This window comes from Paralichthys olivaceus, chromosome 5, assembly GCF_024713975.1.
Source record: "Paralichthys olivaceus isolate ysfri-2021 chromosome 5, ASM2471397v2, whole genome shotgun sequence".
NCBI classification, from domain to species: domain Eukaryota; kingdom Metazoa; phylum Chordata; class Actinopteri; order Pleuronectiformes; family Paralichthyidae; genus Paralichthys; species Paralichthys olivaceus.
Window position 1 is genome coordinate 17,597,939 of NC_091097.1, and position 121,896 is coordinate 17,719,834.

General features: G+C 42.0%; 5 protein-coding genes and 2 long non-coding RNA genes across 13 annotated transcripts in view; 5 read left to right on the forward strand and 2 right to left on the reverse strand.

Annotated features, from left to right (window-relative positions):
- The window catches only part of ciita (class II, major histocompatibility complex, transactivator), a 12,448-nt gene extending 10,544 nt beyond the window's left edge, over positions 1-1,904 (forward strand). For both annotated transcript variants that reach the window (XM_020103040.2, XM_069525618.1), the window contains exons 15-21: positions 1-12; positions 99-179; positions 282-365; positions 507-590; positions 695-778; positions 1,019-1,102; positions 1,198-1,904. The exon at positions 1-12 is cut by the window's left edge and continues 60 nt beyond it. In XM_020103040.2, coding sequence (XP_019958599.2) covers positions 1-12; positions 99-179; positions 282-365; positions 507-590; positions 695-778; positions 1,019-1,102; positions 1,198-1,273 — 505 coding nt within the window. In that variant the 3' untranslated portion in view covers positions 1,274-1,904. The remainder of the gene's footprint in view (positions 13-98; positions 180-281; positions 366-506; positions 591-694; positions 779-1,018; positions 1,103-1,197) is intronic.
- A 1,681-nt stretch (positions 1,905-3,585) lies between these two features.
- dexi (Dexi homolog (mouse)) lies at positions 3,586-5,511 on the reverse strand. The gene is made up of 2 exons (XM_020103041.2): positions 5,027-5,511; positions 3,586-4,676 (listed from the first exon to the last, which is right to left on the reverse strand). The coding sequence occupies exon 1, from the start codon at positions 5,432-5,434 to the stop codon at positions 5,165-5,167; it is 270 nt and encodes an 89-aa protein (XP_019958600.1). The 5' UTR covers positions 5,435-5,511; the 3' UTR covers positions 3,586-4,676; positions 5,027-5,164.
- Positions 5,512-5,990: 479 nt separating this feature from the next.
- On the forward strand, positions 5,991-30,019 carry clec16a (C-type lectin domain containing 16A). 5 transcript variants are annotated; one of them, XM_069525619.1, is made up of 23 exons: positions 5,991-6,358; positions 7,040-7,168; positions 8,287-8,420; positions 8,774-8,922; positions 10,314-10,419; positions 13,135-13,258; positions 13,516-13,690; positions 14,350-14,400; positions 14,543-14,659; positions 17,871-18,177; positions 19,322-19,433; positions 19,553-19,653; positions 20,028-20,147; positions 20,238-20,347; positions 21,024-21,068; positions 21,802-21,852; positions 21,991-22,119; positions 22,390-22,510; positions 23,617-23,768; positions 24,355-24,559; positions 25,796-25,966; positions 26,384-26,521; positions 27,235-30,019. In XM_069525619.1, the coding sequence occupies exons 1-23, from the start codon at positions 6,285-6,287 to the stop codon at positions 27,816-27,818; spliced, it is 3,405 nt and encodes a 1,134-aa protein (XP_069381720.1). In that variant the 5' UTR covers positions 5,991-6,284; the 3' UTR covers positions 27,819-30,019. The 5 variants fall into 5 exon arrangements, with proteins under 5 accessions (XP_069381720.1, XP_069381722.1, XP_069381721.1 ...); XM_069525621.1 differs by having other exon boundaries at positions 27,340-30,019; XM_069525620.1 differs by having other exon boundaries at positions 17,871-18,111.
- A 2,851-nt stretch (positions 30,020-32,870) lies between these two features.
- On the reverse strand, positions 32,871-36,062 carry socs1a (suppressor of cytokine signaling 1a). The gene is made up of 2 exons (XM_020102996.2): positions 35,260-36,062; positions 32,871-34,431 (listed from the first exon to the last, which is right to left on the reverse strand). The coding sequence occupies exon 2, from the start codon at positions 34,372-34,374 to the stop codon at positions 33,661-33,663; it is 714 nt and encodes a 237-aa protein (XP_019958555.1). The 5' UTR covers positions 34,375-34,431; positions 35,260-36,062; the 3' UTR covers positions 32,871-33,660.
- On the forward strand, positions 35,448-36,255 carry LOC138407850 (uncharacterized). The gene is made up of 2 exons (XR_011241173.1): positions 35,448-35,666; positions 36,031-36,255. It is a non-coding gene; the product is annotated as an uncharacterized lncRNA (long non-coding RNA).
- Positions 36,256-43,257: 7,002 nt separating this feature from the next.
- Positions 43,258-44,302, forward strand: LOC138407851 (uncharacterized). Its single transcript, XR_011241174.1, has 2 exons — positions 43,258-43,397; positions 43,659-44,302. It is a non-coding gene; the product is annotated as an uncharacterized lncRNA (long non-coding RNA).
- An 8,419-nt stretch (positions 44,303-52,721) lies between these two features.
- Positions 52,722-116,820, forward strand: prkcbb (protein kinase C, beta b). 2 transcript variants are annotated; one of them, XM_069525600.1, is made up of 17 exons: positions 52,722-53,194; positions 55,161-55,192; positions 74,383-74,465; positions 81,209-81,320; positions 81,696-81,824; positions 85,624-85,780; positions 86,435-86,569; positions 88,078-88,174; positions 91,539-91,682; positions 96,374-96,547; positions 98,455-98,546; positions 99,568-99,630; positions 99,744-99,882; positions 100,110-100,190; positions 100,600-100,707; positions 103,848-103,988; positions 116,001-116,820. In XM_069525600.1, the coding sequence occupies exons 1-17, from the start codon at positions 53,016-53,018 to the stop codon at positions 116,154-116,156; spliced, it is 2,022 nt and encodes a 673-aa protein (XP_069381701.1). In that variant the 5' UTR covers positions 52,722-53,015; the 3' UTR covers positions 116,157-116,820. The 2 variants fall into 2 exon arrangements, with proteins under 2 accessions (XP_069381701.1, XP_069381700.1); XM_069525599.1 differs by lacking the exon at positions 116,001-116,820 and adding an exon at positions 107,713-111,723.
- The last annotated feature ends 5,076 nt before the right edge of the window (positions 116,821-121,896 follow it).

Below are 121,896 nucleotides of genomic sequence, written 5' to 3' on the forward strand. Positions count from 1 at the left end.
GCTGGAGTTTGAGTAAGACATGACATTTGAGTGCATGATGATGATGACGATGATGATGACGACGACGATGATGATGATGATGATGTGTGTCCCTCTAGGCTTGGCCCAGACAAAGGTCCCCTGGGTCTCTCTAAGCTGTGGGAGCTCCTGCCAGCTCTACCTAACCTCCAGCACTTACAGTAAATATACACTCTCACCCCCTCTGTGCATCCATCTCTTTGTGTTTGTGTGTTTGTTGTGTCTGACTGCCGCTCTCTCTCTCTCTCTCTTTCCTCCTTCAGTCTCGAGAACAGTAAGATAGGGGACAAAGGATCAGAGAGGTTGGCCGAGGCTTTAGAGTCACTCTGTTCTCTGGAGATACTGAAGTGAGTACAACTTCTCATTATATAAAAAGCTCAATATTTGACCTCACAATTAAAAAAAAGAATCATTGAGTTTTTAAATTAGTAAGACCTTTATGTATGTGTGTGAAACTGAAATTTTTTTTCTCTCCCTCTGGTTTCTAGTCTGTCACAGAACTGCATCGGAGACCACGGGGTGAAGAAACTGACAACCACACTGGAGTATTTACCAAACCTGCGCTGTTTAAGGTACATAATGCAAACACACACATTGATCTGCTGCACCTACACAACAATAACCACACTGACACACACAGAATTTCACTTCCCTCTTCTGCCCTCTTTTTTTCCAGTCTTTACAGTAACATGATTTCTGACGAAGGGGCAGAGAGTTTAGCAGCTGTCCTCCCACACATGGCGTCTCTCACTGACTTGGAGTAAGTCTACTCACCCCACGTTTTCTTTAGACGTTTACGGCAACTGTGTGTATTCATAGAGAGGCATCCTTCCCTTCAACAAAGGCTCAGAGGAGTGGATCTTTCTCTGGGTTTACATATCCCAGAAGTAATTGCGCTTCAGTGTCAAACAGTTTTTCAAAGAGATAATGGCAGCGGCAAGTGATGATGCTTACACTTTAAAATGTAAGTATCACCATTAACATGTGTTTTGTTCGACAGTGTGAAGTACAACAAGCTGTCGGACGTCGGAGCACAGAGACTCGGAGCCAGTCTGAGAAACTGTCAAAAAATGAAGACTTTAAGGTGAGAGGTCCTCGTTTCAGTCCTTATCATGTCCTGATACTTAGAATAAATATATTGTTTTTTTCTCACCTTATTTCTTTTGCTCCTCACCCCAGGATGTGGAACCAGTGGATTCCATATGGAGTGTTTGAGCGTCTTCAGCAGCAAGACGGTCGCATCCTCTGGCATTAACCACTAACCATGAAACCTCTGTGTGACAAGGCTGTGAGTTTTCTGTTATGCATCCACACTATAAACATATTTCTGCTGCTTTATTAAGAAACTCATGTCCTTCGTAAGATGACGTTAAGTCTGAGAAGGAATTTATTATTACACAATCCTGCAGCTATGAAGCACATTTGCACCTTGATGTTTGTCTAGTTTTTTATATCAAATACTGTATGATTGTCTTCTGATATCGTTGCCTAAATGTTGTAAAGAGCTGCGTTTTTACTATTTGTGTAAATTATATATTTGTTGATACTCTGTGGCTGTAAAATATAAATAACTTGACAATCATCTGACACTTGAATTCAAATTTTGTATTTCTGTTGTCTTCTTTTTCAAAGTATTTGAATGAAAGAATGAATGCACTAAAATGGAAATTCAGTATGAGGCTCATTTGATTTGGTCTCTTTTGTAAATGTTGCTGCTCTTTAGATTTATTTTATGGTGGTAATTGTTTTATAGGAAACAAGCAGCTGTCATGAACTACTGCTCTTCACTTGTTTATATGAACCCTGTGCGAATTTACAATTGCAACAGTTTCAATAAACAGTATTTGTTTAATGTGTAAATGACTTTAATACAAAGGTAAAATCTGTTTTTGTTTCTGTTTTTCACTGGGTGTGAAACGTCATTAAATGTCATGGCTGCATGACTCGCGTCTGTGGGATGGTTATATATCATATCAGCTGTCAATCACAGACATTTAATAAAGAACATCTTCTTTATACAAATCTAAAAACATCTCATCATCCTCCTGTTTGACTTACAGAGGTTTTTCCATTAACAAGCTGATGTTGCTCTCTGGTGCCCTCTTCTGGACAAAAGCTAACTGGACAACAACATGGCTGCTAGTCAACAGTTAAATCTACTTCGAAAACATCACTAATCCAAAAAGAAAGAAGGAGGCAAAAAGCTGGCATTCGCTCAGTTTATTAAACAGACACCTTGGCAAAATTCAACTCTGCTATGATCCATTGCTTCTTATAGCAGGTGCATGTCTGCAGATGTGGAGGGAGGGAACAAGCACTGGTTGTGTTTGGATGATGATGATGATGATAATGATGAAGGAGGCATCCAACAAACTGAGCAAAGGCTTTGAGCTTTCACAGTCCTGATTGATAAATTCAACACTGAGAACATGTGTTCACCAGAGCCTGGACGACACAGCGTGGTATCATGGCACAATCTGTCTTTCACCTGTTAGTTACTATCACCGGTGATTTATAAACACTTTCAGAAAACAGGAATCCTTCCCATCTTCACTTGCTGATTCCTCAGTCGAGGGAGTGACTTCTAGATTCTACTCACTCATCTACTGAAAATACATATTAATTTAACAAAAATACATTATTGGACTGTTAGTGTCGCCCATTTCCAGCATGATGGAGATTGATTAAATACTTTAAGTTTTCATTAGATATTTACTATTTAAGCCTGTACCTGATTCTATCTGAGCAGATTCCATAAACATGTGTTTTTAATATCTAAAGAATATTGGTATCCTGAGCCTTAGTGTCGGGTTTCTGAAGGATTTTCATCTTTTATCCAAAAAATAGAATTCATATGGACATACTGATGGACGGGCATATTAAAATATTGCAAATGTAACCATACATTGTATATTGCTTAATGGCAAACAATCCAAAAAGAAAAATAATCATTTGGTTATTAGCCATCAGTTATTCGTACCAGTTGATCTTGCATGGAATAATTATTCTGCAAAATCTTGCAGCACTCTCATCCATTTATTTACATCCCTGTTTGTGATTTCCACCTAGTTTTTTTCTTTTAATTCATTGCACAGTGTAGCAGCAAACAATTCACCTGGCTACGTTTAGTGTATCATTTGAGCCGAGTCTGCAATCTGAACAGATGAGGTGAGAACAGCAGAGCAGAGTCATGTTGCTTGAGCACAACATTCAAAACACCAGCAATGAAAGAATCTGGACTAAAGCTTGGTTAAAAGTATGAGATATGCATGTGCACATATTTTGAATAGGTCTGAAATGGTTGAAATGGTCAGCTGCCAGTAGCGCCATGATGATTATGCACAATTTTGTGAGAAGACACTGTTTCCGCTGTACTGCCAGTCTTGTTAATTCTCTGGGCTTTAAGTGCTCTTCACAGACCAACAGGGCAAACTATCTAGTAAATCCCTTTACGAGCATCACCGCCCCAAGGTGGTTTTCTTCTTTCCTTCAACAATGAAATGTTTGTATGGAATAACTACCTGATTCTGTCCGTAATCTCATTTGTTTAACTATTAAACTGCCCCATTGCTTGAATTCAGTTTATTATTGCTGCTGAGGATATACATTTGAACAACTGAATTCTATATTCATAACAAAGTAAGTGCAATAAAACAGAATTCGACAACTAAAATAAACAACACAACCAATATCATGCTTCTGAGTCCTGTGTATTGAACATTGTTTGAACATATGTGTGTGGGACTGAGGATGAACATACCCTTCCTTTAAGTTTGAAGTTTCAGTCCTTGACTCTATGATATCATTTTCTGTACCATAGGTAACCAACTGTGATGCTTTCTTCATTACAGTGAAGAGTGAGACACGTGCAGGGTGGTGATCCTGATTCATAAGTGAGCTTAAAGAGTAAAGAGCTCTCTAACAGATACAACCTATAGTTGCACAGCCTGTGTCCAGTGTCACAGTGTCATTGTGCCTAGAATTCCTAACTGTGCTCCTGAGTGTGTACATCCCTGAAGCACACATACAGTATGATTGGCCTCAAACGACACATTTTAAATTATCCTTCAATAATGAGTGAGCCTGCAAAGCAGCAACATGTGTTCTGAACATGTAAAAGAACAAAAGGGTAAAGCAAGTTGTTCTGTGAGTGATGAAGTATGCATCAGATGTACAGTGCACATCGTTTTCTGCACGCTGCCAGTTCCTCTGAGGTGTCTTACTGTGAAGCACGTCACACTGTGACTTTGGTGGCAAGTGTTTCTAATTATTTCCTTCTGCAGTCAGCCACCACACCTTGCACAGCCTGGATAAGTGTTGGGTGTAAATGCCGGGCTGCTGGATCTGGACTGGCAGCGACACAGCCAACCTGAATCATGCTCCACATTTCAGATGAACATTCAGTTTTGTGTGACAGGGAAATGTTGTCTCTCTCAACCTGCAGCACATTCTGCTACCGTATCATCTTTCACTGTGTCCACATCGAAGGACACCGATTCCAACGTGAACTCCTTGATGTCCAGCTAGTTTTGATTGTTTTTAGAATGGCCACAGACCGACTGGCAGCTGATCTGGTGCAGAGTGGTCTTTCCTCGGGACAGTCATGATACAGCCAGATAATCTCTTCCTCTGGCTACCTTCTTTTGAGCCGAGACAACCTGGTGACAAATGGACACACAATTTCAAAAACGTGTCAGAATTAGATGTATGTAGTATGGGATTTGATTCTTTTCTATATTGAGCTCATTAACTGACATTTTCTTGTCTCTTTATATTCTCTATGACATTGTTCTTGTTGTGATGCTGAGCTGACATGTCCTTGTCCAGCACAATTCATTGAACCTGTGTTAAGTTATATATGAGAAATAAAACTTGTTGCTCTCAAAAAATACATATTTCGAGTTTGTCACTTTTTCCCCAAGTACATGAATCACTTTGTCTTGTGTCACTTATCTCAGTGTGGTATTTAGATCATGAAATAATAAGAAGAGTTTGCTGCTTTGCTTACTTCTTAACTGATGTGTTTGTGTGAGACAAAGGCAAAGGCAGCATCAGATTTGTTCTGCACATCATTGAGCAGGAAGAGTTCAGTCTGGTCCTCTGCATCAGGACCACCACGATGACGACCTCCTCCAGGACCACCCCGTCACTCCAGGTATCCCTCGAACACATCCAGCTCCGTGTCCGTGTCGTAGGGGACAGAGGCCGGGTCGGACAGCACCCCGAGGTCCACCAGCGCCTGGTCCATGTCCTCGGGCAGGAACACTATCCCCACGTTCAGGACGATGTACTCCATCAGGAAGGCATAGTAGAGGATCAGGACGTTCACGAAGAACAGGCCCAGATAAAACATATAGGGGAGATCGTCCAGGAGCGATTCCACTGAATCTAGCTGGGCATAAATTTGGTGTGTCATAGAAAAAAAAAGGCAGCCACGGTTTGGGTTCGTCTTGCTGTGCGAGGCCGGGGGGGGGGGGGGGGGGGGGGAGGGGGACGTGGCGGTGGACTCCGGTTGCTAGAAATCAGTCTGAGGGGGTGATGGGGTTGGGGGCGTCCATTTTGGCAGCTATCTTACCTGTAGGGTCCAGAGGAAAACAGCAAGAAAACGTCCATAGCTGATTTGAACCACGATCAGACCACCATGTTAGCTAGCTCAACGCATTCTTGCTAGCTGGCCACGGCTAAAAACAGAGGCATGCGATGCTAGCGAAGACAAACGCGGACGTTTCTGTGAGCAGCGTGTTGAAACTTTTCTTCTAAGCGAAGCGGCGCTGTGAGAAAACCCTCCAGAAACACACGCGTCGCTAGTTTCCACGGCTCGAACTTCTTCTTCCGACATTTCTGTCAAAACATTCCCGACACCTGAAGCCTCGGCAGCTGATTGGCCCAGCGCTCCCGCAGCTCCCCTTGTGATTGGCCCTCACAAGTGTCAATCAACGCGCAAGGACGTGTCGCGCGCTTTAACCGTCACTGCTAAACACCGGAAGTGGAGGTTGTAGTTTTGTTTCCTGCTCGCTGTTCTGTGATTTCAACCGTCTCCATTGGGGGGGGAGAACTACAACTCCCGGGAAAGTCACCACCACGGAGGTCGAGAGGAAATGCCCCCTCATGCGCTGCTGCCTCCTCCTCCGCCGCCGCCTCTCACCTTCTGTTTGCTAACTGGCTACCACCAGGAGAAAGTGGGTGTAATGGACACTCGCGCACGCTAATACCGAGAGAAATCACGCGTCTGGCAGGAACATCAGCCCTCGGTGAAAAGCACAGCCATGTTCGGCCGGTCGCGGAGCTGGGTTGGAGGACAGGGGAGGACGAAAAACATCCACTCCTTAGACCATCTGAAGTGAGTAGCAGCTAGCACGAGATTAGCTAGCTTTAGCATGTGTGATATAACCTGCAAAAGCGTTAGCACGACTCCAGGTGCTAGCAACTAAAACAGTAGCAGGTTATTAACGTGTTGCAGTTCGCAGCAGCTGGGCCTCATGCTAACGGTGAGATGAGTGAGCTAGCTAGCTTTTACATGTTAGCTTCCCCGGTGTGGAGCTGCAGTCTGTCCCAACAGGTGTAACTGTGTGTGTGTGTGTGTGTGTGTGTGTGTGTGTGTGTGTGTGTGTTGAGGCTTCATTTGTGGATCCATGACAGATCAATTTTATAGAAACCAGCCATTCAACTGTATTTGTAAAGCGCTAAATCATAATATATTATCTCAGGGATCTTTACATAGAAGGTCAAGACTTTAAAATTCATAGAGGAACCCATCAGTTCCCACAATGAGCAGCACTGTGAGAAAACTCTCATTAACTGGAAGAAGAAACCTCCAGCAGAACCAGACTCAATGTGGGCGGCCATCTGCCTCGGCTGGTTGGGGTGAGCAGAGAAAAGTGGGGAGGAGAGGGTGGAAAAGAAGGGAGAGAAGAGAGAGAGGCCAGGAACAGTTGTGTACCATCAGGTTACCCTTCGATCACTATCAGTGTAAACATGTATATCTAAGCACTAACACTTTCTCTCCATTCCTCTCCATCAGGTATATGTACCACGTCCTGACCAAAAACACAACAGTGACCGACCACAATCGAAACCTACTAGTGGAGACCATCCGCTCCATCACAGAGATCCTCATCTGGGGCGACCAGAATGACAGCTCTGTGTTTGAGTAAGTTCCAGTCAATGTCCTCTCAGTTATAGATGTAATGTGCATGTGGTTCAGAGATACAGCACAAGTTTTGTGCACAAACTTTTATAACCTCACATCTATGCAATGAGAGAATGCACATGTCAAAACTAATGAACAGCACATTTTCAAATAGTGCCTAAATGTCAGCCGTGCTTATTTTAATCAGATTATCTGATTATCTTTGAACCAACAAACCTCAACTTCGAAAGACTCTCTCCAACTTTATAACTAACACTAATAGATCATTCTTGTTAAATTTATGCTCAAAGGTAGCAACTCTTCAGCAACTTTGAGAACTGAGTCACTGAGTGCAAACCCTTCAAAGCTGTGTGTGACATCACTAATTTACTTCTTGGCATGCTGACTCAAAGCACAAAGAAGTAACAAGAGTACTTGAGCAGACTTAAACATAATTAAACAAGGATGTAGAGCGCATACCACACTCAAGGCCCAACAGTCCCCTTAAATTCAATCAAACTGCACCAGATTACACACATTCATAGATATCAGTCCCAGAAATGAAAAACCAGAAATGAAAAACCAGAAAAGAACTCTGTGCAGTTAAGTGGCAGTTTGTACAAGACAACCCACTGAAGCGTTTCAGTCCTCGGGGATTCAAACTCATGAAACCTCTTGCTTTATCATATGAAACAGGAAATGGCTTTAGAGAGCAGAGACGCCACAGAGGATGTTGAAAGAGTCGAAGTTAATGGTTACATAAATATTTCTAAGCTAGTAGCTGTTTGATTATTTGTTGTATTGGTGCTGAAACTTTTTAAACCAGTGATATGGATGTAAGAGTTGAACTGAGATTCAGACTCATTTGGGTCACTGTGATAATAATCCTTTCATTAAAAGAAAATACATATATCTTCTGAGCATTTTTATGTTTTATTTGATAGCTACAGTGGAGACAGATAAGAAATGTAGATAAAGAAGTGCGGTAATGAGATGCAGCAAACAGTCCTGCAGGCTTCATTGATATTGGGGAACAAGAAATACTCTGAATTATTAAAAAATATCTATAATTGTTATCATTTCAAGATGATTTTAATGGTGAATCCTGTATATTTTTATGCGCTCCTTTATGTTTTCAGCTTCTTTCTGGAGAAGAATATGTTTGCCTTCTTCCTCAACATCCTGCGCCAGAAATCAGGACGCTACGTCTGCGTCCAACTCCTTCAGACCCTCAACATTCTGTTTGAGAACATTAGCCATGAGACGTCTTTATGTAAGTATTAGAAATAAACACATGCATGATGTATTGCATTTCAGTAAAAAAAAGCCCAGACAGAAACATTTTGAGACTGCTGCTTTGTCTGGACATGTGGTGTGTTTTGAGGCTGCGGCAATGTTGGGAGGACTTTTAAATATAATTAGCTTCTAAGATGTTTCTATTATGTGTTAGAATAGAATATTTTTTCTATTTGTGGTTTGTGGTGTTTTCAAATTGCTGGAATGGTTAGTGGATGGACACTGAGAGAGCCTGAGTGCTTGCTCCTAAAAAATGCCTTCCTCTGCTAAGATGTATACCATATGAACAAACGTGATTAGGTTGATTATTACTCTTCTCTTCACCCTTAGATTACCTCTTGTCGAACAACCATGTGAACTCCATCATTGTCCACAAGTTTGACTTCTCAGACGAGGAGATCATGGCCTACTACATCTCCTTTCTCAAGACCCTCTCACTCAAACTCAACAACCACACCGTGCACTTCTTCTACAATGAGGTAAGGCTACAGAAAAATGGGGTGAGAGAGGGATTGCAACAAGGGTGAAGCATAGAAGATCTATCACTTTGTGACCACAACCCTTCTTGTGAACTCTCGAGGACAGACAAAGAGGACAGAAGGGACGAAAGAGGAGAGGCTGAGAGTGAAGTCAGTTGGTGATGTGTGTGTATGTGTGTGGCAATGGATGGTAATATCAAAGACTACTGTATATCTGAATAATCTCTGAAGATGTTGTTGTTGCCCTTCTTTGTAACATCTGTAGTCGTTAAGTTGGCCTGTGTGTGCTGGGGAAAGTTATTGGTGTACTGTTGATGGTAGCTGGACCCCTGCAACCAAAGCCAGACCCAGAGTTGTAGATATGAGCGTTTATATAGTTTAAAAAAGCTTTATTTGATGATTATTTACTGAATGTTATTCATCAATTATTAAAAAAAGAAAAATCTTCCTCTTTGGAATGAAAAATAGATAAATGTTACAACTTATTTTTACTCAGAACAAAGACTTTAATTTGAAGCAGATTAAAAAGGGATCTCCATGTAACCAGAGTGAGGAGGAATTAAAACAACCGTAAACTGCTTCAGGGTACATATGAGCTTCTGTGTGTTGTTTAAACCTTTCCTATAAGAAACTTCACACATTCTGTTAATCTGAATTCAAATCTATTTTAAAATGTCATCACAAGCTGCTTTTCTTCATAATTTTCAATAGCAACACTTTGGATGTCATATGTACAATTAATCTCTCTCTCGTCCTAATTCATTTATGATTTGGGGAGTTATAGGCGATTTATAGGCGATATATAGCTGTGTTGGCCTCCAGATGGCGCTGTTGGATAGTAAATTTGGTCTCTTCTGTTGCTGTCAGATCTGCGCAGCTCTAAAACTAGAGTTCAAACTCTGGGTTCGGGTTCAGTTTCAGGGTCAGATTTCCTCATTTCCTGTGACCTCCCGGTGACTCTTTGCTGGTTGAAGGTCGCAGTGATTGAGGAATGCTTGAGTAGAGGATCAGTCACTGGCACAGAGAGAGACTATAAGATACACAGCTTGTGAGGGGTCATACCCGAATGTATGATATGGTGTAAATCAAACTCCCACTGTTCTTTTACTTTCTGTAAATGACAGAGTAATAAGATATTATCATGAACTCTTTAGGGTTTGAGTTGGTCCACGAGGTAAGGACACTTTTTTATTTTACATTTTCACACCAAGTCTCAATTAGATTAAAAACAAAAGCCTGTTTTTCTCGACCAAGGTGTCAGGCCCAGTGTTAATCATTTCTATTTACACTAGCTGCTTTTTCTCTCTCTCTGTGGTCATTTGTGGCCAAAGCCCGGCGGTGCAATGCCATGCCTTGCTCACCGGCACCCCCTCTCTGTCTCCCACACACAGCACACTAATGACTTTGCCCTGTACACCGAGGCCATTAAGTTTTTCAACCACCCTGAAAGCATGGTCCGCATCGCAGTCCGCACCATCACACTCAACGTCTACAAAGGTGAGTGCCAGGAAAACGCATGCACTCATGCTAGTTATGCACACACATGCACACAAACACACACGCTCACTCACTCATGGGATGCTGGGACTGCCTGCCGCCTCTTCTCTTCTTGTTGTTGTTGCTGCTGCTGCTGCTGCTGCTGCTGCTGCCTCTGGGGCATGAACATGACTAACAGGTAACACAAATACACATTTTGCTGAATTTTTGGCCCCGAACCCTTTGGTTGCCTTCTGCTGTGAGTGATAAAACATCAATCTAACAAAAGAGTGGCTCCCCTCGTCCAAATAATTCTTTTTAAGGTATCATTTAATACATTTTTCAGTTTTCAAAAAGGCGTAAACCTGATCTGTTCATTTTATATAGCAATGAGTGAATTGCATTAGTGACTCATTCAATACAGACCGAGTTTGCTGGAAGCTGTTAGCCTTGAACTTTATTCATTGAGACTGGGTTGTGTACTGATAAGCCACTTTTGGATGAAGTTGATTATTTTGATTGAAATACTTATTCAAACTTCAGTTGAATTGACTTGTACACAATTGCCATTGTCTTGGAAGCAGTCTGATTAACAAATGTCCCTTGTTTCTTTGCAAAAGCCCAACAAGGATATTCAGCCACCATCATATTCCTAAAATAACAAACACACTGTCTGCTAGAAATATTTACCCACAGTTCATCTTTATCACAAATCAGCTGCATTCCATTCATTGTGTCATCGTTTCCTCCTCTTCCACAGTTAACATCTGCTGCAGTGATATTGTAAAGTATTTTTAAATAAGAGAAATATACATTTATCAAGACATTTCAGATGTTGGAGACGATCCAGCAGGTTATCAACTTATCTGTCTTTTGTTAGTGTTCAGTTTCTGCTTCACTGATCTCATTCACATAATCACTGTTCGTAAATGAGCTCACTCTCGTGCACGGTGCTGCGTCAGCCTCTGCTTCTCCCGCCTGCCGCCTCTCTGGGCTCCTCAAGGCCGTTGTCACTCCCGGAGAAGCAGGTGGTGCTTTGGGCGGATTTTCTTTCACATCACACCTCTCTTGACGAGACATGACACAACACCGCCTCATTATACAGTTACTGCAGCACATCTACGGCTTCCTGTGTCTCTTTATCTGTAGTATGTCTTGTCCTGCATGTAACACTTGTGCAACCTCACTTTCCCACACCGCCGATGAAGTCTTGACTCTGTAACTCCCATAGTTTGAGTAACCATTGTAGAAATATTGTAGAAATTGTCTCGCAATGCTGCTTGTGTAACGACACAAAAGAAAAGTGCAGAGTCATGGTGAAGTAAATGTTCCTTTTCAAGGTGTGTCATTGTTTGTAGTTTTATTTGTGAAGATACCTGCAGGGTCCTTCCCACCTCCCCGACCCCCCCACAGCCACCCCTTTACTCACATTAACCCTGTGTCTGTTTCCCCTCTCCCTCCTCCTCTTCAACAACCACTCCTACTCCTCTCTTTGTCTCTCTCCTCCTCCTCCTCCTCCTCCCTCTACGCGCCCCATCTGCCTAACTCCAGTTTCATGTAAGTTGGTTCCATTCATTTAGACTTTTTCTTAGGGCTGGGTATTGTAAAAACATGTTTTGTTGTTAGTTTCTTTACACGTTTACCAATTGTTCACACTGTACATCAATGCAGATACAACTCTTAGTGTTACATTAAGTTTTAAACCTATGTCAGTGGCTGATTTCAGTTGTCATGTAATATGAGGGTTGCCATATAGGTTGATTTTAATGCCTCCAATTGAAAGCTATTACAAAATTTGTTATAATGAGGTATTACATGCGTGTTTAGTGATACCCAGCCCTACTTATACCTGATTGTTGTAAATGTACTGGTATGAATATCCTTGCAGTTCTCGTTCTACCATTCTGTATCACCTACCTACATGCATACATTACGAAAAACCTGCATGCCTTTTTTTAATTTGGTTTTTCTTGGGTTAATTGTTCCACAGACTTAATTTCAGCTGAGGGCCTCATGTTGCTCACGACAGGTTTGACAGGTTTTGCAGTTATTGAGTCAGATTCTTCCTCTGTCTTTAACCTCAGTTCATCCACTTTTACACTGGAATTTTGTTACTGGATTGGCATTTTGAAAGTACAACCAGGTTTTTTTTGTATACCCCTCCGTTTCACTTTAGTAGTTCTGGTATAATACAACCTTATATCAGGGCTTTTTATAATGTAGACCTTCAAGCAGCATTGAGGTTTTGCATTTTTTAACATTGTACCATGATAAATCTTGTGAATTAGATTACTACTAGTGAAGTTCTTGCTACTGCTAATAATGTTGGATCTAATCCGGCTCAGATCTTTCTCCTGTCTAAAGAAGGCTCTTATTGAGAAAGTGGAAACAATAGGTTGGAAAAGCAGTTTTCATTTGTCCACCTACACCATGTGAGACCCAACTCGTGCTGGTATTGTTTCAATTTAAAAACAGAATTTGTTTCCTCTTCTCCGCTGGGTTTCCCTTTATTTTGCATTTGCAAAATTCAAATGTTTGAATCAATTCTTGGACCTAATTTGACTTCATGTGGTGGGTTTATTTTCTGAATTTGTCACTTGATTTGAATGTTTACTTTTTGTTTTGTATTTTCTGGTCACATTTGGGTAATTTTCTTGGACTAAGAATTGCATGTGTACGAGAGACACCATGAGCAGCCCTTGTCACAACATGTCTTCCTGACCCCACTCTCCTCAGTGGACAACCAGCACATGCTGCACTACATCCGAGATAAGACGGCGGTCCCATATTTCAGCAACCTGGTGTGGTTTATTGGCAGCCATGTCATCGAATTGGACAAGTGTGTGCAGACAGATGAAGAGTGAGTTCCGTCTCTTTCTCAGTGTAATTCTCTCGGTGGCCTCATTAGGTGACAGTTCTCCAAATTATAAATTGCATGATAATATAGTTTTATCATCTTGACAGCGAATATGGACTTAATTTCTTAAGTGGAACAGTTTTCTGTACATCATGCTGTTTGTGTTATAGCCGCAACGTTACATGTTTAAAACTTGACCGCTTGCATTACCGTGATAATATCTAGGAGTCTTTCTTTTTCTCTTCTTTTTTGTGTCTCAGACATAAGAACCGGGGAAAGTTAAGTGACCTGGTAGCGGAGCACCTCGACCACCTCCACTACCTCAACGACATCCTCATCATCAACTGTGAATTTCTGAATGACGTGCTGACGGACCACCTCCTCAACCGTCTGTTCCTGCCCCTCTATGTGTACTCATTGGTCATCCCTGAGACAGTATGTTACCCTAATGTACACGTGTAACTGACAATGATGTTAAGAGGTTAAACGCAGAAAACTTCTACCTCTAAAACATATCAACACTGAATTCGTCCGTCAAATCACAATTTTATGCTAAATGATCCAAGACAGAACTAATTGTCCTGCTGAAATGATGACAGAAAAAAGTAAACAAAATAAAAAATGTCATAAAGAATTAAAAATGATTTCAATTCAATTCAATTTAGTTGTATAGCGCCAAATCATAATATACATTATCTCAAGGCACTTTACATAGAAGGACCTTAAAATCTAAATATAGAGAAACCCAACAGTTTCCACAATGAGCAAGCACTTTGGTGACTGTGGAGAGGAAAAACTCCCTCAGATAAGTGTTTGGGTGGACTAAGCACAAGGTATTAATCATTTCGTCCATTTTAATAGACTGTCTAGGAACGGCACCGAATGAGAAATTAAACAAAGGTATACGCACTAATCAAGTGGCCTATTTGTGTAATATCCTTAATCATAGGTGTGGTCCATTAAACTATTAAAATATTATCAAACAATTAGGTTGTTCCAGCTCCGTGCTGTATCTCTCCACTCTCAGCTCATGATGCATTTTACTGTAGCTGCTAAGACCTTGACTTGACCTTTTCATCTTCTATGTTTTTCAGTCTGAGGAGCGAAAAATCAACCCTCAGGTGTCCTTGTACCTGCTGTCCCAAGTAAGCAACACACATAAATAGATCAGACAGTTGTTAAGCAGCGTCATCACTCAGGAAATGTCTTCTTCTTTCATTATTTTTAATTAACAGCTCTCGTTGTAAAGAGGTTTTTGTAAAAGTTAATTCCAATGTGTCTTTCCAGGTGTTTCTGATCATCCACTATCGGCCACTGGTCGACGCCCTGGCCGATGTTATCCTAAATGGGGACCTGTCTGTCTTCACACCACAGACAGACATACACAGCACACATAAGAGCACGGTAAGTAAAAACGCACACACACACACACGCTATGATACAGCACACAAACAAGAAATGCACACAAACGCCTACGCAGGCAACCACATGGGTACATGCATGCGCACACACGCACACACACAAACACACAGTGGAGCTTCAGAAGAGCATGTTGGTGGTTATGAGATCACAAGGTCATGCTTTTCTTCATCCTTCACCCACATCAAGGCAGCATGGTGCAAATTACCTTCATTGTTTTCTGTCTTTCCATCTTTCAACAACTCTTCCTCGTGTATCATAAATCATATCAAAAATTATCTGGGCTTTTTTGTCTCAATGTCTTTCCCTGCTTGACCTTATCTGTCACATTACTTCATTGTCCTCTTTCAATCTCCCTCATCTCTCCCCAAATCTTCCCCATCTGAGTTCCCTCCACTCTAGTTCTCAATTTGTTTCTCACCCGTGATACAGTTTCTCTTCTGTCATTGCCCCTCACCCACTTCTGATTATTTTTTGACTGTTTGTAAAGCCAGGTGGGTGTGCTGAGGTAGTGAGCGTTTCTGAGAAACCCTGTGGTAATTCTGTGTGTGTGTGTGTGTGTGTGTGTGTGTGTGTGTGTGTGTGTGTGTGTGTGTGTGTGTGTGTGTGTGTGTGTGTGTGTGTGTGTGTGTGTGTGTGTGTGTGTGTTGTAAGAAGTAGTTTACTTTTCCAGTGAATATGAGTGGAGGTGTGATTTTAACCGACCACATCAGGAGGCAGCCAGACACACGTTTTTGGGGGGGGATGGCACCACATTGACTTTGTGACATTTGGTTAGCACTTAGAAGAGAAGCTCATAAAGTTTTTGAAATCTTGTTACTAGTTCAGATAAGGATCTTTCATCCTGTCTTTCATGTGTTTTGCTTGCATGTGCATGGATTGCTCATTGTGCAGGCACCGAGTTCATTTGCATTTCTGCTGAAGTTTTTTCATTTTTAAGAGGTTGTACAAAAGTGTTTTTTTTTTTTTTTTTTCTGCATATGTACTAGATGGTGTTCGCCACATCAGATAGAACTGCTCTTATATTGTTTGATTCATTGCAGATGAAATAGATCAGGTATGGGTGCTTCGTCTACACAGGTGGTCAGATGGCACTTCCTGTTTGTCTGTGATGTGGCAGGAAATTATGTCACATGATGGAACACTGCTGGCTCACCTAACCCGGATCTCTTTCCTGGAAGAAGTGTGTTCTCTCTCTTGCTTGCTCTCTTCCTCTTTCTAGCTCCCTCCTCTTTTGTACCGTTTTTTTTTCTTTCTCTTAAATCACACGTAGCTGTTATAGTTGTGTATCAGAGATATATATATATATATATATATATATATATATATATATATATAGTGTGTGTGTGTCTGTGTGTGTGTGTGTGTGTGTGTGTGTACGCCTGCATGCATGTGCACGCCTGCATGCATGTGCACGCCTGCATGCATGTGCACGCCTGCATGCATGTGCACGCGTTTGTAGGTTTGTCTCACATGCTCCCTGACCTCCATTAATTTCTCAGCATCGGCTCAGAGTGTGAGCGGTTTACCAGAACATAGTCAGCTAACAGGTGCAACACAGACTGATACTAGTCTGTGGTTTATGCCTGACAGCATAAACACAGAGTTTTCAGCTGCAGATGTAGTGCAGTCTTATACCCATTGTCAGAGCAATGACACAGAGGGAAAGAAGATTAAAGACTTCTTTATTGATTTTTGGGGCATTGGGAAGCTAAGGCTTTGACCGTTGTTAGGCTTCAGGTTATTATTCAAAAAATAGCGATTGCTGTAGGGAATGATGGAAGATGTATAAGCACCCTCTTAAGCATTCACAATCTTCAAGCAATACATTTTTTCAGCCAGAAAATAATGTCTTAAACATAACATATAACAATCCACACTTACTTCCAGTCATTGGGGATGCTCAGAAACTTCAACTGAGGCTGTTCTTGACAAAGATTTGAATAACAAGAGTGAATACTGATGAGTCTATAGCCTCTGACTCTGTACGACAGGTGTATATGTGTTTATCCATGTAGCGACGTGTTCACATGCATATGTGTGTTTTTGGTGGTGTGCGTCAGCGTAAGAAATTGATTGAAATTGGGCCACCTAGTTTCAGTTTGAGTTACATTACTTGATCCACTTTCTCTTTGTCTTTTGTAACAAGGTTCAAGAATGTTGAATGTATGAATCAGAACCACAGGAGCAGTTTTTGTCAAGTTCTTCAGTAAGGTCACTGATTACTCAGTTCAACGAGAGTCAGTAATGGCTCCGTTAATAATCCTTTGTGGTGGTGTACAGAAATTGTGTGTGTATCTTGAGAGAATAGCTTCAATTAACCAGTTTTATGTTTTATCTTTTTTCATGTTGCTAAATTTAAATTCTTTTACAGCCAGACTCTGTAGGTGGCTTGTTTTGTCATCTAAAAAAAAATGGTTTTACTTGAGTCACTTTAATATGAAGAAGTGATGCAATTTTACTATTCGAAATTCTAGGATTAGTTCAAATTATCACCACTATTAGTCAGTTTTACGGTAAGTCAGTGTTAAAATCTTTGCTCAGCGTGTTATCATTTGCCAGCTGTTTCCTGTGTATCTGCATATGTCTTCAGAGTTCTTTATGCGAGAAATGTGTCTGTTTCCAGTATGGCCTCACAGATAAGACCTCAAAGCCACTAAACAACTGTGTGTGTGTGTGTGTGTGTGTGTGTGTGTGTGTGTGTGTGTGTGTGTGTGTGTGTGTGTGTGTGTGTGTGTGTGTGTGTGTGTGTGTGCAAAAGAGTTCCAGTGGATCTCATATGTTACTGTACATCTGTTTTATGCATGCAGTCCACCAGTAAAAAGTTGTAGTGATATTGATTTCCGTAAACATGGCTAATGTATTTTCTCCATGATATCATTATCTGAGAAAATACATCCTTTCCATTCTCTCTTTTTCTCTGTAAAACTAAACTATGATCCTCCTCGTGCATTCAGCACAAACCACACTTGCGGTATGGTGCTGTGTTACCTCTGTAATGCCCCCTTAGATAAAAATCAAGCAGCAAACAGAGCTGCCACTGCTTTCTTCTAGCCAGGTTTATCTTAGAAAGAACACAATAAGGAACTACTTTCATGATTTTGTGATAAGCTGCTAAAATAACAACTTGTTTTCCAGATATGTAATGTTCGCACTTTTGCCTCTGATTCCTTTTTGTCCTTCTCTAACCTTCCAGACCACTGCAGGAGGCCTGCGTCGGTTCACCAAGCCCCTCGAGTCTCTGGAGCGCTCCCTGGAGCTGTCCTGCCATCGTGGCCGCAAGAGAACCCAAAAGAGGCCAAACTACAAGAACCTGGGCGAGGAAGAGGATGATGAAAGGGATGGTGGAGGGGGAGGAGGCGGAGGACTTGGAGGAGAGGAGACCTGGGATGACAATGGCAGGGGAGACAGGGAGGGAGGCCGGGAGAAGGGAAAAGGTACAGAGGGAGGAGGAGGAGGTGGGAGTTCTAAGGGAAGCAGAGCAAGTGGGGAGACAGCGGAAGGTGAGTGTGTGTGTCTCCTTGGACACAGCAGTTACAGGACTGTGTTAGTGTGTGTTTCTTTACTACCATCAATCAGACACAGTCTCCCATGATGCATTCTGGTTACCCAACAGCCACCACAGCAGCTGCCCTCGTCTCCAAACAGAAAAGAGAGAGACTAACACTTGAAAAGACAAAATGAAATCGTTAGAATCAGAAACATTACTGAAAAACGGCAAAAACAAAAATAAACTTTTATTTGAAATTCCTCTTTATCTAGTTTTGAGATGAGATCATCCTCTTTTTGCTGCTTCCCATATAAAGTGCCTTTTTATTTCCCCTCATGGTTACCATGGCTACCACGGATCACATGTCCAACACAAATTCCCTGTGGCAGCTGACTGACCTTTTCCACGGTGACACACCATTCATCCTGTGCTCCTCACCTCTCCTCCTGTCTCTCACTCTCGTTCTGTGTGTGTGTGTTTGTGTGCATCAAGTAAAACTCGGCCATTTAACTCATCTGAAATGATTCCTTCTTTACCTTGACTGAAAAGACTTGCAGAGAATATTTACTGAGGGTGGAGCCATCTTCACAAACTGATGCTTGTGAAGGCTCAAATGCACAGAAAAGGTTTTGAAACCGTCGGTTTTGACACAGATTGCATCATGGGCAGTTTCAAAATGAGTCCAGAGCCATTTGAGGGTGGAGAAACGCGGCCCACCAAACAGATTGATTGATAAGTGATACATTTAAAAATCATTTTGAAGGACAGATGATAATTTCTAATGCCGTTGGTTGAAACAGCACTAATGGTTCCTCTAAATTTTAATGCGGCCAAAAAGTAAATTTCGTGCATTAGAGTGAGCAGACAATGACGATCTTTCTTTCTTATTTCATTACTTTTTGAACCAGTGAAGGTCAAGAGGGAAGCACTTCAGACGTGCACTCATTATCACTGGTGAAAATATTTTCTTTCTTCATGGCAGTGTGTTTTTGTCGAAAGTGTGTGACGTGAATGTGAAAAGCATGATTTATAAAAACACAATTCAAATGTATTGACACTTGTGCTAGTGACTACAAAAAGAGTGTGTGTGTGTGTGTGTGTGTGTGTGTGTGTGTGTGTGTGTGTGTGTGTGTGTGTGTGTGTGTGTGTGTGTGTAGAGATAGAGATGGTGGTGATGGAGAAGTGTAAGGTGTCTGAGCTGACTGAGCAGAACATCACTGATGAGGAGAAGACGGCTGCAGCCACCCGCACATACGCACAGAGAAGCAGGTACATGCTTCACATATCTGAACACTGAGCAGATCGACGTAAAAATGCAAAGACTGAAGGAAATGAATTGCTTGCGTTGTTGATACATTCTCTCTCTCTATCTCTATATATATACACAGACCGTTTTTAGACATGGTGTACAGTGCCCTTGATTGCACCAGTGATGACTACCACGCGCTGTTTGTCCTCTGCCTGCTTTATGCTGTCTCACACAGCAAAGGTCTGTGTTCATTTACATACATGCATTTTAGTGGTTGAAATAGCTTGGTCTACAAAACCGGTGAATTACCTGACACGTGAGCTCTCTATAAAACTGGAATGGCACTCAGTAGAGCACATACTGTACCTCCACCAAGGTCCAACAGTCCCTTTGAATTCTATCAAGCAGCACCAATTTGCAAACATCCATAGATACCAGTTCTCTAAATATGCCAGATATTCTTCTATCAAGATTCATGAATTATTTTCTGTAAAAATGCCAATAAAAGGCCCAATATTTCAACTTTAAATAATGTAATAAAACATTTCTCCCATCTGCCCCATTGTCCAAATGTTCATGTGTGTAATGTAACGTCTTCCATATCTGGTCTGTAGGTATAAACCGTGATCTTCTGGAGAGGCTGCAGCTGCCGGTTCCTGACCAGGAGAGGAGCTCCTACAGCCTGGTGCTGGCAGAGAGACTAATACGGGTTATGAGCCAGGCAGCACAACCAGGTAACGCACAAACAAAAACAGATGCCATTCAGGAACTATTGTAAGTTACTCATAGCACTTACTCATCTTTATCTCTTGACATGTATATAGATGGTAAAGTGCGTCTAGCTACACTGGAGCTGAGCTGCCTTTTATTGAAGCAGTCAGTGCTGTCTGGAAACCACTGTATAATCAAAGATGTTCATCTTGCCTGCCTGGAGGTGAGAGACACACACACACACACATTCACACATGTGCTTTACTCGTACATGACGTAATCATTTCACACACACATAGAACCCATCATTAAAAAAACACAGTCTGTTAATTGCTGTGTGACGAGGAGGGTTCTTTAGAATAAGGAACCTTTGTGGGTGAGTACCAAACTGCTAGTGAATTTGTTATGAGCAAGACCTCACTTTATTAGAATGAGGAAGCTGAATTAGAAAAATGTTATTCATGCTATTGGACACTTCCTTACGTAAGAATAGACCATAACTGCTTTGTGTTACTTCATAAGGTCACACAGGTTACAACAAAAATACATGCTTTATAATGATAAATATAATGCTTATAAGCAACTTATTATAGGGGAATTTAGGAACAATAAGAAGAAAAACATAAGACTATAAAGAATTGGATAAGGTCCAATATATTGATAAGATAAGGGACCTTGCATCCACACACTTATGAACATACTAAAACCATGCTCCATGCATTCACACACCATCAGTTTTGATATGACTGTCATAAATTATTGGCAGTGTGTTTCTTTACGTATTCATTATTTGAATATATATATTTAATAAAGATATATTTCTTTATTTCTGTGTGTGTTACACGAATGTTGGTTCATAGTGTATTTTCCATTTTTGTTTTCCATGTTTGCACTTCAAGGGTGCAAGAGAAGAAAGTCTGCATTTGTTGCGGAGGTTTTACAAGGTGAGTTTACGCAGCAACATTTTTAATGACGCGATATTCCGAAGAGTAAGTCGCCACAGAAGAAGTTGAATCAGTGACCTGTTTTGTTTTTCAAACCTTGTATCTGACATTCAGATCCACTGGAGATAAGATTATATCATGTGTGCGACTGATTAGAACTTAAGCCATTTCCTTGAAGTTGTAATGGTTAATATTGAAAGTGATACTTGCATGCTTTCTTTTTCTCTCTTTATTTCCCTCTATCAGTTTTGGAATCAGTAAAGGAGTTTTTTTTGGCTCACTCTTATTGACTTTATTACATAGATTGCAGCAGATGTTCTCTTTCAGCATTTGTACTGCAGTCAAGTTTGCTGACTTAAAGAAAAAGGTCCTTGCTCAGCAAATCTGTGGTTGTAGTGCGTGTAACTTAGAGGACTGTGGTAACTCTGGAAACCTGCGTCAGTCCATGAGCCCAAAGGAGAATGTCCTGATTGTCATGCCCACAGAAAAGTGTTGTGTGTGTCTACTTCTGTACACTGTGTTTACACTCAGCAAACACAGGGAGTCTGCAAAAGGGAAACTGGTTGAGGGAGAATGGGCCAGTAAAAATCATTACAGGACACAGTAACTTGTGATGTGAATAATAGCAAAGCAAATAAAAGATCATTCTCTGAAAATAAGTGTGATTGTAAAATATTATGATTTGTCATTAGTGCTCTCAATGCTTCTTTTTCATTTTTTACCATCATCACAGGGAGAGGAGATCTTTCTGGACATGTTTGAAGATGAATACAGAAGCATGACGGTGAGCTTATCTTGATTTAATGTGTGTGTGTTTTCTTTTTTCTGTCCCCTGTCCTCTAAAAACAAAACATGACCAAATACCCAATGCTGTTTCTGCTGGTTTGTCTGTACTCATGCTTGCATTGTGCGTCTGTTGCAGAGTAAACCTCTCAATGTGGAGTATCTAATGATGGATGCCTCGGTGCTGCTGCCACCCACGGGCACTCCTTTGACTGGCATCGACTTTGTCAAGAGACTGCCGTGTGGGGACGTGGAGAAGACACGCAGGGTGTGTCCACTCTTTCTTTCTTTCTTCTTGAGGCTTTTGAGGACATAAAACAACCAGATCATTTTTCCTTCAGTAATGATAAACAGTTTGATATACCAATTTAATAACACTGTCACTGTGTTACAGACATTACACAGTCACAGCATATCAAAGGTCACATTCTGTTGTTTTTGGATCGTTTTCAATGGTTTATCGTAGATGTCAGTTTCAGGCAGAACATTTGATTTAACATTACATTTCTCTGTGTGTATATGTGGGTCCTCTGCACAGGCGATCCGGGTGTTCTTCATGTTGCGGTCGCTGTCGCTTCAGCTGCAGGGAGAACCTGAGACACAGCTGCCTCTGACCAGACCTGAAGACCTGATCAAAACAGATGATGTGTTAGACCTCAGTAAGACACATACACACACACACACACACACACACACACACACAGAGGTGTACTGTACATTGTCAGTCATAAGATGTGTCAGAGCAGGGATGTTCTTTCAGTCGGATGGTCTTGTTGTGTTCCCATCAGTGGGAGGTTTTCCTCAATAGTGAAAGTGCTCTTGAGCAAGGCTGTGTTTTCTCTTTTGAATACATGTACGGAGTTTATTGTTTTAGTGTTGATTCATAACAGTAAAACTCAACTGAAAATGAAATTGTTAAATTTGTTTTGATGAACTTTACTTTTTAGACCTTCAATGAACTTTTGCCCAGTTACAGTCACTCCATTGTATTAAGGTCTGATCCAGGTGACAGGTTACTTGACTGCTGAATGGAATTCTTTAGGAGGCAGGGAGTGCCGAGTGCATACTTGTGGCTCCTCCATGAAATCTTACCTAACAGCTTGCCTCACATTTGTTGAAATAGGAGAACAGGGCCGTCTTTCGGATCTATATTTCATAATTGCCCAAGTGCGTACCTCCTCAAATGCCCAACTGTCCCCTTCAATCCAATCAAGCTGCACTAAATTGCACATACTCATAAGTATCAGATCCCTAAATGTGACTGATTTTGCACTGTTCAACAAGATCCATGAATTATATCCTGGGAAAATGGTGAAAATAATTAAAACTTTCTATCTCACACTGTTAAATAAAGTGAGATATAGTTCAGGAATCTGCACCAAATTGTATTGGGCTCGTTTTTGTCCCTTCCACATAAGCTTTACATCCTTCCACCTAGTTTCATGGAAAGTCTTACATGTTTTTGCGTAATTTTGGCTCTAGCCACACACTTGCTTCTTGTTTTTTATGGTTTGACGGTTTTTGTTTCATCAGTAGGAGTCAGACTTCACTGTGACTGGCGCCCCATAACTGTAACCTGCGTCAAACCCGCTGCAAAAAGTGCTTCAACATATATAGATATTTTCTAGAAGTTTGATGATTCTAGAAAAATTTCGATTTTCACATAGATTGTAATGTTGTCTTTTTCGAGGTGTGAGGAACCCGAACAGACTTGACCTACATTGAACAGCAGCACATTAACCTTCATGCCTGTCGTCTGTTACAGACAACAGTGACCTCATAGCCTGTATGGTGGTCAGTAAAGATGGCGGCCAGGCCCAGAGGTTCCTCGCTGTAGATGTGTACCAGATGAGTTTGGTCGAACCAGAAACCAAACGCCTCGGATGGGGTGTGGTCAAGTTTGCTGGACTCCTGCAAGTAAGAGAGCAGCTGTTTGTATATTTGTGTTTTAAATTATTTGCCCAACTCCTCTTTTTTCAGCCACAAATTTGTTCTCCCCCCCCCTTTGTCCTCGTCCTCAGTATACATGATATACTGCGTCACATGAGACAGCATCCATTGACAGAATTTACCACGTAATTGTCTTCTAGCTAAAAGCGTGTTTAGTCATGCTGTACCATTTTCCTGTGTATTCTGTTATATCAACATGAAGTTTAAGTGACACTGCCTTCCAACACATTTTAACATCTGCATAAAAATTACAGTATGATGTTTTGAAACTTGTATTGTAACGTGTTACGATGCATTTTGAACCTGTTGTATTAAATACAATGTTTCCTTCCTTTTTCTGTTTTATGAATGACATGTTAACTTCTGTCACTGAAGTGGAATTTCTCAACGCACTTCCTACCGATTTGTATTTTTCATTCAATTACGTTGAATTACTTTCAACCTCTCTTTTGTTTTTCTCTTCATCTTTCTTTTTACATTTTCAAACTCACATACCCTGTCTTCCTCTCCCTGTCCCCCCTCTCCTCATCTCTCACCCTCCCTCTCTCAACAGGACATGCAGGTGTCTGGTGTTGAGGACGACAGCAGAGCGTTGAACATAGTCATCCATAAGCCCAGCTCCAACCCCCACGCCAAGCCCCTGCCCATCCTCCAGGCCAACTTCATCTTCGCTGACCACATCCGCTGCATCATCGCCAAGCAGAGGCTGGCCAAGGGCCGCATCCAGGCCCGCCGCATGAAGATGCAAAGGATCGCCGGTGGGTAATTAGGAAGCCAGGAGGGCAAACGAGGCGTTAGTTAGCCACGTTTCTGTTAGTTACACCAGTATGCAACATCCGGTGACGCCTCCTGGTCAGCTCACTCTCATATATTGTGGGTTTCTGCTCACTTGCCCAGTCGCTCTTCCTTATCATACTACACCACTGGATCTCACTAGTTTCGATTTTATAAATATTAGATGATTAAGACATGAAAGGGTAAATCAGACCCAAAATTTTTTAATCATAAATGCTATGGAGGTTTTCTGGAAGCTGGTGAAAGGAGAACTCAGGCGGCAGCTGATGCAGAAGAGTTTAATGTAGACTTGATGCATCAAGGAGACCAGAAGGTGGAACAGTATACAAACGCCCCATGTCTCCCACAGCGTCCCCATATATCTCCCTCTACCTGCGTCACCCATTCCAACAGCACACCACACAGGCTAGAATTGCTGTCACTCTCTATGTTACATGTAGGCGTTCGCATCCTATTGGTTAGTTAAGCCTGGAGTCTGAATTCCTAAACGACATTGTGTCCTTACATCTTGCCACTGGTGAAAAACGCAAGAGTTGAAGTTGGTTCCTCTCTGTCTGGGGAATCTGAATTGTGTAAGAAAGTCCTTCAACGTAGACACTACAATGTGCTGTTGGTTGGCCCTTTATCTGGAACCCGACCTTGGGTATTGCTGGGAAAGAAGGAAGTATGTGTGGAAGGCAAGATTGATCCTTGTACAGATGTAATGTGTGAGGATGGTCACAAGTTCTTAAAAAATAATATTTGCAAAAATTCTAAAAGTCTCAAATCTGTTTTGTACCCATTAATGACCCTCCTGTGGCCAATGCGCCTGGTGTTTGTGTTTGTACTGTTACAAAACATATTTTTGGAGAATTCTCTTGAATTGTTAATTCTGATGAACTGACTAATCAGCACTTCCTCTCTCTGATTCTTCAGAATCTATCAGTAACATCCTCATTGTCCTGGTTATCATTAACAAGACAATGGGGATGTTTACAATGCAAATAAGACACAAAAGTATTCCTAGTTACACGGAAGCCATACAAATACATGAGTCATCATTTTTCTTTCTCCTATTACACTCGCTCTTCGGACAATCTAAATGAAGTCCCTTATTCTGACATGAGGCAGAAACCTTTCTCTGCAATATCAGTTTATAATCTGACGCTAAATGCACTGCAGAAGCTTTATTTTGATCCCTGTCCTTCCTGTGTATGCAGCTCTGTTGGACCTGCCAGTGCAGCCCAGTGCGACAGAGGTTCTGGGTTTTGGTCAGACAGCCAATGCTTCACCCAGCGGCCTCCCTTTCCGGTTCTACGAACAGTCAAGACGGGCCCCCAACGACCCCACAGCAAACAGATCAGTCTTTGCCTCTGTGGATAAAGTTCCAGGTAAAACACAGACAGATTTGTGAAGCAATAAATGTAGTTAATTACAATTTGCTATAGCAATTTGCTGTTCTGTTGCCACTGGTTTATTAAACCGGCAGATCCTGAACAGGACTTTATTTTTTCTCTCGGTAAGGAAACCGGCTCCCCTGGTAGAAAACTTTGAAATGATAAGGTTTCAGGACGTGCTTATGCAATACGTTTGTGATACTGAGTTTTTTTAGTGAGTCTATCGTAATTGAAATGTATTTGTAGCCACCTTAGTAGTGAATGTGTTTTCCAAAGGAACGCTTCTATAATAGATTGATCTTTTCTGTAAGTTTTGGGTAAATTAAAATCACATAAGGTTGAAGGTAAACCATAGTTTTAATTGGTGTGTGTTTGTGCGTGTGTGTTTATGTACACGTGTGCCACCTCCAGGTTTTGCGGTGGCTCACTGTGTGTCGCAGCACAGTCCCTCACCCCTCTCCTCACCCTCGCCTCCCTCCAGTGGGAGTGGCAGCACAGGGAGATGTGACTCTGTTACTGCAAGTACTATATCAGCTCAAAGTCCGACAGGTAGCACACACACGCACACTCACACACACGCCGTTGCTTGCACTGATGTCAGTTGAGTCAAATCAATTTATTTATACATAGTATATTTTATATAGCACAAAATTGTAATAGGTCAACTCAGAGCACTTTTCCTATACAGCAGATCTTTACTGTACTCTTAATTTGCATGTAGAGCATGTGGTTAGATCCTGTCTTAATAACAAGGCGATGGCTGGAGTCATGTGGGGGTTAACATGTTGTTTCTTTACATCCAAACACAGCACCTGTTAAACTGGCTATGGAAGAACACCATACCTTAGTAGATTCCTCCGATAGATGATTGAGGACATATGTACTCAAAGCTTTGTTTGGGCCTTAGTTCATATGAACTGTTTAAGGTGTAGTAGAGCGTGTAAGGTTTGAGTGCTCTACGTATATAGTCGAGCTGGTGAAACTGGATAGGGCTCCTTATAGTGTCTTGAGTTTCAGGAGAAACTCACTCTAATCCAAGAGTTGTGTCTCGTTCTGGAGTTAAATCTGTTGTTTTGTATGTTTATACAGTGAGTGTTTCAGACAGTGACTCATTGTTAGAGGGTTATTGTGAAACAGTTAACGTAAATCTTTAGTTCCTGCATTGGGTTATCCTGAAGTGAAACTGTAAGCAAGTTCTCACTCTTCTCAGAAAAACACAGTGGGAATTCTTAAAAATATGTGCCTCCTCTCCTCTCCACTAGATGACGGCACATTTTTGGAGCACACTCCGCCCTCCTCCTCAGGCGGAGAAGGGGAAGGGGGAGGTGGAGAAGTAATTCTACTCTCCTCTACTCCTTCATCCCCAGTCCCCGTTCCCACCCTGGCCCCGAGCCTCACCCCGGCCTCCCAGCCCACCATCTCCCTCCTCACCGACAACAACGCCGACACCCTCAGCGTGGAGTCGCTCACGCTACTACCCCCTTCCGACTCGCCGCACCTGCACCCATGCGCCAGCCATGTTCCCACGATGCACTCACTCCAGAGACCTGATGCCTCCATCGCAGAGGAGGAGGAGGAGGTTGAGGAGGAGACAGAGGGAGACAGGAAAGGAGGGCAAAGAGATGAGGAAGAGATGCAAGAGGAGGAGGGATCCCCGACGGATGAGGCAGTCAAAGAGGCACCCACTGACGAGGCACCAGAGGGGGGTGACGAGCCAGAAGGTGAGGACACACATCTAGAGGCGGAGCTTTCTGCTGCAGAGTCACAAAAAAGAGACGACTGTGCGGAGAACACAGAAGACGCAGAGACACGTTCAGAAACACCAGACTCATCTGAACTGGATTAAACTAAACAGAAATTCATGTTCACGTAACGTCATCTCACACACGCAGAGGACAGTAGAGAGTGATGGTGAAACCATCCAGTGAGGCTACAGTATATTTTCATGTTGCGACTTGTTGGAATGGTGTGATGTGGATAAATCAGGAGGCTTTAGAAGTCATCTCAACTTTTGTGTTTGCACATGAAGAAAGACTATTTTTATGCACAGACAGAAGACGAGTCCAGTCACCGGTCGAACTCAAGGAAGGCTCAAAGCACATTTGGCTTTTTGTGCGCTCGAGTGTGTCCAGCCGTGTTTTTAGCACGCGTGTGCCGACGCACACAACCAGCAAAGTTTTTTACTCATTCTGATCGATCGTCAGCTCAAAGACACACACACCCTATTTTTGTGTCTTATGTTCTCATAACGGTTTTCACCACTATTGTTTTGTGGTGGTGGTCACTACTATGCTAATACACACACACACACACACACACACACAATTCATACAGTCCACACTGAGTCAGCTGCACTTGCCTTCTAACCTTTGCATGTTGCACCCATTAGCAGTTACTGCCACCCAGAAGTGCCAGTGGGTCGGCGTGCGTGTGTTCCGCTTTTGGTTTAATTCTCATTCTTCCACATGTAAAGTAATGATCCATTCATTTGCCACTTTCTGATTGGTGTTTTTTATAGAATATATATTAAATCAGCTTGACCGAGAAGGCAGCAATTATCTTTCATTTGATGTTAACCTAAGCTTATTTTAAAAGTGGTCGTCTTGTGCCCCGCTGGTAAATATTTGGATAAATTCATGTGGGAAAGTGACATGAGGTGTGTGAAAGCTGCTTTTTAGTTTAGTGTGTCGGTTTTCAGCAATTCAGATATGCAAGTTTTGATCTCACTCTGGTTTTCTTCCAACTTCCATGTCAGATCAGTTCCTGGTTCTCAAACATCACATTTTGCAAAATCTTAAAGTGCATTCACCCTTCAGCAGCCAGTTTTTGAGAGATCTGAATGGAGCATAGGCTGCAGTATAAGTGGTACTGTATTAATATTTAATGCAGAGCAGTAGTAAGTGTATCGTTTCGGTCATGCATTGATTCATTCATTCATTCATTTTACGCATAGAGTATTTCAGCCTGTGACAACACAAATGTCCTCAAATACAATACGCTGATTTACAAAGTTGTTTCAGATTGTTTGATGACCTGAGAAAACTAGATAAAAAAAGAAATGTTCTTGAATTTCTTTCAGCCGCCTAGTGATGTAGTATAACATCGATCTGCGGTGTCACGAGGAAACTATTTTAAGTAGCAGCCGTGTCTTTGGGTCCGCACGTGTTGAATGTACCTGCTGGTTTCCCCTCAGGCGCTGACCTGAGCTCAGTTTTACTCTGCATGTATGTAGGGATGGGTTTAAATAGATAAATGTTAGTATGTGGTTGAGTCCCCCCCATGAAAAAAAGGTTGGATCCTATTTTTATGTTTAAATCCTGGAATTATCGTTCCTTCAATCATCTGAATAAAGCTTAACTCCTGCAATAATCTGAAGAGCTAACCAGTGATGGGGAGACGTGAATGTAACAACTTATCTCTCAGTCAGTATTGGATCAATTAGAGAAACTGGGATCTGTGTATTTTAATTAATTTGTAAAGCACTCAGATTGTTTAAAATACATTTTCTCTGTTTGTCCTCATCTTTTTCAAAACTTTTACCTGCCCTGCGTTTCTCCGTCTCCTGACTCGCCCTCTTCTTTCCGGTGCCATCGTCACACAGCTGAAGTCTTAATGCTCGATCATTCTTGTTTTGTAACTTTGTACAGTCATCACCAAGTTTTTAAATGAGAAACTCAGAGCAATACTCTCTTTATTTTGAGTCTTGTCTCCTCGTGTTTCCATTTTGCTTTTGTAAATAGCAGAAGAATGACAGTGGTGATGAGGCTGCGCTGACATGCTGAAGAGGCTTACTTAGGCACAGTTTGCAGATGTGGCACAGATGGTTCAGAGGAACGTGAATCGGCCGACGCGTTTTCGTAACCACTGGTAACCGAAACGTGCCGTGACAAGCATCTGTTATTGAGTCTCTGATTGTAGTGTGTGTGTATGCAATTAGTTTGTATGCTCTGTAAATGCTTTTGGCTTTTAAACCTGTAATTATTGTTAATGAACTAAAACAGAGGAATAAATAAAGAATTGCAATAAATTATTCTACTTAAAAATGTCGAGAGCGCTGCATGAGTGTTGTGTTTGTGGCCAGGACAGTTTTTTTTTTTTTTTTTCTTGTACTCCATTCTTCAGAGAACTGCACACCACTAGTAAGAGCAGAGGAGGTTCTCCTCAGTTTGAGCAAGAAAACCACAGGAAATATTAGAAAACTCTCCCCCACCCCCTCGTCTTCTACAACTCTGAGCACAAGGTTTCAAAAGATATTTTTAAGAGGAAGTGAATTTCAGTACCCTTAAAAATGCCCTTTAAAAAAAATAATAGGTTGTAAAATATTTGGATTTCTACACAATCAACCTCTCACATGTCTGCTGCTGAGTATAAAACAGTCACATGTAGTAGAAAGCTTAAAGTCAGGGACCCACACTGAGACGCCTCACGTGAACAAACACACAGATGGTAACGTTCAAACTGCTGCACACAACACTTTGTGAAGATGTTCAACTTCCTGCTCTGCAGCTCTACACTCAGGTTTAAACACGAGTTAATGATGCACTCATCTGCTCGTGGCCTGAATTCAAAATGTGTCAGTGTGTGTTAGATGGTGTGAAGGCCTCAGGATCATGACGTTGCCGTTAAACTTTCTACATTTGTGTCGCTGTGGCTGCTGCCGCCCTCAGTCACCTTGCGGTATGTTACTTTTATCGCGGTTCCTCACTTCAGGGAAGTCTGGGTGTTGTGTGCGTAAACCTGAATGAGTTCCTGGTACTGAAACAATACTGACATGGTGCGTGTGTGCACCACACCGCAGCAGTCACAGCATCAAACAGAAGTTCAGACAGATGTAAAGATTGAAGATATATCTCTGCAGTCGTGTTGTTTGAGTCACAATAATGGATGACGATCAATTTGAACTGAGAGGTTAGAAACATGTACACCTCCATATGTTGTCAACATCTTTTTACCTGTTTACAATCACATGGTTGCGGTAGAAACTGTGTGAAGCCATTTCTCAGACATTTACTTTACAGGGCAACCACAAGACAGCATTTACTGCATCCAAGAAATCACCCACTATCCAACTATGAAATGGCAAAGTGTAAGTTTTTGTACATGAGACAACATTTTACTGACATTTAAAGGTGCTGGTTGGTGGATTTTCCCTCCCTCCACCTCAAACAAAATGAGAAAATAGAAACTTTTCTGTGTCCCGTCCCCTAACATGGAAGAGGAAGGATTTATGACCTATACTGCAGCCGGGAGCTCTCATGTCCCATTACTGCTGATTTGGGAACATCTAAACAGATTTCAGTACCAGGATGTAGCAGCTGTAAGAAGTCAGTTATTTAGCTGAAGCGTGACGATAAGCAGGAACAAGTGTCTCCCACGTCTGTGTGGGGTGATTTTGAAAAGAGGGGGCCTTCTCTCTGCTGAAGGGGAAACACTTCATTCAGTCGCGTGGAAGTTCCTCTGCCTTTTGGTGATGACCCACACTCTTTTTGGCAAGTCATTCACAAAACTCATTATCTTACTAGGTGACAAATGTTTCCTCTGAACCAGTTATCTTCATACTCTTCTGAGAAACTCCACAAAAAAAGACTTGGTGCGAGGGTGAAGGATGCAGACGAAAGAAAGGGAAACTGGTGACTAATGATGGGATTCAGCACTACTACAAGGTTTACAAGAATCAGTGTTTGGTTCAAAGAAAAACTTTACTACAAACCAGTTAGGCTGCTGGGCGTCATGTGTCAGTTGTTAGACTTTCATTTAAAATAGATTTTCAGCGAATTGAGACATTTAGTCCTGAGACGTTTTCTGTTTCCCTGCGTGTGGCACTTACCTTTAATTCGATTGATTTCCAGAGAAGTGTTTTTGTGTGTGTTTAAAATTTCAGGCAGAGGATTCCAGAAAAATCAGCTGTCACGAAACACCTCACTTCACCTTTCACTTCTCTAAACGGCCGGGAATGTCCTGAAAACTGACAAGCCGTGAATGAAACCGCTGCGTGTGATTCAGTCGTCACCTTCCTCCAGCTGCACAAGAACACACGCCATTGATGAGCTGAAAGTGCGAATAGTGATTTCTAGGTAAAGCTTAAAATAAAGGGAGGGTTGATCTTAGAAAAACGAAAAGATGTTGCAATCATGTCGATATCACTGACTCATGTTCCTCTGTCTGTGTGTGTGTGTGGCGCTATAATAAGCCAATTAAGAAAAAATCCCCTAACAGATGACAAAGCTTTTGGTCGGGTTTGGTTTTAGTGTTGGCGTTCTGGTTAGGCCGGCTGAGAGGAATCGATTGGAGGCGTGTTCCTTGTTCAGGTTTACATTAGCCAACATGCGTCCGGTGCATAAAGCATTTAAGTAAGTTCACATTTCCGCCAGTGGTTCAGCTCAACGTTCCTAATATTTAGTATCTTGTTCTCGTACTTTTTGTCTCTTTAATACTTTTATTTCACTGGAGTTTTATGTGCTGCCCACGTTATTAATTATTTTTTAACTCTACAGTTAAATGTGATCTCTGACGCGAACCCAGACTTTCATTGAAACCATCTCCCTTCTAACCACCAACCCCCCTAAAAAATTCCCACTTCCTCTTCAGGAAAGTTTAATCTGTGCTGGGTCCTCTGAAGATTGCTATACACACACACACACACACTCACACTCACACACTTCATTATGTGTCACCTCTGCTGTTTCTCGTAAGTGTGTGTGTGTGTTTCTCACACAGTCCATTTACAACCAATGTAACCCCACCCACCTGTCACTTTACCCTTCAGAGATGAATCACTGTGGTGACGATACTGTACTCAACCATCTAATGCTTCCTGTCTGTCTGTCTGTCTGTCTGCTCCTTCCACTCCTCCACATGACATGTTGCAGAAACAGTTAAAAAGTGACTGAACACAAAGTCAGTTTAAAGTCAGTCGTTTTATTTTTTTAAAATATGTTAAATGAAAAAATATTATATCAATGGAAAACCCTGTGATGATCAATACATTAATATATGTTTGACTCTTTAAACACCTATTTATCTGCCCGGCAGAGACAATTGTTCAGGAGGGGAGAGACCTCCACATACAGTACAACTTGACACCAGACCTCAGTGCTGGCAAACATTCACATGTGATGTAAACATTCAATAACATTAGAGTTCTTGAATCTGCTACAAGAATAAATCCCATCACCGCCATGACAGTTTCAATCGTACCCTCAAATATGACAAAGCATTTCTACCGGTCCACACTGTTGATGCTCTTAATGTCTTTCCACAGTCCACTTTTAAATAGTTGGGAGGTTCTGGTGGCCACAAATGTGCAACAGCAGACGTTACACTTTCCAGTAGGACGGTCACAGTTGAGCCCACCGGTTCTTTTGTGTCCGTAACGGCTCCATTCTGTCCGGCGGTTTCTCTTAATGCAGTTTTTTCCAACTTTTCATGCTTCCTCAAGAGCAGAAGTTGCTCTGTGCTCAATGTGCAAGTGGATTCTCGACAGGTAGCGCATGTTGAAATTTCATGCATGGACCCTGTCCAGCTGGAGGCCGCCTCTCCTGGAGATGAATTAATGTGTAACCATGGAAATGCAGTTGTCACCATCAACACACAGCAGACAGGCTTTGCCTCCAGTTTACTGGGGTTTGGTAGATACAGCTGTCTTGAGATTAAAATCAGTACTGTTACAATGTTACACAACAAATTGCTCATAATTTGAAAGGGAATTCCAACAGGAAGTCTTGGACCACGTGTGTGATTGGAAGCTCTGACACCAGACTTCCTCCCTCGCACAGCTCCATGATCCGCTTCCTGCACAATTCCTGCAAAGTTGGCTTCCATTTCCTGTATGGGATGCTGAGGCTCTTTTTGGGGGAGTTGATGTAATGCTCCAACAGGGCAAAGAGCGTTTGGAACGAGCGCTCGTTGCCCGCCAATGAGAACTTTTTCTGCTTGTAGTCGATGCGCACACTGACCGGCCCGCTCTTGGCGTGGTAGGACAGTGTGAAGAAGATGTCTTTCTGTCGACTGTCTCGGATGAGATAGCTGCCCAGCGGTGCGTCCCGCAGCATGTGATGGGCGTCCTCCACCCCCAGGGGGCCCCAGTAGAAGCCGCTGCGTTCGAGCTTGGCGGCGGTGTCTGTGATGATCCTGCAGTCCTCCTTGCAGGAGAAAGTACGGAAGTGGGTCAGATACACAGAGGGGACGGACGCTAATCTCGGGCTTGGCTCTGGAGCGGCCGGAAGCTGAAGGTGCTCTGACTCTTTGCGGAGTGATGATGATGAAGACAATGATGATGATGAGGAGAAGGATGATGATGATGATGATGATGACGATGCTGATGATGATGACGACGACGACGATGACGATAAGCTTGACAATTGAGTCTTGTCGTGGCCTTCCACTGTGCTGTCGGCTACCATCCTACAGGGGAGAGAGGCCCCAGACCCTCTCCCATCTCTAACCACCCCACTGTCATCCTGAGAGAGACACAGAAGAGGAAAGAAAAGTTATTATCTTCAGTACCAACACCATTCAATTACTGGCATTACTTTTTATACAGTCTCAAAGTCAGTTAAGAGGCACTATGTCTTGACTAATGACAGTTAAAGTTAACACTTACAATAAAGTTTAAAGACAGGTCTGAGAAAAGCACCATTTAAGGTCAACAAGAAGAAAGATTTTCATGGCAAGAGTCATACAGTCCTTTATATAGACGTGTGTGTGTGTGTGTGTGTGTGTGTGTTTGTGTGTGTATGTGTTTGCCTGTCAGTGTAGATTAGAAATTCAATGTAGTTTCCACTGAGCAGAACTTTGCTTGATATGAGTCAAATCTGTGGTTTGCCTACGAATAAAGCACTGATGTCAGCCACAGTCAATTTACTGTACACACACACACACACACACGAAAGACTTTGACTCCTAACACACTAATGATTTTCTCCCCATTCAAGGAAAATTTGTGATTTCCCCCAAAAAGGCTAATGATTAACAGATGATAACAGGCCAGCCATCGAAATCATGGAGTTATATTTATTTAATTATATTTAGGATAAATAAACTAGAAAGAGAGAAACTAAAAGTGAGTGTCATTTCTATACTACATTTTTAATTTTTTAACCCTTTACTGCATTTTTGCTCAAATATAGTCCGTGTAGCCAGAGGCTGGACTGTTCACTGACTGATGTATCGTTCCACAAGGCCCAGGGAATTAAAAAAAAAAAAAAAAAAGATCGTTGCAAAGCACCGTTTCTTTTTTATCCTGCAACACAAAAGCCATTGCATTGTGAAAATACAGAAACTCTTACCGTTTTGTTGCAACATCAGCGGCGTTTAAAGACCCGCGTGTCTGTAAATCCTGACGCGTGGAGGCTGCGGGGAGCGCGGTGGAAATCCTGCAGGAATCCGTAACGCAGCGCGGGGCTCACGGGCAGTTTTCTTGTGACACTTGCCGAGCCGCTGGTTGTCAGCTCTCCGTCGCGTCTGTGTCTGTGGAAGAGAAGCAAAACACCTCTCGAGGTTTTATACTGCTCCGCCCAGCATCCACTTCCTCGAACAGACGTTTAGCGGTACAGAGCCAGTTTAAGATAAATTGAAAGTGAAACCAAGTTAGAGCAGTCCTTTCTCACTTCTTTTGAACTCTGATATTTGGAGAATCTCATGAAAACCACGAAGCCACATGACTGCGAGACGTTGGCAGAACGACGAGAGACAGGTTTGAGTCATTTATTAAACCCGCATTATATGTTAAGAGATCTATTTATACACATTGAGTCCCGAGTGAGGAGGGGAGGGGGTGTCCTGTGGGGACGAGGGCAGAGAAACACCTTGAACTCATAAATAAGTGATGAAACACGTCAGCGAGTCAGTTCACCGAGTGTTGATGACAGATGACCTCTCAGGTTAAAGGTCTCAAGTGTCAGGTCAGTGTCGTTGCTTTTTAAAGCACACACATGAAGGTTCAGCAAAAAAGAATGATAATCAGGAGGAGTGTTTGAAAAGTCCCTGCACCCCTGTGTTCCCTCCTCCAGGTGGCTCCCCTGCTTGACCTCTTGTCTTTGTCCTTCTGTTCTCCACAGGACACGTTGGGGGACGTTCTGGTTGCACCGTTTCCACATTTTTGTCCCCCTGTTCTCACGTTTCTTACGCGTACTCGCTGGCGTAAAGTCAACGTGTAGTATGCTAACATGTTTCTGTCGAGGCTTCACTTTTTGCACCCTTATTTTGCAGAAATAATATAAAACCATGAAGAAATGTACAAGGATAAAGGGAAATGAGAAATAAATGATGTGATTTAAAAAGCATGAGAAACCGAGGTTCTTCCGTTTACCTTTAAATATATCTACAAACTTAATTATACATGATTATCTCTCACTATTGTGATATCCTATCGTTTCACTACTTGGGATTTTACCACATTGAGCCATTTCTACTGTGAATCCCAACTTTAGGAGTATTGCTTACATTCAGATGACTCATTATAGTTTTTCATATTCCTCTTTATGTGGACAGTGATGACTCTTGTCTGTTCTGCTCTGAAACTGTTTCACATAAAGCTGAAGTGCTCTATTTTAGGTGATTTCTAATAATACCAAGTAAAACCAGTCTGTAACAGCAGAGAACTCTGAGATCGTGTTGGAAATGTTTCAAATTTCACTTCAGCTTCTTCTTTTTTTTTAAACATGATATCTGTCTGACAGAGTCCACATGTGATGCAAAAGGAAACTGACAATACATCTGTTTTCTTTTAATCTTAAAGATTGAACAGAAACCTTTCCAGACTCCACCTCAGTGTTTGCTGTCAAATGTTTCATGGGTGTGGCAAAATACAGTCACGAGCCATGAACAGTCAGTCTTATGTTTACAGTAGCAGCATTGTTACACTCTTGAGTTACAAGAGTTACACTCTCGTCATGCACGGCTTCATTACAAGGTGAAAGAGAAATGAGAATGACCAGCAGGGCTGCTGGCTTCCCAGTTTGAGTAAATGGAGACCATGAACAGAAAGTTAATATCCATGGTCAGCTGGCTGAAAGAGGCGGAGTCAGACAGATAGGTGGCATGAAGTCAAATTAAGTTTCATTTCTTCAGACCTGACTCAAATAGTTCCACTATGTCTGTCTGATGGTGTCATTTATGTGCACCTGGTCTTTAAGTCAGTCAGCATCAGGCGTTCATTAAAATCCTCGTCCCTCATGGAGCCTCTCCAGAAACTTGCAACCCCTGTTGTGTCCCCTGCACTGGTGTGGGTCTGTTATTGTTGTGTGCATGTGCATAACTTGAAGTGTGTCCTTAGGTAATAACAGAAAGGTATTCACAGAGCAGCAGATTCCCAGAGTTGAAAGTGTCCTATCTTTATTTAATCCCTTTTTTTTTTCCTAATAAAGTTTTTCCTAATAAAGGACTCATTAAAGACGTCCTCTAACTTTACTTTATAAATAAATGCTGGTTTATAGCTTGTATCAGAATGTATTCTGCGGATGGCCTTGGGAATAATCTTCTGAGGGCTGAAATGTAATCTTATCTATTTTTAAAATCACTTGAGTGTGAAACGCTATGTTTACAATGCATAGTTAGACCACGCTGCAGTCAGATCAGTGTTGCCTGATGCAACTGAGGAGATGGAGGGGGGAGGAGAACTGGGCTGCTGTTGAAGTCTCTGTTGTCACGGTAGTAAGAAGGTTGAGCTTAATCAGAAACACACTTTTCAAACTTCTTTCTCGTGGTCATAAATTCACTACAGCTGCAATGCTGTTTGAAATAGGCCCATGTGTACGTTCCTTTTTTGCAAATGTTATCATGCACTCACGGCAGGTGAGCACATATCCCATGAGTTTCATTTCTGTGAAACAGGGAGAGAGACAAGAGACTGAAACATAGCCAGCTCCACACAATGGAGTGCATGTGTCTGACTGCGGATCCTCGCACGCTGCAGAGAATGTGTGCATCTGTATGAATGCAGCAGTTCATGCCTGAAACGGGACAGAAAATATGTTGAATGCATGGATGAGCATTAAAAAAGTAGATATGAACAAAGATGAAGGATCAGTTTTATTTGTTGTTGGTGTTTCCACATGGAACCGTTGTGTTTATCAATAGATTACAGATGGAAGAAAAATGCAGTGCAGCGGAAATCCATGTTTGCTGTTTCTCGTCTTAAAGGAACATTTGTAGTAAATCACATCAGCATAGTTGGACTCTTTTTTTTTGCCATTGCAGATATGAGACAATATGAAGCAATATTAGCAGATTAAACTCCATGAACATGTCGTTGCATGTGCACGTGAACTTGTGGAAGCTGCAGAGGTGTTTTTGACACATTAACTGTGTCTCAGGACCTTCGATTTTCAGCCGTCAAAAGATCAGGTAATGTTTCATGTAGTTTTTCCTGTCACAGCTTGAACCAGCACAGACAGATAGATGTTATGATGAGGATGAATGGGGCCTGTGTGTCAAAGGGTGTGTCATCACCTGTGCTTCTTTGTCAGGTCAATAAAAACTTTTCGTCTCTGAGGCATTTGGTTGATTTTAGCACCCTGTGTCATTCCAACTGTTGACAAAGAAATGCCTGTACCTCCCTGCCTGAAAAATAGAAACTCAAACTGTCAAATCAATTTGTTACCTCTGCTGTTGTCGTTTAGGCTAAAAACATCAAATTTGGAAGTCGAGGCTTGCGGACACTTGCATGACACCACAGGACCAGTATGGAGTTATGTAGTAGGTTTTTGTCTGACATTTGAAGAAGTGGTCCCTATTTACTTGAATTGTATTGGATTTGGCTGCAACATTGTTTACTCCTGAAAGTCAAAAAGGGTTTTGTGGACTCAAACACTTCACCCACCTCTCCATCAGCATAGTGGAGAGTAGATTAGGAGTGAATTTTTTTCCTTTAAAGTTAGGGTTGGGTCGGTAGTTATTATTATTACGGTCAGAGTAAGTTTCAAGGAATTCTGTGCGTGTGTGCAGGAATTTAAGACTGGATTGTCCACTTTCAACTCTCACTGAGTTTCCCATCTTCATTACTTATGTTCTTGCAAACAGTGTTACAGTAAGAGCGATTTCACTGTCGTCAACAGCTGTTGCTCCATAACAGAGTTTACTTTCAATATGATGACCTTCTGAAAACAATGATTGATGGAACTCAAATTATTTTATCATACACACACCTCTGTCTCCACTTCCAGTTTGTGGTTTGTTTTATTACAAACTACTGTAAACTTGGTTATATGGTTATTAACTCTGCTGCTGACAATGATAACGATACGGCCTGGATGGCAGCAACATGACAAAGGGCAAATAGTGTATCTTGAAACATGCTGTAAAACCGTAGATATGAGAGATATAAACCAGCAGACATGTGTCAGCGCCTGTCTAAGGTTTAATCCAGGTGAAAGTGAAAGTGCAGTGAAAGGAGAAGCTGCATTTCAGGGAATCTTTACCACTTATAATAAGGAAGGTCTAGAAAATCATATCAACTTGCATCACTTCTCGAACTACTTAGCAGAATACACAGTCAAGTAAACATCAGACAAATCTGTAACAGTAACAACAAAGATGAGGAAGAGGAGGGACAGAATAACTCTCCTAAGTCTGTGTGAAACCAGACGGCTCCAGTTCATGCTTTGCCGGCTCTACACTTGGCCTGTCCTGTGTTAAAGCTCCGGAGCTACTTCAGATTCATTCCTTGTCATTAGTGAGTCCTCCCCAAACAGTTCTACAATAAACTGTCATATATAATGTCTATGGAGCAGAGTGAAGTTAGAAAACCTACCTGGTTTATCTGCAGTGAGGATTTTATCATCAATGTTTCTCATGGCTATGTTATTTAGTGCAACATAAAGCATTGATGCAACAAAACAAACGTTGTGCTTTACCTGTGAAGACTAATTGCTCAAAGTGAAGTGTTTCTATGAACGTTGTTGCCATAACGGTGATCAGCTCCTGCCACTCCCATGATTGTTTGTGTCATTAGACCTGTGTGGTGAATCATCATGATCCGGTAGCGATTTGGATTTGTCTCTTTTCTGAAGGTAAAACATGATCAGAGTAAGAAACATGAACCAGCAGAGATGTGTCAGGGCCTGTCTAAGGTTTACTCCAGATTAATCTTTGTCATGATCCGACAGTGATTTTGACACAGTTGCTGTAGATTAAGACGTGGAAGAAGTAAGTTTAATCCCCAGATTGAAGACACAATGCCAAATTTGATCAGTTTTAACATATCGTGTGTCCAAATCGCAACGAACCCGGCACTGCACGATAAGATGAACGGTTTGAGAGATACGCGTTGCACATACAGACTTTTGTGAAATCAATAGGAAGATCTAGAAGAGGAATATTCGAAGTAGTCCCTTTGCTTTGGAACTTATTTTCTACCAAGTTTTGTGATTTTTCTAACATATTTTTAAGAGATTGTCAAAGAAATACTTTATTTTATTTAATTATTCTCAGTGCTCTGACTTGTTCATCCTACTCGTCCCTCATTCCAGGCACTGAATGATCCTTTGTGCTGGGACAGAAGAAAACTTGTTTTATTGTTCTCAGTTCCAGTCAGAGTTTGTTTGTCCTCCTCGAGGCTCGCCTGTATGTCTGCTGCTCAGTGTCGTAAAACCACGATTTCTCTATAACGATCAACACACTTTTTAACATACAGTAGATTTACTTGAAGAACCGGAGTGGACGTGTGAAACCAGTCGGACGGCAGTAATAAAACCAACGCTTTCTCTTCAGGATATGAAGCTTCTGATGAAACAGCTTTTCCCGAACCACACAGCCACTGTCTGACGTTCATGTCTCATTAACGCTCTGCACTCACCCTGCAAGAGGACGCTTCTGTTTGCTGCTCTGAGGTTTAAGATTTGGTTAATTGGTTGATATAAGAAATTCATTGTTGTCTCTGATGTGGCCTTGTTTGCTGACCGCAGGCAAATGAAACAGACTTAACAAGTGACAAAAACCAGTGAACATCCCTGGGTTTGTTTAGGGGAATCATTGAGCAAAAGTCATCTTTCACTTGGGAGAAATCCCACAGAATACCTCTCAACATTTGTGATAAAGAGTGATTGAGAAAGAGCTTGTCATGTATTCCTTATAAATCTGACTCAGAAAACAATAACAGCTGTAGTTCAGTCAGACAACTCATGTTCAAAAGTTTACTGCAACAGTGGAACAGGTTGGTGTTTGGCATCTAGGCTATGATTTGATCACACCCCCAGATATAGTTACACAGATATGATGCGAGTGATGAGCCAATACTTGTAACTGCCTCGTCCACACCTACAGATGGATGTGGGGCAAGCAAAGGGAGTGATGGGAAATTGTCTCTGCTTAAATAGACCGCCTAATAAGGTGGGTGTGTATTATAGATGATTGTTGAGAGTATATTTGAGTCGACTGTACTAAAAGTATTTGCCTCTGAAATGCAATGGAGCATAAGTAAAGTAAGACTCAGATAAACTACGTGAAAAAGTCTTAATGTTCAGTACCAAGAAATGATCTGAGGTGACACATTCTCAGACATTGACTGGCATTTACTCTATAAATGTGTAGGTTTGTGTGTGTGTGTGGGGGGGGGGGGGTTACTGATGGCATGACTGATGTGATTACAAACTACTCAAACTATTTCAGAGTCACAATGACTCATCACATTTTACACCATGCTACTACTAAAGATATCTTCTCTGACTTTTGACTCACTTATTATCAACAATTTGAGGAACGTTTTCTCTTTGTTCAGTTCTGTTCTGCCTTCGTGCTTTTGTAGATATAATTGGATCCTACATGTGTGGTCACGGAAGCGATATTCCGCCCAGATTTCCAGTTGGCTCTGGGCTTGTTGGTTCAGGTTGGGTTATAAATCCATTAATTTGTAGGTTTATCAGAAGCCAAAACATGTTAAAGTATAATAATACTTCACTTAATCCTAATTTTTTGGCTTGATGAAATAGTCACGCATGTTTAGGGGACTGATATTTATGAGCGTGTGCAATTTGGTTCAGATCCCCAAATCATCTAGTGAATTTAAAGGTGATTTCATGAGGGGCGTGTTGGGCCTGGTTGAGTAGTTTTTCATAATCCTGCCAACAAACAAACAAACGCAGACAGAAACACAACCAGTTTACACATTGCTGTATCTGAGCAGCACTAGATTCTTTTCTATTCCTCCAGTTCAACGAGGACATAAATATCAGCCTCTCAAGTACCCAGAATCTTGGCAGCTCAACATAAATTATTTAGAAGCACAGGTTGAGTTTGTAAGAGGACACTGTTGTCAGAATGAAACTGAAACAACCACCTGGCTAGTAAATGGATGGAATTATTTTGTTGATAAGGATTTGAATCTTAGTTGATTTGTAGTTTTCTGCTTTCCCACCACTGCCTGGGAAAGCAGGCTACAGTTTAAGGAGTGTTTGCTCAGAGGACAGCAGTGAACTATGACTGTAATCAACATTCATGTTTTGATTTGATAACTGAAGGATCAATAATTGTCACAGTCTCACAGAGAAAGCTACGACTGACTCTGGTTCTTCTATGGAATATGAAAGTGAAAGAAAGCTGGGCAACACATGACGCTGGCTCAAAGGTTCTCTCTGATTGGCGGGAATGCAGCCTTCAAATGCTGCTGGGAAAAGAGGAAAAGGAATAACCCATAAATACAAATCGGTTTACAAATTGTATGTATATATCCACGTATTGGCTTTTCTTTAAAATATGAATAGAAGACTTTTTTGTGTCTGCGATTGCTGATTTGACTTTAAGCTCTGAAAAGAGTGTGTTCTTACATATTTTCTATCCATATATATTATGTATTTGTTGAATTTGTATGTGTTTTTAATGATCTGTCTAAAGAAGCCAACAGCACGACCAGTCAAAATTAGTGCAGTGGTATATTATTATTATTATTAGCAGTAGTAGTAGTAGCATTGAACTATTTTTATCACGACAGGAAGCCAATCAACATCAAGAAAACGAACTCGGGTGTTTAGTTAATGTACATCGTCCCTTTTCAGAAAAATAATAAAGTAAATGTGGGAGGAACTTGTCGACAGAGGACTGTCAACGTCCTCACACACATAAACACAACTCTACTTTTAGTTCTATGAGGTAGTGACCTCCTGACATTTCATTTGCGCAGAAACTCAGGCTTCCAAGAGTGTGTCTTCACAGAAACAAGTCTCATCTGACAATCCCAGAATCAAGCTTTTCGCTTTCAAAGGCACAAAATGATGATTTCTAAGTAAAGTGAACATTACGTTGCCGGTCATTTAACAAAAAAGGGAATGTGAAGTGTTTCTGTTACGAAAGCAGTGACTCTTTGAGGTGTGAGGTTCTTTTGTACGTGAGTTTGAGTTTGTGTTGGTCGAAGAAGCCATGAAAAGAAGGAAATGGGACTTCTCTATAACAATGTGGAATTTCAGAAGAAGAGGATCTATGTAAATAATTTACAGTAAGTACAAACAGACACACATAAACACACACACACACACACACATCAGGAATTTAGAGATAGGAATTCTTTGGAAGGCTCTTGTCCAGTTTTGCTTTTGTTATGACTTTGAGTTGATAAAGATTTCCAGTTTGTTAAAAGCAATGACAACAGCAAATTATGAGAAGATCGGAATCTGGATTGGTTGATACAGAATAATGTGCCACACTGTATGTACTTCTCAACGTGAGCCTAAATAAAAAAATTAAAAAAATTTCACAGGAACCAGCCTGTCACTAGAAAACACTGTGTGCAGAGGTGACCACCCACCAACACTGAGGAGAAACATCAACGGGCTGACGTCGTAAACCATCAGTTTGATAGAACCCACACCCATGAGAACCCTCGCCCTCCATCTCACACGTGACACAACCAACTGCACCCCTTGCGATCATCACCCACTTCCCATCAGCTGAAGCAACAAATACAACGTGCATCGGATGATCAGGAAGGCCCCAGACCCAGATGGTGTGTCACCCTCGTGTCTGAAAGTCTGCCCCAAGTCTGGCCCTCATGGTTGCTCCAGATCACCTCATGTGAACCGTCGTCCTGTTTTGAAGACTCCACAATCATCCCAGTCATCTCAGAAACACTCTGTTACAGGATTCAATGACTACAGTTGCCTTGATGCAGAGGGTGTTCTTCCTCCACTTCCTGCTTCAAGAGCTGCTGAGCCAGTTCTACACTGCAATCATCCATTCTGTTGTCAGGACCAGTGGCTCCGGTCTGGGTCCAGGACTTGACACATTGTGCTGCAGTGAACATGTTGGAAACCAGATTAAAATGTCTTGCATGCACAAATACGTTCTATGAGATCGTCACATACTACCGTGACAATAAAGTATTCTTAGTATTTTCTACATAAATGCAGTTTTCCTGCTTTTTGTTTTGTTGCAGTGAGTCACTGGGAGAAGCTCAGGTTGTCTGAAGGAAACCATATCCACCCAGTCACACCCAAATAAACAATACATCAGCTCTTATTTGTGTAATCTGAACCAGTGAGAAATGCTGGAAGTCCCAAATTCAAACACAATAGGATAGAGAGGAAGCAAGGGCCCCATTTGACAGAAAAAGATGTGTATTACAAGCACCAGTAATTTTAATTGAGTGCTTCTAAGAAACACGCGAGTCTGAAAGGAGTGTCGCCTGTTCCTATCAGTCACATCAGAGAACTCAGCGTTGAAAGATGACTGGAAATCATAATGCACAGACCAGAACAACTGTTCGGGTGGAGCTAATATACGCGGGTATTGCTGGTGTTGTGGATAAGACATGATGCTGGGTATAGAGAAGCTGGAAAAACCACTGACATTCAAACCTGAGATGTAAACATGATAAGAGTTAGTTGTTAAACCTGTAAACTTATCCTGGTTTACTTTAGGAATCACAAAAACAGATTTCAGGAGGGAAACTAAATTCCTGAGGGACGTTCAATGATCTTATTTGAAGTAGCAATTAATCACATAGACAACAACATAAAACCAATATTAATGAACTCATTTCACATATTATTATTTTGTGACCTTATGGTGATTTTTCTGTGATCCTGTCATGCTGTCGAGGTGATTTACATGGGAACGATACACGGAACCAATTAGACATGTTATTAAAAAGATTTATATCTCCATGTCAGTCTTTTACATCACCTCTAACCCAGTCCGGTTGTTGTGTAACACAAGAAAGAGCAACTCAACCAACACTGACAGCTCAGTCAAGGATTAAAAAAGGAGATCTGCCGCTCTCTAGTGGCTGAAAAGAATTTAGACACTTTCAAATCAAATCAAATCAAATTTACTGTCCCCCTGGGCCAAAGTGCTACAGCAGCTGCAGAACAGTACTTTATGCAACAAACAACAAACAACTGTCCACAAGGATATATTGTGTGAGACCCAGAATAAAAGCGAGTTGAATTTTGCACCTGCCTCCAAAAACACTGAAAGGATATAAAAGCTGAAAAAGTAAAACCTAAAAATGTGCAAAGGTTATTGAGATACATGGTCGAGTCAACGTGATGAGTCGGTGACAGACGTTGGGGAATGAGAGCTTGAGGTGTTTGGTTTTATAGGCTCTGTAACTTCTGCCTGAAGGTAACTGATCAAATTCAGAGAACATGATGGGTCATTAAGGATCCTGTGCTGGTCTGACCACGGAACCTTCGTAGAATGTCTGAAGGGAAGGATAGTCCTTTTTACCCGAAATCTTTTACCCGAAAGACTTTATTTCAAATCCATAAAAACAAGATGATGGAAAAACAATACAAAAATGGCATGGGTGGATCTTGATTGACTTATACATAATCAATATCAAACAAATCTCTATGTGATGATATAATATATGATCAATATGTGGTGTATAATCAAACTGAGACTTCAGAGATCAGTCAGGTGCAGAGAACATGTAGAACAACACATTGGATAGCATAGGATGAAATGGGCTGTGCATCCTGAGGTGTGACACGAAGAAAATTTAAAGAAGTTAGAAAAATACAGAAAAAGCTTCAGTGAATAAGAAATTACACTGTAGTGGATAAACTCAAAAACTACAACTTGCAGCCACTAGAGAGCGCCATTTTGTCATTTTGGTTCAATCCCTGTGTGCCTCACAGAGGTCATCATAAGGTGCTGGTGTGTGGGTGTGTTTTGCTCGATGGGAGATGGAGATCGCCACCAGGCTGGAGGTAGAAAGTCTATTTTCTCACTCTTTTCTCCCAGTGCTCCCCCTTCTCTCTCACTGTATCTCCCTCCATACACTCCTCTCTTCCTCCCGCTCTCCCATGGGATCAAGTCTTTCACATATAAATAGCACTGCTGTACGCTGTGTAATGAGTCTTTTTCTTTCCAGGTCTTTCATCGCCTGTTTGATGTGCAGGGATCAAGGGTTTCTTCAGGGTAGCAATTATTGTTAGTGTGCACATGTATATTCTTGAGTGGGCAGAGGATGGAATGGAAGATTGTTTGCTTTCTGCACACGAACCTCCTCCTATATAATCTGCAAAATGAGCAGCTCATGTGTAACTAACCTCTGCAGAAAAATCACATTATACCGAGTTGATAATGTAAAGGTTTATGCAGATAACAAACAATAAAATCCAAACCAAAGCTTGTCTCTTTGTTTTGTTGTGTACATTTGATCAATTAGTTTTGATTCCACATCGTAATTGACAGAATGCACCAAATAATTTAGTATTAGTTTGTCCTGTCATCACTTATTTGGGCTGTGACTACTTGTAACATGTGTTGACAAATCGTTGGAAAGAGTTTGAATGGAGGAAATGAAGGCACCAGTTCTTTTCATTAAGTTGGCTTTAAAATGCAACAAAATAAACTTCCTCATTGTTCAAACTTTATATCCTCTGAGGTGAAGACTGCTGCAATCCTGTGAGCGACCTCTACTTCTTTCTCTTCATCTACTGTTTAATCCTTCCTGCTATCGGTCAAAAAGTCTGAACAGTCCAAAAAAAGAGACCGAGATCGCCAATATTGCTGAGACTGAATTTTGGTCCGTTGGTCCGATCTGTGGTCTGAGTCACCTCTCACACTTGTTATTATAGTCTTAAGGTCCAGACCAAAGAAGGTAGGTGTGTGTAAACGACCAACATGTGGGTACGACTTCTTTTGGACTTTCATCAATTGGTCACCACCGAACATCTGTACCACTGCAACCAACTACAAGTCAGGACCAGGGGTGCCATTTTGTCTTCAACAGGCTTTAGGTGGACTCTGCAGGATGTGTGGTGCACCACGTGATAGTAAACTATTTCAGATGAATCGTTCAGATAATAGACCCTAATAATCTTCCTACTGGGAAAAGGTCAGTGTCCCAACAAACACAACTTCAGGGGTTCGCAGGTGGGAAGCTTGAAGCCAGTGAGGGATCGTGTTCTTGTCATTGCACTCGGAACTCCTACTCCATGGTTGGAGTACCTGTGCTGTGCGGGGGTTCGTCTGAAACCATGTTTTTCTGCTGGTGAAGCTTCTCTCCGACAGGTGAAACAAAGCAGTTGGCTGAAGTCCACGTGCATCCGAGGAGGAACATTGTTTACACCCTCCGCGGGCCGACAGTGGGAGTTAGCAGGAACAAGAGCCGCAGCGCGAGGGGAACTGGCAGCTCCAGTGTCGGGGAGAAAAAGGGAAAACATTCGAGAAATACAATAATAAATGTGAGATATCCTCCAGCAGAACAGTGTTTTGTGCCTCTAGCTTTAACAGGTGTGCTGATACATGAACATCCACACAAACACGGCCTAGATTATAAAATGTTTTATTTGATTATGTTATTTTGCATGTATAGCCTCAAGTCAAATCTCCATCTTGTTCCAAACAGAAGTTTCAGTGCCAGAATTTCTGTATATGTCATGATGAATGAGATTGTTGTTGATTGATGGTATCTAACATATTTTATAGTTGGAAATGTATTTATTGTAATAGAAGTGAATTATAGTTAAAATAAGTTTAATTGTCTTTTGCAATCATTTCTGTGGACCTCATTTTAAAACACAAAATACCCTCCTGAGATTTATCACTTAGTTCAGCGTAAAACTATCTCACCCTCTGAAAAACAACTGTTCTTATGATGACTCATGACTTAAACAAGCCAAACCTGCTAACTTTAATTGAAGCTGCCACTTTCCTGCAGTTAATGTGCTTAGATATTTATTATATATTGGATTATATGTAATTTGAAGTTTGTGTTGAAAAAGGAGCAATGATCTTTTCATAGATTATTACCCAGCAAGCAGAACAATTTAATTGTGTTACACACGCATGCTATCGAAGAATTTGCCAATTTGTTTAAAGTTTCCAATTTGCATGTTTAAGTGGCTAAAACACAAAGTGCAAAATATAAACCTTGTGATTAATGTTTGACTCTTCTGAGATTGAATCTACTCTACTGTTGGTTTTAGGTTTAGGATTAGAACTGGGTTAAGTTTAAGGTAAGTGTCGGGATTGGGCTTCTAGTTGTGGTAGTTGTTTTTGAGTAAGGGAGAGGAACACACACACACACACACACACACACACACACACACACACACACACACACACACACACACACACACACACACACACACACACACCACCAGCTCCATCTCTGTAGTTCTCTGGGTGTCCAAAAACATTGAACATGCGCATAACTTGAAACACTTGGATGGTCATACAAAATAAACACATGCATGCAACTGCACACGGCCAAAGAGTATGAGAGTGTGTGAGTGTGATAGAGGGGGTAAAGTGCAGTTATGCAAATACAGTGTGAAAGCAGAAGAATGAGCTCTCTGTGGTTTCAGATCAATGATGCCTTAGCTGTATTTCACCACAGCTCTGTTGATAGTGTTAAGCTACATTCAGTGCATTTCACTGAGGTAAAAGTAATGTATGAAATGTATTAAATTAAGTATTGAATAAAATGCTTTTTCTTACCAATCGCAAGGTCATGCTCAACTTTGTGCTGTCAAACATAAACTAAGGTTGTAGATGCTGTGGTGATGTATTTGTGAAGCCTAGTGTGTGGGAGAGAGTGAGTGACTTTGTCTGTGGTGCGAGCATATGGCTATTTCCTGGAGGCAGTGTGCAGACCTGGTGTGAAAAAAAACTTGAAAAAGTCTCAGCTACAACACTAGACCTTCATTTAACACCCAGCTCTACTCACAGCTAATGGAAATGTACTTCATAGACAACAATGTCATGTGATTATATTTATGGAACAGCTAATGGCATTAAATTGGCAAAGAAAGCAACAGGTTTATATAACAAGGCCCTCCCCTTTTTGGGTGAGGTGAGAAGACGAGATCATGGGATTGGAGAGGAAGATCAGAAAATGAGCAGATGGAAAGAGGTGAAGGAGGGATGATGACAGACAAAAAGATGAGAGAGGAGGAAGGAAGGACGCACATTCAATACGCTAAGCTAATTCAACATTATTACATATCAAAATTTAGTTGAGTAAAAGAAAATCCCACCCTCACCGTTAAACAACCTGCGCTATATTTCCCAGAATGCTTTTCAGAAAGTGGGCATAAAAGTCATATTTTTATGTTGACAGAGAATTGAACTCATGGGTTTCAGTAATAACTGAAAAGCATTGACACTGAAGTTAGGTGTGCCGCTGCCAGTTAATGTCGTTCTGCTTCATGTAGTTCATCCAGCCAGACAGGCCCGTGAACTTTCAGGAACAGAGCAACTGTGAATTTCTTTAGAATTTCACTCTACAAAACACTGCTGCTTCTCTGGAACAGCACTTGGGACGCACCCTTCATATACTGTCAATATCTTGAGGCTACATTGCATAAGTGTAAACTGAGGCCAGCTGAGAAGTAATTATTTCCCGTATATATTTCTCCAAGCAGGGAAAGTAACAAGTAAACTTAACAATCTCAGGTCGTGTCATTATCGGTCTAATTAGCTCTACCTTTAATTGACAGGGTTAGATTGTCAGGACCGATATGGACCTGATTCTGTTGAAAGGACTCATTTTTTAATTCAATTTTTTTAAATTATGTTTGCACCATATATTTGGATTTTAGGATTTATCTTCGTCTGCACCTTGAGTTCATTATCTCCTATTTTACTTTTTTTTTTTACATCTTTACTTGTGTGGTTTCAGAGAGTATAAATGTGATTCGACGTCATGATTGACAGTTGAAACTTACTTGCGATTGGCTCGGCACATGTAGGGGCTGGACCCAAGATGAAAGATGACAGCATTTGTATCCTGGATATTTTACCTGCACTTTTACATCGGGGGAGGAACGGAGACACGCTGAAAGGTTAAAAGCTGACATTTAACGTCAGTTTGTAAAAACACATTATTCTCCACAAAATTCAGTGGCAGCAGCTTGTCAACAATCAATGTAAATGAAGTGCACAATACTATATTTAGGTTTTATTTAGTTCGACTTAAACGAAAAAGCTGATTTTTAAGAGCGATTTCATGTGATTTTAGAGATGCTAATGATCTAATCCACATCTAATTGGACGTCCACACTGGTTTGCCAGTATAGACTCTCTGGAGTAGTTACATCACATCCTGTGTTTTGAGGAAAAAGAAAGAGATTGACTTCTTTGCCAAGTGATGAGTCACTGTGTCGCAGTCTATACTTAAACACAGGTTCATTCAGGTATACACAGGGTCTGCTTACGTCCCTCCCACTGTCTCTTGATGTCGGCCACCATTGCAAATTGTGTTCTTATGATTTTACAGTCTGCCAGATTATGAAACGATGCAGGTATGAGAGCCCCTGGAGTAATAGAGACGGATGAGGTCAATGTAGGCTGGTGGTTGAATCTACTGTAAACCAGGATTGATGAGACCAGGGTGAACTGCACAGACGGTTACGTGTCTCGAGGCTAAATCAATCTCATCTAGGTCATTTGCTGCCAGCTGACTGCCACTGTGTGTGTGTGTGTGTGTGTGTGTGTGTGTGTGTGTGTGTGTGTGTGTGTGTGTGTGTGTGTGTGTGTGTGACATGGGACTATGGTTGTCACTGTACTAAAATGAGATTCTGTGGCCTTAAAGCAATATAACCGCTATATCAGTTTTTAATATATACATTGTTTTTTAAATTCTTAGCACTGATGTCCTGCTTTGCACCACAGAGTGTATATAAAGAAGGACGCAGCGTCTCAACTTCCTCCCACCGTCCAGAAATTAAACCAAAATATCCCGGGTACGAACGTCACCCTGTTGCACATTTGGAGCAAGAGGCTGTGAAGTAGCGACGTCCTGCAGCGAGTCAGTCCCAGCTGTCAATCAAGACATTTCACCCCATTTTTTTATAGCGTCAAATAACTGATTAGACCCAAACTTAAGAGACGTACATCAGTGTGATAAGAACTGATTAAAACGACAGTAACTATCTTTGGGAGAAATGTATTTATGACGTGAAAACTCAACATTTGGAGATGATGATCCTCCAAAATCCCTTTGAAAGCAAGAATCTTAAGATGAGTCAGAGCTCAGCAACTGTGTATGCTCTCAGACTGTAAGTGATGAGCGTCTGTGTTTTTGTTTTCTTTCTTTCCCAAATGCGGATATTTCTTTAGGAACTGAGCTCACCGATCTTGGCTTTTGAGTCATTCCTTGTGTTTACTGTTGAATATGTAATATTGGTGATGTGGGAAATTAGGTTTATTCTGCTGCTCCTAACTTTGAAACCTTGCTCTGATTAAAAAAGGAACCTAATATAGAATATATAACATGTAAAATATGTATGTATTTTGTGTTTTGGAAGAATATACAGTAGAATCACACAGGTTCCATTTGAAGGTTCATTAAACAGAAACAAACTGATGTGTTGAGTGAAATGATGGGTGTGTAGGACATAGTTTGTGGACGAAAGTACTGCTGCCACCAGAGCTAAACAAGGAAAGACTTAAATGTGCACTTTAGATTAAGATTAACATTACTTTGTTATTGATTTGTGCGTGGATACTGGTTATATAAGTATGACCCCCTGTGTACATTGCGGCCCCTGGTGTAAAGAAATCCTAGATCTGCCTCTGCTGCTGTGACTCTATCCTCATTCATCAGTGAAGGCTCTAAAACATCCTCTTAAATAAGCGTTCTCCTAATTGAAAGCAGAATGAATTCACAACATGTCGGACCATCGCTCTTATTCCTAGATTTTAAGACTAGTACTTTAAATCGTATCGTGACCTTTATCAAGGAATGATGAGGTAAAAACTCTTTCTTCCGGTGATATCCTCCTTAAACATTTAACTGGCCAAATCCACCATCAGCTCTGTGACTATATGTCAAATGTTGTATCTGAGTCACATTTGATAAACTCATTGAACTGCACTTTATTATCAGACTCAAAATAACTTAAATGTCAAGGAACCCCCCCCCCCCCCCTCTCTCTCCCTCTCTCTCCCTCTCTCTCCCCCTCTCTCTTAATTCAATAAGCTTTATTGACATGGTGACGTTCACATGTGCTGTACACAATATTTCATGTATTTACATTACATCACATTTATAATTTTATAATTGGTACATTCAACATCTATGAGGGGACATGAGGGAGTCAGTGTCTTACCCAAGGACACTTTGGCATGGGGGGGGGTAAGGGGAAGACTGGGGATCGAACTGCCAACTGTCTTTCTGTCTCTCTCTCTCTCTCTCTGACTCTCTCTCTCTCCTCAGACACACCCCCCACCCCTCTTTATCGCTGTGGAGAAAACGAGGAAGCGACTGAGTGAGAGAGAGAGAGAGAGAGAGAGAGAGAGAGAAAGAGAGAGAGAGAGAGAGAGTGAGAGGAGAGAGATTAGGAGTAAGAGAGAGAGAAAAGGAGGAAGCGTCAGAGAGAGAGAGAGAGAGGGAGAGAGAGCAGTGCAGCAGCAGCAGCTCGTGCACTCGGCGGAAGAACAACGCGACGAAAACTCAACGAGAAACTAAACAACCACAAACTCTGACCTGCTCCATTCAGACAACACAACGACAACTCAACAACAACACAACAGCAGCTACACAACAACAGTAACGACACTCGACAGACGAAGGCTCGGGCTCGGACACCTGCTGTCGGTCGCTCGGTGAAAGTGAAGAGGAAACACAGCCCGGTGCTCGGCAGGTGTCAGCGGGAGGATGGCGGACTCGGCGGCGGCCAACAGTGACGGGGAGGACGGACCCCAGCAGCCCTTGCGGGGCTTCGCGCGCCAGGGAGCCCTCCGCCAGAAGAACGTGCACGAGGTGAAGGACCACAAATTCATCGCGCGCTTCTTCAAGCAGCCCACGTTCTGCAGCCACTGCACGGACTTCATCTGGTGAGGGACACGCTCAGGGTCACTGCTGTCATGTTTGCACTGATGCACTTCACTCCACAGGCCACAAGTGATCCGTCACGTGTTGGGTATAGAGATGAGTGAACGAGTGTTGAGGGGCAGGTGAAGATACCCCTGATAAAATGGCTGTAGACCCCTGAATGTGTTGACAGTATCGTTAAGTTGTAGCAGGGATGAGGAAAAGTGGGAAGGCTGCACTGATTTTCTCAAACAATCAGTGTGTCAGGTAGAGACAGGGAGGTGTGTGGGCAGACTGGTGTTTGACGAGGCTGAGAAAAATGAAACGCTCTGGAAAAACTGCATCCAACATGAGAGGAGATATGATTCAAATGGGTCAAACACTGGATCAACAGCTCACACAACTTTCGCTCCCTCTCCTTCTTCAGTCACCTGTACAGACATGCATGCATGCATTGTGCAGCCCACCCAGAGAAGATGACAAAATGGCTCTATAGACCCCCATGTGTAAATCATCAAGTTCTATCAGGAACAAGTGGGAGGGCTGCAATGATTGCACAGTTCTCTCAAACGTCAGCTGCAGCCTTCTTCTTGTTGTTGATGCCGTATGTGTCAGGTAGAGCAGAACTCAGGGAGATATGTGGGCATCAGCAGACTAGCGCTCACAAAACTTCCTCTTCTCCTCTTAATCACACATACAGACTGGTCATTGTGCGGCACACCGTGAGGTAAAGATGACAGAATGGCTCTAGACTTCAGTATTTGATAGTATTACATCCAGAAGTTATAGCTGGAACAACACTGATTGCACAGTTCTCTCAAACGTCAGCTGCAGCCTTTTTCTTGTTGTCGATGCTGTGTCAGGTAGAGCAGAACTCAGGGACATATGTGGGCAGCTCCAGCAAAATGTGCAAGACTAGCGTGCGACAACATTAAATTAGTGTCAGAGGGAAAAATATTTGTTTCTCAACACTGACACAACTGCTCCCTGCACAACTTCTCCTCCTCCCCTCTTCCTTTTTCTCTGCATTTTCTCCTCTCAGTTACCTGCACAGACATGTCGTCCTGCATCCCACCGAGGGGGTTTACCAGACAGTGATACAGCCCAGTGCTCGGGTTATAAAATGAGTTTCCGGCCCTAGGTTGGCCTAATTTGTCCCGTTTATTATTATCGGTGCTTTGCGCTACTCCCAATACAACCATCATTTAAGTCCTGTGATGGGCTTTTTAATTTGTGAATGGCTAAATGGTTTGACCTAGAAGGTTGTGTACGTGTGTTCAGGGGAATCTAATGCGATTGTCTATCTGTCCATCTATCGTTCTATCTATCTATCCATCTATCCATCCATCTACCCATCTATCCATCCATCTATCTATCTAGGTCAATAAGACTAATGAAAAAGAACAATGAGAGCGCTGAGTGACTTCACACCCCGTGAGATTATCTATTTGAAGCTACAATATGAGCATGAGCAGGGGTGTGTGTGTGTGTGTGTGTGTGTGTGTGTGTGTGTGTGTGTGTGTGTGTGTGTGTGTGTGTGTGTGTGTGTGTGTGTGTGTGTGTGTGTGTGTGTGTGTGTGTGTGTGTGTGTGTGTGTGTGTGTGTGTGTGTGTGCATACCTTCCGGCATCCCAGCATATCTTTAACTAGGTGTGGTCAACTTCTTGCCCCGGGGTAGCAGCACCCCCACCAAACACAACAGTCTTGAGAGTGTGTGATTGACAGTGTGTGTGGATCTAATTGGCCATCTCTACACACACACTATGTGTTTTCTAGATGGAACGCTTTTAGAGCTGCACAAAAATGGCATGGCATGTTTGACATTTGCCTCCATGCAAATGCCTTGTGGCTAAGAGAGGGTGTCTCAGAATTATTTTTCAAGCTTTTTGTGTATATATGTGTGTGTGTGTGTGTGTGTGTACTGTACACACGTCTGCGCCTGTACAGTGTTCAATATTCAACATGTTTTGTGTTTATGTTCTCTCCACAGGGGTTTTGGCAAGCAGGGATTCCAGTGTCAGGGTAGGTGGATCAGACACACGCAGACACACATGCTCACTGTTAATTACTTCTTTGTCTCTTCTTAGTACTGTCATTTTCCATTTGTTTGCTTTTCAGGTTAAGATTCCAAGATCAATGTTATACCTCATCTCTCTTTCTGTCTTTTCTGTCTCCTCTCTTCTTCACCTTTGTCACTTTACTTTTGCTTTCTTTCTTTCATCGTGCATCTTACTCTTCTTCAGAGTGCTCAGGTGAATGGTGACGTTCTGAGCTATGTTCTTTAAACTCCAGTTTTGATGGCATGTTATTCATTTTAAGTGTTTTTATGTTTAGTCGGTTTAATGAACACCATTTCCAAGGTTGAAAATCTTGACTCAAAAAACAACTATTAGTTTGACAGTCAGTTTAGATTTCAGGATCTGATGTGAACAAATAACAACAAAATGTTCACACTTAGTCCAGACTGGAAATAAAGGCACCAAGAAAAATAAAGGTCATATACATATCTTTTAATGCTATGAATTATTTTGTGTCATTGCTAGAGATAAAGTCTTGTTAAAGCTGTGGTGTTTATAACAGATATTGTTATGTAAGTAGAACCAATACAACTGTATGGTTCAGCTTTCTTTAAAGATCAGTGGGAAACGTTGCAGGTCAACACAGTCATGTCTGGAAGTGGAGGCCGGACTTTAGAACTTGACTCAAAAAAGAAAGCATTCTGTGGGTGTTGGTTTAGTTTCGGATCGTAGGAAGGTGACCTCAGGAAATACCCATTGGTTTGGCCTACACAGTCGATTCATTGACTGAGCATTAAACACTTCATCATCAAAAATGTATTTTAGATATTTTGTCTTGTCATAGGTAAAACACAGTTTCCATTAGTATTAACAACGGCAGTCTGTTCAGCTGTTTTTAGACATAAACTCTGGAATATGGCCAGGAAATTGGTTCTGGACATTTTCAGGAGTTTGTCTTTGAAACATGAAGTACGCAGCAGGAGATTGTCCGAGTCAGACATGTTCACAACCACAGAAAAAGGCCAATGCATTCAGGTGACACTTGCGCTTTCACATACAGCCCCACCAGAAAATTTCAGGAAGATGTCTTGTCAAATTGTGTGCTGTGAAAAAGGCCTGTTGAGTATAGACAAGAACAAGAAATGTTCTGTCATGCTCAGGACTCTGGAGGTCAAATGGAGGATTACACTCAGGATTGATCAGATTAGATCAGTTCATTAACAGTACAGTGCGACATCTGATTTTGTGGTTCTCGCTTGTCTAATCGTGGGAGAATTTGCATTATCTTGCATCCGTTATACTTGAAACTTACATCCTACAGAAAATGTAAAACTGAAAAGCCATAACTCTGTAGCATTATTTAAATATATGAAAGACTATGTAGCCTTGAGATGATTTTAAATAAATGTTAAATTAGGTGAATTAAAGATTCCATCCTTGTGCTGCAGTAGAGATGGATACTGATTAAAAAAAAAAAAAAAAACTACTGTCAACATAAACTATCAGATAATAAACACATGTTGCAGACAAAAATCTGGTGGTGCTCTGAGTTTTTGTGCTGTTTTCTATTTGCATGAAGTCAGTGGTGGGTTTTTTTTTTTCACTTTCATAAACAGCCGACTCGATGTGTCCAAGGATTTTCAAGTCTCCTAGCAACAGTGAAACATTCAGATGCAATTGTCTATATGCTGATCGATGGAAAGAGGAGCTGTTCAATACAGCAGTAGGTTAGCTGGTAATTAGCTGGTGTGGATATGTAATATGTCAATGGTGTCCTTTAACAGATGCATCCGCTGCACCGTAGGGGCACCCATGTCTCTGGAGAGGAAGGGGTGTGTTGCAGGTGTGTGTGTGTGTGTGAGGGCACTTTTACACTCTGATAACAGGGCAGAGCTCTGAGGACAAGAAGTGATTTACCGCAAGGATTTCAACACTCTCTCCTCATGTTGATGCTGAACAATAACTTGAATATCTGATTTATGTATTTGAGCTTGTAAATGTGTGGATGAGTGGCAATAATTACACTAACCTTTGTTAATCAGGTGTGTGTTTGTGTGTCCTGAGAAGCTCTTTGACGCATTTGTCAGTCTGGAGCAGGGTGTCACTTCCCTAGAGCTGAGGGAGAAAGGGAATTCCACTGCAAGGTCTCTCTGACACACACACGCACGCACACACACACACACACGCACGCACATATAGAAGGAAGGGAGAGATCGGTGTTAGGGTGAGATAGTCTTGTGTCAGTCATCTCACAACTTGATGCAGGGCGTCTGTGTGTCTGCAGGATGATTTACTCTGCTGTTTGCTCTTATTATTATTCATGATGTTGAACTTTGAGACCTGACTCTACTAATCAATGTCTGACATGGTGTCTTGTGGATTGATTGTATTCTCATTACCTGAATCAGGTCGTGTCCCCCTCGTCTGGTTTCACGATCACACTTCAGTGAGCTTAGTTTCACTTGCCTCGTCCTCTCACTGCTCCTCTACTTCTGTAGCTCTGACTTTTGACCTTGGTGTTTTGTTGGTTTTAACCGTTGCTGATCCAGATGACGTTGATTATTTTATCATGTTGTTAAACTGCAGCTCACGTCTTGTACCAACCAAATGCACTGTGCTTGAGTTATTCCGACACAGAGTTCTCACAGGATGGTAGAGGTCAGTATAATCATGTTGTGTTGATGAATGAGGTGCAGGGCTGATTTTCAATTGTTCATTAATGTAACTGCTTGTATTTCCTGCTGTGCGTCTCAGTGGCTGTAGAGAGGTTCAAAGAAGCCAAGATTCATTTGCAGCACTTGACACTGACATTTGTTCCCTGTGGGTTTTCATTCTCCCTCGTCATGAGTGCCAAAGGGAAGTTAGATTAGGTTCTGGTAATTAAATTAAATATTGTCTCAGCTTTTTTTGATATGAGCTATTGGAATGTGACAGCCCTAGATCATATGAACCTAACTGACATCAATTCAGTAGTAGCAATTCATGATGAAAGAATAGAACGGCATGAGAGCATACACCTGTCAAGACCCAAAAGTCCTCTTAGATTCAATCGAGATGCACGAAAATGTCACACAATCGTATATATGAGTCCCCTGAATGTGACTGATTTCTTTCAGCAAGCTCCACAAATGATTCCCTCAGAGATAAGTAAAAATGTGGAAAAACACCTTATATTGCAATGTTTAAACAAAGCGTAAAAAAAATTCCTACATCCTCCTTTTTAATTCCGGTTCCAGTGCAGGATTTACTGGGTTCTCTCTGGGTCCACGTTCCATCCATCCAACCAGTTACAATGAAATCAGTTCAGGTGAGATACTAAAATAGAAATTGATGTTTTTAAAAGTATGAAAATGTCTTTCCCCTCACTTGCCTGTCCATCCAATTGACACCTTCATTGTTGTCCGTGAAGGGAAAATGATAACATACTGTATACGATGAATAGAAAGTCAGGACACGCCCGGCTGTTTGAATGGTGGTTTGTACAGTCTGTTACCGTGGATGAAGGCCTTGAGGCTGGTTCGGTTTAGCATATTGTGTAATATACAGCTCATTGCCACAGTAGTGTTGTTGCCGTAAACAACAACCTGCAACGCCTTCCTGGGATTCTGCTCAGGTTCCCATACATTAGAGTGAGGGAGAGTTTGCAGCAGCCTGAATGATGTAATGTGGTGTTTCTAAGAAGTGTGTGTGTGTGTGAGAGAGTTTTGAGCATATTTCCTGCTTCTTGATGTCGGGAGTTAAGCATGCACGTGATGTGTGTTCCATTTAATGATCCAGTGAGCACTTATTTCCTTAATGGCCGCTTGTGCAGAACTGAGTGTGCTCTGCAGCTTCCACGTGATTGGTTTTGTGTGTGTGTGTGTTTATGCAGGCGTTCCTAAATGAGTTTGTTAATAATGAGTTGGGTTTCAGCGTGTAACAGGCTATTCTGTGTCCTTCACTGTCTGCTCCCAGACTTAATGGACAAATTATCCCTTCAGAGAGCTTGATAAGGATTCAGTGAGGAGGAGGGTGGGTGGCGCTGGGTGACAGGGAGTGTAAGAAAATTCATAAATAGCGGCGTAAGAGGGAGAAGAGATGGGAAAGATGGATGGTGAGATAAGAGATGAGAAGGGTGGAGGAGGCAGAGGAAGGTAGAAAAGAGGGGGTGGAATTCATGGAGGAGATTGGGGAGAGAGGAAAAGAGGGGAAAGTAAGTGGGAAGGACGTACGAAGGAGGGAGACGAAGATTACATGTGATTTCACTAAAAGTTCCTATGAAAATAGCTCACAGCCAGAACAGGGAGGAACAGAGGGATGAAAGATGTGCTACATGTCTTTGGGGGCAATAAGGACAATATGTTTTTTCTCTGCAGTCTTCTTGAATGTTTCTAATGTTATGTGAGCACGTAGAGATCATACTGTACAGTCGAGAAAATGGAGACGAGATCCGAGGATATAAATGATGAACATTGAGGAAAGATGTAGGGCAGAAATAGATGCATGCTACAATTCTCCATAATTTATTCTAACTACCATTCTCTTTAGCCCCATGAATAAAATCTTGTGCATAATGCTGTGCTGTTGCAGATGATGCCATTGAACCTTTTTTTATGTTGTGTAAAATTCAAACCATTTTAATTAAGTCCTGGATCGAGAGGATTGTACGAACACCGAGTGCTCTGCTCTAAATGCATCCTCTATAATCTAAAAGGAAAATGAAAATCCACCAGGCAGCTGGTTGAAAATTAGTAAGAAAGGTTCGCACAGGACTGACACTCCAGCAGAGAGGTGGTGAGTGAGATTTTTCTGCATGGGCAGAGGAGATAATGGACAGGGAAGAAGAAGAGGTAGAGAAGAGACGAGATGAAATGGTGTAGGCACGCAGTGTTGATTGCACTTTAAACGAGCCATAGATGAGTTGCTTGCTGCAGCTATCAGGACCTTTTCCAATGAAACATGTTAGCATTTATTTTTAAGAAAAAGGGTCATTACATCTTCTCTTTGACTGATGGCATCTTTTGTGTTTGGGTTTAATCGGGCGTCTCTCTCCCTTTCACCTGCAGCCATCAAGCATGCACTTTGGCACGGTGCCTGCGTTCCTCTGGATTCATATGATATGTTTTCTGCCTTTTCAGGAGCGTATTCAGTTTTAAATTAGTTAGTAAATATTTGCAAACACTCGTGTCTGTTGGCAGTGCCGAACGCAGCTCAGGTGCCTCTGCAACACCGACCTGTGTGGGTGGAGGTCTCCGGATCCAAAAACCTGCCTCCTACACACACAAATACACTTATTCTCTCACACAGACACACACACACACACACTCTCACTCACACACACACACACACACACACACACACAGATTACTTAAATAAAAGCGCACTCAGTGCTGATGTTGAGGTGTGTCATTGAGATCCTGAAGCAAAGAAACATGGATACAAACATATCTGACTCTGTCATCGAGTCTTTTGTTTTTCCACCTGCTCTGTGTTCTGTTTGTTTCTCCTGTATCTTTTCACCTGCCAGTTTCTCCCTATCTATCCCAAGCTCTCTCTCTTTCTTTTCTGTTTTTCTTTATCTGTTCTCTCCATCTTTCTTTTCCCCGTCTCTTCCCTGTTATGTCCTCCTCTAACCCTTCCAAATTCTCTCTCTCCTCTGTGTTTCTCCGTCTGTTTCTCTCCCTCCTCCTTGTTCTCTGTCTCTCCTTCAGCGTTTCCTCCAGCTTCCCACTTCTCTCTCTCTATCTCTCGCTCAATCTCCCCCTCTTTCTCTCCAGTGTCTCTGTGTTGGAAACTGTGGGCTTTGATGCTTTTATAAATAGCCTAAGTGTTCCACTGAGAGTAGCAACAAATGGGATGGATGGATGGATGGATGGATAGATGGATGGGGGATTGGAGTGGGGAATGTAAGTGGAGGCAGGGCTGAGTGTGTAGGTGTGAAAGGAGAACATTGGAAAGCATCAGAAAAAAATCAAGGATTAATATGCGACATGTCTGTACTGAGATATCAGACGGCAATGATCGCAGAATAAAGATGTGGAACTGTGGGTTCGAACTTCGACAACGTTGCTAGAAAAAAATTCCCAATTTCCAACTTTAAAATTCATGAGAAACAACTTGGATATTCTCTTAGATAATTAAGTCATAAATGTGCATGAAAAAGTATTTGATAAGAGTTAGGGTGTTTTGTTTTTTTAAAAATAGAGAAAATACTTTCTTTATACTACAAAAATGTCTCAATACTTCTGGCAGCATTTTTACACAGGTGAAAAACCGGGCTGTTGCATCGGGGTCTGTAGTTAATCACATAAACACATTGGCAGGATGTTTACAGTGTCCACAAAATCAAGAGTGGTGTGTCGTCTGGGTAGAGCACGAGATAGGCAGGACTTTAAGGTTTAATTTTCAAGTTATTGTGTTGTGGAAGCAGATGATGAGGAAGCTGAAAGTGTAGTTATATCTTTTTGTGGAGCTGCTGCTTCTGCACAGACGTGTGTGTGGATGCGGAGTCAGAACCAGGAGTGGTGGGACTGTGACACAAATGGCTTCAATGAAACAGATTTCATCCAAATATTCAGGAAGTTCAATCCTGTATCTGATTTAGAACCACATATCTAAGTGGTGCCAATCTGATTTGAAAAGACCAGATTCCATTTGGTTTGTGCTGTTCACATTGTCCTTAAACAATCAGGTCTGTGTCACATAAGGTTTCATTATTAGCTTTTAAAAATGTTTATCATATACACAGCAATTTCAAGAGTTAATGTTATATAACAGCGTTGTGAAGTATTTGTTGCCAGCTACTGTTGTGCATAAAACAACATCCTCGGTTGGCTTATTGATGGAGCCAAAAATATTGCAGCATTATAGTGCATTGATTTTTCCCTTGTTTTTCAGACACAACAAACTTGTGCTCATGGCACACAACAACCTAATATGAATCACATGTTTAAGGAGGGGCGGCTCGTTCTGATTATTACTAAAGAGGGAGATGTTTCATTGAAATGGGTTTTGAATTTCCTCTCCTGCTTTGAATCTTCAGTTTAGAGCATGAGCTGGTTCACCAAAGCTCATTTCATTACCTGTAAGACTCAGTGATGCAAGTTCAACCACCAAGTCATGACAGTTGCACAGAGTTTATTAGTTCTGATGAAGTGAAGTGATGAGGAAACAAACAGATCAATAGAAAAGAAAAGAAAGAAACTTATCAAAATACACCAGGGCAGTCAGCCATTGAAGCGATGCACAAATACAAAGGAATATGGGTGCGAGATTAAAAGGGTTGCTCTTCAGGTTTTATCTTATCTCCAGTTTAAGTAAACACGTTTGTAAACTGAGACTGTTAAGGCTTTGTTTGCAGTCATAGTTTTTTTTTGACAGTCGCTGTGCAGTAACACCCAGTGGTATCCCTCCCCCAACTGCTTCCTCTTCTCACTTTAATATAGTCGGTGCAAAGCTGCATGTGTGTTTTTTGTTGCCTCTTTTTCCTGCATAAACACTGACCTTGTCAGGACCAGTAGACCTCTTGGGGACCAACGCCCAGTCCTAATGAGGCAAAATGTCATTTCTGAGGTCATGGTAAAGGTTAGGAATAAGGTTTTGGCGGTGCACGATGAATGGAAGTCAATGCAATGTCTGAATAAGGATAGCTCCGCAAACATGCCTGTATATATTTGTCAGTGTAATCACGTGTTGTGTATCTAATATTTCTCTTTGCCACATTAGATAATATAGAGGAACCAACTTTAAAACACTTTAATATTCACCTACTCACTACCTCTGTTTATCAGCCCATCAGTGGGGGCTATCTCATGCATCAGCGTGTGTATGTGTCGTTCCGTGTCTGTGTGTATGTGATAGTCTAATTTTACTTGTCAGTGAGGGCCAGCAGCTCCTTTCGCTCTGATCTACTTTCACACATCTGAAGACTCTGATCACTGAAAGTGTGTGTGTGTGTGTGTGTGTGTGTGTGTGTGCGTGCTCACTTTCGAGCAGCTGACAGACTATCTCCTTCAGAGCTTGGTTGTCCTTGCCACTGCCATTTTCAGCAATAGTACACCCGTTGCCACGGTGACACTTTGGAGACGTATCGTTACGGATCAAACGGCCAATGTGGGTCAAGCTTGTTTGACATTGCAGCCCACACACACAAACACAGAAAAAAAGACTGGGCACCAGCTTCCAGTAACTCAGATTCACAAAATGTGAATTACCACTCAGCCTCTTTGAAGGGAAGATCACAATTAAGTCACATGTCCCGGTCAATATGTTAGTTTCTTGATGTAGCGTGTCAGCATGCTAAAAGTTGCATGAAGTACATCTGAAGATATTCGTTTTGCAGGTATTTGCTTATAACCACATTGTTGGATCCATCTATCCATACAGCCACGATCTATATCATGTATTGTGTTAGGGATGCAGGGAGTCGCTGGAGCCAATCCTACAGGTCACCAGCAGAGTCCGTGTAAAGACACAAACAACCATTCACTTTCACACATACGGTAAATTTATATGATTTATTTAGCATATGGTAGGAAACCAGAGTACTGGAAGAGAATCCTTGTAAGTACAGAGAGAACCTGCAAGCTCCACAACAAAAGGCCCCGGCTGAACCAAGATTCAAACAAAAACCTTCTTGCTGGGAGGTGGCAGTGCTAACCACTGCACCGGTCCTCTCATTTAAGCATTAATGTATTAAATTATTAAAGACTAAAATCATTCCTATTAGGAATAGTAGTAGTAATAATGTAAGTAGTAGTTGCAGTATTGTCAATCATATCGGCTATTGGCATGATCGCCCACCTCCATTTGTAACATGTTAATTGGTGGTAACTCATCGTGAATGTGTGTCAGTCCCAGCAAGTGTCACTGGCTTCAATTAACAGTGTCAATAACTGCTTTCCTACTGCACAGAGCGGATATGGTTCAATGAGCCTGTGGCTGGTATGGTGACCTCTACCAGCTGCTCTGGCAGGTAATGGAAACGTCATTAATGCTCGTTTGAGTAGGATTTAAAAGTTTACCCGCTACAATTCCGTTTTTTCTTATTTGGTGTGAGTGGATATACAGCGTTAAACCAGTAACCGAGAGTCGTATCAATATCTCTGTTCCAGCAAGACACACATCTGTTTTATTTTTCCTCTGGTGCAATAAAGTTACTGTGATTATACGGAATGGTCTGATTAAACAATCTGCTTAATTAAAATGAGGACTTTTGCTGGGCGCTAGCATGACTTTGTCTGGTAAATAGACGCACGAGAGACCAAGCAAATATAACATTTGCTGCAGTGTGAGTTGCATGTGTAAATATTTAATGGAACTAGATGGTGACCAGTTGTTGTAGATCTTGATATAAAGCTTTTCAACATACTTACATGAGCAAAATTAGAATTTTATTTATAACGAAGATTAAGATAAGTCATCAGAAAGTTATGTTTATTCTGAGTTTATGGTTAACTTGTTTTTCTTTTTTCAAACATTAGAAAACACCTCGAAACCAAAACAAATAATTACTTGTGGTTAGAAATTGCTATGAACAGATGTTGGACAAATGCTCCACCATCGAATTGTGCTTTTATCTTTGGATCCTTTTTTGTGATACTGTTATTTTGCATTATTGAGCATTGTTTTGCATTTTATCATCTAAATGCAGATAAGCTCTGCAGTAAAGGCACTGGCTTTGTGTAAATCAGCCTCAGTAATGTCAGAGGTGTGTTTCTAACTTTTTTGTGTAGCAATGGCAGAAGTGCTCTCCACACGATAACATCATCCTTTAATTATTCACTTTCGCAGCACTCGTCTCCTCCATGTTCGCTGTCACTGGACCTCTGCCCTGCTCTGTATTTGTTGTTTGTAATGAAGGTGATCTACAATTTGAACTCGATCTGATGCCGTCAGGGCAAATTGGCGAAGAGATGAGACTAAATGTCGAAAATGTGAATCATAGTGTGTAGGTGGGATGGCTCACCTGGATTACTAACTGCTGGGGCTGAGATGCTGCTGCGCTGCTGCTGCTGTGGGTTTGAAAGTGTTCTTTGAAAACTGCTGCAACTGGGTGGGTAAAATTTTTAAAACGAAATGTTGTGTTATGATGATGTTTGACCAGAAATCAGTTTTACTCAAAATTTGGGTTGCAAAGAAACAACTGTACTCTCTGTGGCTCCATCATGTCGGTATGAGAGAACAGAATAGAAAACACATTACATACTTTTCTACAGCTTTTTGAAAATGGTGATTAAAAAACAACACTGCATGGCCTTTCCATTCAGGCATGTTTCAAGCTTTAAGACCTTCCCCAAAGTACTACTCACCAACCAAGGACCTTTCTGTGGGTGAGAAGATTTACCCAGAACTTCATTTAGACCCTGGTCCTTTAACACAAGGACTTCTTGTAAAGGTTCCCAGTTCCAGAGTAAAGTTCCTGTGGTTGATACAAAGCTCATGCCAAGTTATGTGAAGTTATGCTAATGACAAATTAAAAAACCGCTACTGTTTGCCAAGAGGACATTCTCAGACAAAATGTAACTCAACAAGCTCAATGCTGAAGTTGTTGAAGTGCTTCGCCTAATATGGTTTTATTTCTTGTTTCGACTGCAGACATGCTCATGTTATCTGTGGGTACTGCGTTTTCACAGGTCAGACAAGTTGCACTTGCATTTCGCAACACAAATATTTCAGCAAGAATTATCTCGGTTGACTTTTGAGAAGTTTAACCGCACGCGTGGCTTTACCGTGGACAACATTAATCCTATTCTCTTATTGTATGCCTCAGACTCTAGTTCAGCAGCCCACCTTACTCCTTACAGTGTCATCCTTTACACTACGTCACCTAACGTCTACCTTCACTCCCATCATAATTACTACGGCCACTAGAGTTCACCTAACAATACAACTATTGGTAATAATAAACTACATGCACACAATGACAGCAATTGGGCTTGAACCATTGTTTTGTTTTACAGGACATTCTCAGTGTAGAGTTGATTCATGCATAAATAAACAGCACACCTCAGTGCAAATGTGCAGATGGTGTTAGTCATTTCAAACCTGGAACAGATCTGGTCGCCCCTGAAATGAAAATCATTTGTGCGCATCTTCCTATTCCGATGACAAAATCTGGATGTTTGAAAACAGTTTTGTTGCCCCATTTCTGTGTTATAGTGTGTGTGTGTGTGTGTGTGTGTGTGTGTGTGTGTGAACCAGCTAACTATGTCACTGTTGCTCCTGAGATCCTTTAACCCATTCCTCCGTAGATGGTAACCTAGCAACAGGGACACAAGCTGAGAGGAGTGCAGTCATGTCAGACCTCTTTTTTTCGTCTCTGTCGTTTTTCACTTTCTTTATTGGACTTTTTCCGTTTATGTCGGTTCCCCTGTGCACGTCTTGGTTTTCACACTGACTGCTCATTAGTCTGCTTTGTATTTGTCAGTTTATTAATAGAATAAACAAGAATATTGTTCACTATGGGACTAAACTGCTTTATCACTGTTAGAGAAATCTGAAGTGTAGTATTATACTAAAATTGATTTCTCATCATGCAACAGATCCCTGCATCTTTACAAATCGTATTTAATTCATTATTTGAAACCTGCTCTTCTCATCCGCTCTCTTGTTAATATCTGCAGCTCTCCACTCTCACCCCTCTGTCCTCTTTCTCCCACACTCTCATCCTCTTCATGCCACCTCTCTCTGGATTCATGAGTAAATCGCTAGATCAGATAAAAGTGCATATTGAGCATGATGACTCCGCTCTTCAGCAGTTTAACAAACGGCGAACGCTCATGTACACCATGCAGACTTTCAATTTTCATATTTTCTTCAACGTATACTTACACCCACAGTTAGTTTCATGCCGTCTGGCCCGGGGGAGTTAGTACAGAAAGAGGAAATTACTGTGTGTGTGTGTGTGTGTGCGTGTACGTGTGTGTACGTGCGTGTACGTGTGGGTACATGTTTAGCAGTTACTTGCTCAGGTCCTCTTGTGGAGGTAGATGTACTTCTGCCTGAGACACACACATTCTATCTTAGAGAGGACACTCATTGACAAAATGCATCTGCCAGCCCCTTACCCTAACATTAACCATCACAACTAAATGCCTAACCTAATTCTAACCTTAAAACAAAGTCTTAACCCTCAAGCAAGTGTTTGAAAAAGAGCGTCTTTGTTTTTAATGGTCTTCCAAATATAATATAAGTACACACACACACACACACACACAGAAATAAAAGATAGGACACAGCCATTCAATTGAAAATATTCAAATAAGTCCCTGTGTAAATTGCATATACCCGGTGATTAAAGCTCTCCAAAGCTTCAAAGGATTTCTGTCAATTGAATTGAATTCCAGCGAGGTCAGGAGTGGCATCGGTCAAGTTCAAATATGATTCAACTTGCTGGGACTGACACACATTCATTTTGAAGAGGCCACCTTTAGACCTCTTGACATTCTGTGGTGGCTGTTAACCTTACTAAATACTAAACCTTAGTATACCAGACACAGGACGTCAAGAGGTGTGAAGGTTGCGTCTTCAAATTGATTTGAAGAAGACAGAGCTAGAGAGACAGAAGCGATCTGTAGGACATTGAGAGTAGAATACAGAGTGAATGAAAGACGGTCAGAGGTATGCAGTGAATGAGAGAGATGGAGTGAATGAGAGGAAAAGGGTGGAGGTGTTAGCTGGACCACGTAAAATCGTCTTGTGCCAGGATTTTTTTTTTTTTCAGTGTTGGCACAGAGCTGAAACTGAACTCAACCTGAAAGTGAAGCCAGCCAGACTGTTGTCTCCCCCCAAAGACTGAATTTTATTGCTTTTGTCACTCAGTTATTTCGGAACGGGAGATCTGATCATTGGAAGGGACAACACCCTGTCAACTGATGTTGAACATGTCTGAAACAGTTTGGCAGCATCTTCACATGACAAGTGAAAGTGTAATCTATTGTTGTTGCTTTGTTTACAGCGTTTTTTGGTCTCACAATCATCACGAACTGGAGCTCACAGTTTTCCTGCCAAGTGAAATCCTCTGTTTTTTTCCATGAAAAGTGTAAATGATAGATTCAGAGACAGAGGAGGAGAATTGAAAGAAGGATGGATTGATGGAAGTGAGTGAGAGAGAGAAGGAGGAGTGATATGGGTGTGCTGACTCACTCTGACCCTTCTCCCTGCTTCACTGGTGGCATCATGGGTATTTATACTTTGGCGTAGGCTGTTCAGCCCCTTATATAAGCCCTTGTATACACACACACACGCACACACAAGGGGAAGTGCCCAAGGAGAATGCCGTGTTTTGTTCAGATTATTGACTTGTCTTTTCTTGCTTTCCCTTCTTTATCATCTTACTCGTTTTTCTTCTTGCGTTCCTCCTGTTTCATCAGCATCTTCTTTGTGTCTTCCAACTCGCTCATCAGGATGTTTCCTCTTCACTCCGGCAGTAGGAAGAGCAACAAATAGAAAGTCTGGCTCGTCCAGACCTCTCTCCATGTTGTTTAAACACTGTGCCAGATCTGCTATAGGCCACAGTCAGGGAGGATATCTGATAGTTTGGTGTAGTCGAGTCTGTGAACCAGTCAATCAATCAATCTCTGTCAGTATGTATGTCTACAAGAAAACGTGAAAATCACATTGTCATCTGTTGTAAAGTAACCAGGCTCTCGAGTCTCACTTCAGATGTGCAATGCTGCAGAGAGCAAGTCCATTATTCTCGGCGGAGTAGGTCGCTGGCCACCGTGCACGCAGTCAGACGAGGTTTGCTGCCTCGCTTGAGTTGCAACAAGTTAGCCTGCAGATTTGTCATCATTGAAGAGTAAAGTAAGGTCCTAAGTCCACAGATACCCTCACCTTTATTTGTTATTTAGCCAACAAGCTGCTTCTGAGGTACTGTGGTGTTGTGATTGTCCGCTCAGGACAGCTTTCCATGGTGGCGTCCTCCATTTTCCTTGCAAAACAATGTTAAATCACAGATTAAGTTAACTGACAGGTCAAGTTGAGAGTGAGCGCCCTCAGCTGGTTCATGTTGAGAGTGAAGTTTTTTTTACTTGCAGCTTTTGCGTTTTCTTTGCTCTGTCTTTTTTTTTGGAGTACCACCTGGCGTTTAGTGGAAACCCTGCTGTCTGTGTGTGTATGAAATACTACACGTATAGGTGATGTGCAGTGACAGACGTAGATAAATAAATATGACTAACAAGAGTGTTGAAGCCAACGTGTTGTAGCATTGAACCTGGCCACCGAATCTGGGACATCGCTGTACAGCATGTCACTGCGTCTCGCCTGCACACACACACACACACACACACACACACACACACACACACACACACACACACACACACACACACACTGGCAGCTCATTAGAGGAAAAGGCTGTGTACAGCAACAGTGTTCTGCCAACATCTCATAAAAAGAATGTACTGAAATGAGGAGAGAAAAAAAGTGGGGAGAAATAAGGATTCTGGAATGAAAGAAAAAACGAGGATTTTCAGAAAAACATTTCTCCATCCTCCGTGTTCAGGAGCTAATATTTAGTCAAACAATAAGATGTTTTAAAGTCGTTGCGTTTGGTTCATTGCTTTTGAATATTTTAATTTCCTTTAAGTATAAGATGAAAAACTATTTAAACTGTAATGTGATAGCTGGGTAGTTTGAGTCTCTCTCGTCACACTGTATTGATGCACAGAGAGCATGCTGGGAGGGGGATATTGATTGACAACCAGTTCTTACATAATGATGTCATGTGACTGTTGGGGGAGCGATCGAGGCAGCATGGGACACTTCAAAGAGACAGAGCTGAGTGTGTGTGTGCATGCGTGCGTGGGGGGGGAGGGGGATATAGTGCTAGTGAAGTATGGTGATTTTAAGATAGAAGCCACATGCAAATACAACTATAATGACTCCACTGCACCTGACATTGATTTACTAAATCATTGCTTTTTTAATCTTTTAAATTTCAATATCCAACACAATCGTTTGGCCTTTAAATTTGACAGTTGTATTTTATATTTTCAGCTTCAACTGGTTCTCAGAAACAATCAGCAAGGACACCAGACATCTTTGCACAACATAAGAAATTGTATATATCGATTGTCACAGTAGCCTCACATCACACAGTGCAAATGGGATTTTGCCGTGCAGGCTCGCTGTTGTCGTACACATGGGGACCTGAAATGTGAAGGAGACCACTGACGTGACTGTTCATGCACCGACACGTCCTCACCTGGGAAAAAGGCTGATGGAACACTTTGCATTTGGGACGACATGCAAACATGTTAATGCTTGATAAGCTGTAGCACAGGTGCCATTAACGTAACTGGTAACATCCTCAGCCGGTTGCAGGTAGATGCCGCTCGCACACAAGGGAGAGACAGAGACATGTGGGAAAAACCAGTGCATGTGTGAAGGCCTTTATTAAACTGTGTGTGTGTGTTCTCCATACACAATAGATAATGAATGCACATAGGCAGGGTGCCAGCTATGCCAAAGTCAGATTGAGGTCAGTACGCTGAGGGCACCAGGTTTAACAGAGAGAGAAAGAAAGAGGGAGGGCATGGTAAAGAAAATGAAAGGAAAGATGCATGCTTGGCAGCCAGGAAGATGTGTATAGAGTGTTTGAGATGCAGTCCTCCTCATTATCCCATATTATTGAAATTATGTGGTGGTCAAACTCTACATATAAAGAGAGATGGACATTACCTCTAAATATTGTGTCATTTAAACAGTTTCTAACACATTTGGTGGAAAGTTGAATGTACTATTTATTTATTTTGAGGCCCTTCCTCTTTACTTGAGCTTCTCTATTTTATGCCACCTAATAGTGACACTACACTACATATCAGAGCAATATGTCATTTGTCCTCCACTACAGTCATGTGACAGCTATTTTTATAATATAGTCACAAAAAAACACTGGATTGAAATTCACTTTTTTAAATGACAGGTCACATCTGTCATTTCAATAATTCTTCAAGGCCCACATAGTTGAAATTATATTTTGCTTTTGCTTATGTATGATTTTAAGTAAAGAACTTAAACTTGCAATCTGCATTTGCCTAAATGTCACTGAAACACAACACCACGAACGCCAACAGGAAATTAGTATTTTGCATTTGAAAAAAAAATTAGATCATTTTACTGAAAATACTTCTTAATGTTACTTTTGCTGACGTGCAGGATCTGAATACTTCCAACACGTCCCTCTAAAGGGTAGAATATGCAATTATTTGTACACCCACATCAACAGAAAGCACCAAACAACATTTGTAAATTATTCAGGCTGAACATCTACTGTGGCTGTACAACATGTCAAAATCATTTATAATTTCACTAATGTTATGTTCTGGATAGAACCATCATGGAAAGTGTAAAAATCTTTTCTTATCCTTTCAAAGTAAAATGGTTGGTAAAAAATTAAGTTTCTGTGCTAAACACGAAAACCTACCTGAGCTGCCTCCTCCAGAAAGCCGCTGCTTTTGAATCCCGCTGCCAATGAAACATCCACCTCAGGTCTTCAGCAGCAGGTCTTCCTCAGCCCTCTGTGTCTTTTTTAATCGCCACCATTGTGCGGAGGCATAAAAGGAGAAGTGGTAACTGTGGTGGCATTTTGCTTAAAGAGAGAAAAGGAAGACACACTTCATTTCTGGAGAGGTATATTTTTGTGCAAAGGTTTAGTTTGTTTTGGCCCAAGGGTCATATCGTCAGAGACTATATAATTCTATTTTAAAGACGTGTGTGTGTGTGTTGTGTGATTAGGGATTTGGCTGTAGCACTACTCCAAAAGAGCAGTTGCCTTGAAGCAATATGTGCACACAGCTCTCAACATTTCTCTCTCTATACCTCCATCCCTCCACCCTCACTCTATTCAATCTGTGATATCATTTCATTGGAATGCGTGGGTGCTGTGTGTGTGTGTGTGTGTGTGTGTGTGTGTGTGTGTGTGTGTGTGTGTGTGTGTGTGTGTGTGTGTGTGTGTGTGTGTGTGTGTGTGTGTGTGTGTGTGTGTGTGTGTGTGTGTGTGTGTGTGGTATCATCACAGTGAGTGGGCGGTGTGACCAAAGAGAGGATATTGCGTGGGACTGAAGTACCATTGAGGTGCACATGATTTTTGTGTGTCTGTGTGTGTTGGTTACAACCCCTCTGACAGCTCACAATAGAATTAAACGGAATATGATAGAATAGCTTTTCTTTAAATATGTACATGAAACTGCCAATAGTGAAATAGGTCTTAAATAGATTTAAATATCACGTAGTTGGTCCTAAATACTAATTAATGTTGGTCTATATGTGAATGTTCATTTAACCTGTGGAGTTTAAAATTCAGTATTTCTCTCCGATATGTTGTGGAGCGAAAGTATAAAGTGAAAAACTGTCCGACCACTGAGCTGAGACGAGGTTTCAGTCAGTGAGCAACTCAAAATGAATTTCAGAGCTCAACAGTGGGTCAGTCTTTGTCACTTTGGTGAAATGAAAAGTTGGATTGAGTGTTTTTTTAAAGGTCAGTAGCTCCAGTGTGCCGTCATCCCAGTTCTACAGGGCTGCAACTTTTCTCATGGTTTGATCTGAAGATTGTGATAAATGAACTTGTTGGTCAATAATATATTAGAAGAAAGAAAGAAGTCTAAGATGACGTCTTTGAATTGGTTGTTTTGTCCAAATATCCAAACATGTCCATCTAATTATTGCAATGGCAAAAATTTAAAACGCAATAACAAAACACACAGGCAGCGTTTCCATCCAATCAGTGATGAGCGTTGCCGATAGCAGTTACCTACATTTTCCATTAATGTGAAGGCCATTGTGTTTTGTGATCTATTGTGATTGGCACTGCAGGGCCACCGTACCTTTCTCCTTTAATGGATTCATGATATAGACACATAAACATCTATAAACTGTATCGGCTTCTGCTCTCATCAGTTTCTCTGCTGTTTGGTGCTTTTTACGTCTTTTCTCTCTCCATCTCTCACTCAGACATACACACCATGTAAATACACTCAGGGGCACAATCATAAGGACTGTGTGTGTGTTTATGTGTGTGTGTGTGTGTTTGTGTGTGTGAGATATTTTTAGCCCCCTCCGTTCATCTCGCCTGTCAGTGGAGCTGACATTGATCAGGGCGGAGATGACAGGCCCACCATGCATCAAAGCCTCCATGTTTCTGCACCGCTGATTGTTACCAACCTGGAAAGTGGAGCCATGTTACGCTTTTCATCTCATTTGGATTCCGACTGAACGTGTTTTGTTGGATCTGTCGCATGTTGATGTGTATATTTGTTTATTTTCAACAAATCCGTGCCTGAGGAAGCGAACTTTGTAAATGCACAAAATTCTGTTCATAAGAAGTGATTTCGTACATACTGTATATACGAGGTTCCATTTTACATTACATGACTGTAGACATTTAGAAAAGAGCTCTGATCCACAGCGGTGGACAATGAGTCAACGCTGCAGGAGTGACAATAACAGTGTGTGGGTGTTTAAGAGAGAAGCACAGCATTGCTATGCACATATACCACCTTTAAATCTTTTCATAGTTGAGTAAGTGGAAGCGTCTAACGTTTCAGAGACTGCTGAATAACTGGGCCTTAAAATCATCTGTAATTTTGCTTCAATTTAAACTTCATCCCCAAGTCTGAGCTTGACTCCACCCACTGCATGATTAGTGTGGTGGAGGACCATGGTGACCACCAGCCACATCAGTTCAAGCCGTTGGCTTCAGCCCCAGTTATGCTTGGTAGCCAAGGCAGTGCTAGTGCAAGAGAGGGTGGAGGAAGTCTCTGAGTGGTTGAGTAAACTTAATTAGAAAGCTAATGGTAGCAATAATTTGATTGACACCAAACTAGTGCAGTGCCCGTTCTAATCCTGCATGTTTGGAATGGGCGTTGCTCGGCCTGTGGTGAGGCTGGTTGCAGCTTTGTTTCTGAATCTGTAAAAGTGAGGTGCAGTAGTTGAGCCGCAGCAAATAAAGACAGACTGCAGGTTTCAGTCCACAGAACCCTGAAGCTGCACCACCGCTTATTGCGCTCGAGCTATCCTGCGCCCAGTGTCAGACCTACGGACTTGGTCAGACACAAGTGCATCATTAATTGTTAATTGAGCCTAAAGAGGTCAGGATTTAGGCCTCCTCATGTTGAATCCACAAATCAAGGCCTCAAATTCCTGGAATACATGTTTGTATTTTGAATCTTTTACTGATGTAGCTGTTGATGGATTCTCTCTCTGTCTCCACAGTGTGTTGTTTCGTGGTTCACAAGCGCTGCCATGAGTTTGTCACTTTCTCCTGTCCAGGAGCTGATAAAGGACCTGCGTCAGATGTGAGTACAAATGAATTCATCATTTTAACTGTAACGCTGTGTGTGTGTGTGTGTGTGTGACGTCGACAACGAGACTGATGAAACTAGAGTTCATCTATCAGCACCACCAGTGACATGGTTGAGCAGCCTCCACCTTTTTCTCTCCTCTCATTCTCCTTTTCTTGTCTTGACAGTAACATTTCATCATCACACATAAAATGATCAACTTAATTTCGTAGAATTGAAACAACTTCACTTTCATTTGCTCTCTCACAGATTAAATCCTTTCAGTGATTGAACTCTGATCTCCTTATTCCTCTTCAGTATTTTAAATTTCACTGCTTCCAACAACACCAGACTCCTGTATTCTCTATGGTGCTTCATTCTTTATCCCCTATGCACATTACAACACACACTCTGAGGTGGCTGACCTTATTTTATTAACACTCTTTAAATGTTCTCTTCATCTTAAGTGGTACTTTAATGATGATAATAATCTTATTCACCCTCTCAAGGAGTTGAGAGGAATATTGTCGATTTACATTCTTAAAATTCAAGCTTTTTTTTATCTAATCTGTCCTTTAAGAGCGCTCTCGGGATGCTACCTTCCTCCTCTCAAGAACCCCGGGGTCTTTAAGTTCCTTTGCCACGTCATTACCTCCCTCTGGAGTGCCCTTTCTCTCTGACAAGTGCACGGAGAGAGCCGCCTCTAGAGGAAACCCTGTGTTTGTCGTTTGTCTTTCTGAGGCTTATTCTGTAGAAATGAAAAGTCTCCACAGTGTCTCTGCTCATCTTATTCTTTGCTCGCCAACTCAAACAACATCTACATTCCGGTCTTTTCTTACCGGACGGCTTCCCTCTTTGTTTTCTCACAAAATAGCTTCATCGTGAATCGGTAACTAGGGTTTCTGGAACATAATTAGTATTAGTTTGTCCTCCTCTTCTATCTGCAGGTTGTTAGAGAGGTTCTTAAAAATTTAGTTTTCGTCACGATTGACAGCTGAGACTAAATTGCAGTCAGTCGGGGAGGTTTATTGAGGAGGATGTGGAGATGTCTCGTCCGTGTTTATATACACACTCTGTGGGGCTAACATACATGTTGAACGTATTTCCTGCCTCATTCATTATTTGCGAAATAAGCAGAATTTTGGAAAGTTTTAAATCCTGCATAGTTAACCTTTGTGTTTGTTGGCAGCGGGAGTGTCTGTTTGATCACCTACATGCTCGCCCACAAAACCTTCAGACAAACATCTTTCCAAAAGACAAACCACAGGCACCTGTTAATTGATGTTAACACGGTAGATGTTCAAAGTAGAAAATAAGACCTGGTTTGGCTTCGAAGGCCTGGAGAGATTTCTGCTTTGATAAATAATCTGGTTTAGCCTGTTTTGCTTTCTATTTTTTTCTTTCACTGATTTAAAATGTCTTCACGGTTCGTCTGTTGAACTATTCGAAAACAATCTGATTTCTTATTATTCACTTAAATCTCATTCTGTTTCCTCTGAACACCCCCCCCCCCCCCCCCCCCCCCCTTCACTTTTTACGACACTTGTCTATATTTCTATAATCGTCACACATTCTCCTCCACGATCCCTCTCTCCTTCTCCACCATCATCCCTCCCTCCACAACCATCTCTTATTCTGTACATCCTCTATTTAAATGCCACTCCACCCAGGGGGGCGCTGCACTTAATTACGGGGGCCTAGCCACCCCCACCATGTCATCTCCTTAATGAGTTCATGGCCTTACAACCTCTGTTCCTGCACAGTGGGAATGTAGGCTAGCTCTGTTCCAAACGGGCTTCACATTTAAATATAGGAGACGGGAGGACAGGTAGCCTCTGCAGATGATTACACAAGAAAGGAAGAAGAGGAGGACGCTCTCAATGCACAGGTTTATAACACCAGGGGTTTCAGAGTTATGTAATGTTGTAATAAGAACATATCAAGGACAGAAATAAAATTGATTTCAACAATACTCAGGACTAAACCCAGACATTTTACATGTTTGCCTCATTTGAAGAAAAACAAATCAAGATGAAATGTCTTCATTTGATCATAAAGGTGCTCCGTCTTTGGCGTGGAACACCTGGATGAAGGTTTGCTAATAGCGCTGTCAGATTTGTGCGCTTTCAGCTTGACACATTGTTTTCTCCCACGCACGCCTGCACTGAAGTGGCTTTTTGAGCATGAAATGCGGAGAGCGATGTACTTTCAACAGTCATCAGCTCTGAGTTCAGTTATTTTCAGCTTGATCATGCAACACGTTCAGGGGCCAGGGACAGATTGGTGCATCGACGAATGGTGAAGCAGAATCACATATTATCAAAATCTTCCTTCCTTTGTATTTTTAGATCTTTAGAATCATTTCCAAATCATCTTCGTCAAACATTTTCACTTTTGCACCTCTCAGCAAGGAGCTTCTCATGACTGTGGTGGTTTCATGTGCAGTCTGCATGTTCTCCCCGTGTCTGTTCTCTCCTGCTTCCTCTCACAGTCCACACTCATGCAGATTGGGGTTAAGTTAACTAGAGGTTATAAATTGTCAGTAGGTGTGTCTGTGTGTTGGCCCAGTGATATGGTGGTGACCTCGCCCCAATGTCAGCTGTGATTAGTTCCAGCTCACGTAACTTGTTATTTCTATTCGGCAATCGTTCTGCTTTTACTCACACTTAACATTTTTATTTTTCTCTTAATAATCTATTGTTTTATTCTATTGTATATTGTACTGTTGCTTTAATCGTAGAACAAGCTGGCACAAGCATTTCCTTCAGGTTTAATAAAGTCTATTTTATCTTATTCAGATGTGAGGATAAAATGTAGATAGATAAAATAACGATTTCTTTGTGGGTGAAGAGCATGAGAGGATAAGGTCAAGCTTCAGAGGAAGGTGGAGAGAACACAAAGACATTTACTTCTTTACAATCAGTAATATTGTGTAACTGTATAAATCAACCCACCTCCCTCCTGCCCCCACCCCCCCCTCCTCTCTCTGTCAGCAGTGTATGTTTAAAAGGAGAAGTCAATTATAGATCTGGGTTAATAGAATGAGTTCCCTGTGGGGGAGGTCGAGGGATGAGATCCTCTAATGAAACCTACATTTCAGGCCCGCAGCCCAGTAATGCTATAGAATCCACTGTGTGTTTGTGTGTGTGTATGTGTTTGTGCATAAGAAGGAGGATATTACTGCTCCCAAACTAGTTTAACTAATAATATTAAAAACAAAGTTTATTTGTACATCAACCAAATCCAGGTATGTCGTGTATTTTATAGACAGAGACGTTGAGGGATTGGATCAGTTCTCTAAGAAAGTCAAGAGTTACAAACTGGAAGTAAATGATTTATATTTTTTAACACAGTAGGAATCTGATTTATTTATGAAAAATTGTCCATGGTGAATTTTGTTTGTACAACCTAATTGTTACCTCCGGTACAGAGGTAATGTTTCCATTAAATTTGTCTTAATTTTAGCAAAAAAACTACCAGAACCATATTACTTGGTGGAAAGACGGGGTATGGGCCAACAAAAGAACTGAAACTGAATAAATTAAAAGCTGCCTCATCGTAATGTTATGAGAATAGAGTCATACTTTTAGACTAAGTGTGTTTTTAGAGGGGGGATAACAGAAGATCAGCCTGTCGCCGACGTAAAAATGAGGAATGTGGAGCATCTTGATAAGTTAAGCTTGAGTAGAAGTTTCACAAATAATAAAATACTTGAACTGTGGATTCTTCAGCCCCACATTATGTCGTATCAGGACTTCGAACACATCGTGCACAAAAGAACCACACAGACTTGGAGGAAATTGCCCCTTTCGTGGAGGAGGAAATGTTTGGTAGTGGTTCGACTGCAATCTGTGTGCTCGTCTAAGAGGCTTCGTCGTTTCTCAAGAAATCATAAAATTGGTTCATAATTGTTTTAATATGAATATTTGATGATTTTCTCAAATGTAGTGGCCTTAATATTCCGTTGTACGATTGTTTTCTGGTTTCAAATGAAGGTCGATCCTTTCCACACAGAAGCAACACAGTTTAACACAGAACATAAATATGAGTAAATATATATTTTCAGGGAGGGAGGAAGGAGTGTGAAGATGAAGTCACCCAAAAGTGTTTCGACCAGATGGTTAAAAAAACGGCACCAAAACCACAAGACAACCTTTGACCACATGGTGATCAGCATATGGATGGAGGGAAGAAGAGAGGGATTCCTCTCAGGGTGTGAAGATGAAGTCACCCTCTCTCTTCTTCACTAGGTTCTTCCCTCCTATTTTTATCCCTCTTTCATTTCTCCGTGTTCCTGCGATGCCGTTAGTCCTCTCCTTTATCCGAAAGTGATTGCTTTGCATTGCCCCTTCAATCAACAAGAGAAACGCTTCAAACATTCTCTGGCTCACAAACACTTAAACACTCCCAGAGGAGGGATTGTGAGCCTGAGGGGGATAAACACAATGGCACTGCATTTGTTTTATTGATGAGGACAAAAAAAGCAGCAGCTGCAGTCTCTCCTGTAAGAAAGTGAGTGTGCAGACTGTTGTTGAATCAGTGTGGGTGGAGAACACGTTAAATATAACTGGGAAATAATGTTTGCTCGGTTTACTTTAAGGAAACACGCTGACTTTTTAGGACTTTAACGTGACGAGTGTGATTGCGAGTTTTCACCATCCATTATTCAGTGTGCTGAGGTGGTGCTTGTGTCACATCATCACATCAACTGAATACACAATGGAACTTTTAAAGATGTTATGGCTGAAGGTTAAGTCAGTGACAGAGTTTACCTGCTGGAGGTGTTTTAAGACTTGAACCCAGCCATTGTAGGAAAGGAGAAGGATGACAGCTTAGATCACATTAGACTATAGACTGTTTTTAAAGATGGACGACTACTTCTCAAAAGTGAAGCCAAAGCGTCTTGATCGCCACCTGGTGGCTGTAATTTAGGTCATAAACTCTGCCTCATCCATGTTAGTGGACCAAACTGAAAAGTCAAAAGTACACGAATCACACGAATACGTTTCTCAGAAATATTTGTGTTATTTACAGTAGTTCTTATCACACTGATGATTATATTGTAAACAAACATTTCTGAAGCATTGTGTGAACACAGTGAGGATGCACACATTGTTGATCTTCCTCATTTTTAATCAAGTGTTTGTCAAGTTTAGTTTACAAAGAATTGTCCAAAAATTCACCAAGAAGAGTGAAAATCAGTCTTTAAACTTAAAAGATATGATAATGTGACATTTATCGTGATAATTGTTGATATAGATTCATATGAAAATGTTTATTTTGATACCTTGCCCAGTCCTATAAGAACTGAATATGAGAACTGAGGTTTAAATATGAAGCAAATTACCAATAACCCAGACCACAGCTGTCTGGTGGTGACTTTTGTTTCTGTGCGGCAGAAGAGTGGCGTCTGCCTGTCACCCAGCGTGATGAATGACATGACGGGATGCGTGTTTCTTTGTGGGTGGGGTCTTAACTAAAGATGTTGGCGTGTAAAATAATGGACAACAGTGCGTCTCACTCGCCGCGTCTCTTTTGTTGTGGTTTAACAAAGCAAGATGACAAGAAAACAGTCACAACAGCACTGACTAATGGGCACTCATTGTTCTGGCGTCCTGTGCTGATGTGAGCGGTGGGTTTTCAGTTTAGACAACATGACAATATGCAGCGCAGGAGACTTAACGCACCACAACAGGTTTTCTGCGTGTGGGCTCTCAGTGAGGGAAATTAAGAAAAACAAGAATGTGACGGTTCCGTGTCTGTGAAATAATTAGTCAGTGAAGTGGCTTGAAAATAGATTTTTGTTATTGATTAAAACAGAGTTTAATCTTTGTTCTGAGACAAGTTGATTAATTCCAACTGTACTAATGCACGTTTTGGGATATTTATCATTATCAAACTTTTTCCAATTGATGAATAAAGGGATGAGAAAAAAATTCTTTAACACTAAATTATTTACACCTTCAGTCTGATTTGTGATATTTCGAATCGATTATCTTTCTTGTTATTTGATCGATCAGCCATCTAAGAGAAAATAATGTTTTTTCTTTTTTTCTTCCTGATCGATCTTTGAGTTTTCAAGGCGGGTGTATTTAATTAGTAGTGTTTTCATTGGCCCTCCCTGCTGTTGCTCGTCGCTGGAGCTTCAGTAGCACAATGTTCCCTTGTTTTTCAGAGGAACAGAAAAACAAGCAGGAGGCGGTCCTGTCCTTGAGAAAGACGGGAACAAGCAGAGAAGCAAACAAACGCAGATGCACACACATTAATGCAAACACATGCACACTTGTGCAAAGAAACCCACATGGCTGCGCACAAGCGATCGCAGGCTCATGCACAATCTTTCAGACTTAACAAGCCAACACACACTTCAGAAGACAAGGTGCTGGGTCAGCTCATATTTCTGGCTTGTGAGGAACAACATGGTTTAGACTGGTTTATATATAAAATGTTGCTTTTAGCAAAGAGCATTCAGTGCTATCAAAGCATCGTTGATGTGAGGAGATTTATAAACCAGTAAATAGCTGCATGATTAATAACTGATGGCTCCACTTGGCCGAAGTATGTTCTCCCACACTGATGTGTCCCAGCTTCAACACAACCTGTAACCTGGATCTCTCACCACCTGTGTGTGTCTGTGTGCTTGTGTGTGGATGAGCAGTCTCGAAAGATGAATATGAAAGAGACACAAGAGGAGAAAAAGTGCCAATTATGTTTCTTTGTGTCTGATCTACAGTCTCCATCTTTCTATTTCTCTCCAGGACCCGAGAGCAAAGCACAAGTTTAAGATCCACACCTACTCCAGCCCGACCTTCTGTGACCACTGTGGCTCTCTGCTCTACGGCCTCATACATCAGGGCATGAGATGTGACCGTATGTTCCCTTTAGCACACATATACCTTTATAGTCTCATTTAAAGCAGAAATACACTTATATCAGTATTCACCGCCACACTGCGTCAGATGTAGCACATAATATACTGGATTCAGAAACAAGGTAAATATCTTCTGTCCATGTCAATAGGGCAATTCCTCCTTTGCATTAAATTAGTTAAAACTATTTTACAACTGCTCTGACATGGCAGCCATCATCACAGGACTGTTTAAACCTTATGCTGACATCAGTATGTTGTTATTCTACTTAATATTCAAGCTTTGGCATTTTTTGAAAATATACAACGCTACATAGTGCAATGTTAAGAGAATACGTTCAAAGAACAAACAAAACCTGCGTTTGTTTGTTTTCCAGATTGCATGATGAACATCCATAAGCGATGTGTGGCCAATGTGCCGAGCCTGTGTGGGACAGACCACACCGAGAGGAGAGGTCGCATCCAGATCACCGCTGAGGTCAAGACTAATGTACTCACCGTTACCAGTAAGTATGACACACACACACACACACACACACACACACTTTACCTTGACATTACTGTAGAATAACGGTCTTATGTCTCCCTCTGCTGGCAAACGTACAGATGTGATGTACTGATGCAACAGAGACGATGTGGAAGACATTTTTACATCATGTCTGTTTGGGTTTGAAGATGATGGATGTGCTCGTAGCAATGACTGGTGTCGCTGTGTGAGTGTGAAGCAGTGTGTTGCTCAGAGTCACGTCGGTCAAAATCCACGAGAAAATCAAGATGTTAATATTTATATACTTGTGTTCATATTGTTTTCAAAAGGTTTGAGCATCAAAAGGAACCTTTTTCTTTAACTGCTGCACGTTCACATCATCAGCAGAGCTTTCTTTCACTAGATTTATCTACTAGATTATTAGTTTTGTTCCAGTGAAATTAATTTATACAGATAAAATATCAGTCTCCTTTCTAAGGATTTATGTTAAAGATGCATCCACATTTTCACTGAAGATTTGATTTATCTGACTAATGTTTTAATGAGCTGATAAATAGAAAACATCACCAGCCTGTTGCACTCTTGTAGCTCCTTGTGTTACGTCCAGGTGGCAGCAGATTTTCCTCCTTTTTGTTTTGTGCTGCTCTGCTCTCCCCTCTCTTCCTGGTTCCCACGCTCGCAGACTGATCATTAGCTGGGATTTTCTGTGGAAAATGATAAGACATCAGACTGCTGGGGCAGCAGTAAAGGCTGCACAATAGAGCAACATCAAAAACAATGAAATGCATTCGGATAGAAGTAAATTGTAGGCGTTTCCAAGGAAACTATAAACCAACTATCTTATTTTTAAGATTTTTTCTTCTATTAGACATGTTAGAATTGTATGTTTGTAATCTTTTTTCCCCGATGAAACACTGTTTGTGTTTTGCTCCTGTCTTCAGCCGCTGAGGATAAAATCATCTCATCGTACTTGTGGTTGCAGATCATAGTCAAGCAAGTAAGAAGCAAAAGTGGTGCAGTACTCATTCCTGTCTACAGGGGTCAGTGTGCAGCCATGAGCGGCCTGCTGCCTCATTGCAGAGAGGTAGAAAAAAAAAAAATGCACCAGCACAGAGATCGAATAGTAGAAGCACCAGGAATTATTCCACAGCTTAACAGAGCCGGAGGAAATGGCTGCTACGCCGAACAATGCACTTGTGCCGTGGACTTTCAGATGCAGATTCAATCAGAGCAATCGACACGGGTGTAGAGTGTCACTTTATCGATCAGCTGCATGCCCACACTGCCCCTTCTCCGTGGGGTGATCAAAGCTCAGGGTCAGGGGCACAGCAGACGATCAGCATCTCTCTCAAGGACACTCCAGCAAAGGGGGGGGGGGTATAATGTGCGATTGGGGCTTTGAGAGGTGCCCACACACACACTTTCCCTTGGAACTGCAAAAGTCAATAATATCGACTCGGGGAGTGTCGGCTCAAAAAGTTGTGTCTTCAAGCTTCCTAAAGAACATGAACAAATATGAGGAATATCAGTTACATTCATTTTCATTAAGTGGGAACTTGTTGAGACAATCGGGGTTTCTGTGAATCATGGCGTCCCGTTTTAAGACACTTGCAGGCATTCTTGTCGGCGATGTTGACTGTTCAACACTAGCTTTGTTCTGCGCTGTGTTGTGTTAGATTCCCACTGACTGGAAACGCCGAACACAGGCGTCACACTGTTCCTCCAACCTGTGCAGATTATTCAGGCTCTTTCTTTATTCAAAATATTCACAACGTGGCAGGAAGATCCCCCTCAGCAGAAACACTGAGCGACTGCTGAACAGAAATCAGAAGAGGCCTCGGGTCATGCTGAAAGAACAAACAGCAGATGTTGGACTTGTCATTTCAAGTCGGAGTGTGAACCGAATGCACAATGTCTCCTCCGCTACGGCTGTGATCAGCATCAATCAAGCGCTCATTTTCTTTGGGGGGAAAGCTGATCCATTTCATTCGGCAGACTTTTGTGATATTCTACTTCTTTATGTTAATCATGTTCGCAGCTCAAATTACACACACGCAGACGGTTTCAAAGAAAGGTCGCTAAATGTCCATGATTTTTTTCAGGGACATTTATTCAATGAATTATTTCCTGATCTCACGGTTTTAAAGAAAGAGAAAATAAATTCCTGGACCTGCCCGCAGATCCACATCTGCACCAAGATTTAATGGTTTCTTCCCAGACTCATGTTACATCCTTCTACCAACTTTCATGGAAATTGTTTCAGTTGTTTTTGTGTAATCATTCTTACAAAACAAACAAATGGTCCATAATTCATGGCGGAGCTAAGAAGTCCCATTCCAGTTCCTGAGGTAACGAACCTCATGGACTGTTCGCCTGAATGAACGTCTGTGTAGCGTTGACACAAGTTGACAACACAGAAGAAGAGATGTTCACCGAGAGGAATCATCCGACAAAAGACTTCACTTGTGTTTTTACGGCACATGTGCAAGAGAGAGTAGAAGTTGGACAGAACATTAGAATCCTGCTCCGACTCCAGTGAGGCTGCTTCACATGGGAGAAGGTGCACTGCCAACACCCACGCCACTGTGCACATAGAGTATTCTGCTGTTACTGCACTCTTATCTCCACTCGCCCTCCCTGTAGACACCAATACACGCATTACCCCCCTCCCTCTCTCTCTTTCACTCACACACCCAGACCCACATGCTCATATTCTATGCAATCACACATGCATACCCAGTCACATGCATGTGACACACCTGTACATGCAGATGAATTCGCTCGCTTTGGTTCACTCACAAAAACACACACTTTTGTATTTACTGTAATTGTCCTTGGAGACCATTTGACATGCTACCCTCTTTACAGCTCTGCTCAACCAGCATTTGATGGTCACTTTAACAGGCATCATCTAATATTTATTGACCTGCTCCACTGAGGGCTTAATGTTGGCCATTAGGTCTGTGCTGTGGTTAACTTCTCTTAGCGTGGCCGAGTGTTTTAGCTGCATGAAAAACCGCTTTTCTCTGACATCTTGAGTTGTTCTCTCACTGCCGAGCTCTCATTTCAGTGCTTGTTTTAACAAAAAGGGTGTTGCATGCTCCACAGTGCACTAAGAGCTGTGTGTGTGTGTGTTTCAGAAAAACATTGTAGACATAGACGGCCTTTCAGGTGAACTCAGGTGCACTGTGGCGGCAAGAAGGAGCAGCCTCAGAATTATATCACACTTAAATGTGACATTTTTCATCTGCAGAATTTATCTCGTGCCTCACAGATGGAAGGTTGCCAGTTCGGATCCCAGCTTTTGTGGAGACCTGTGTGTGTGGTGTGTGTGTGTGTGAGCATCCTCCCTGCTTCTGGTAATTGGATGTGACCTCACAACTTGACCAGCAACAATAACTGAACACGTACACACTTATTAATATACACTAAAAACCCAATTAGGGATTTTACAGTCTGGAATACAATTACAGCCCAATAATAGAAAGCCACAAAATAAGGATTAGTGTTAGAGGTGACAGCCTTCATCTGTCTACATGGTCATTACCAGCAAATCTGGCAACCCCATGACTTTAACCCCCCTCTGTGTTAGAGTGGGTCGTCCGTAAATTGAAATGAGGGTGGTTCAGTGTATGTTTGTGTAGAAGGGGACGTGTGAATGTGTGTGTGTGTGTCACATGTACCGGTACAACTCAAGGGTTTCTGCCATGTTTGTGTGACTCATCTAACCGACTCATTCAGATAACCTACAGTTCTAATTAAATCAGTAAATGTCCCTCTTTTGTCCTCCTTTCCTTTTTTTCTGCCGCTCCCTCCAGTCCAAGAGGCCAGGAATCTGGTTCCCATGGACCCCAACGGACTCTCAGACCCTTACGTGAAGCTCAAACTGATTCCAGACCCCCGCAGCGAGAGTAAACAGAAGACCAAGACCATAAAGTGCTGCCTGAACCCCACCTGGAATGAGACCTTTAAATTGTAAGGCTCCATTACACCACGTTCGGTGGTTTCTCATTTCATTTATTTTTCTGTCGCTCTTTGCCTTTTTCTCGCCTCTCCTTCCAGTCTCGCCCCATTTTATCTGTCTTCTCTTTCATCTCTCTCACTTGCTCAGTGCAGTGTTTTAAGAGTATCACATTATGCTCATCTTTCCAACCATGTGTAACTGCTGGCGCTCAGATTAAAACATCTGGCTCCTTATATTCATAAAAAAATTTGCTTTCGGCGTTGGCTCCTCCACTTGGCTCCAATTATTTTCTTAATAAGCCACATCGCAGTTTGCATGGGAGAGGATGGAGATTTGCATTTTGAGGCATCTGTGTGCAGATGCTAGGTTTGAGAGGCATTTTCTGCTGTCATCTAATAAATTAAAATAAAAAACTCCAAATGTACACAGGCTAGACAGCTACCACAAAAAATCTTGTATTTGAGAAATAAAGTGAAAGTGATTACCAGAGAAATGTTACTAGGCACTTTTCAGAGTCCACAAATTGTTATAGGATATAAAATATGCAGTCCGGCTGTTCTCATGGGGCTATAAAGTTAAAAAGCTTTTAATATGAGAATGTCAAAATATTTAAAAAAGGCCTTTGGCCAACATCCAATCATTTATTGTCCTCGTTTCTCTTGCAGCCACCTGAAGGAGTACGATAAGGACCGCCGTCTGTCGGTGGAGATATGGGACTGGGACCTGACCAGTCGCAACGACTTCATGGGATCGCTGTCCTTTGGCATCTCGGAGCTCCAGAAGCAAGGAGTGGATGGATGGTGAGATTAAATTAGGGACGGAGGGATGAATGGAGGAGGTGGACAGATGTGAGGCGGAGAAACTGTACAGGTAGAGGAGGGAGAGAGAGTGAAGGTGACCTTGTTCATTACTGCGCTGTTGGAGAAATACTTTAGTCGGAGCTCCCTCCTCTTTTCATTCTGGTGATACTCGGTGCCAAAGCATCTCTACCCCATCTCTTTATCTCTGCTTCTATATCTCTCCACTAGCCTCCCTCCCACTCTCTCTCTCTCACTCGGTCTCTCTATCTCTCTATCTCCCTCTCTTTTCGCTGACGCTGCCCTGTCAGGGATTTTAATGAGGTGCCAGCGTTTGAGGTGGAATGGTGGAGGTGGAGAGATGGCATTATAAACCTGATATTCAGAGAACCTGTGTGTGTTTTGCTTTACTCCATCTACACATGTGCAGCTTAAAAACCTCACACCTCCTGGCACCGGGAGCCAAAGGGAAGAAAGATTGTAAGAGTTCTGTATCTTTCTGTCGGTTATTGTTCTCTGTGGGAGGAATTTGTGTTAAAGAATTTATTCATGTCTATAATTGCTCTTTAGTTTAAAAAGAAGTCAAGTGTTTATTGCTCAATGAGGTTCATTCATCTCAACAGCCTGCAGAAGATCGTTAGCTGAAAAATACTTTAGCTGCAACCTGTTTGCAGTTTGATTCTTTTAGATGTTCCCACTGTGCAGGGCTCCTGAAACAAGTGGCTGTAGTCAATATTTTCGTATTAACAATGGCTGCTTACTGCCTGAGCTGTATATTTGAGCTGCTGTGTTTAGATTTATTACTCAGCTCATTCAGGAAGCTGTTTCCTCTGAGAGAAGAAATTAAATTAAAGTCCTAAAGTTTCTGGTTACTAACTCAATATAGATTGTCAACAGCTTAATCTATTTCAAATGGGTGTCATGTCTGGTGGTTTGTCCACGTCTAAGAACACCAAAGGTTAAACTAGTGACCTCATAAACCTCATGTTTTGCTTTGTGGACATGATATCTCAGGAATACCTTGAAGAAACGTTAATAACGTTCAGTTGCATTCAAAGAGCAACTGATTTAATTCTGGTAGTCAAAGGTCAAGGTCACTGTGATCTCAAGAAACACACACTCTGTTATCAACTGCTTCAAGGTAAAAAATATGAGATGTGTGAAACTAAAGCATTAAAACCCAGCAAAGAGTTGTTTCTATGAATATGTTAGTTTTGCTGTGGGATATATAAAGGTTGTGCTATTAGTTGTAATTGGGCCAATAAGGAAAATTGCTCAGTTGATTGTGTGAAATGATGAGCGTGTGAGCCAGGCTGTTGGCCCGTCTCTCTCAGGCTTTTGCTACATCACCATGAAGGAGAGTGAATTACTGAATTATCAGCTGATTATTCTTCGAGACATCAAATCAGTTTGCCCTACCTGTCAGCAGCCTCGGCTAATGGCGGCAGTTAAACGCTAAAATTGTACAAATGAATTGGGAATTGATTTGACTGGAAATATTCTCTCTTCAGGTTCAAGTTGCTCTCTCAGGAAGAAGGCGAGTACTTCAACGTCCCCGTCCCTCCGGAGGGGGAGGAGGGCAACGAGGAGCTCCGGCAGAAATTTGAGGTGCGTGTGTGTTTGTGGCAGTAGCGTGGGTTTTGTGTGCTATGTTTGAATGTGTTGGTATGGTTGGCCTGTGAATGTGTGTGTGCACAGTGGATCTTTGTGTGTCTGAGTGAGAGCCTCTCTGGGAGAGCTGTTAGCAGTTGGCAGACGCACTTATAGTGCCATCCGGTCTGGCACACTGCGGGTCCAGACGTGTGTGTGTGCGCGTGTGTGTGTGTGTGTGTGCATGTGTGCATGTGTGCGTGTGTGTGTGTGGCTGACCAGTAAGCCCAGTCATTAACACATTCTGCAAAGCTTTTCCTCTTCATCGTCAGAGGATCGTTTAGTTAAGAGTTAAGTGGAAATGTTTGGGGTCAGTTTATCTTTTAGTTCCTCACCTGTCTCAGCTCCAGATGTGTTTTACGAACATTGATGTATAACAAATATGGGGCTAGGCTAGTTAGCTTAGCTTAGTCCAGCACACTAACACATCAGAACTTCTGTTTTATCCTTCATGTCCGCCATAAAGTTGAAATGAAACTTTAATTTAACTTTATTCTACTCTATAAAACACAACATGTCGTTTTTTACTTGACACAAAAAATTGACAAGTTAATTATGGAGCTTTAAAGTTGCCTGTAGTAGGATTCTTTTTTACTTTTGGACACTTTCATTGTCACATTCAGACTCTTAAATAAACGGTTTGGATGTGGAGGTTTTATGGTCTTCTATCCTTCAGTCCTCCCTCTTTCCTCTCCTTCTCTCCTCATTCTGCTTCCTCCTCTCTCCTTCAGTTATCTGTTTCGTCCTCTGTCTCCTTCAGTGCTCCCCCTGTGTGTTCCTTTCTCTTTGTCTATTTTTTCTTTCCCTCCATCTCTTCAAGGTCACGGGCCTCAGACGTTTACTGAGACACATTCTCAGGGGTGGCTGGCTATCACACACACACACACACACACACACAAGCTTGAGGGGAACCTCCAGGGTGAAGCTCAGAGAGAAAGACAGACACAGGGACGGGCAGAGAAAGATTTCACTTTGGTAACATGACCTGCATGCCTCCTCTCATCCTATCCAATCTCTCACACACACATACACACACATACAATACAGTCACAGTAATAAATTATGCATGTCATGGGTATATACACACACACACACACACACTGGCATTCACACTCAAAATGTTATTCAGGGGAAGTTAAGCAGCGGAAAACTAATGTCTATAAAGTGGTTGTTCTTCTTTGGAGCTGTGACACAATCAGTGGTCGATTATGTGCATTAACTCAAGTGCAGTTTGGAAGTACTTGTACTTACTATACACATTAGGCTACTTTGTATTTGTACTGTATAAATCTTACAGCTCTTGTTTCTATTTACTTTGCAAATTAAGATGTTACAAATGAAACCTGTTGAGCTGTAACAAGTGATGCATTGTTGTATGTATGTTGCTGTATGTAAAATAGTTTAAATTACTATAGCCAATGAACACAGGTTACTGCTACTTAGTTTAATAACACATAAATGCATCAGTAAAAATGATCCAGTATCCGTCCGTGATGCTTGAAGAACATTTTGCAAACAACATACTGTGACGCTGGGACAGAGAAGATGGAGGTTTGCAGTTTTAACCCGGTGCGCCACAACGTAAAGTCCAACGCAATCAGTAACCGGGCTGCCTTCAAAGACGCCATTTGTCTTTATGTTTTCATTCATACTTTTTTCTTATTTGGTCCCTCACCTTCTTTCTTGGTTTTATTTGTCTTTCCTTCCTTTCCTCTTTTTCTCTATTTTCTTTTTCATGCAGGGGGTGAATTAAATGAGCGCAAGTGCATTAGCTTGTGTGTGTGTGTGTGTGTGTGCGTGCGTGCGTGCGTGTGTGTGCGTGCCTGCGCCTGCGTGTGCGTGTGATGTCACCACAGATGGAGACAGATTGAGCCTTTTATCCGTAGATGAGTCGAAAGCCGTATGGTTGCATCACACATACACGGCTCACAACAAACAGTCCAGGGAGCAGCAGAGTAGTTTGATGCTTCACTCTGTCAATTTCCAAGGCAGAGGGAAAATTACTGCACAGGACAGAGGGAGAGGATGTGGATTAGAAATTTAAGATAAGATTGGATAAGATAAGATGTATTCATCACGTACGTCTGTTCTTGAGTGCGCAGGCACTCTGTTAAATATCTTAAGATCCTTTTTTAAATTGTAGCACGGCTTAACAAAGTGGAAAATAAGATTATAATGGAAGTTTCTTATGTCAGAGACAGGACAAGGTCGAGGCAGAGGCGGATAAATTGAGAGTGACAGACATGAATAAATGGAGAGTCAAGAGACACAGGCCAAATTTATAAAGATGAAATAGAAATGAATTATTTTAGAGGAAGAGATGTACAAAATTTTGCAGAGTGAGTGGGAGAGAGTGGTTGAAGGACAGAAACAAGGGAAGTGGTGACAGTTATGAGTGAACTGTGAGTGGCAGACACACAGGGAGGCTGCATTTATTATGGAAAGCGTGAATTTAGGAGTAAAGAGCCTGTACAGAATAAATTAGGAATAAAAGAAAATGGAAGTAAGGCATGAAAACTTTTGTCTATTAAGTTATTAGTCTATTCCTCTTCTTGATTTACAACCAAAAAGGTTTTTGTTTGAGCTTTTAAAGTTTTGGAAATGAGACGTCACAGGCAATAGTTGAGTGTTTGATTTTAGGAAATGTTATGTTACATTTTGTGTTTTAAGGTTTCACTGTCATAAGTCCCACTGTTTGTTACACCTTTCCTTTCTCACTCTATGGTTTATTAATTTTTACAAACTATTAAATGTGTCTGTGTTTTTATGTGTGTGTGTGTGTGTGTGTGGGTTTTCAATAAAAAGTGCATCAAGATAATTAGAAGCATGTATTTCTGTTTTTCTCAAAAAGAGCCATTCTGTGCCTGGCATGCTAAAGATATAAATGTTTAATGATTTTTCCAGGTCTTTTCCTCATGTTTGCCGATATGAAAGCTATGAAAGCCTGAGTTGTGTTTGTACTGAAACAACAAACTAAATTATTCAAATGATAAATTTAATTTCCTTGTGCCAGATGAAGTAAACTGCAGAGTCACAGCAGCCCTGATGGTGTGTTATAATAATCTTTATTATGATTTTTGTATCAAAATTGATTAAATCATTTATTGATATATCAAATATATTATAAATAATGCTCTTAGATCAGATCAGATGTTTGCAGGTTCTGATCACAGAACAGGACAAATGTGCATCAGGAAAGTTTCTTCTCTCTATATTAAAAACGCCTATATCACCCAAATATTTCATGTGCCTCCTCTTAGTGTCCTTGAATGTTTGCGAGTTTGTCTCATCGTGTCCCCTGTTGTGTGTTTCCTCATTCTAGAGAGCTAAAATTGGTCCAGGCAAGAACACAGAGGGCAAGTCGGCCAATGCTGCGTCCCGCTTCGACTCCAATGGCAACCAAGATCGCATGAAGCTGGCTGACTTCAACTTCTTGATGGTGCTGGGAAAGGGCAGCTTCGGCAAGGTGAGGCTGTGGTGTTGATGTGTGTTTGTGTCAGTCTGGTCACTGTCAACACATGTTTAGACACATGTATCAGCTGAGATGCTGGTGGCAGGGTGGGTTTAAATGTACAGTATTTCCACTTGGAAGCAAATAAAAAATGAATCATTTCTGAGATATCGTTAATACAAACTTGAATTTTAAATATATCTATATTGATATTGATTTGTATCCACTTTAAACCAAAATGACCAAAAATCCATCCCCCTTGATAGCCTGTCAATTCTGCCATCCCCTCTCAGCCAATCCCCTATCCTACCTGCGTTGTTAAAACCTCCATAAAGATGCTACGGTCCACAGCAGGCAGGCAGGTTTCAGCATAATTCAGCAGATCGCCTACTGAGTGAACTCTCTATACTTCCTTGACCTGCTGTTATACTACGCTTGACGTTTACAGGCTAAATTCATTCTGGACAAATGCAGGATATGTAGCAGCCAGGCACAGTTGAATATCAGCAATCTAACTACCTGCTATGATAAATACCTCCATGAGCATTTGTGTGTTTTGTGTTTGGCTGAGTATTAGAGCTCGCTAATCTAACGCACAGGGATCCACACACGGAGCTTAGAGGAAAGCAAAGAAAGACAAAGTCCTGGATAGAGATGAAGGAGATTAGGCGCAGGTAGACAGAGATGGATGAAGGGGAAGGGGCGAAGAGGATGACGTGACAAGAGCAGAGAGTGATGAAAGGCGAGAGAGACAGAGATGTGAGGGGATGGTGGCAAGGTTGACATGAATGAATTGAGCGAGACGTAAAAACGTCAGACTGGATGAAAGCATGGTTGAGGGGGAGAGAAGGGGAGGGGGGGGGGGGCCTTGGCGAGGGAAGGCTGACATGAATGAATGAAAATCGAGGCGAGAAACAGAAAGAAAAGGGAGGATGGGGCGAGAGAGACAGAGGGAGAAAATTGGGTAAAGGATGGGCAGAGCAGCAGGGTGGAGAGAGAGAGAGAAAAAGAGGGGGCAAGTGACCGACAGAGGGAGAAAGAGAGAGACCATTGTCTGTGTTACCAGACCTGTATGCTGGCTGCCTGTTTCCATGGCAACGGGCGTTTAAAGCCACACTGATGCGTCAATGTGGAGAGACTGAGTTAAGGCACGATCGTTACCGGAATACCAGACACACACACACACACGGAGACGTGCTCAGATACGCATGAGTACACACCTTCAGTAGAAACACAGGATGGAATGTGTGTGCAGCCAGAGACTGCACTCAATACATCGTATACACGCACACAAAGCTGGTGTTAATACCAGCTGATATGAGAAATAAAGATACACACACACACATTATTGAGTACGTCAGAGAAGGAGACAAACACAAACAGATGCTCACGTTGTGTTTGTGTGTCTGTGTGTGTGTGTGTGTGTGTGTGTTATCCTAATGCTTTCTGAGTTTGCGTGGGAGGCAGGTACCTTCAGCGCAGAGCTCTCTGCTCCAGTGTCTGAGGACATCTGCATCACAATACTGCTGCTCACGTTTCACTGTGGACCTTCAGTGTTATAAAAACATACACACGTCAGTATCCCATTGACAGTCACATGAAAGTGCTGTAGCCTGTTGTCATGACTCCGCACGTGACAAGCAAGTGCTTCATATCAGCTCACATCTGCGTATGGATTTCTACTCTCATCGTCCAGTACTTAAATACTTCAGTATTGTCTCTGCAGCTCGGTCAAACTTTGTTTGTTTTGTTCTGGGTCATTCTGTATTATCCCGTTCAAATGGATCTAAAATAAAAGTATAGTACTTTATACGTGACATATTGTTATATTTGCTTGTCGTGTAGATAGATGCAATACAAACATCTCAATAACACATCTCAAAAAAAACACAACTGCAAAAACCAACGTGGGTCCTGACATGAACTACACCTTGTCACAGTGATGACTGAACAGATGACATGATATGTGACGATTATAAGGATGCAACACAGCCCACCATAATAAAACACAGTGCAGTGCAGCAGAGAGAGGTTTCATTTATTTTCTCTGGGTAAATTCACTCTGCAAGGTCAGCAGAGAAAACACCCTGGCATCATTTACGACACATGACAGTTAATATCCTCGGGTCTGCTGTTCTGTCAAATGACCCTGAACCACTTTTCTTGGATAAAAACGGGTCGACAGTGACACACACACACACACACACACAAACATACACGCAGCGGTAAGAGTAGCCGGTGTGTAAGTGACACTGTGATCGACCCTGGACGAGATCGTGACATGTATGAAAACACACAGAAGGTTGAAATGATTGAAACAACATCTGCTTGACGTCACGGACAGCGGTGGCTTGTGTTTACGTGCATCCTTTTGTTTGTGGAGGCGACTTTTCTTCCTGAAACCTGGTGATTTTGCGTCTTCTCTCTCTGCCGTTGGTCTCGTCCTTGTCTTTGTGGCTGCATACAACCAGCTTCAGGCCAGATGGCGTCTTTCCTCTCTGATTTCACTTCATAGAGTTTGTATTTACATAGAGTCACACTGGCACCATATGGGATGAGTCCATGCAAACAAACACACACACACACACACACACACACACACACACACACACACTCTCAATTAATGGCCACCTGCATACGTCGAACTTCAATGGATATTAAAACTTAAATGCTGAATATTATAGTGCACATTCTTGAACTGTGGCTGCCCTCTATGCACACACACACACACACACACACACACACACACACACACACACACACAGCTTTCTGTCCATCTGCACTGCTCTCCCTGTAGATTCCTGAACCCAATTAACCCTCTGTATTAACATACCTGAATATTTATAAGACATAAACAGTAAAGCTAAGTTTCCGGTCTCCTGTGGAAGGAAGTGGATGAAAGGTCACTCTTATTGCTCTGTTCTTGAACGGTTTGGGGAGAATAATGAACATGTTATGGTTTCCATTTACATCATTGAGCATTAAGACATTTATTTAAGGCCACTTATAACGAGTGAGCGGGTCGTATAGATCTGCTCGTTGCTCACAGACACTTCAAATCCTTCACAATGGCTTGTCTGTGTCTGACAAGTGATATTAAATTGATCCATAATCAATAAAACCCAACTTAACTTGAGCCGTTGTGCGGCTGCAAATGTTTCCCGCTCGCGAGGTTCACCCGGTGTTTTATGCAAATTAACAATGGAAATGTAATTAAAGTGCTTAAAAAAAGAAATACGATTGGTTGACGGTTCCTTTTGTGGAGGTCCCAGAACTCAATTAGCCCGGTGGAATCTACAAACACACCATGCTAGCCGCACAATGGAAAGGCTTCGCCGTTTTTCTACTTCCACATTCTTCCTGCCTGCTCGCACACTTGTTTTAAGATAAAACGTTCAAGACTGCTTTTATTAGAGCCGTGCAGTCAGGCGAGTAGTCGAACATGTGGAAACGGTGCCGCTGCATATCTGTGCTGATAATTCACACTGCAGGGAAACTGAAAACCAGGTATCTGACGCATTTTAAACCTCGAAGAGAAGTTTTTGCTGTAACTGATGCTTGAAAGTGGGAGCTTTAGTGGGACTCTGCAAAATCAAAATGAAGTCTTTTTATATTCACGTTTCATTCGCATGAGAAAGTGTATTTTCCTTCAAATGTTGAACTTTTGCTTTAAAGCTCCACTTTCTTAATGTGCGGAGGTGAACTTTACACACAGACACCTTAAAGTCACAGCTGCTCATAAAATCCCTCCATGCATATTTCAGTCCAGAGAGATGAACTCCTCCGACCCGCTGGGTCACGAGCCCGCTTTTACTTTGCCTGCTTTTACTTTCATGAGACGACCTGCGAGCTGAGACTTGACCCACATTCGGTCGGCTATTTCCAGCAGCTCTTTTCAGGAAAGAGGAGAGGAGAAAGGGAAAGAAACGCAGGAGAAATCAAGACAGCAAAGGGGAGAAGTGGTGATGAAAAGACCTTGGCTACAAGACACTTTATGTGCTGAGTGCGAGCGCGCGCGCACACACACACACACACACACACACACACACAAACACAAACACACACACACAGTTCAGCAGCAACAGAAAATGTATGTGAAAATTTTATTTGTGGGATAGGATTCTTAATGTCCACTCCCTCTCTCCGTCCGACACCTCCTCCCATTTCTTCACATGGATGAACGGATTTGATTTTGACGGTCGAAGGTCATTACGAAGTCACAGAGTTCGTTTTTCTCCTCAACTCGAGACGGAGTAAACTTTCCAGATGGCTATAATAACACTCTGTAAAGGAGAGTTTAATCTCCTCCTTCCTCTTTGTCCTACCTTTCTTTTTTTCAGTTTTCTCTCCTCAGGTGACATCTTGAAAAATGATGACTCAGTCCCCCCCCACCCGTCCTTACTCTCGTTATTTCTGCCTTGACGTTCGAACCCAAAACAGTCAGAGAAGCTCTTCTTTATCACTTTGCTTCTTTATCCCTGACCTTAACAGAACCTCTACTGTGTCTGCTGCTTTCTCTGCCTCTCCTATCTCCGTCTGCCTCCTGTCCTTGTCCTTTCTATCCCTCTTTCTGTCTTTCACTGCATCCTTCTTTCCTTCCAGGTGATGGGACAGAAGTTATTTGCCTTTAAGATTTTAAATCATGATGGATTTATCTTTCCTGTGTTTCACATCGTCTCGCTCCTTTCCTCTCTCTCCTCCTCTAGGTGATGTTGGCGGAACGTAAGGGGACGGAGGAGCTGTACGCAGTAAAGATCCTGAAGAAGGATGTAGTCATTCAGGATGATGATGTGGAGTGCACCATGGTGGAGAAGAGAGTGTTGGCGCTGGCTGGAAAACCCCCGTTCTTGACACAACTGCACTCCACCTTCCAGACTATGGTACGTGATATTTTTATGTAATGATCACCTTCGACATCTTTTCAAACTTTTGGGTATTTTTTGTCTTTTGGGAATCTCAGATCTCATCGACTATCGTCTGACAAGAATGAACCTCTGCGGCCACCGGTCCACAGTGGATGTCCGGGCCAAGACTCAGTCTTTTGTTTGTTGACTCTGTTTACAGTCAGACTCTGTTCTTGTATCATAAGAGTCAAATGTTTCTCCACAGAAAACACAAACAGAGATACTTAGTCCAGCTCTACTTGGAACCGTCAACTGCATAAGAATGCAGATAGATTAAAAGTCTGCTCAAATGTGTCCCTTCCCTGCAGATTCTAAATATTCACAAGAAGAAACCTTTTATAGAGATTGCCCCCACACCCAAAATATACCTTGAGCAAAAACCGTAGGCTGCACAAACCCTTCACCCATCGGCCCAAACAATTACTATTACTATACACTATTACTAATTATGGTAGTACACTGTAGATTGAATCATCATTTGAAGCAACGCTCTGATTTGTGATCAGGATTCATAGCAGCTGACTCAAAAATCACAGATTCCCTCCAGTTCATTCAATCGAGCATCGGCCGTGAAGTTTGATATCAGACCAGTGTAAATTTAGCCCAGACTGGATCCTGGCACAAGTGGGTGCCTGCGTTCTGCGTGCATGTGTGCAGGCGATTGTATGAACTCCTGTTGGATGCTAAAACATTTGGTTGGATACATTCCTGCACACGTGCACACACAGAGGATGAAGTGACACCCTTCGTGTGTCCCTCCACACACTCACATTGTATTTGATCAGCTGTGCGGTGTCCTGCTGAAGGGCACAGCAGCACTGCTGTGGAGCGATGTGGTCGGAACAGCAGCCACCCTGCCTGCTGTCACCAGCTCACAGCTAGAACACACAGGCGGCATTCATATTTGATTCATGCTCATCCTCTGACACATAATCCATAGAAATCATAGAGTTAACAGAGGAGTAAATATAGCTCATTGGTTTCATGCAACAACTTCATGTCATGTACATTCACATGCTGCTTAAACGTACTCACACATTTATGTTTCAATTAATTATTGTACATCCATTTGAGGTTGTAGTAAAAGTCTAAAGGTTGACCTGACCTCCATGCACACACACACACACACACACACACACACACACACACACACACACACACACTAGAAGCTAATCCTGCAGTCCTCAGAGCTAATTCTCCGACCAGAGAAGGGCTTTCGTACGTATGGGACTTAGCAGGCAATTATATCATGCATGCATAGACACATGCATACCATATATGATGTGTAGTGCACGCACTAATATATTTTATTCACACATACAGTGCACACTGTACACAAACATGGAGCGAACTTATCAAGCAATGCAGGCAACGATGCCCCCACGCACACAAACAAACATTAAATGTCCTGACTCACAAAACCGCACAATATTTTCTCCAGACACACACACACACACGCACACACACAAGGCCACAAACCAAATCCCTCCACGCTCTCTCACATACTGCACTTTATTGCCAATTTCTATAGATAATGGAGAAGAATTGGCTCTTAAATTGATGTTGCTGTGTCCCCTCAGTTCGAGAGTGATTGGACGCGCTGCGGACGACAGCCCAATCGCCTCTTTCTCACTGTCCTCTTCCTCGTTCTTTATCGTTTATCCCCCCATTTTCACTTCTAATGTCACATTCGCCCTCTTTCTTCTGCATCCATGCTTTAATCTCCTCTCGTGTGACCCGTCGCTACCTCCCCCCCCCCCCCCCCCCCCCGACAGCTGCTCACACTCCGTCTTCCACTATCATCACATTTCTTACTGACCTCTCGTCTGCTTTACGATTATTTGACTTTTTCCGTCTCTGTCTGCCCTTCTACCTCTCCGCAGGACCGTTTGTATTTTGTCATGGAGTACATAAACGGTGGAGATCTCATGTATCAGATTCAGCAGGTTGGCAAGTTCAAAGAGCCACATGCTGTGTGAGTACACACACACACACACACACACACACACACACACACACAGACTCACAAAGCAGCAGTTGTAGAAGAAAAGCAGCGATACCTTTTTATGCCATCATAAACACAAAATCTTAATCCTCAGCTCATGGGTGTTTCCCAGTTTAGTGACATATTTTTAATCACATTGAACAAGCTATCAGCAGTTTGACTGGCTCAGGTGATGGATGAACAGCCCAAGCAGTGCCTGGGGATGAAATATGTTGTTCGCCCCAGTGCACGTGAAAGTAATCCAGCCGCTCTTAAGAGTTTTCAGCGTGTGGTAGAACACCTCCAAAGCTGCAGAATATAATTGAGGTGGCTGGCGAGATCGCCGGTGTCAAGCCAAACCACCGGGCCGACGTATTTGACAAGCGGGCTGTCGGGCAAAGCGAGAGCCGTGGAAGAGTTTGCCCTTCATCTGCTTTATAGGGAATTAGAGTTTCTTCCATTTGGCAGAAGGTTTAGACTGCTAAAGGGCAAGTTGAACGGAGTGAACAACTCTTTTATCAAAGGCCATCAGCATGTTGTGCTGGGTGTAATTTATTTGTCAGACAATAGTCAGGATATTCTGCACCGAGAATCCTGACGCCTTAAACAAACGCCTCTTTTCCTGCCGCAGCAGCGTCAGCGTCTGATCACAGATAACAAAAAAAACTCCAACAAACTTTTGAACACCCTCTGCAGATTCTGCACCGCCATCCACGTCTTCAAAATGCCTCTCGACATCTTGTATGTGCAGACGGGCACTGATTGTGCACGCCCATGCAAACATAGTTAACTGCGTGGTCAATGTGTCCAGACTCTTCCTGTTGATCTTATCAGCTGCCCTCTGGCCTTGAAGAGACAGCATTGACCTTTACACTGATACGCACACCCACATGTGCACACAAATTACCCCTCTGTTTCCCCCCTGTCCTTTCCCTCAGACTCTTTCTAATTAATGTTGTTGTTTCTTGATGTGTGTGTGTGTGTGTGTGTGTGTGTGTGTGTGTGTGTGTAGATTCTACGCTGCGGAGATAGGCATTGGTCTGTTCTTCCTTCACCTAAAGGGAATCATCTACAGGTAACCTCCGCACCACAACAATTGAAAAGATAAAGAAATGGCCGTTTATAAGCATCATAAACTTGGATCCTCTTGTTCTTTCCCGTTATCATCGTCGTGTTTCTCTCCTGTAGAGACCTGAAGCTGGACAATGTGATGCTGGACTGTGAGGGCCACATTAAGATCGCAGACTTTGGGATGTGTAAAGAGAATATGAACGATGGAATCACCACCAAGACCTTCTGTGGAACCCCAGACTATATAGCTCCCGAGGTAAAGTGTGTCTGCCCCTAAAGGGAGCTTTGTAAAGTGTATTAAAACAGAGTTTGAGTCTTCATGTATGATCAACCTTTAATAAAACAAAAGCAAAGCCTGGCGAGGCTCGACTTCTGTTTATTATTGTCATTATGTTTGTTATTTTTCAGGATCGCTGCCTTCACTTATTTCTGTGATTTTAGCAATGATGGCAACGTTACTGAACAAAGTGTTTTATATTTCAGATCATAGCCTACCAACCTTATGGTAAATCTGTGGACTGGTGGGCCTTTGGTGTATTGCTGTATGAGATGCTCGCTGGGCAGGTTGGTCTCTGTGTGTGTGTGCTACCGTGTGTGTGTGTGTGTGTGTGTGTGTGTTTTCAAACAATGTGTTTGTGTGAGTCAGACTTCTCTAATCAGCATTTGTGTTTGTGGCTGATTGTGGAAAAAAAACAAACGGTCATTATCGAAGCCTTTAAAATGTGACATTTTCTAATGAAAGGTCAGGCATTAAATTATATATATGAGTTTTTGTCTCATGTATAAATCATTCATAAGAGCAAATGTGACATTCTCAAATCCTGGATATCTCAGCTGGGGTGGATCTTGTGTTTTGTGAGATTAAAAGACCTTCAGCTTTTTGTTGAAAGGACTCTACACAAAAAAAGTTTTCTGTTTAAATATCCACTCTTTCTCCTCTTCCTCTTCTTCTTCCTCCTCTTCAACTCTCCAGCCTCCATTTGACGGTGAGGATGAGGATGAGTTATTTCAGTCAATCATGGAGCATCACGTCTCCTATCCAAAGTCGATGTCCAAGGAAGCTGTCGCTATCTGTAAAGGGGTGAGTGTAAACACACACACGCACGCACGCACACACACACACACACACACACACACACACACACACACACAGAGAGCTTGGAGAGTAATAAATTTGAGTAAAGGATGCAGGAAAAAAGAAAGCAGGAGGAATAGAAGGAGGAAGAGAGGGACATCAAAATGATCTGCGTAATTAAAACCATTGTGAAGGAAGATTTATTTGGAGTGAAACAACATTGTTCACTCTGGCTATCTGTCCTGCTTATCTCTCCCTCTCTCTCATCCTCCCTCTCTGTCTCCCTCTTTACTCTCCCTCTCTTTCTCTCTCTGTGTCATAACGCTCTCCTCTCCTGTCCTTCTCTCTCTCTCTGCAGTGTTCATTGTTAAGCTGCTGTTTGGCTTTTTTCATTGTACATCCTCTCAATCAGACACACACACACACACACACACACACACACACAAACACACTGCACAGCTCTAATAGCCTAAGTCTTTGCAGTGCGCTCAGAAATTCCTTAAGACAAAAAAAACAGCACCAAATGATGCTTTGACATGTCCCAGCTGGTGTGTGTGTATGTGTGTGTGTTATAAACAGAGATAGGTCCTCTCTATCAAACCACCATTTCTTTGTCTCTTCTCTTGACGCCACACTTCACTGGCTTCAGCAACACACACGTCGGCCAGTGCATGTAATGTTTAGATGTACACTGAGTCCTTTAATCCGCAGCAGGTCGTCTCTCTCCAGAGTTCATATGATTCATCTGCACTCTGAGCTGAGTTCTTGTGTGGAGCTCCAGAGAAGCACTCCTCTACTTCAGTGTATATCACACACAGTCGATCAATAAAGTTTAAAGCTACTACTTCTGCTCATTAATATGGTGGGTGTCACTTTTTTGGCTCCACGCCGCAGACAGCCAAGGCCGGAAGGCGTTATGTGTTTTGGGGTGGCCGTCTGTTCGTCCCCCTCGTGGGCAATTTCTTCAAATCTACTAAAAAATGTTGTCTTGGATTCAAGGATGAACTGATTATAATGTGATGGTCAAAGGTCACTGTGACATCAACTGCCGTGACGAAGGGCCTGATAACGAAAGGGAGAACGAGTGAAAGAAATAATCGTCTTTAAAGCTCCGGCCTAACACAGATCTACAATAACATACAATCACACATACACACACACATATTAACATCAACACGCAGTGAAGCATGAGTTCAGACACATTCTCACATACATTCAGATGACTTAAGTCTGAACACGCTCTTGTAATGAATTTATAGGCAAAGTGATGACAAATGTGTTCAGTGAGACACACACACACACACACACACACATTCTGTGGATATGTATTAGTGATGATAACTGGGTTGTAGTGCTACAACGGTGGATCTTCAGTGGAGCATGAAAGCTGCCTCTGTCCACCCCCACAGTTCCCACTGTGCCCTGCCAGCACTGCTTGGGTTAACTCTGTGTGTGTGTGTGTGTGTGTGTGTGTGTGTGTGTGTGTGTGTGTGTGTGTGTGTGTGTGTGTGTGTGTGTGTGTGTGTGTGTGCGTGCATGTGTCACTATATGAAGCTTTCCTTTTAAACGCTACAAGATATTTCCATTTTGAAAAAGAAAAAAAGCATCATGTAAAGTTCAGTCTTCAGTTCTCGTCAAGGAAGAGGACGCAGTCAGTGAACTGAAGCAACAGTGTTGGCTCTAATTGAAGGTTTACACATGTATTTGTTTTTAAATGACCAAACTAAAATGAGGTCTGTGTGAAGATCAGGGAAAAACTTAAAATGTTTTTTAAAAAACCTGCACAATAATTGAACAGTAACACTCAGGTATTACCATGAGAAAAGTCATGTATGAGTTCAGTGTAGATCTGAAGGGGCGCAAACACTTTCACACTCACCATCCGTATTTCAAAACCAGCAATGGTGTCTCGTCTGGACAGAGATATTTAAATCCAGAATAAAATATCTGCAGTAGAGTTAGACAAAACCTTTATTGAATTATTGATTATCGTGAGTTTATGACCTTATTCAGGTTGAGTTCATCAGAAAATGCTGTTTACATGAGCGTGACAGGTTATTATCAGAATGTTGTAAACGTAGTCAATGATTCTGCAGAAACTATTAGAAACAAACTATTCTTATGTATTAACTGTTTTTCTTTACCATTCCTGTTAAGCCAGTGTGTGTATGTGCAGTTATTTGCATGTGTGTGTGTGTGTGTGTGTGTGTGTGTGTGTGTACTATAAGGTTGACTGACCCATGGAACATGTTATTTTAGTTGTAATGTAATGAGTTATGACGGCTGCTCCTGGGGGAGGCACAGCCCACCTACACACTGACGTCACAGGCCCCCATTCTGTTTCTTCATTATGCCGGTGGAAAAACTGCTGTGATAAAAAAAAAAAAAAAGAGAAAATTACTAGCAGCTCATTTGTCTGCAGGCGGTGGCTCGAAAGCTCGTATGGGGTCTTCAGGGAGGGTCATCTAACGTGATAGATAGTGGAATGGATGGATGGATGGATGGTTAAGCGGAAGAAAATACAAACAAGAGAGGTGAAGAAGTAATAATAGTAATGATGTTTATTTATAAACAGAGATAAATGAAAGGCTGAATCAGGGGAGGGAACGCTGAGGGAAAGAGACGGGAATAAATGAAACTTTAATGATACATGTGTGGTTCACGAGTCTGCCCACCACTTAATGTAAATACTGGGAGTGAAGACCCCCACTCATCATTCACATGTGATAATTAAAGGTGTTCTCCTGCTGTCAGTGAGCAAAGCATTATTGTCCTTCAAGCGGATAAATGATTTAACCTTGATGCTAATTTTGTGTGAAAGTTTAGCCGAGGGGACGTTGTTCCATGTGGACGTAAATCCTGGGAAAATGCTCACAGGTTGTTTTTTTTTTTTTTACTGTCTGCAAAGGTGCTAAGAAAGAAACGACTCTGCAGCTAATTTGTCAGCTGTGATAGCAGCGTGGCACTTTTATGAAAATGTTGCTCCTCTTTTATCTAGACTGAAATATCTCAACGACACACGTGGAGTGGAGTGAAAGAAATGTCAGCTGTTTATACGTGAACAATAGCCCAGAGCAGGGAGGTTACGTCGGGTGAAGAAACGGAGACAGGAAATAACTCACTCTCGTCTTTCTCCGCTTGTCCAGCTGATGACGAAGCATCCAGCGAAACGGCTCGGCTGCGGTCCGGAGGGGGAGCGAGACATCAGGGAGCACAGCTTCTTCCGTTACATGGACTGGGAGAAACTAGAGAACAAGGAGGTGCAGCCCCCATTCAAACCCAGAGCTGTAAGTCTGACCACACTTAACCTGACTTGACCCCGAATAAGGACGAGGCCCAAAGGGGGGAAATGAGTCACCAGCCACCACAGCAGAGACCAGGAGGGTTGATTTCTCTTCCTGGTGAAGACGTTGCTCAGAGCGTCACATTGTTGTGGTGGCGGAAAATGTTTCACTCCCGTCTTTCATTCTAACTTCCTCTGTTCTACACTGTGGTCTGTCCGTGTGACCTTTATCATCTTTTCACTTTTTCAATGTGGTGCCTCTGTCTCTCTCCCCTCCTCTGAATGGAGAAGTTCACACAGGTAAGTCGAGACACTGGGGGGAGGGATGAGTGTGCGGTGATGAGAGCCGGCCTGGTGTTAGGAATGATACCTGACACGTGGTGAGGAAGGTGCAGTGATGAATGTGAGTTTGGATGAGGAAGATGACAACGACTTTATGTGTATTCGATCGGTTTCAGCTGTCGAACCAAAGCACAACATTTTGGTGCAGCGTCATTCTGCCGGAGCTGAAGGGCTTTCTGTCTTCACTGGGGTGAGACTGAGTTTAGAGGATCCCTCCAGGGAGTCGGTGCACAGCGGTACAGACGGGACCCGACGTGACGAGCTGGGTTCAGGCAAACGTCGTGAAATGATATCGGGTTCAGTTTGGGTTTGGTCACGTCGGCTGAGCTCTCTACTTTTTGTTACTCTACATGTGCCTGAAACCGAGAATCATCGGGCTTAGTTTTCTCTCCACCTCGTCGGGTTTGGACAGAAAATTGCGAGACACACACACACACACACACACACACACACACACACACACACACACACACTAATGTGACCATAATATGTACACACACTAACGCAGCCTAAGGCCACACTGCTGCTAAATAGTTTTTCCTTAGTTTTTTATGCAGCTGTCTTGGCCCGCTGGGGATTTGTGTACACATGCGTGTGTGTGTGTGTGTGTGTGCGTGCGTGCGTGCGTGCGTGTGTCTGAGGTCACATTAAGGACCTCCTGGCTGTCCTTCAGCTCTGAGTTGTGTGTGTGTGTGTGTGTGTGTCTCTGCTGTGACTACTAACACATGTCGTCTGATCTCTTCTATCTTCTCACCTTCTGTATCTGTCTCTTCTCTCTGTTTGATCTCATCTCTCTAACATCTTTTGTCTTTCACCCCTCTGCACTGTCACTTGCTATTTCTCTCGCCTCCCGTCTTTCCTCCCACTGAGGAGAACAGTTTTTGAAGCACCGTTGTGTTTACCCTGCATGAAAGAAAGTTTTGGGGTTCAGTTTTATCATTTGAAGGTGTTTTTTGATCTTTTTCGCTGCGACGCCATCAGACTTGTTTGAGCGATGTGACTAAAAACCCCTTTTTCTTTAGGCCGGTATGTGATGGTTTATGACGGATGTTTGATGCTTTCTAAATCCATATTGCTGGTCGACTAACTTTGATCAGAAGCTGGTTTCATAAGTCTTTCTAATCATGGTCTGTTTGTGGTTTTAAAAGCTGTGAATGTCCTTCAAGAGTCTGTTTGATCGTCAAACAATTGAGCTTTTGACTGTGTGATTGACTGACGGACCGACTAACAGACTGACTGCTTTATTCATATTTCACTGATAAAGACGCTCGAATCATTTTCATTCACATTATTGCCGTGTAACTGTGTAAACAAGTCTGTCCCTCCAGCTGTCTGTCTATCGTTTCGCATCCCTCCATCATCAGTCCATCCTTCGACTGTATCTGTTCACATCAACCCACCTGTCCTCCCATCCACACATTTTTATTTGTCCTCTCAGTGTTCACGGTTGTCTCATGTTTGTTTCTGTTGATCTGCATGTTCAGTCTGGAGCTCAGTCTCAAATGAAACCTGTGTGCAGAGCACTACAGGAATCTCACGTTAGCACAGGATTTATATTTATTTACAGGAACTAAATCAAAACAAACTTAAAAATAAAAGATATCGCCATTTAATTCCCTGCAAAATCAAGAAGCAGCATTTCATCAAGACCAAACTCACACCTCGGTCGTGAATATGATACAATAGCCAACACACTCTTGGCCAAGGTGTTCTGCACTGAACTGATATTTCTAAACTTTGTGGTGCTCATTTCATTCCCCCATTTGGTAAATTCTCCCCATCTGGTCCCCAAACGAATGCAAGTAAGTAGCTGATTGACCCTGGTGTATATCTCATTTCACATATTTCCCCAAACTCTAAACAGTCTGGCTTAATTTCATTTGGTTTTCGGAGTTACAGAGATTTAATGAGTTTGTAGTTTTCCTCTGGGGGATGTTGTCAGAGGACATTCAATCCTTGTTGTGTTAATTAAAGCTCAGCACAGTGATGTAGATGGAAGGAAAAAAAAGGAATAGCTTGGCCCAAAGTCCCCGTGAGGCACACTGTCAGGAAAATATAGTTTTCAAGTTAATAACTTGTTTTATGTACTTAGACGGACGCAGGTCTCAGGGGTTTATAAGCTCTGTTTTTGGTTCCCAGTGGTCAGAAGGAGGAAATGAGGTGGACTGAAATGAACAATGAGGTTTTTTTTTTTTTTCCCAAATTGCTTCTTGAGAAAACAAATTCTACCTAATGTGACGGGGACAGTCTCTCTGTCAGCAGTCGAGAAGATAGCCAGGAGTAAGTTTGGATCGTTGCATCGATCTTCTTCTCTTACGACGCATGTGTCTCAATTACCAGAGTAGTTTTCAGTATTTTCAGCCAATAGATAATAATTCAAAATGACAATTCGATGTCATATATGAACTAGAACAGCCAAAGCTCAACAGGCCACTTAAATTCAATCAAGCTGCAGCGAGTTTCACACAGATATGAGTTCTCTAAATAAGACACGCGGATCAGTGGAGAGGTATTTTACATAGTCCTGCTGGCAAACCAATTAACCAACAAACACAGATGAAAACTTAATCTCCCTGGTGGACGTAAATATCTTGACAGGAAATTCAATATTTTGACAAACATGCAGATTCCAAGTTATTATCTAAACAGTTGTTCCCTGTGCTCAGTATGTGCACCGACGATTTGTGTTTTCGTATCTCAGCAGGTCTCCACAGCTGCAGCAAATAATGAACCCACAATTATGCCGTCATTAACTTGAGGCTTTCAGAATTTTCTTGTGCAACTATTTTGAAATTCCAATTAAATCCAAGCAAAACTAGAATGAGGGGATACCTCTGCCCCCATGGAAACCACATTTGGACACACTCATGAATATCAGTTCTCTAAATATGTCAGAAATTGTCATAAAATCTCATAAGAATTGTAAATGAAAGTGAAAAAAACAATTTATAGATGTGACCCCTGATTATAAACTAAAATAGAATTGCTGCTTCGGTCCCTGCACCCACCAGTCCAGCGTAGTGCACTGCCACAGGACGTTTGAGACTTCAGTGGCTTTGTTGTTTTTAAAAGTGGAGTTGAATATGTTTCAAATATTTGAAAAGGGAGCACTTGATTCATTCACATCACTTTGAAGGTGATTGTAAATCCTCCAGCTCAGCTGAGAGTTGAATCAAGCGCTCCCTCGAGCACTGGAACTTCATATTTGAAACCATGTTCAGGTAATGTCATCTCACACCCTGGTTCAACCTCGTCATTCCCCTTCTTTTGTTTTCCTCCCCGACCTCTCCCCCACCCACCCACCCCTGCCCCAATCCATCCATTCTTCTCCATCCCCGCCCTCCCCTCCCCCCCTATACTCCATCCCTCCCCATCCTCCTCAACAGTGCGGACGGGATGCTGAGAACTTTGACCGTTTTTTCACGCGCCACCCGCCCGTGCTGACCCCTCCCGATGAGGAAGTGATTCAGAACCTGGACCAGGACGAGTTCCAGGGATTCTCCTTTATCAACACGGGGTTCCCAGCAGCTGCTGCCACCCCCACTGCTGCCGAGCAGGCTTGATTTCCGCTCATGCACACATGACACATAGACACACTCACATAAAACACACAAAATCATTCCTGTACCTTGGAATATACACATACACACTTAATATATCCCAGAAATGTTTTGTGTTGTCACAATCACTTCGAAGCCACGACCTAAACACACACACACACACACACACACACACACACACACACACACACACACACATACATTTGTTGTTCACACTGTTGCAACCTGGGTCCTACTTTTGCCTCCCGTCAGTGTGCGGTGAAAAGCTATGAAACTAAATAGAGAATGTTGTGTTCTTGTGAAAATAATTCCTCAAGAACATCCCGAGGGAATTTCTTTGAACTTTGTGCAAATGTTACAGCGAGGGTGAACTGATTTAATGTCAAAGGTCACGGTGACCTCATAGGAGTGTAGAAAGAAATACATATGTCTAAAACTGCACTGATGCACTCATCTCATGCTTCCACCTGATCAAAATGTTTCTATGAGCTGGTTTTATTTGCCCTGAACTTTCGGTAAGCATTGATGTGAGATGCTCTTACTGCTAAAACTCAGTGTGTATGATGATGTACATGAAACTAAACAACATCTGAGCTTAATGAGGAGACGCATGTTTTCACCCGGTTTTGTTTACGGTGTGAACAAAAAGTGTTTGTGTGTATTTCGCCAAACGTAACTGGAATCAGTGTTATGAGATTAACAACGAACTTATACAGTTTCATTAAATGTCAGATTTGCCGTGAGGGACAAAGATGTTTGGATAATAAAAGTAGCGTTGTAAGAATGCATAATTAAAAAGAATAGACAAAAAGAAGTCAGTGACCCAATGGTAGAATTAAGTCATGATTCCTTCAGCATTCCTCCTTTTACATGTAACATAGTTTCATCTTTAACTTTTTTCATTCTTGGGCTCTTCCAGCGAGTTAGTTAGGCCTGTTCTTCTGCTCTGCTTTTTATCCAATGTATAATAACAATAGTTGTGTCTCTTTATCCTTAACTTAGCTAAAACTGGAATGCTTGACATACTGTGCATGAGTTTCTATATTAGTAACAGCCAAAGACTTGTTCTCCCAACCACAGTTTAGCATCACATCTCAGCACCTCGCCGATCTTTCTCGTTTTAAGTATTAAAAGAAAACATTGGAATATATTTTTACCCAATGAGACAAACGGGGTAAGATCAGAGTTGTGCCACAAATATATAAACACAGATATCAGATTGAATGTGTGTGTTTTGCCAGTCATGATGGTAAAATGCTGTTGGGAAGTGTCGTCTTTGTTTGAGCTTTGAGTTAAATAGAAAATTATAACTTCTTACTCTAATTTTCTGTTATCTAGTATTTGAGCAATGAGAGACTGCAGCAGTTAGTTTCTTTGTGTTTTACAAAAGCATGATTCCGATACCTGGGCATTTGTTTACCATGTGTGTTTATGTGAGAGCGTGCACTTCTTGCACGTGTCCATATCTTCCCAGCTCCTTGTGTTTACGTCTGTTTGTGTGGTGAATGTCAGCCCCCCCACTCCCACTGTCTATCTAACAGTCTTTTAAAGATCCACTTCACTTCCAGTGGCTTCAGAGAGATACGATCAGGAGAAATAAATCAATTAGAAAAATAATAATCATCTATGTATGTGTTCGAATCGACACCGATAGTCCACGCAAAGCACCTTTCAAGGGATGTAGGGAACCCCCCCTTGGGCAAAAGAATCAAACCATATCAAAACATCCCAGACGATCTAGTCTTCAATTAAACCTCTGAAATGAAGCTTTTCTGCAGAGAGCTTGTGGCTGGATGGTGTTTCCGACCTTGTTGTCGTTGCAGTTTCCTGTACATGTCTGATCACAGAATTTAAGGTAATGTTGTTGCTGTGGACTAACATTAGAAGCTGCTCTCAGAGGCTCCCTCTCAGCTCAGGGCCACAGACATTTACCTGCTTTGCCCCCCCCCCTGTTGCAACACCCCTGACTGCTGGTGAGAGTTTTCGTGATGTGAAGGTGAGCTGAGCATGCCGCCCTACTTTTTTCATTTAAATACCAGATCATGTTGGAAAAGGATTCGAGGCTCGACTCACTGTGTTGGTTTCTTTCTCGTAGCCTTCTGCATCCGCAATAATAATTTCCATCCTGACCACAGCGGCCGTAAATGTGGACACAGGTTATCGCTGGGCTTCTGCAGCAGGAACATGTCTGTGTTGTGTCTTTTGTTTTCCTTAGCCAGCAATAATCTCGTTAACAGGAGAAGGGAGTGAAATATCGGAACTGGACACACTGTAGGATTGACTCAGGTTATAGGAGTGTAACTGATTCACGTACAAAGTCTATGAGGTTATGAAGCTTATGAAACATTTTCATCTCAGCCGGAGACAGAAGTGCAGCTAAAATTGTCTGGAAGTACCTGGTGTCCTTCCTCCTCCTCTTCATCACAGAGGGACATCAGGGGACTGTGATTTAGAACTTTCAGGTCAGTAGTAGTGGGATAAAGTTTTCTACATGTTTACAGCTGAAGACGTCTGTTGTGGTTATTTTTATAGCACAGCAGGAGTTAGAGGTGTTCAGGGGTCTGTTTAGTTCTGAGGACCCAAAGTTTGACTGTTGTCAGATCTGTGTCAGGATGAATCTACTCTGGTTTCAAGAAGAAAATCTTTTTGAAATTGATTTCTATGATTTTAGATGCGTTCATTGGACATTATTGTTGTACTCGTGCTCTTTTTGACTGCAGTTACTTCATGACAAGCATTCAGTGTTGGTTCTCTCTCTCTCTCTGTGTTTGGGTAAAGTACGTTCTGGATCAGGTGCGACTGAGCTCAGGTCACATTCGGATCAGATCTGTTTTCTTTCCGTCTGCACAATTAGGTCCGGACCTTCTCCAGAGTTTGCTTTTCACACATGAACAATTCAGCAGGAGATTCCCCTCAGACGAGTTCACTAGCTCGCAGTGATCAAGATCTCCTGCTGTGTTCTCACTTGAGCTTACGGAGAATGTCCGGAAATTACCCAGAGTTCAGTGCTTGTCTGAGAGCAAGGGTCAAACTGACAAGAATGGGAATCACTATCTCCGCTACTATGAAACTGATTATTGTGAATATAATATATCTATACTCTATCTAAATTTAATTATGATTATTTCACAATAGAAGTGTTTGAATTTTTGAAGGAATTTCTTCTTTTTAGCTTTATTACAGAAGCTAAACATGCTCACATATCTGATAGTTCCAGTTATCACTTTCCATCAACTACAGTTTAGAGTAAAAACACAGAGCTATTGATTTCTGATGTGAATATTTCCACATACGAGTCAAACTGATGGATGAGTTCAGCAGCTGTGTTTCACATTTCATTCACAATGTGAAAGTAACCGTTGACGACGTACAGCTCATTCCTTGTCCATTATAATTGTGTTGGTGTTCATTACAATGTCCCCCTGTGTTATAATAGTCAAAATACCTATATCTATATACACATAATCATAAACTGTGTCAAATGTTGATATACACATATTATATACACTGTCAGTATTATAAACGACTAGAGGAATAGAAGTCTTACTCCAGGATTTGTGCTTTTGTCTCTATGATTCCTTCCTGCTGAAGGAGAAGCAAAATGAAATCTGCATGACGACTGTTTTTGTTTGACCTTTTTACTAGTTAGGATTTATATACATCTAAACATATTAGGGTGATACATGTTTTCTGTGAGCGGTGCTTCAAAAGTGTGATCCGAGCTGAAAATAATGAAATGTGTAAAAAAGGACTAATGCTTCTCACAGTGCTTTCCATGTGCTATTGTTGTTTTCCAGGAAAAACAGGTATACCTAAAATAAAGGATTTAAAAGAGAATTAATGGGATTCATAGCACTGTGTTTATTTGATTTGCTTCAGGAAGTGGCTGCAAGCTTTTTCCATGTCTCTTCATCTCTGTATTTTAGCCCCTTGCTTTTCCTTCACTTCGTTCCTGTCTGACACAAACTGCTGCCGTCCATGGAGTGAAAGTGAGTGTCATAGTGAAAGAGAATAAGGAAGGGATAGTGAGAGAGAGAGAGAGAGCGGCGTGAAGGTGGCGAGGAGAAAGCGAGATTCGAGCGATGGACAGTGACAGTCGGGGAGGTTTTCTGAGCAAATGTGAGGGAGAGAGAGGAAAAAGGCAGATGACAGGGAAGAGGAAAGCAATTCAACAACGGAGGGAGGTGAGAAGGGGGGGGGGAGAAAAAGGTAGTAAGGGGACGGCGGTGAAGAGGGAGGGGACGAGGAAGCAAAGCGAGGCTCTGTGAAGCGAGGCAGGCGGCTACGACAGGCTGTGCATATTTCATGGCTGCCACTTATCATAAGAGCCTTTCCCTGATGGGGGAGCGTAGGTCTGATGACTTCAAGGAAATAACATGCAGAACACGGCCTACATACACACAGCCCTGCTGAGCCACTCAGCCGCTTCACGCCGCCTCTAAAGCTGCTCACAATCAAATGTGCTTGAGCCGCCGCTCCAGCTGCTGCGGCTCCGACGCGCTGCACATTTACTTTTAACAGGGGTTACTGCATCTTGCACCATTTAATACCCCTGGTACAATGTAATGTTTACAAGTGTGGACACAAACTACACGCGGTGGTTCGGAACCGTGTCTGAGCTGCGGCACAATATGACGCGAAACAGAATCAACAACACACCAGTTATCCTCCGGGAGTGTGAATGCTGGAATGTGATCTTAGAAAGTGGCTGAGGTTCAGTTTCCCTGGGTGGTGAAGAGAAAAATGATACTGAGGCTCAACTTGGATGAAGTTGGTCAAACGTGCAGAAGCGACCTTTTATTTGTTTTATTTGGATATGAGCTGAAGGCATTTGACCATATGAGCACGTTCAAGATCCCACAAGTAATGGATTGTTTTTAAACTGAATTTAAAAACAGTGGAAGCAGAAACAACAAGTTTTTAAATATCTAATATGGAACAATTCTTCATTGAAATGTCTAAAAGCAACTCAACATGTTATCTTTATACATTTTGTTGACCTGTGTTCTTACTTTATCCAAAATACTTTTCAAACTTTTAACAGGGCATTTCATTCGCCTTTAAATTGCATCATAACTTCTTGACTCGTGGCCTTGATATGAGTCGGCTGTTTGTTCATTCATTTGTTTCAGTCGCTCATTATAGATTATGATCATTCATTGCCGTTACAGTGAAGACAATAACTCCCATGATCCCACGCTGCTTCACAATGTCATCAAACTACATTTTTTCGTTATCATTATGATTGACAGACCCCTAGTGACACACGCGTTTAACAGAAACTGTAAAATATCTCAGGATACTGAGCTTCAGTCTAACGCCGCTGGTTTGTTTTTGAATAGCTCCTGTTAACTACAGTGTAGATTCACTGATACGAACTCCAGATGTGAGCTAATTAACCAGCGAACCAGATCAGCAGGTTGAACTGAGAACATCCAGAATCGGAACTGTCAGGTGATAGATATCCCACAAAGAGTCCGACTCATCTCGACCTTTAGAACAAAATTCAATGGAGTACATTTCCATGGCAACACATTTCCACCGCTTGATAATTTATTAGCTTCACGTCGCTTCGTACACAACCACTCCCCTCTATGTCAACTGCATGATCACACTGGGGTGCAGCCGTATTTGATGCAACTTTATTCCTACAGCAGTTCAGACTCCTGTGTAACAGTAAGTTCCAGCACATAAGCTGTGTAAAGTTTGTATTGGAGTAGATGTAATAGCCAGTGTACACAGTAAGCCGCAGCAGTGCTGGAGTGCGTGTGATAATTAATTCCAAATGTTGCGGCCCCCAAATTAAAGCCAGTGGCTTCAGCACAAAGCAGCCTGCGCTTATCAGTCCAAAACAGGTCAGCGTTCGATACCGCCTTTCATTCACCCTCCTCTCCTCATCACCTCCCCTTTCCTCTGTGCCTCCCACTCTTCCGCATCCTCAGCTCGCATCGTCTCTCCTCCCGCTAATCCTCTCGTTACTGAAAAGAGATGGGGCGAGAGAGGCAGAGACTAAATTAAGGACTCAGAGTCATGTTTCTCTATTTAAACCACCGCCTCTGGAACACAGTGATGTGAAAAATAATTGTGTGTTTGCCCCGATGCTACTGTTAATTCTGAGCTTCTGATCTATACCAAGGGCCACTGATATTTATCTCACTCCCTGTCCTTTACTGCATCGCTCCTCTTTTTTTTTTTCCTCTCCATATCTCTGTCTCTCTGCCTCACAGCATTTACCGCAATTGAAGCGCGCTGAGATGGAACACATTATGAGCCGGCCTACATGGCTGGCAGCTGTGTGTGTGCGTGTGTGGTAAATAACTGCGTGCATGGTCTCTGGCTGTGTACATAGGAGTTCTTTCTTTGTCATATGTTGAATGACATTTCGTTTGAAAGTAAATCGATCATTAAAGATTACTGACATACACGTGTAAAGTTTCACAGAATACTCCTTCAGGATATGATCGCTACGCTGTAGATTCCAAACCTGCCAAGTGCTTCTGCTTTAAATGAAACTAAATCCAAAAGTTGATCAGAAAACCTCATTCTGATATGAAAGTGGAATCATGCCCATGAGTGTCTTGGCAGCCACGCAGGAGTGCAGGCCTCCCTTGAGAGGAAGCACCCTGGTGGATATCATGCCCAGGAACGTGAGGTGGATCTGGGCCAGCTGTGGCAGGTGTGTACCTGTGGATGGAGACGGCTCCTCCGAGGCCGTGGGAGAGTTGGCAGAAGGTAGGAGATGCGACATTTGTTTGTGGTGCCTGTGATCTTCAAAGCTCTCCTGTCCCTCGCTGTCTCTCTCTCGTCGATGTTTCTGACCCCACCCGCCCCTCCACCTCCTCCTCCTCCTCCTCCTCCTCGCTCATGAACAGAAACTCTTGATGTGCAAGCGTGTAATCGTCTCTACCTTCACAAGTGTTGGAGTAAAATAATAACACCACAGATTCCACTCTTCTTTATACCTGTCCCTCTTTCGTCCTTGTGCTGTGAGTTGGTCTGTGGCTTCAGTTATCTGTGTTTTCCAGATGTTAAGATGCTCAGACTCTTGACTTTGTGGACGTGTTTGGCAAATTCTCTGGCTTCCCTCGCTGTCTTTTTACATAAAATATTCATGGTTGTGGATTTTCTGAGATTGCCCCTTGTGTGGATTTCTCTGTGGCCGCTGCTCGCTTAGTGATGTGCATATTTACTGTATGTGGCCAGCTTTCATTCTCCTGCTGTCCCTCTCTGATTCCGTCTGTCTGTCTGTCCATCTACACTGATCGGACCAACAGACCAATTCACTAACACTCAATTGAGTTTTAATAAAATGAAAACAAAGTGAGATATTCAATCCGTTTGATTTAGTTTGAGAAGACTGTTGTTTTTGACGAGTTGTGTTTTCAAAGACATAGTATGGATGTACACAGTCTGCTTCCTCACATGTCCAATGTTGTGAATGGTGTGTGTGTGTGTGTGTGTGTGTGTGTGTGTGTGTGTGTGTGTGTGTGTGTGTGTGTGTGTGTGTGTGTGTGTGTGTGAGACAGCCGCTCCTTTTTTACCATATCTAAGTTGCCCCTCCCCCTCTCACTAACATACACTCCTCCATCTTCAACACGCCGTTCTCTCTTTTCTTCTCCGTCCACACACCAACTGAACCAAGCGGTGCATTAACGATGCCATGCCCCAGAGAAACACTCTGCTACCACTCACACACACACTCACACACACACACACACACACACACACTCACTCACTCACACACACACACACACACACACTCACTCACACACACACACACACACACACACACTCACACACACACACACACACACACACACTCACACACTCACACACACAGTGAGAACCTCCTTGGCGGATGTAAAAATGTTTTTGTCTGATGTGTGAGTTTGGATATTCAGGTGAGGAGTGATGGGAAGCATTGAAAGCGTGGTTTTGATAAAGGAATAGTTTGACAGTTTTTGAATTCAAATGTGATGTGTTTCTGTGATGGCAGTCAACTATCCAACAGTAATATTTTCTCCTCTCCCTTCTTTCCGTTCCATCTGCTGCTTCTCCATTTTTATCTCCCTCTCTTCCATCGCTCCCTCCCATCGTCCCCTCTCCTCCTGCAGAAGAACCGCAAGGACGCCTGCAACTTCGACAAGGAGTTCACCAAGATGCCCGTTGACCTCACGCCAACGGACAAGCTGGTCATCATGAACCTGGACCAGGACGACTTCCTCGGCTTCTCCTACACCAACCCCGAATATGTGTCTCCTGCAAATTAACGCACGCTGCGTCACACTGACGTGCTGGTAGAACAGGAGGATTCAGAGCAGATAAGATAGGCAAACTAGCACTACAATTATTTTGTGTGTTCACTAAATGTATGCGTTCCTTTTTTAGGCCACATCTGGGTTCGTCTGATAACATGAGAACGGTATCTCTACACTAAATGTAGTTCAAGTTGTCAAACTTTTTGTTTTTGGGGAGCGCAAAAGCTTGTGTGACATGAAAGATTAATGGAAAGTTGTAATTTCCATGTCCACAGATCCGTCTGTGGTTCAGGCAACTAAAGCACTTAATGTGAGGGACTGTTTGAATGTACGTAAACATCACTAGAAACAAAACCACTGGCTTTGCCCCGCGTTAACCAAGAAGTTACGAATGTTGTCGTCAGTACAATCAGATCAAACCGGTTTGGATCCCGGTTCGGCCGGAGTCCGGTGTGGGGATTGCATGATTTCCAGTGTGTGTGTGGCTTCTTCACACAGTCCAAAGACGTGCAGCATGGAGACTCTAAATGTCGCTGGTTGTTTGTCTCTGTATATATTGGTCCTGTGATGCACCTGCGACCTGTCCAGGGTGTTCTCCGCCTCTCGCCCCATAACAGCTGAGCCCCCCCCCCACATTAATTTTCTCTTAATAACTCACATTTAACCTCGTTATCAACATATTTGCATCTTGACAAATGCATGACTTAACATCATATCCTTGCTACGTTAGGAGAAAGGGTTATTGTGATGTAATCTGGTCCGTATATGTTTAGTTTCCTGCAGTTTAGTTTTATTTAAATATAATTTGGAGGACACAGGGTCGGTCTTCTGTCGTTTCTCTGCTAGTTGAATTTCATTTTTATGACAGGCAACCTGATAATTTCCTAATTTCCAAGAATCCTGTGCAGAAAGCAATTAAACCCTGGGATGACAAAAACAAATCTGTAAGAAGACAAGCTGCAGTCTCCAGATCATTGTCTCAGTAAGATTTAACAAAACAAACAGGACATTTACTGAATATTTAGATTAAATTGAAAAATGCTTTATTTTAATTTAAAAGAAAATAACTTCCAAGGGCTACAGACAGAGCATCTGCTCCTGTGGAGTCTGTTATAGCACGTGCAGCACGAGGAGCATTGTCCTTTAGTTAAATCTGTGACTTGACCATCGTCGCCTGTTTCAGCGAACATGTGCACTGTCATGAGTTTCACTGTGAGAGCACAGACAGACTCTGACACTGGGCCACCACAGAGGAATATGCCTAACGAGCAAACTTCACAGACTGTCAAATCTTTTTCATCCTTCTTTTGGCTCCTGCCTTCTCCTCTCTTCCTCCCCCATCCTGCTGTTGTCGTCGCTCCTTTTATTTAATTTTTTTTGTTTTGGCTCTAATCCACACTTCTGACGAGGCCTCACCGGGAGCCGAGCGTGACGTCGTGTCACAGGGTTGCAAATGCAGCAGTCACCAGTGGAACATGCACACATACACACGTGCAGACGCACACACAGTGAGTGGGGACCCGCTCTCTGACAACCTCCAAGTGAGCGGTTTCACAAACAGCAATAATAAGAACAGCAATGCTGCTTTTCTCAAATCTTTATTTTGCACCTCCTTCCCCTAATCCGTCTGTGGAAGTGTATGTACGTGCATACATATATGTGCATGTACTGTCCATGTGTGGAGTGTGTGTCTGTACGCACACGTGTGAATGTTTGTGTATGTGTGTGTGTGTGTGATAAAGCCAATTATTTCAAATTCAGCTCAAATTCAACAAATCTGCCTTCCAGCTTCAAACCACATTACATTGGCTATAATGCCAACTAGCTTCATATACTGCGCGCACACACACATACACACTAATACAGTCCAATCCATGACTGAGGGTTGGAATTATTAGGTGAAGCGTAACAAGGCGGACAATGACTGTGTAATGTTCGCTCCTGGAGGCACACAAGACATATACTGTAGGTCCATTACACAGGCCTAGATTTTTTTCCTCCCGTCTTTAATCTGCTCAAACTGTCCCCTCATGCACACTACATACAGCACATATGCATATATTGTACATAGTTATAAATAAACGTACACAAACACAAAGAACAGAGAAGAACTTTTTCACCTTTTGGAATTGTATCTGGATCTGACTCTGCAGTCCTGTTTTCATTATCGTGTAAAAATGAAGAATCGGTGTAGTATAGTTGTGTTTGTCGTACTCAGGCACAGTCTTGTAGATATTGTTCAGGTCAAGGGTGTAAATACGTCCTCATGCTAATCGCTGCCGACTCTAAACATCTGCTGTTGGGAATCACCGGCCCTGAAGCATTTAATAGCACTTGACAGCTGTGTCCACCTGTGTGTGTGTGTGTGTGTGTGTGTGTGTGTGTGTGTGTGTGTGTGTGTGTGTGTGTGTGTGTGAGAGAGAGTGAGAGAGCCAATGAGCAATGTGTATCTACCTGCTAGTGCTGTAATCCAGATATGTAAAGTACTGTGCAGATTAATATAAGAAATCTGTCAGAAGCTAACAGTCGCTCTGTATGAATCAGTGGTGGAGGAAGTACTCAAACATTTTACTGAAATAAAAGTACAAATACATCGACAATGTAAAATGTAAAAGCAAAAATTCCAAATGAACTTTTCTACTTGAGTAAAACTAAGCAAGTACATGCTTTTAAATATATTTTAAGTATTAAAAGTAGAAGTACTTTACGAGTGTAGTCTGTTGCCTGGTACAGCTGTCGTCTACATCATGAGTCTTGGTGATGAGGTATTCGCTGATATATGTATTGTTAAAGTACCTGAAAATAAATCTACTTAAGTTGAGTTCAGATACATGAATAATGTACTTAAGCACGGTAACAAAGTAAATATACTTTTTCTCGCCCCACCGCTCTGACTTGAGAGAGTTAACATGAAACGAAACACTTCATCAGGAACTCACACAAAGAAGTTTTCCATGTGACGCTCCACTCTGTGTTTTAAGAACCAACATGTCGATGTTTGAAACTCCACATCAGGACTGTAAGGAATTATAACTATGCATGCATGTGATGATCTCTTTCTTTCTCTTTCATATCTTCTTCCATACGATATGGATTTATCCTATATTTAATGTTGATTGATGGACCGATGTGTGATAATAGCTTTTCTTTAGGCATTAATGATAAAGGTATGTCTCACGTCATTGTTACATAGTGATGAAATATATCTAAAAAGGACCGTGTTCTGCTTCATTTGTACAAATATAAATATTTTTCAAGTCTATAGTCTTCCATTTCCATGTTTGCTTTTATACACAGAGGAACTGATGTGTTTAGGGGTTAAATTGATATTAATCTTAGTATTAATAAATGTATGAGTTGCAATAGAAACGTAGAAGATGACTGAGCTATAATAACATTTTGCATTTAAAGAAACACTTTAAACTTCCACCATTCATTCAGCTGTGCAGGGCTCTCCTTCTTTCCCTCCTTTCTTTATGTCAGACCTTTTACTTGATCTCACCTTTTCATCCGTTCATTTATTATTTTCTTCTGACCTTTCCCCTTCCTTCCTTCCTCCACTCCTCAGCTTCCTTGTTCTCTCATCTCCTCTCTCCTGCTTCTCTTTTCTTCCATTTTTACTTTTTTTATCGATTTTAAATATTTCAGACCCATTTTCCTCCTTCTTGTATTTACTCCTGTTACTTCCCTTTCCTTTGTAATCCTCACTCTATCATTCTGCTTGACACTGTAATATGACTTTGTGCTATTACTGTGTTAGAATTGAAACTTTGTCGGCTGCCTTGGATTTATTCCTGCTTTGATTTCAGCTGGGCTTACGTGCGAAACAACAAGTATAGCATAATTTACTGTGTGCAGACACCGGTGAGGATACTGCAGAAGGAGAGATATAATGTGTTCTGTAGATAGTTTAATAATAAGAAAATGTGTATTGTGATGTTTTCAATCGTAGGAAAATAAATCATGTTGAAAGATCATATTGCCTTGTTTCCGTTCACTGATTAATGTGGATGTTTAATACACGTTAGTTCCACCGTGTTCTTGTAAATGAATCCGTGTGTGCACTGCTGCTAGTATTATATTTGAAATAATATTCAAGCAGTTTAGAATGTGGCAGAAAATAAAAACACCAACCTCACATCTGTAGAACATTTTTTTTGGAACAGACCATATAAACAAAATGTCGCTGATGGTGTAGATCTATAAACGACAGCAAACAGCAACAAAAATACACCTCCATCCAAACTCCTTTATCGTCAGGTACCGCTCTCACCACAGCCCCGTGCACTACACCTCAGCATGTTCAGAAATCTGACGTGCCTAGTTACAGTTGCTAAGCTGTAAATGGATAATCGCCGTCCGGGGTTGGGGTTCGGCGAACAGTTAGTTAGATGTCTTATCAGTGGTTGCCATGTTTAGGGGGCATCACACTGATTCTTTGGGAGACTAGTTGGCTGCTGGTTGTGGATAGGGGGGGAGAAAAAAGGATGAAGGTGAGAGGGGGGGGGGCTGAAGTGAACGACAGCAGGGCACTGCAGCACACTGGAGAGAGAGATGAAAAAGGGAAAGTGACAAAAGAAAAAGAATCTCTTATTTATTTCATTCAGTGGATCTTAAAAAACGCTCAAGAGGGGAGCATGACTGAGGAGCTTATTGGATTTATTTCACACTATCTCTCTCTCGCTCTCTCTCTCTCTCTGTCTCTCTCCCTCGCTCTCTCTCGTGCTGCCCTACACACATTTTCATTAGACAAGCATATTAGACACACTTTCACACCATCAGACATGTGCTCTCACAATTAAGATACATCTGTGTGTGTGTGTCTCTGACTTCCTCTCCCTCCTCATCAATCAATCTCACTGTCAATCAGTGTCCGATGCACGCACACACACACACACACACACACACACACACACACACACACACACACACACGTTCACTCTCTTTATTTCACACACACACACACGTTCACTCTCTTTATTTCACACACACGCACACACACACACACATTTACACTTTCATTGTGCATGCATATTGGAGACACTGTCACATGATCACTGACCTCATGTCTCCCTCAGTGTGTCCTCACACACTGCAGCCCTGTACAAACACACACGGCCGCTTCACGACTACTGTTTTGACAAAAGACAGAACTCGTCTGCACTCCGTCCATTTTTATCAAGACAACTGCAGCCATTTGTTTGGAAAAAACACAAAGTTAAGAAATGGGAAGCTCTCATAGACTGTAAAGATGGACGACACTTCCTCCCTTTATCCAGAAATGACTCCAGGATATTCCGGATTCGAACGCTGCCACCTTGCACATTAGAAAAATGAACCCTTCAACATACCACTGGGAAAAGAAGCACCTGAAATGAGAAAAATCAATTTTTTGACTTGTCAATTTGACCCATGTCCCATCTATTAACATGGAGAAGGCAGGATTCATGGCCTATACTGCAGCCAGCCACCAGGTGATGATCAAGTTGCTTTGGCTTTACCTTAATGAGCACTCATGTCGTCCATCTTTATGTACAGTCTATTGTCGCAAGCATGAGCAAAGATAATCACGATGGCTGAAAGAGCGCCACCTAGAGAAGCTTAGATATCAATATAATCTCACACACACACACACACACACCGGAACAAGTCTCCCTTGTAACAAATACTCACACACACACTTCTTCATAGACCTTTTTCTGGGGCTGTATTTGTGGATGTGGTCTAAGTAATAAATCACAGTTTTGACATA

Bases quoted from the DNA above. Each gene is read 5' to 3' on its own strand.
- clec16a (XM_069525619.1), top strand. From the start codon at position 6,285: ATGTTCGGCCGGTCGCGGAGCTGGGTTGGAGGACAGGGGAGGACGAAA. The intron at 8,421-8,773 runs GTAAGTATTAGA...CTTCACCCTTAG, and splicing joins TAGCCATGAGACGTCTTTAT to ATTACCTCTTGTCGAACAAC. The intron at 10,420-13,134 runs GTGAGTGCCAGG...CACTCTCCTCAG, and splicing joins CACACTCAACGTCTACAAAG to TGGACAACCAGCACATGCTG.
- dexi (XM_020103041.2), bottom strand. From the start codon at position 5,434: ATGACACACCAAATTTATGCCCAGCTAGATTCAGTGGAATCGCTCCTG.
- socs1a (XM_020102996.2), bottom strand. From the start codon at position 34,374: ATGGTAGCCGACAGCACAGTGGAAGGCCACGACAAGACTCAATTGTCA.
- prkcbb (XM_069525599.1), top strand. From the start codon at position 53,016: ATGGCGGACTCGGCGGCGGCCAACAGTGACGGGGAGGACGGACCCCAG. The intron at 85,781-86,434 runs GTAAGGCTCCAT...TTTCTCTTGCAG, and splicing joins TGGAATGAGACCTTTAAATT to CCACCTGAAGGAGTACGATA. The intron at 100,191-100,599 runs GTTGGTCTCTGT...TCAACTCTCCAG, and splicing joins ATGAGATGCTCGCTGGGCAG to CCTCCATTTGACGGTGAGGA.